Below are 139904 nucleotides of genomic sequence, written 5' to 3' on the forward strand. Positions count from 1 at the left end.
GTAATGGCATCCTTATCATGTCCTGACTTCTGCCCAACTCATGCTGGTTTGGTGCCAAGCATCCCGTGTTCTGACCCCTGTTGTTCACGTCTGTCGTCCTCCCCTCCAGCCCGCCCAGCTGGAGCAGGGACCTGCACCTTCCCGAACCCTTTAGGATGCAACTGGCCTCCAAGGAAGGATATGAGAGCCCACAGCTGGGTACTGTATCAGCCATTGGCACAGGCTCCGCTTAGTGCTTACCTGAAGCCTTTGTAAGGATTACTCACCTAGTTTCAAGAAGTTTCTAAGTTGGTTTTTCCCCTCAAAGCTCCATGTGAGATTAGTGGTTCAGATTCCAGATCCACCAGTTCAGGGGGGTCTTGCCTCTACTCCTTGCTGGGTCCCCCTAGAAAGGAGGGTTGGATTCCTGGGAGGTTGTTTCATTGCATCTTCTTTTTCACAGCTCCTGATTATGACAGAAGCCAGTGGCTGAATGAAAAATCCAAGTTGGGCCTGGACTTCCCCAATGTAGGTGCAGGGACTGGGGTGCTGGGAGGGGGAGTGGACAGTGTCACCATCCATCTCCTTTCCTGGCTTAGAGGTTTCAGGAACAGGTGCCTTCTGCTCTGTCTCTCAGCTTCCTGGTTCTGTTTTCTGCCTTTCCATGATGCTCTGTGTCCCAACTCATCCCTTTGTTTTACAACATATCATTTAGTGTCTGCTGGAGAAGGAAATGGCCCCCAGTCCAGTACTCTTGCCTGGAAAATCCCATGGATGGAGGAGCCTGGTAGGCTGCAGTCCATGGGGTCGCTAAGAGTCGGACACGACTGAGCGACTTCACTTTCACTTTTCATTTTCATGCATTGGAGAAGGAAATGGCCACCCACTCCAGTGTTCTTGCCTGGAGAATCCCAGGGATGGGGGAGCCTGGTGGGCTGTCATCTATGGGGTCGCTTAGAGTCGAACACGACTGAATCGACTTAGCAGCAGCAGCGTTTAGTGTCTGCAGTGGGCCAGGCTCTGTGAGTGCCAGATTTCATCTCTTCTCTAATGCAAGGGAGGAGATGCAGGTGGCCCAAGTGACCAGGCCGTGTTCTTCCAGCTGCCCTACTTAATTGATGGGACTCACAAGCTAACCCAGAGCAATGCCATCCTTCGCCACATCGCTCGCAAGCACAACATGTGTGAGTGGGCATGGGGTTGGGGGCAGGGGCACAGGTGGCCATGTCCTGTGCTGGACTGGGGTGGGATGCTGAGGGTGAGTCTCTGTTGTGTGGCCACAGGTGGGGAGACAGAGGAGGAGAACATTCGAGTGGACTTATTGGAGAACCAGGTTATGGATGTCCGCTTGCACGTGGCCAGGATCTGCTACAGCCCTGACTTTGTGAGTCCTTTCACATTGGACTGGACAGGGTTTGAAACGCTGGACACAGTCCTCTACACTAGAGAATCTTAGGAAAGACTCCAGCTTCCTCTGGGTGGAAATTCAGTTCCTAGACAGGTGTTTACATTGTTAACCCAGTGTCTCCTCCTCGACATCTCTGGCATAAATACAGGTGCCTAGTAGGCAGCCCAGGGTCAGACTTTATTCCTCTGCCTCTTGTCTTTCAGCCTCTCAGATTCTCTCCAACTGTCCAGAAACTGCTCAGGCGTCTACACCATTTCTCACTCCCAAACTGGAATGTAGGACTTTTTTCCTAGTCATTCCACTGTTTATTGGCCTGAGGTCTGAGGACCGAGCTCCGCCAGGTCTCACAGCACTGCTGGTCTGACCCAGGGCAGGTGTCTGGAGCTGAGTGGTGACATGTTCATGAACAGTGTGGTTTTGCCCGTTGTCTTCCCATCGCCTCTCGCAGATGGGAGGTGGTACCCATAGGAGTCTGATGAAGACATGTGGGTTGAATTGCCCCAGGTGCAGTCAGGGGACATGGCTGCTCACCTGACAGCTGGGATCAGACACAGGCCTGGGAGGCCTGCTGTCTGCCAGGGAGTCTGTCTGAAGGCAGTGACAGCTGTTTTGTGTCTCAGGAGAAACTGAAACCTGGTTACTTGAAGGAAATTCCTGGAAGGATGAAGCTCTTCTCAGTTTTTCTGGGGAAGAGGTGTTGGTTTGCAGGGAACAAGGTAAGGGGGATGGCTTTTGGGGAGGGAGAGCTGTCATTTTTCCCCAGGTTGAGAGTTTGGTGCACATTCATGCTTTGTCTTCCTGCAGCTCACCTATGTGGATTTCCTGGCTTATGACATCCTTGATTTGCAACGCATATTTGAGCCCAGGTGCCTGGATGAATTCCCAAACCTCAAAGATTTCCTCACCCGTTTTGAGGTCATTCCCATGATCCCCCTAGTATTTATGTCTCTTCCCCCACCTTTTCCTGATGCTTTCCTGGGTGTATGCATGCTAAGTTGCTTCAGTCGTGTCCAACTCTTTGTGACCCTACAAACTGTAGCCTGCCAGGCTCCTCTGTCCATGGGATTATCCAGGCAAGAATACCGGAGTGGGTTGCTATGCCCTCCTTCAGGGGATCTTCCCAGTCCAAAGATCGAACCTGCATCTCTTTCATCTCCTGCATTGGTAGATGAGTTCTTTATCACTAGTGCCACCTGGGAAGCCTGGATGATTTCCTAGTTGGAACTACAATGAAGAATAGCATTTATGGAGAACTTGGTTTATGCCAGAATCTCTGCTCAGCAATGACATATATTGTGTCAAATTTCATCTTTATAACATTACTACACGGTAGAAAAATTATCCTCTGCATTTTACAGATAAGGAGTCAACCTGAAAGGACAAGTAGTTTCTGCAGGTCACAGAACCAGAGCAGGCTGTGCTGGGCTCCCAGTCAGAGTGTCTGACTTCCATGGGCAGCATCAGTGGCTCCTCATTTCCTGTAGGAAAAAGAAACCTCAGGTCCCTTTCATGACTGTGTTGACAGCTCTGGAAAGTGTGGAGGAAGCAGAACCTTCAGGAAATGATGTGCAGCTGGCATTAGTAGAGTGAGACACAGTAGGATTGATATCAAAGACTAAAAAGACAGGCAATATTTTCTCCTCATCTCCAAAGGGCTTTGCAGCAGTTGAGTCTCTGCCTGTTGTTCTGAGATTCTCAGAGCTGTAGTTGGTGGCTTCCCTGGTGACTCAGATGGTAAAAAATCTGCCTGCACTGTGGGAGACCCCAGTTGGATCCCTTAGTTGGGAAGATACCCTGGAGAAGGGAATGGCTACCCACTCCAGTATTCTTGCCTGGAGAATTCCATGGACAGAGGAGCCTGGGGGGGCTACAGTCTGTGGGGTCCCAAAGAGTCAGACATGACTGAGTGACTAACATAACATTTCTGCTAACATAATATAGATGTCCTGTACAAGGATTTTATCTTGACTTCTCATTTGGTGGGCACTTTCCTTCCCTCCTCATCTCCCATCCTGTCTTCTTTCCCATTACTCCAGATTCTGTCTGAAAGATGGGTTAGTATTTTCATTTTAAGTCACATTCACTGATCTGATCCTCTCCCCTGTATGAGACACTGTGTCAGGCACAAGTGGGATACAGATGTCACACAGTCCTGGTGCCCTGCGTCTGGGGCTCAGTGCAGCTGGAGAACTATAGGAGGCCTGAGCTGTGTGGTGTGGGTGGAGCCACCTTAGGGCTGGAGGCGCACAGCCTGACCTCACCTCCCAGCTCATCATTCACCCAACTGGAGAGCAACAGAGTCTGCTTTGTGGCAGATATGGAATTTGAAGCTCTTGTCCAAGAGGTTTTTCAGTCTACAATCTGTTTTGTATGCCCACGTCTATAATGAAATTTGCTTTCTCAGCTAGTTCTCATCAGCTCTGGTTCTGGTCCAAGGCTTGTCGCCTTGAGAATTTTGCAAGAGCTGGGGTGACTGCCCAGCAGGGAGGATGGGGACAGATGTGGCCTGCGGTGTGGCCTGTTGGGCCCTGGGCTGTGGGGCACAGGCAGTCCTAGATCTTGGAATCCTGGGAACTGTTGGGCACTGTCTGTCTTGGGAAGATGGTGCACAGGTACACTTGAGTGTTTCTGCCTGGCTGGCTGTAGCAGGACTGAGGATGAGGTAGGTTGAGGCCCAGTGAGAGTGGGCTCAGGTCCCAGTCCAGGCAATTGGTCTCTGTCTTTTAAGTGGAAAAACTAGAGTCTGGCCTAGCCTAGTCTTATTGCTTCAACCCTCCTATCATGTTTCATCCATGTTTTCCTGAATAATTGGGTGAAATGTGGTCTCTTCTGCAAGTTGCTTGGGTACTTTCTGAACACTTTGTTTTGCTAGGACCTATCTCTCTGTGGAAACCCTTGCAACTAGGAGCCTTTTCTGAGAAAGAGAATAATTTTGGAGAATGAGAAGAACAAATACTCTTATGACCAAGTGTCAATTGGAAAAAACCCTCACAACTTAAGGACAGTGTCGTTGTTCAGTTGCTCAGTTGTGTCTGGCTCTTTGCAATCCAATGAACTGCTACACACCAGGCCTCCCTGTCCTTCACCATCTCCTAGAATTTGCTCGAACTCATGTCCATTGAGTCAATGATGCCATCCAACCTTCTCATCCTCTGTTGCCCTGTTCTCTTGCCCTCAGTCTTTCCCAGCATCAGGGTCTTTTCCAATGAGTCAGTTCTTCCTATCAGGTGGCCAAAGTATTGGATCTTCAGCGTAAGCATCAGTCCTTCCAATGAATACTGCAGGTTGATTTCCTTTAGGATTGACTGGTTTGATCTCCTTGCAGGTCAAGGGACTCTCAAGAGTCTTCTCCAGCACCACAGTTCAAAAACATCAATTCTTTGGTGATGAGCCTTCTTTATGGTCCAACTCTCACATCCATATATGACTACTGGAAAAACCATAGCTTTGACCAAACAGACCTTTGTTGGCAAAGTGATGTCTCTGTTTTTTAATATGCTGTCTAGGTTTATCATAGCTTTCTTTCCAAGGAGCAAGTGAAAGTGGAAGTCACTCAGTTGTGTCTGACTCTTTGTGATCCCATGGACTATAGCCTGCCAGGCTCCTTTGTCCATAAAATTATCTAGGCAAGAATACTGGAGTGGGTAGCCTTTCCCTTCTTCAGGGAATCTTCCCAACCCAGGAATGGAACCCAGGTCTCCCACATTGTGAATTCTTTACCATCTGAGCCACCAGAGAAGCCCTTCAAGGAGCAAACATCTTCTGATTTCATGGCTTCAGTCACCATATACAGTGATTTTGGAGCCCAGGAAAGTAAAATCTGTCACTGCTTCCACTTTTTCCCATTCTGTTTGCCATGAAGCAGTGGAACTGGATGCCATCGTCTTATTTTTTTGAATGTTGAGTTTCAAGCCAGCTTTTTCACTCTCTTTTTCACCCTCATCAAGAGGCTCTTTAGTTCCTCTTCACTTTCTGCTATTAGAGTGGCATCATCTGCTTATCTGAGGTTGCTGATATTTCTCCTGGCAATCTTGATTTCATCTTGTCATTCATCCAGGCCAGCATTTCTCATGATGTACTCTGCATGTAAGTTAAGTAAGCAGGCTGACAGTATGTAGTCTTGTCTTACTCCTCTCCCAATTTTGAATCAGTCTGTTGTTCCATCTAAGGTTCTAACTCTCCTACATACAGGTTTCTCAGGTGATAGATAAGTGGTCTAGTTTTGCCATTTCTTTAAGAATGTTCCACAGTTTGTTGTGATCCACACAGTCAATGAAGCAGAAGTGGATGTCTCTCTGGACCCCCCTTGCTTTTTCCATGGTCCAACAAGTGTTGGCAATTTGATCTCTGCCTTTGTCTAGACAGCTTTTACATCTGGAAGTTCTTGGTTCACGTACTGTTGAAGCCTAGCATGAAGGATTTTGAGCATAACCTTGCTAGTATGTGAAATAAGTGCAATTGTACAGTAGTTTGAACATTCTTTGGCATTGCCCTATTTGGGGATTGGAATGAAAACTGACTTCTTCCAGTCTTGTGGCCACTGATTAGTTTCCCAAATTTATTGACATATTGAGTGCAGCACTTTAACAGCATCATCTTTTAGGATTTTCAGTAGCTCAGGTGGAAGTCTGTCACCTCCACTAGCTTTGTTTGTAGTAATGTTTTCTAAGGCCCGCTTGACTTCACACTCCAGGATGTCTGGCTCTAGGTGAGTGGCCACACCATTGTGGTTATCTGGTCATTAAAACCTTTTTTGTGTAGTTCTTCAGTGTATTCTTGCCACCTCTTCTTAATCTCTTCTGCTTCTGTTATGTCCTTACTGTTTCTTTTATTGTGCCCTTCCTTGCATGAAATGTTCCTTTGATCTCTCCAATTTTCTTGACAAGATCTCTAGTCTTTCCCATTCTTTCCCATTCTATTGTTTTCCTCTACTTTGCATTGTTCATTTAAGAAGGCCTTATCTCATTTAATAGGTCTTGCTATTCTCTAGAGCTCTGCAATCAGTTGAGTATATCCGTCCCTTTCTCCTTTGCCTTTCACTTCTCCTTTTTCCTCAGCTATTTGTAAAACCTCCTCAGACAACCACTTTGCCTCCTTGCATTTCTTTTTCTTTCAGATGATTTTGGTCATTGCCTCTTGTCCAATGTTATGAACCACCATCCATGTTCTTCAGGCACTCTGTCTACCAGACCTAATCTTTTGAATCTATTAATCACCTCCACTGTATAATTATCAGGGAGTGGATTTAGGTGCTACTCGAATGGCCTAGTCGTTTCCCCTACATTCTTCAATTTAAGCCTAAATTTTGCAATAAGGAGCTGATGGTCTGAGCCACAGTAAGCTCCAAGTTTTGTTTTTACTGACTGTGTAGAGCTTCTCCATCTTTGACTGCAAAGAACATAATCAGTCTGATTTTGGTATTGGCCATCTGGTGATGTCCTTGTGTAGAGTTGTCTCTTGGTTTGGTAGAAAAGGGTGTTTACTATGACCAGCTTGTTCTCTTGAGAAAACTCTGTTAGCCTTTGCCCTGCTTCATTTATGTACTCCAAGGTCTAACTTGCCTGTTATTCCAGGTATCTCTTGACTTCATAGTTTTCTATTCCAATTCCTGATGATGAAAAAAGACTGTTTTGTTTTGATGTTAGTTCTAGAAGGTGTTGTAGGTCTTCACAGAACTAATCAACTTCAGCTTCTTTGGCATCAGTGGTGGGGGCATAGATTTGGATTAGTGTGATATTGAATGGTTTGTCTTGGAAACGAACCAAAATCATTCTGTCGTTTTTGAGATTGCACCCAAGTACTGCATTTTGGAGTCTTGTTGACTATAAGGGCTATTCCATTTCTTCTAAAGGATTCTTCACCACAGTAGTAGATATAATGGTCATCTTCTGATGACCTAAAGGAGAACTAAATTCTCCTTTTTCCATCCATTTTAGTTCACCGATTCCTAAGATGATGTTTAATCTTGCCATCTCTTGCTTGACCACAACCAATTTACCTTGATTCATGGACCTATCATTCCTGGTTCCTATGCAGTATTATTCTTAAAAGCATCAGACTTTGCTTTTACTACCAGATACATCCAAAACTGAGCATTGTTTCTGCTTTGGCCCAGCCACTTCATTCTTTCTGGAGCTTATGTATCTTAACCATCTAGGGACCATGTATCCAAAACACAGAAAGTTTCATCTTGTTTTTTCCCATCCTGAATTCCCTTGTAGGCACTATTGGTGGGCAACTGCCCTGAGGGTCACTTAACTGTTTGTGTAAGTGCATGATGAGTGAACCTCCTTGTTTTCAGCCATGGGGAAGGGGGTGCAGCAGAGAGACTCAGAATGGAGAGGGAGACCGAGCAGGCTACATTCTAGCCATATTGCTTATGTGCGATGTGATCGTGAGGGAGGTGCTTATCTTCTGAGTGCCTCAGTTTCCCTTCTGATGAACGGTCTCAGTAGAACCCATCTTGCAGGGGAGTCGTATAGAGATTCTGAACCTATGTCATCATGTCTAGTGGATATGTAGCACCTAATACAGTATAGAGTCTCTGTATGTGGTGAGTCTGGATGTCAGATGAATTACAGGAAACTGGAAGAGTTAACTTCCCAGAGCTGGGGACCCCAGAAGACTATCTTTTGCCCCAACATTTGACTCCCACATGGAAGGGCTGTACCCCAGGTCCCAAACTTGGGGAGAGGTGCCTGGGTTCCAGTGGGGCAGCAGACCTGAGGCCTGGTGTTCTTTTTCCCACCCTCAGGGCCTGAAGAAGATCTCTGCCTACATGAAGTCCAGCCGCTTCCTCCCAGGCCCTCTGTTCCTGAAGCTTGCCGTGTGGGGCAACAAGTAGTGCCCACAACCAGGAGATGGGCGTGAGGAGCCAGTGCCTTGGAGACCAGGTGGACCTTCCTGCCCGCAGAACCATCTGTCTTCTTCTTTTTCCTTCTGTTCACTCTAGATGGCTTCTTGGCCCCCTTATCCCCCTCCCACACCCCTTTCCATCCCTACTTTAAAGATTTCAGTTTCCCACTATTTTTGAGCAAAGTTCCTCCCCACCCCACATGATCCCTTCTGCATTAAAGCCACCCAGACTATCCTTCCCTTCCATGATTACTTCTGCTGTGAGCAGCCCAGCCAGGCCCCTGGCCCACAGGGCTCTGCTCTGAGCTCCCAGTGCTGCCCTGAAGACCAGACCTGGCCTGGTGTGCAGTCCATGCTTCCCAGTGTGATTCCTGCCCAGCCTGACTGATGCCCAATAAAGCCTTAATCACACCTGCTGTGTCTTATCTTATTGTCTCGGGGCTTCCTGGAGTCATGACTGACTGTGTTGGGTGTGTGTGGGTGTCTATTTCCCCCTCTTGTCCACTGCAGGGCTCCATGGATGGGTATGGGTGTGTGTGGGGGGTGGGGTGGGGTAGACTGTTGGGATGAGTAGGTTATATGATTGCTTGTTCATTTCTATCTACACTTCATGTACCTCTGTTCCTTAGCATCAGATCTCTGCAGAAGGGGGAGCCCTTCTATGTCTGGTTCCCTCTTTAATTCAACATTCATGGGATACCTCCTGTCAGCTTGCAGTATTGCAAAATGTGGTCTCTTCTTTATGTTGCCTGACCACTTTCTGAGCCCTTTTGTTTTGCTAGGCATTCATCCCTCTGCGGGCAAACCCTGTGAACTAGGAGCATTTTCTGTGTCATGGTTCAGGGGGCTCTCGGGTGCCGGGGAAGGAGTCTGAATAGTCTGCTGATGGTGTGGGATCCTGGTGGATTTGCTTCTGTCACCCTTTCCTGGAAGCTTACCCTGCTTTAGATACCCTTCATCTGTGTTCTTACAACATGCATGTGTGCATGCATGTGTGCTAAGTTGCTTCAGTTGTGTCCATCTGTTTGCAACCCTATGGATCTAGCCTGCCAGGATTCTTTGTCCATGGGATTCTCCAGGCAAGGATTCTGGAGTGGGTTGCTATTCCCTTCTCCAGGGGATCTTCCGACGCTGGGATCAAACCTGAGTCTCCTGTGCCCCCTGCCTTGACAGGTGGATTCATTACCACTGAGCCACCTGGGAAGCTCTATTTTTAAATACTTTTTTGTAGTATACAAACTTTGTGTATTAACTTACAAAATTTATTTGTTTTTTAAAGTTCCTCTCATTAATTACCTATATCCACTACTTTGTAATAGCCTTTCAACAAGGAAAAGAAACCACAGTCCAACCTATGTCCTAGTCTCCTAATTTTGAAATAAACTTCTGCCTGCAAAGAGGAAAGTTGGCAGGTAGGACATTATTCTTGTGCAGATTATACCTCAGATCACAGATCATAGAGTGACATCAAAAGACACTGAGCCCTCACACTACTGTATATAAGATGGATTCCCAGTAAGGATGTACTGTGCAGTGCAGGGAACTCTACTCAATATTCTGTGATAATCTATATGAGAAGAGGGTCTGATAAAGGGTGAACATCTGTATATGTATAACTGAATCACTTTGTGGTACACCTGAAACTAACACACCATTGTAAATCAACTATACTTCAATATAATTTTTTGAAAGACACAAATCACTCTCTTAAAATCACATTGGGTCAGGAGGCAGGATGAGGGCTGTAATCTGTGGATCTAGGCAGCTGAGGGTGTGTGGGGCCACTCTGACTCTGGTCCTGTGTGGAGTTGTATAGGCTGTCACCCCTCTATGGACCCCCGCCCGAGCCACACACTCAGAGGAACGGTCGCCCCTGGGTCACTTTCCCACCACACTCCCCATCACTGTCTCATCAATGTGAGAGACATGGAGCTGTCTGTCAGGACATCTCTAGAGCTGCACCTGGGTATCCTCTCTGCTGTGTGTGGATCTGGATTTAGATTCACAAGTGAGGCCATAAACTACTTGATTAATTTATGTTGTATCTTTATTTTTAGGCACATGATGAGGGATGGGTCCTACACAGTCTCTGAAAGGAGCAGAGGGAAACCACATTTCCTTTCTCTGCCTCCTCACCTCTTTCTATCGCACCGATGGTCTGTTCTGTAAGACCGCAGCTATCATGGGTTATATTAATAAGTCATGGGGGAGCGTTAGGACTGCCTGGGGTTCTTATCTTCCTGTAACACGGGCCGATTTAATGTTATAATTCAGGCTTGTTTCCCGAGGGCACTGGCAACTCCACCGGTTAGCTGACGTCTCCCTGGGGTCGGAAACCAGGAGAGCCCGACCTCGGCGGCCTTTGATCTCTAGGTGCCCAGAGATTGGCTTCCAGAGAAATCTGCTGAGACAGAGTAGACCCTGCTCTGCCGGCCGGGGGCTGAGACAGGGGCTGGGCTGGGGGCGGGGCCGAGAAGACGGGCGGGTGCTTCCGGGCCCGCTTTCTCCCGGATTCAAAAGTTTCAAGCCCAAGTGCACTGGAGCTTCTCCTTTCTGAGCGTCATAACCTGCACCATGCCCATGATCCTGGGTTACTGGGACATCCGCGGGGTGAGCTGGGGTCCCCCAGGGCGGGGAAGGTGGAGGCGGGTAGGGAAATGCTGCGCCCCCCTGGGAAAATGCTGCAAGGCTGAGGCCGGTTCAAACCAGAAACTTCCATAGGACTTGCTATAGCGGAGCCCCTCTCCCCTCACCCCGATCATCTTATCTGGTTGTTGGCATGTGTGTGTGTGTGGCGTGGGTGGGCTGGTGCAGGTGATGGTGCTGAGGGAGTTGGAGGTGTGGAAGTGACCTGGAACAGTGAGAGTTTTGCAGTCAAGACTGACGTCTGCCCTCTGTCCCACCGTCTCTCCCAGCTGGCCCATGCCATCCGCCTTCTCCTGGAGTACACAGACACAAACTATGAGGAGAGACAGTACTCGGTAGGAGATGGTAATGAAATCCTTCTTCTATTCTAACTTCTGCTCAACTCATATTGATTTGTTGCCAAGCAACCCATGTTCTGCCTTGTTGCTCCCATCCCTTAAACTCCACCAGCTGGAAAAGGGACTTTCCCCTTCCCAAACCCTTTGAGGGTGCAGCTGTCCTCCAAAGCAGGACATGAGAGCCCCTTGGGCTCTGCTTAGTGCTTGCATTAGCTCTCTGTAAGCCTCATCTCAGGTAGGTTTCAAATCTTTCTATGTGTGCTTTCCTCCAAAGCTCCATGTGAGATTAGAATTCAGTTCAGAGTCCATATCCACCAGTTCAGGGGGTCTTGCCTCTGATTCCTTGGTCGGTCCCCCCGGGAAGGAGGGTTGGATTCCTGGGAGGTTGTTTCACTGCATCTTCTTTTTCTCAGCTCCTGACTATGACAGAAGCCAGTGGCTGAATGAAAAATTCAAGCTGGGCCTGGACTTCCCCAATGTAGGTGCAGGGGCTGGGGTGCTGGGAGGGGGAGTGGACAGTGTCTCCATCCATCTCCTTTCCTGGCTTAGAGGTTTCAGGAACAGGTGCCTTCTGCTCCGTCTCTCAGCTTCCTGGTTCTCTCCCTTGCCCTTCCATGATACTGTGTCCCAGCTCATCCCTCCATTTTGCAGCATATTATTTAGTGCCCACCACAGTATTTAGGCTCTGTGAATGCCAGGTTTCATCTCTGCCCTTTGGTCAATGGAGGGAGTACAGGGGAGTCTGGTGGCCCAAATAACCAGACCCTGTTGTTCTTCCAGCTGCCCTACTTAATTGATGGGACTCACAAGCTCACCCAGAGCAACGCCATCCTTCGGTACATCGCTCGCAAGCACAACATGTGTGAGTGGGTCTGGGGTTGGGGGCAGGGGCGCAGGTCGTCATGCCCTGGGTTGGGCTGGAGGGGATACTGAGGTTGAGTCTCTGTTGTGTGGCTACAGGTGGGGAGACAGAGGAGGAGATGATTCGTGTGGACATTCTGGAGAACCAGGTTATGGATGTCCGCTTTGCCATGGCCAGGATCTGCTACAGCCCTGACTTTGTGAGTCCTCTCTCTTGGGGGGACAGGATGTGAGATGCTTGTCATGATCTCATCTACTGGTCTTTTAGATTTTTACTTCCTTAGAGCTACTTATCCACCAAGACATTTTCTTGGAAACTCTGATTCAGTTCCCACCAATCTTAAGAAGAGTCCAGCTTCTCCTGGATGGAAATTCACTTCCTAGACAGGATATTTTCCTCCTTACCCCAGCACCTCCTCTCCACATCTAAGGCCTAAACACATGTGTCCAGTGGGCAGCCCAGGGTTAGGCTTTCTTCCTCTCCCTCCTTCCTTTCAGCTTCCAGTTCTCTCCAGCTGTCCAGAAACTGCTCAGGCGTCCACACCATTCCTGTCTCCCACACTGGAATGTAGGACTTCTTTCCTAATCATTTTAGTGTTGATCAGCCTGAGGTCTGAGGACCAAGCTCCGCCAGGTCTCACAGCACTGCTGGTCTGACCCAGGGCAGGTGTCTGGAGCTGAGTGGTGACAGGTCCGGGAACAGTGTGTTTTGCCCTTTGCCTTCCCACAGTCTCTCACAGATGGGAGATGGTTCCCATAGGAGTCTAGTGAACACAGGTGGGTTGAATTGGCCCTGGACCCTGACTCACGTACAGTCAAGGGACATGACTGCTCACCTGATGGCTGGGATCAGACACAGCCCTGGGAGGACTGCTCTCTGCCAGGAGGACTGCTCTGTGCCGGGAAGTCTGTGTGTGAGGGTGGTGACAGCTGTTTTGTGTCTCAGGAGAAACTGAAGCCTGGTTTCTTGAAGGAGATCCCTGAAAAAATCAAGCTGTTCTCAGAGTTTCTGGGGAAGAGGCCTTGGTTTGCAGGGAACAAGGTGAGTTGGACGGCTTTGGGGGCAGGATAACTGTCATTTTCCCCAGGTTCAGAGTTCAGTCCGCATTCATGCTTTGTCTTCCTGCAGCTCACCTATGTGGATTTCCTGGTTTACGATGTCCTTGACATGCACCGCATATTTGAGCCCAAGTGCCTGGACGCATTCCCAAACCTGAAAGACTTCATTTCTCGTTTTGAGGTGATTCTCCTGAACCCCTTGTATTTACGTCTTTCTTCTCTCCCTTATTCTCCCTGATTTCCTAGTTGGGACTACAATGAAGACTAGCGTTTATGGAGAATTTTGTTTACCAGAATCTCTCCTCAGTTACTGATGTGTATTGTGTCACATTTAATCTTTATAACATTCCTACATGTGGAACAATTATCCTCTCCATTTTACAGATAAGGAATTAAGCTGAAAGGATAAGTAATTTCTGACGGTCACACAACCAGTACAGGCTGTGCTGGTCTCCTAGTTAGACTGTCTGGCTTCTATGGGCAGCAGTCAGTGGCTGTCCATCTCCTGTACTGAAATGAAAAGCTCAGGTCCTTTTATTGTCTGGGTTCAGAGTTCTGGAAAGTGTGTAGGAAGCAGAATATTCAGGAGATGGTATGCAGCTGGCATTAGTAGAATGAGACACAGTAGGAATGATATCAAGTTCTAAAAACACAGACAATATATTCTCCTGATCTCCACAGGGCTCTGCAGCAATTGAGCCTCCACCTGTTGTTCTGAGATTCTCAGGGCTATAGTTGGTGCTGGGATTTGGGTGCATACAGAGGTGTCCTGTGCAAGGATTTCAGCTTGACACCTCTTATGGTGGGCAGTTCCTTTACTCCTCATCTCCAGTCCCTTTTTCCTTCATGTTAACTCCAGATTCCATCTCAGAGATGCAATAGTACATTCATTTTAAGTCACATTCTCTGATCTGATCCTCTCCCCTGTATGAGACACTGTGTCAGGCACAAGTGGGATACAGAAGTCATGCAGCCCTGGCACCCAGCCTCTTGGGCTCAGTGCAGCTGGAGAACTATAGGAACCTTGAGCTGTGTGGTGTGGGTGGAGCCACCTTGGTTCTGGAGGAGCACAGCCTGAACTCACCTCCCAGCTCATCATTCACCCAACTGGAGAGCAACAGAGTCTGCTTTGTGACAGATATGGGAATTTGAAGCTGTTGTCCACTCGGTGTTTTGGCCTACAATCTGTTTCGTATTCCTACTCCCCATCATGAAATTTGCTTTCTCAGCTAGTTCTCTTCAGCTCTGGTTTTGGTCTAAGGCTTGTTGCCTTGAGAATTTTGCAAGAGCTGGGGTGACTGCCCAGCAGGCAGGATGGGGACAGACGTGGCCTGCAGTGTGGCCTGTTGGGCCCTGGGCTGTAGGGCACAGGCAGCCCTAGATCTTGGAGTCCTGGGAGCTCTTGGGCACTGTCTGTCTTGGGAAAATGGTGCACAGGTACACCTGAGTGTCTCACTGTCTGGTTGGCTCTGGCAGGACTGAGGATGTAGGTTGGGGCCAAGTGAGAGTGGACTCAGGTCCCATGCCAGGCAGTTGGTCTGTGTCTTTTAAGTGGAATAATTAGAGTCTGGCCTGAGCTAGGCTTACTGCTCCACACCCTCCTATCATGTTTGATCCATGTTTTGCTGAGTAATAGGGTGAAATGTGGTCTCTTCTTTATGTTGCCTGGCCACTTTCTGAGCCCTTTTGCTTTGCTAGGCCTTCATCCCTCTGTGGGCAAACCCTGTGAACTAGGAGCCTTTTCTGAGGAAGAGATTATTTTTTGCTTGATGAGAGGAACAAATACTCCTATGAAGAGATGTCAATGGAGAAACATTTGACACCACTTAAGAACAGTGAGTTTTGACTTTACTTGGAGACCTTCAATTTTGTTTGGAACCCAGGAGACAGCTTCCCATAGAGCTCTGAAGATGTAGGGTAGGAGACAGTAGGTATATGAATTTTTGGCTGGGATATACATATAGTCAAGCATGCATCTTGGTAAAAGATTAATGCTAATTATTGAAAAACAAACATCTCAAGTTAATGATCTTAGTGCTTTTCTCTGTGTGGGAAGATGGGTAAATCTGGAGTCATGAAAATTCTTTTTTTGAGATGCATCCTAACTCTCTGGGGCCCCCCTGTCTAAAACACAGAATGTTTCATCCTGGTTTTCTTCATCCTGAAATCTCAGGGTGGATTGTCTGTGGTTGACTGCAGTAGATTGAAGCATACCCCTTTCTATACCAGTTAGGAGGGAATATCTTCAGGCTTTTTGCTGTTCATGGAAACGATATAAGATTTGCATTCAGTCTTTTATTTTCATAAACTTTAAAAAGTTATTGATTTATTTTTGGCTGGGCTGGGTCTTCGTTGCTGGGCCTGGGCTTTCTCTAGTTGCAGGGAGCTCGGTTTCTTGTTGCAGAGCACCAGATTCCAGGCACTTGAGGTTCAGTACTTGTGGCTCTCAGGCTGTAGAGCATAGGCTCAGTTGCCCCGGGGCATGTGAAATCTTCCCAGACCAGGGATTGTACCCACGTCCCCTGATTTGGCAGGCAGATTCTCAACCACCGGACCACCAGGGAAGTCCTTCATTCTTGACAAATCCTTTAAAAGGCTGTAAATTAGATTTTGCGTGAAGGAGCCTTTCCAGTTGTTTGAATTTAAAAACACCTCTTTTCTGTTATTTTTTCCCTTTGGTGTTAGATTCTATCTTATTAAGTTAATCATGCTTAGTCTCAGGTCATTGTGTGCTATATTTACATATCTGATGTGAAGAGATTTTTTAAAATACAGAATTTTTTTGGCTACCTTGGTGTTAGTTGTGTCGTGTGGGGTCTTCCACTGTGGTGCTCAGGCTGCTTCTGCGTGTGCTGCGTGGGCTCCAGAGCACATGGGCTCTGTGGTGTGCGGGCGTAGTTGCCCCGGGGCATGTGGGATCTTAGTTCCTTGACCAGGAATTGAACTGCCTTCACTGCACTGGAAGGCAGATTCCTAACAACTGGACCACCAGGGAAGTCCTCTGATTTGTGGCGATTTGCAAGACACAGTTGCTTTCAATTCCCTGAAGAACTGGGCTGCTACCTAAATGATATCAAAAGATTGATTTGACCAACTACCTTTTTTTTAAATTTTGGTTTTTTATATCAGTAGGAAAATTTCCAACTAAACTGGAAATCAAAAGATCTATTCTAGAACTTTAGGGATCAGTGTATTGTGTCTTCAAATGTTTGCAGAAGGCCCTCTTTCTGAATGCACAAGTCAAACTCAGACCAGTTTACCCTTGGTCAAAAACAAAACCAACCAACCAAACAAAACCCCCAAACCAAACTCCAGTATTGCTTTTATTAGGCCCTGAATATTAGATTGTAATTTTAACCTTATGGTGTGTGGGCTCAGGTAACCCTGTTGGTTTCCTCTGTTATATTTAATTAACATTGCCTGAGAGGCACATTATATGCGGTGTCTTATGCCAGGCAGGGGAGCATTCCCCAGTGAGACATGTTTGTATATCCCCACAGTATAATCAGGTAAAAGAGATATAACCATCTTACATAAAGCCTGTTCAAATATACCACTTTTTAGTATGTTACTGAGTCCAAGTTTAGTCTGCTTGCTGCACAACAGGCCAATCATCTGAGAGACAAGGTACAGACTGAGAAGATGGCAGACTAATGTCTCAAAATAACCATCTTATCAGGGTCTGGATGCCAGGTTCTTTTATAGAACAGAAATGGGGGAGGTGAGGAAGTAAAGTAAAAAGGTCATTAATCTTGCAAATATCTCCTGGAATTGCCAGCCTTGGGGAGGGGATATATTAATTTTTTCCTTCCTGTAGCCATCCACAGGTGGACAGGTCCTGAATAAGGGCACTTTGGTTTAACATTCAGGCAGAGGGGCAGGTTCCCCAGGGCAGGCCATTATGTATGGAGGGTATCCTTTTAGTGAACAAAAGCAATGGGAAACAAAGTTTAAAGTAAAAGAAACAGATCTAGACTTCTCTGTTGGTACAATGGATAAGAATCTGCCTGTCAATGCAGGGGACATGGGTTCAATCCTTGTTCTGGGAAGATTCCACATGATGCAGCGCAACTAAGCCTGCACAACTAATGAGCCTGGCTCTAAGGCCTGAAAGCCACAGCTACTAGTCTATGTGCTGCAACTACCTACTGAAGCCCACGCACCTGGAGTCTGTGCACCACCACAAGAGAAGCTACTGCAATGAGAAGACTGCATCATAATGAAGAGTAGCCCTCACTGGCTGGAACTAGGGAAAGCCCAGGCTCATAATGAAGACCCAGTGCAGCCGAAAAAAAAAGATACAAATCTTAAAAAAAAAAAAAACAGATCCAACATTGAGGCAGATTTGTTCTTCCCCATAACAAATAAACTTTCATCTCAATTCTATCAACTATTAATATTTTACCTTTAACCATAGCCCTTGTAAGGATCCTGTTAACAAGTCTTGGTCTTATAAGGAGTCCCAGAAACTTTCCCTTTTATTCCCTGGCCATTTTACCCAGTTCTGTCCCCAGTGAGGGGTTGAGCCAAGGGACCCAGGCTTTTTTTGTCCATCTTTATTGGATTGTTTGGCATATTGCCCTGAGCAATTGCTGGTGAATTTTTCTACTTTCTTGCCTTTAAAATTTTCCTACACTAGGGTAAATAGAGTGGATTTGTTGGGTCTCTTTAACATTTAAGGGGACTGATAAAAGGTCTTTTTGGCCCATCCAAAACATCTTTTTTGGTAGTGCTGGATCAAAATCTTTAATTTCATGCCATCAAAGTCTGTTTCAGTTATCATACCTCTTAATAGCCATCTAAATATTTTCATCCTATTGGAACCAGTCCCTTTAAAATTTCTACTTTGTAGGAAGAGCTCACTTGACTTTCCCTTCAGCTTGTAACTATTCCCTTGTTAATTAACCTAATTAACTTTAGTTATTCTTTTGTTTTTATTAGCATCTGTAAGATCCATTGAGGGGAAGCTGAGACCATAAATAAAGCTCTAGGAACAATTTTTGTTGGTTGGTTGATGGGTTTGAAACTAAGGAAGTTCTTAAGGTTAGCCACCATTATATATCTGTGTATCCACCCTTTAGTTTGATTTTTCCATAGGGACCAGCTAAACAACTGTTTTCAGTGAGAGATCTCTAAAAATTTACCAATTTAGTAGGTTTCCCAGTTTAAAGGATCCATTATTATAATTCTTAGTTATAATTCAAACCAATAAGAGGCAAGAGGAATGCCCATAAGAGAGTGCAAAGGATGCAGCCTTCTCAAGAACCAGGAAGTTTACTCACAAATATAGTCTAAGAAAGGAAAGGCCTTTGTTGTACAGGGAGACACAAGGAGGGTTGAAACAACAAAGACCCTTTATGAAGTGGGACCTCTAATGACACATTGAGCTAATGCTAGCATAGCTGGACAAAAAGACTCTTGGAATCACAGTCTGTGCAACTTGCTGCCAGCCATACACCGTATGTGTACCTTCACGATCAGAGAGACTAAGCTTTCAAAGTGCACTGGAAGATGCCTAAGAAGATGAGGTAGAACTTTTATGTCTCAAAGCTACAGGGAGATGACGCAAGTTCTTCCTAGAAGGACTTTTGTTTCCTTAAGGTCAGAATTTGAAAACAAAACTTTTTTTGGCCAAAGTAATCCCAATTTTACCAGGCCTTCTAAATCATTCAGTCTGTTTGATTTTAAAACCCATTCCTCTAGCTGTGTACACAAAAACCCCCTAATTTTGAGTGTCAAAGAACCCTTCTTTGACCATTTTTAGGATGAGATCTCCTTTGGTATAGTTTCCCCAATTAAGTAAGTATTTGCAAGTGTAAACTCCATATGTAATGTACCTGAACCTGCCTGTAGTGTCAATCTCAGGTTGGCAATCTGTCACCCCTCTTTCTTTTGTTTATAAAGCTTTGTTTCCCATTTCACAGTATGTTTGTCAGGGTAAATTTCTTTTGATAAGTGTGTCTGGTGGGCCCTTCTGCTACTTGTGAGCTTAACTCTGCTCGTTGTCACCCTGTAGTCATTTCAGGTCTTTGATATGTCTCAGACAGTCTGAAAACACCGTGGGCATTGGGAACACAGGTTGGCCAAACCTTTTGTGTGTGTCCCTGGATGAGCAAGTTTCTTTAAAAAGTGGGATTCCCTATGGGATTGCTGTGTGGTATGAGGACTTGCCTCCACCACTCCTGCAAGTTTTCTCAATTGCCTGAAAAAGCCTTGCTTGGCCAGGAGGAGCTCTGTCCCTTATCTATGGAGCTAAGAGATCTCATGTGGTATCTACACTATATTCCGGCCAACTCTGGTAAATTAGTCAATCCAAGGAAGGACACCAACCAGTCCCTGACCTACGTACCCAACCTGAACCTTCCCACCCAACCTGAACCTTCCCAGTGTCTCAGCTGGGTACTTTCTCAGTATCTCTAAAATGAGATGACAGGAAGCTTTTTCATGTACCACTAAAGAAAACTCAGGATTGTCAACCAAGATGGTAAATCTGAGATCATGAGAGATTCACCTAAATTCATATGATCACATACAGAGGTGGACCGGCACAAGGGGCCTTGCTGGTACCAAGGCTCCAGCTCCTTGTAAGGTTCCAATACCAGTAAGAAGTCTCATCTGAACTCCTTTGTGGTCACTATAACTGTCCACTGGAAACAAAGCCCACACAATGTAAGAGCATGAGTTTCCCTTTTATTTGGAGACCTGTGTGCTAGGAGACACCCTCTCAGATATCTCAGATATTTCTGGGAAACTGCTTTCAGGAGGTGGAGGAGGAGGTCTGGGAAATAGGAGTAATCAATTATACGTCTTGGTAAAGATTACTGCTAATTACCAAAAGCTAGGGATCTCAAGTTGCTGATTTTAGTGCTTTACTCTGCGTAGAAAACTATACAAACCTAGGTTGATTAGAGTGCTTCTTTAGATGCATTGTAACTCTCTAGGGACTGTGTATCCAAAACAGAGAATGTTTCATCTGTTTTTTCCCATCCTGAATTCCCCTACGGGCACACTGTTGGTGGGCAACTGCCAGGACTGGTCACTTAACTGTTTGTATAAGTGGATGATGAGTGAGTCTCCTTGTTTTTTGTTTTTTGTTTTTTTTTTCAGCTGTGAGGAAGGGGGTGCAGCAGAGAGACCTCAGAATTGAGAGGGAGAGCGAGCAGGCTGCATTCTAGCCATATTACTTATGCAGTGTGAGCACCTCGTGCAGTGTGAGCACGAGGGAGGTGCTTATCCTCTGTGTGCCTCAGTCTCCCATCTGATAAATGGTCTCAGTAGAACCCATATTACAGGGAAGTCATTTAGGGATTCTGAACCTATGTCATCATCTCCAGCAACAAGCCCTGGGTGGAGTCTCCAAATGTCCTGTTTTATCAAGATATCACTTGAATTACAGATAATTGAAAGAGTTAACTTTCCAGAGTTGGGGACACCAGGAGGATGGTATTTTGTCCCAATATTTGACTCCACACGGAAGGGCTATATCTAGGTTCCAAACTTAGGGAGACCTGCATGAACTGTAGTGGGGCAGCAGACCTGAAGCCTGACCTTTTTCCCACCCTCAGGGCCTGAAGAAGATCTCTGCCTACATGAAGTCCAGCCGCTTCCTCCCAGGCCCTCTGTTCCTGAAGCTTGCTGTGTGGGGCAACAAGTAGTGCCCGCAACCAGGAGATGGGCGTGAGGAGCCAGTGCCTTGGAGACCAAGTGGACCTTCCTGCCCGCGGAACCATCTGTCTTTTTCATTCTCCTTCTGTTCACTCTAGATGCTTCCTTGGCCCCCTTATCTCCCTCCCACCCCCTCCTTTCCAGCCATCCTTTATTTCAGTTTCCCACTTTTTTTTTCTTTTTTTTTTTTTTTAAGCAAAGGTCCTCCCCCACCCCACATTATCCCTCCTGCACTAAAGCCACCCAGACTATCCTTCCCTTCCATGGTTGCTTCTGCTGTGAGGAGCCCAGCCAGATCCCTGGCCCATGGAGCTTTGTTCTGAGCTGCCAATATTGCCCTGAAGACCAGACCTGGCCTGGTGTGAAGTCTGTGCTTCCCAGTGTGGTTCCTGCCCAGCCTGTCTGATCCCCAGTAAAGCTTTATCACACATGCTGTGTCTTGTCTTATTCCCTCCTGGCTTCCTGGAGTCATGACCAACTATGTTGGGTGTGTTGTGCTCTGCAGGGCCGCATGGATGGGCGTGTGGTGGGAAGTCGGGCACAGGTGGGATTATACTATTGCTTGTTCATTTCTATCTCCACTTCATGCACCTCTGTTTCTTAGCATGAGGTGTCTACAGAAGCGAGGCCCTTCTGTGCCTGGTTTCCTCTTTAATTCAGCATTCATGGGCTGCCTCCTTTCAGCTTGTAGTATGTGTAGCTGTGTCATGGTTCAGGGGGCTCTTGGGTGCTGGGGACGTCTGAGTAGTCTACTGATGGTGTGGGATCCTGGTGGATTCACTCTGTCACCTTCTCCTGGAAGTTTTCTCTGCTTTAGATACTCTTCATCTGTGTTCTTACAACATATATCAATAACATTTGCTTCCAGTGTATTATAATCATTGTTTAACTTGTTCTTTCTCTAACTTGGTCATAAAGACATTGAGGAGAGAATCCATTTCTTATTTGACTTTATATCTCACATCTATTATACTACCTTGCACACAGTAAATGTTCAATAATGGTTGGAAACGTGAAAGAAGTATCTCTAGTTAAAACCCTGGGAAACTCTACAGCCATTTTATGGATTTAGGGCTCTGCATATAGGTACCTGGCTTCCAGGTGGTACTAGTGGTAAAGAACCCACCTGCCAATGCAGGAGATGTAAGAGATGCAGGGTTCGATCCTTGGGTCGGGATGATCCGCTGGAGGAGGGCATGGCAACCCACTTCAGTATCTTTGCCTGGAGAATCTCATGAACAGAGGAGCCTAACAGGCTACAGTCCATGGGGTCACAAAGAGTCAGACTCAACTGAAGCGATTCAGCACTATATAGTTTCTTGAGCCACTTAAGATAAAGAATCAACATCAGAAGATTTGAAATCTATAGGTCTAGGGGAAAGCCATTCAATTCAGTTCAGTTCAGTTGCTCAGTCGTGTCCAACTCTTTGCGATCCGTGAATTGCAGCACGCCAGGCCTCCCTGTCCATCACCAACTCCCGGAGTTCACCCAGACTCACGTCCATCGAGTCAGTGATGCCATCCAGCCATCTCATCCTCTGTCGTCCCCCTTTCCTCCTGCCCCCAATCCCTCCCAGCATCAGGGTCTTTTCCAATGAGTCAATTCTTCGCATGAGGTGGCCAAAGTATTGGAGTTTCAGCTTTAGCATCATTCCTTCCAAAGAACAACAAGGACTGATCTCCTTTAGAATGGATTGGTTGGATCTCCTTGCAGTCCAAGGGACTCTCAAGAGTCATTTTATCTCTGGTTCCTCTGCCTTTTCTAAAACCAGCTTGAACATCTGGAAGTTCACAGTTCATGTATTGGTGAAGCCTGGCTTGGAGAATTTTGAGCATTACTTTACCAGTGTGTGAGATGAGTGCAATTGTGCAGTGGTTTGAGCATTCTTTGGCATTACCTTTCTTTGGGATTGGAATGAGAACTGACCTTTTCCAGTCCTGTGGCCACTGCTGAGTTTTCCAGATTTGCTGGCATATTGAGTGCAGCACTTTCACAGCATCATCTTCCAGGATTTGAAATAGCTCAACTGGAATTCCATCACTTCCACTATCTTTGTTCGTAGTGATGCTTTCTAAGGCCCACTTGACTTCACATTCCAGGATGTCTGGCTCACTCTAGGTGAGTGATCACACCATCGTGATTATCTGGATCATGAAGATCTTTTTTGTGCAGTTCGTCTGTGTATTCTTGCCACCTCTTCTTAATATCTTCTGCTTCTGTTAGGTCTAGCCATTAGGTCTCCCTAACTTAAGCATTTAGTGGGCTGTAGCTGGCCCTTGGATAACTTGACCTGAAATGAGCAGAGCTAGTGTGTGGACCAAAGTGTAGTCACTCTGTGCAGTCATGAGGGAGAATGCCATTTGAGGTAAAGTGTAGGCCTCATCAGATAACAATATGATTGGCAGATCCTTCAAAGAGTGGCTGGATGGTGAAGTTGGGCTTGTTATAGCACAGCCTCAAGTCTTGACTTGGCCTCAAGTCATAGCCCTCAGGTGCTTTGGAGAAGAGTCTTGTTGGGTATTTGTCTGGATGGTCATTTCTTGCAGTTATTAAGCAAAACAATATTAAGCAAAAGTAGGAATAATGTGAAGTAAAAATGATTTTTTAAATAAATAAATGATTATTTAAAAAAGTAAAACTGCTAACATAAAAAAGTCCAGTAAACTAATAGTTAATGAAACTTTAAGTCAGTAAATATTTTTGATTTTGCAAGCCATATGTTCTCCATCATCACAGTTGTTCACCTTTATTATTGTAGTGTGAAAGCAGCCATGGGACATACATAAATGAATGGATGGGGCTGTATTTCAACAGAACTTCAAAAACAGGTGAACTTATTTCTCTAACTCCGGATTTATATGCTCAAATTGAAAGGGCATAGCTAGTGTGGGAAGAGAAGGCAATGGCACCCCACTCCAGTACTCTTGCCTGGAAAATCCCATGGACGGAGGAGCCTGGCAGGCTGCAGTCCATGGGGTCGCTAAGAGTTGGACACGACTGAGCGACTTCACTTTGACTTTTCACTTGCATGCATTGGAGAAGGAAATGGTAACCCACTCCGGTGTTCTTGCCTGGAGAATCCCAGGGACGGGGGAGCCTGGTGGGCTGTCGTCTATGGGGTCGCACAGACTCGGACATGACTGAAGCGACTTAGCAGCAGCAGCAGCAGCAGCAGCAGCTAGTGTGGGAGGGAGGGTTAAGAGAGAGGGGACATATGTATACCTATGGCTGATTCATGTTGATTATATGACAGAAATCAACACAATATTATAAAGAAATTATCCTCCACATAAATAATAAATAACTATCTTAAAACTTAAATTTTAGACTCAGACGTAAGAGATGACCATCAAAAAAACCTAAAGAACAAAATAACTCAGTCCTTTTTAAAAAAGTGAGGCAATATGTGATAATGAAGACAGTTGCAAATCAAGTATGAACACATTTGTTTAAATGTGAAATATTTCTTCTTAATAGCATTTCTTGTTTTCCATACTTTTCATCTTAAACATGGTTCCTTTTGTAAATTCTTGCAATCCTAGTTTGCATTTTGTTATTCAAAATGTTATAAGCAAGTGGAAAATTTTTGTCTCATATATAATTTGTCAGTATCTTGTCTGTCAGGAAGCATTTAACAGGAGGCTTCCTGTGTGCTGTTTTGGATCTGTCATGAATCCTCTGTCCCTTATTAATTCCTGAATATTCAGGAATTAAGTGGAGCAGCAAGCTACTCCCGGGGGCTGAAGTATGCATGCATTTACATACAGTGATAAGCAACTATTTATGACCCTCTTCCTTTTTATGAACCATACGGTAAAAGTGATTATTTACAACCCTCTCTCTTTCATATGGATGACCTCATGTTTCCTTGATAACTTGTAAGTTTTGATTTTATCTCTGCTGAAAATAGCTGCCTTGTAAGACAGTATAAATACTCACACAATGTTGAATAAAACATCTCTGCTCCATCAGAGCTTTGGTCCCCGTGTCTTGCTTTCTCTCCCTCTCTCTCTCCCCCGCCCATCTCTCTTTTTCAGGCTGATACCCTGGAGCGCAGAGGCCCTCTGGGTTCACTTTCCTGCCGGGGCTTCCTTCACCTCCTCGACAGGGCGCCTGAGGCCTTCGTGAACAGAGCAAACCCCGTGCAGGGGCTTTATTGGTTTTCTGCGTAAACCAAGGAATATCAGCCTCTTTCTCTCTCCTTTACTTTCTTATCGGTTGACTCGGGACCACCAGGTTCCGGCCCATTAAAGGACCTCAACACTTGTCAATGGTTATTTCTAATGTCTTATTTTAAGATTAAAAAATGTTCTCTATAACCTAAAGTTACACAGACAACACTTACAAACTCAAAAAAAAAAATTAGCGAGATGAATACATATTTAGATTCTTCTGTTTGTATTTATTATACTATTAATCTTGTGTTCTGAGGCTATTTCATTTAGAAACACTGTTAATTCACTGAGAATTCAGAAGGTCAGAAGTAGAGCTGGAGGGAATTATGGAAGGCCACACAGAAGAAAGACCACAGGCTGGACTTCTCAACTGGATACTGGTCACTGTGTGTTTCGATGTCTTGCACAGCGTTCTCTAAAATATTAGAACTTGTCAACACGTTACAGTCAAGAGAGAGAGCACATGTAAATCCAGAAGACGTGACCACACTGACACTGAATATCAGCGAGGCAACCACTGGCTGCATCAGGCCCTTCAGCCCCCTCTCCAGTTTCCCGAGTCCCCCTGCCCCCTACTGCCTTCCACACCTGCTGCCCCCACCGGTGGGACCCCTGGGCCTGGAGGCTGAGTCTGAGAGCCTGCTCCACCAGCCCCCCTCCTCCTCCTGCAGGACTGACGTCCTACTCCTGACGGGGCCGCCTGTGCTCGGGGCCCATCCCTGTGTCCTCAGTTCCTTGTCCCAGCAGGCAAGGCCTCTTTCTCCTGCCTTCAAGCTCCCTCCATCTCAGTGCCCCTCGGTGATTGAACACTGAAAATCTCTTCCATACTTAAAAATTCCTCCCTGTATTTCCCAGAAGACTTCTAGCCTTTATTACCCAGGATGGTCTTACTTATGGTGCTGCTATATGTCAGGATCATAGTGATTGTTTTTTCATAAAGGAAAATGATAAATGGATGAATTAGATTGCAGTATGTTACAGCATCTGCTTTACCTATTTTAAACATTACTATTGTGCTTAATGTAGCTTTGGAAAATCATTTTCTCAGTGAAATCTACTGGTGTTTCTGTAAGTTCAAGATGTAGAAAGGTCAGAATTGTAATTCCTCATTACGTTATGAAATGTGTAACTATTGTGAAGGTCAGCACTTTTGGTGACCATAGTCACCATCGCTTCCCTGTGGGCAAAAGGACAAGAGAATCCACTTGACCCTGAGCCACATCCTGAGTCTGGACCCAGAACTGAGCCATGAGGACAGGCAAGGTAGGAATGGCTGGGACCATTGAGGGACTGAGCTCTGCTGGTCTCTGCTGACACACTCTCTATACTTCCAAATTTAGCAGAGATTTGCTAAACTCTAAGTCTGTGATTTAACAGGGATTTGAGAAGGAAATGGCAACCCTCTCCAGTATTCTTGCCTGGAGAATCCCAGGGACGGGGGAGCCTGGTGGGCTGCCGTCTATGGGGTCGCACAGAGTCGGACACGACTGAAGTGACTTAGCAGCAGCAGCAGCAGAAAAAGTCTATCTGCCTTCCAAGCCCCACTCCATACTATACCATGGTGATTTGAATCTTCTTGGAACAATGGTTCATGCCTTTCTATCCTATAAAGTGTCATGCTGTGCTGTGCTTAGTCATGTTCGACTCTTTGGGACCCCATGGACCGTAGTCAGCCAGGCTTCTCTGTCCTTGAGATTTCCCAGGCAAGAATACTAGAGTGGGTTGCCATTTCCTCCTCTAGGGGATCTTCCAAACCCAGGGATGGAAACCATGGCTCCTGAGTTTCCTTCACTGCCAGGCATATTCTTTACCACTGAGCCACTTGGGAAGCTCTATTTTTAAACATATATTTTTGTAGTATACCAACTTTGTGTTTTTGGAGAAAGGCATGGCAATCCACTCCAGTATTCTTGCCTGGAGTATCCCATGGAAAGAGAGCCTGGTGGGCTTGTTGCAGGAAAGGGGACCCCTTCCAGGGCCCTAAACTGGGGTCTTGTCTAACACTTGGAAAAGAATTGTCCGAGGAGACACGTGCTGACAAAGCAACAGATTTTATTGGGAAGGGCACCCGGGTGGAGAGCAATAGGGTAAGGGAACCCAAGAGAATAGCTCTGCCCTGTGGCTTGCAGTCTTGGGTTTTATGGTAACGGGATTAGTTTCCGGGTGGTCTTTGGCCAATCACTCTAATTCAGTCTTTGCTGGTGGCACATCATCACTCAGCCAAGATGGATGCTAGGGAGAGGGATTCTGGGAAGTAGACGGACACCCGGTGTCTCCTTTCGACCTTTTCCGAACTCTTCCGGTTGGTGGTGGCTTATTAGTTCTGTGTTCCGTATCAGGATCTCCTGTCATAAAACAACTCATGCAAATGGTTACTATGGTGCCTGGCCAGGGTGGGTGGTTTCAGTCAGTGTGCTTCCCCTAACAGGTTTATAGTCCATGGGGTTGCAAAGAGTCAGACATGACTGAAGCAACTTAGGACATAACCCATAGCACAACTTTATGTTTTAACTTATCAAATTTGTTTGTTTTTCAAAGTTCCTCTCATTTGTTTCCTACATCCACTACTTTGTAATATCTTTTCAACAAACAAAAGAAACCATAGCCCACCCAATGTCCTATTCTCCTAGTTTTGAAATAACCTTCTGTCTCAAAGAGGAAAGTTGGCAGGTAGGACATTGTCCTTGTGCATTTTGTACTACAAGTCACAGATCATGGAGTAACTTCAAAGGACACCGAGCCCACACACTTATATATAAGACAGATAATCAACAAGGACATACTATACAGTACAGGGCACTCCGGGCGTCCCTAGTGGCTCAGATGGTAAAGAATCTGCCTGCAATGCAGGAGACCTGGGTTTGATCCCTGGGTTGGGACGATCCCCTGGAGGAGGGCATGGCAACCCACTCTACCATTCTTGCCTGGAGAATCCCCATGGACAGAGGAGCCTGGTGGGCTACATATAGTCCATGGGGTCACAAAGAGTCAGACACAACTGAGCGACTAAGCACAGCACAGGAAACTCTACTCAGTATACTGTCTATGATAACCTATATATATGTTTATATATAATTGAATCACTTTGTTGTACACCTAAAATAAAGCAGGATTATAAATCAAATATACTTCAATAAAATTTTTTTTAAAGGCACAGATCACTCTCTTAAAATCACATTGGGTCACAGGGAGGCCTGGCATGCTGCAACTCATGGGGTCACAAAGAGTCGGACACGACTGAGCGACTGAACTGAACTGAACTGAATAACATATCCCAGGGTGAGGGCTGGGACTGTGGATCTAGGCAGCCAAGGGTGTCTGGGCCACTCTGACTCTGGTCCTGTGTGGAGTCGTCCAGGCTGTCACCCTTCTCTAGACACCCTCTGGAGCCACCCACCCAGAGGACAGGTCCTCTCCCCTGGGTCACATTCCCACCAAACTACCCCTCACTGTCCCATCAATGTGAGAGACATGGAGCTGTCTGTCAGGACATCTCTGGAGCTGCACCTGGGTAGTTTCTCTGCTGTGCATGAATCTGGATTTAGATTCACAAGTGAGGCCATAAACTACTTGATTAATTTATGTTACATCTTTATTTTCAGGCACATGAGGAGGGCAGGACCCTCCACAGTCCCTGAAAGGAAGACATGGAGGGCACATTTCCTTTCTCTGCCTCCTTTCTACTCTTCCTATCGCACACACACACACAGAAGTCGCTCAGTCGTGTCCGACTCTTTGCGACCCCATGGATTGTAGCCCACCAGGCTCCTTGGTCCATGGGATTTTCCAGGCATGAATACTGGAGTGCTCCTATCGCACTGATACTCATTTCTGGAAGACTGCAGCTATCATGGATTGTAAATCATGGGGGAGCGTTAGGGTTGCAAATAATGGGGGAACGTTAGGATTGCCTGGGGTTCTCATCTTCCTGTAACACGGGCCGATTTAATGTCATGATTCAGGCTTGTTTCCCAAGGGCACTGGCAACTCCACCGGTTAGCTGACGTCTCTCTGGGGTCGGGAACCAGGCGAGCCCGACCTCGGCGGCCTTTGATCTCTAGGCGCCCAGAGATTGGCTTCCATAGGAATCTGCTGAGAGAGAGACAAGAGTAGACCCTGCTCTGCAGGCCGGGGGCTGAGTCAGGGGCTGGGCTGGGGGCGGAGCCGAGAAGAGGGGCGAGTGCTTCCGGGCCCACTTTATCCCGGATTCAGAAGACAAGTTTCAAGCCCAGCTGCGCTGAAGCTTCTGCACTCTGAGCGTCATAACCTGCACCATGCCCATGATCCTGGGTTACTGGGACATCCGCGGGGTGAGCTGGGGTCCCCCGGGGCGGGCAAGGTGGAGGCGGGTGGGGAAATGCTGCGCCCCCCTGGGAAAATGCTGCAAAGCTGAGGCCGGTTCAAACCAGAAACTTCCACAGGACTTGCTGCAGCGGAGCCCCTCTCCCCTCACCCCGATCATCTTATCTGGTTGTTGGCATGTGTGTGTGTGGCGTGGGTGGGCTGGTGCAGGTGATGGTGCTAAGGGAGTTGGAGGTGTGGAAGTGACCTGGAACAGTGAGAGTTTTGCAGTCAAGACTGACGTCTGCCCTCTGTCCCACCGTCTCTCCCAGCTGGCCCATGCCATCCGCCTTCTCCTGGAGTACACAGACACAAACTATGAGGAGAGGCAGTACTCGGTAGGAGATGGTAATGGAATCCTTTTCCTATTCTGACTTCTGCCCAGCTCATGCTGATTGGTTGCCAAGCAACCCATGTTCTGCCTTGTTGCTCCCATCCCTCAAACTCCACCAGCTGGACTAGGGACCTGCCCCTTCCCAAACCCTTTGAGGGTGCAGCTGTCCTCCAAAGCAGGACATGAGAGCCCCTTGGGCTCTGCTTAGTGCTTGCATTGGCTCTCTGTAAGCCTCAGCTCAGGGAGGTTCCAAATCCTTCTACGTGTGCTTTCCCCCAAAGCTCCATGTGAGATTAGAATCCAATTCAGAATCCGTATCCACCAGTTCAGGGGGTCTTGCCTCTGATTCCTTGGTCGGTCCCCCCGGGAAGGAGGGTTGGATTCCTGGGAGGTTGTTTCACTGCATCTTCTTTTTCTCAGCTCCTGACTATGACAGAAGCCAGTGGCTGAATGAAAAATTCAAGCTGGGCCTGGACTTCCCCAATGTAGGTGCAGGGGCTGGGGTGCTGGGAGGGGGAGTGGACAGTGTCTCCATCCATCTCCTTTCCTGGCTTAGAGGTTTCAGGAACAGGTGCCTTCTGCTCTGTCTCTCAGCTTCCTGGTTCTCTCCCTTGCCCTTCCATGATACTGTGTCCCAGCTCATCCCTCCATTTTGCAGCATATTATTTAGTGCCCACCACAGTATTTAGGCTCTGTGAGTGCCAGATTTCATATCTGCCCTTGGTCAATAGAGGGGGTACAGGGGAGTCTAGTGGCCCAAATAACCAGACCCTGTTGTTCTTCCAGCTGCCCTACTTAATCGATGGGACTCACAAGCTCACCCAGAGCAACGCCATCCTTCGGTACATCGCTCGCAAGCACAACCTGTGTGAGTGGGTCTGGAGCTGGGGTCAGGGACACCAGTGGCCATGCCCTGGGTTGGGCTGTAATGGGAGGCTGAGGGTGAATCTCTGTTGTGTGGCCACAGGTGGGGAGACAGAGGAGGAGATGATTCGTGTGGACATTTTGGAGAACCAGGTTATGGATGTCCGCTTGGCCATGGCCAGGATCTGCTACAGCCCTGACTTTGTGAGTCCTTCCCACTGAGTTGGAGAGGGTGTGAGGTGCTTGTCAGGATCTCATCAACTGGTCTTTTAGATTTTGATCTTGGAGCTAGTGATCCACCAGGACATTTCCTTTGAAACTCTAACTCAGTTCCCTCTAATCTTAAGAGGAGTCCAGCTTCCCCTGGATAGAAATTCAATTCGTAAACTGAATGTTTTTCTCCTTACCACATAGCCTCCTTCTTGGCATCTCAGGGATCAGGACATGTGTCCATTGGGCAGCCCAGGGTTAGCCTTTCTTCCTCTCCCTCCTTCCTTTCAGCTTCCAGTTCTCTCCAGCTGTCCAGAAACTGCTCAGGCGTCCACACCATTCCTGTCTCCCACACTGGAATGTAGGACTTCTTTCCTAATCATTTTAGTGTTGATCAGCCTGAGGTCTGAGGACCAAGCTCCGCCAGGTCTCACAGCACTGCTGGTCTGACCCAGGGCAGGTGTCTGGAGCTGAGTGGTGACAGGTCCGGGAACAGTGTGTTTTGCCCTTTGCCTTCCCACAGTCTCTCACAGATGGGAGATGGTTCCCATAGGAGTCTAGTGAACACAGGTGGGTTGAATTGGCCCTGGACCCTGACTCACGTACAGTCAAGGGACATGACTGCTCACCTGATGGCTGGGATCAGACACAGCCCTGGGAGGACTGCTCTCTGCCGGGAGGACTGCTCTGTGCCGGGAAGTCTGTGTGTGAGGGTGGTGACAGCTGTTTTGTGTCTCAGGAGAAACTGAAGCCTGGTTTCTTGAAGGAGATCCCTGAAAAAATCAAGCTGTTCTCAGAGTTTCTGGGGAAGAGGCCTTGGTTTGCAGGGGACAAGGTGAGTTGGACGGCTTTGGGGGCGGGATAACTGTCATTTCCCCAGGTTCAGAGTTCAGTCCGCATTCATGCTTTGTCTTCCTGCAGCTCACCTATGTGGATTTCCTGGTTTATGACGTCCTTGACATGCACCGCATATTTGAGCCCAAGTGCCTGGACGCGTTCCCAAACCTGAAAGACTTCATTTCTCGTTTTGAGGTGATTCTCCTGAACCCCTTGTATTTACGTCTTTCTTCTCTCCCTTATTCTCCCTGATTTCCTAGTTAGAACTACAGTGAAGACTAGCGTTTATGGAGAATTTTGTTTACCAGAATCTCTCCTCAGTTACTGATGTGTATTGTGTCACATTTAATCTTTATAACATTCCTACATGTGGAACAATTATCCTCTCCATTTTACAGATAAGGAATTAAGCTGAAAGGATAAGTAATTTCTGACGGTCACACAACCAGTACAGGCTGTGCTGGTCTCCTAGTCAGACTGTCTGGCTTCTATGGCAGCAGTCAGTGGCTGTCCATCTCCTGTACTGAAATGAAAAGCTCAGGTCCTTTTATTGTCTGGGTTCACAGTTCTGGAAAGTGTGTAGGAAGCAGAATATTCAGGAGATGGTATGCAGCTGGCATTAGTAGAATGAGACACAGTAGGATTGATATCAAGTTCTAAAAACACAGACAATATATTCTCCTGATCTCCACAGGGCTCTGCAGCAATTGAGCCCCGCCCTGTTTTTCTGAGATTGTCACATCTGTAGTCGGTGCTGGGATTTGGGTGCATACAGAGGTGTCCTATGCAAGGATTTTATCTTGACACCTCTTATGGTGGGCAGTTCCTTCACTCCTCATCTCCTGTCCCTTCTTCCTTCATGTTAACTCCAGATTCCATCTCAGAGATGTGATAGTGCATTCATTTTAAGTCACATTCACTGATCTGATCCTCTCCCCTGTATGAGACACTGTGTCAGGCACAAGTGGGATGCAGAAGTCATGCAGTCCTGGCGCCCAGCCTCTTGGGCTCAGTGCAGCTGGAGAACTTGAGCTTGGGATCTCAAGCTGTGTGGTATAGGTGGAGCCACCTTGATTCTGGAGGTGCACAGCCTGATCTCACCTCTCAGCTCATCATTGTCACCCTCGGTCAACTAATTTGAGAGCAAAGAAGTCTGCTTTGTGATGGATTTGGGAATTTGAGGCTTTAGCCCTAAAGGCTTTCAGCCTTCATTCTGTTTAGTATTCCCACTACTCATCATGAAATCTGCTTTCTCAGCTAGTTCTCATCAGCTCTGGTTTTGGTCCAAGACGTGTTGCCTTGAGAATTTTGCAAGAGCTGGGATTACTGCCCAGCAGGCAGGATGGGGACAGATGTGGGCTGTAGCGTGTGGCCTGTTGGGCCCTGGGCTGTGGGGCACAGGCAGCCCTAGATCTTGGAGTGCTTGGAACTCTTGAACATTGTCTGTCTTGGGAAGGTGGTGCGCAGGTACACCTGAGTATTGCTGCCTGGTTGGCTGCAGCGGGACTGGGGATGAGGTAGGTTGGGGCCCAGTGAGAGTGGGCTGAGGTCCCATGCCACGCAGTTGGTCTATGTCCTTGCAGTGGAATAATGAGAGTGTGGCCTGGGCTAGTCTTGGTGCTCCACACCCTCCTATCATGTTTCATCCATGTTTTGCTGAGTCATTGGGTGAGATGTGGTTCTGCAAGTTGCTCAGGCACTTTCTGAGTGCCTTTGTTTTGCTAAGGGCCCATCTGTCTATGCAAACCCTGGGAACCTAGGAGCCTTTTCTGAAAAAGAGAATATTTTTGCATAAAGAAAAGAACAAATACTCCTATAATGAGATGTTGATTGGAAAACATTTGACAGAACTTAAAAGCAGCAAGTTACAGTTTTATTTGGAGACCTTACTGAGGACTGTAGCCCAAGAGACAGCCTCCCAGAGAGCTCTGAAGATGTAGGGTAGGAAACAGTAGGTATATACATTTTTGACTCGGAAATACATGTAGCCAAGCATGCATCTTGATAAAAGATTAGTGCTAATCATCAAAACACCAACATCTCAAGTTAATGACCTTAGTGCTCTTCTATGTGTAGGAAGATGCATGAATCTTAGGTCACTGTAATTCTTAGTTTGGGATGCATCCTAACTCTCTATAGGACCCCATGTCCAAATCACAGAATGTTTAATCCTGGTTTTCTTCATCCTGAGCTCTTCTCAGGGTACACTGTTTGTGAGTGACTGCAGTTGGTGGCAGCTCACCCCTTTCTATAACTAATAATGAAGAAAAATCTTCAGGCTTTTTACTCCTCATGGAAAAGAATAAGATTTGTATTCATTCTTTTTTTTCATAGATTTAAAAAAATATGTATTTATTTTTGTCTCAGCTGGGGTCTTCGTTCCTGGGCACAGGTTTCTCTAGTTGCAGCTGCTGCTGCTGCTAAGTCACTTCAGTCGTGTCCGACTCTGTGCGACCCCATAGACGGCAGCCCACCAGGCTCCCCTGTCCCTGGGATTCTCTAGGCAAGAATACTGGAGTGGGTTGCCATTTCCTTCTGGGGCTAATCTCTAGTGTGGTCATCTGGCTTCTATTGCAGTGGCTGCTCTTGTCATGGAGCATGGGCTCTAGGCGTGCGCTCTGGCTATAGAGCCCAGGCTCAGCAGTTGTGGTTCATGAAGTTTCATGTTGAAACTTCCCAGTCCAGGGTCAAACCCATGTCCCCTGCATTGGCAGGCAGATTTTCAACCACTGGACCACTAGGGAAGTCCTTGCATTCATTTTTGACAAACCCTTAAAGAGGCCATTAAGTATATTGTGGGAGAAGGCAATGGCACCCCACTCCAGCACTCTTGCCTGGAAAATCCCATGGACAGAGGAGGCTGGTAGGCTGCAGTCCATGGGGTCGCTAAGAGTCGGGCACGACTGAGCGACTTCACTTTCACTTTTCACTTTCGTGCATTGGAGAAGGAAATGGCAACCCACTCCAGTGTTCTTGCCTGGAGAATCCCAGGGACAGGGGAGCCTGGTGGGCTGCTGTCTGTGGGGTCGCACAGAGTCGGACACGACTGAAGTGACTTAGCAGCAGCAGCAAGTATATTGTGAGTGAAGAAGCCTTTCCAACCATTTGAGTTTAAAGAGGCCTCTTTGTTATTTCTTCCCTTTGGTGTCAGGTTCTACCTTATTAAGTTAATCCTGCTTAGTCTCAGGTCATTGTGAGCTGTATTTACATTTCTGGTATGTGGAGATTTTTAAAAAACATCTGTTTGACTGCGTAGCGTGTTAGTTGCGTCGTGCAGGATCTTTCATTGTGGTGCTCGGGCTTTTTCCAGTTGTGGTGTGCAGGCTCTGGAGCTCCTGGGCTTAGTGGCTGTGATGTGAGAGCTTCGTTGCCCCAGGGCACGTGAGATCTTAGTTCCCCGACCAGCAATTGAACCCGAGTCCCTGCTTTGGAAGGCAGAGTCCTAACCACTAAACCACCAGGGAAGTCCCTTGATAAGTGGAGAGTTGCAAGACAAACACAATTGCTTTTAATTCTCTGAAGAACTGGGCTGCCACCCAAATGATGTCAAAAGATTGATTTTCCCAAGTACGTTTTCTTTCATTTGCTTTTTTATATCAGTAGGAAAATTTCCAACTAAACTGGAAATCAAAAGATTTCTGTATTCTAGAACTATAGGGATCAATGTATCATGTCTTCAAATGTTTGCAGAAGGCCATCTTTCTGAGTGCACAAGTCAAACTCAGGCCAGTTTATCCTAGGAACAAAGATAAAACCAACCAACCAAACAAACCTCCCAGACCAAACTCCGTTATTGCTTCTATTAGGCCCTGAATATTGAATACCTTCCCTGGTGGCTCAGATGGTAAAGCGTCTGCCTACAATGCGGGAGACCCGGGTTTGATCCCTGGGTCAGGAAGATCCCCTGGGTCAGGAAGATCCCCTGGAGAAGGAAATGGCAACCCACTTCAGTACTCTTGCTTGGAAAATTACATGGACAGAGGAGCCTGGTAGGCTACAGTCCATGGGGTTGCAAAGAGTATTTGAATATTAGAGTATCTGAATATTGGACTGCAATTTTTATCTCATAGTTTGTTGGCTTAGGTAACCCTATTAGTTTTCTTTATTATGTTTAATTAAAATTGTTTGAGAGGCAGATTATATGCTGTTTCTTATGCAAGGCAGGGGAGCATTCCCCAGTGAGACATGTTTGTATATCCCCACAGTATAATCAGGTAAAAGAGATGTAACCATCTTACATAAAGCTGTTCAAATATACCACTTTTAAATATGTTACCAAGTCCAAGCTTGGTCTGCTAGCTGCACAACAGGCCAATAATCTGAGAGACAAGGTGTTGAGGGAGGGAATGTGACTTTATTCAGAAAGCTGGCGGACTGAGAAGATGGCAGACAAATGTCCCAAAATAACCAACTTATCAGGGTCTGGATGCCCATATGCCTCAGTTTTATAGAACTGAGAGTGGGTAGGTGAGACCATAAAGTAAAAAAGCCATTAATCTTGCAAATGTCTTGGCCAGCCTCCTGGAGGGCATGTGTTAATTTCTTCTTTCCTGTAGCCATAGGTAGCCAGGGTCTTGAACAAAGGTACTTCGGTTTAACATTTAGGCAGAGGGGCAGGGTTCCCCTGTGGAGGCTATTAGGTATAGACAGTGTCCTTTTAGTGAACAAAAGCAATGGGAAGCAATGCTTAAAGTAAAAGAAACAGATCCAACATTGCATCAGAGTTTGTTTCTATCCGTAACAAATCTCAGTTCTATCAACTGTTATACCTTTAACCGTAGCCCTTGTCAGGACTCTGTTAGCAACTCTTGGTCTTATAAAGAGTCCTAGAAACTTCCCTTTTTATTTCCCAGGCCATTTTAACCCAGTCCTGTATAAAGGGTTTTGGGCTCCAGTGAGGGGTTGAGCCAAGGGATCCAGGCCTTTTTGTCAGTCTTTAACTGGGTTGTTTGGTTTATTGCCCCATGCAATTGCTGGTCAAGTATCTCAGTGTAATTTTTTTTACCCTCTTACCTTTAAAATTTTTCTAAACTGGGGTAAGTAGAATGGACTTGTTTGGGTCCCTTTATATTTGGGGGACTGATAAAGGGGTCTTTCTGGCCCATCAAAAACATCCTTTTTGGTAGTGTTGTATCAAAACTTTTGTTTTCATGCCATCAAAGTCTGTTTCATTTATCTCATCTCTTAATAACCATATCAAGATTTTTATCCTGTTGGGACCAGTCCCTTTAAAATTTCCTACTTGTAGGAAGAAATCACTTGATTTTCCCCTCAGCTTTTATCTATTCCCTGTTTATTAACCTAATTAACTTTAGTTATTCTATTGTTTTTATTAGCACCTGCAAGATCAATTGAGGGGAAATGTGAGACCACAAATAAGGCTCTATGAACAACTTTTGTTTGTTGGTTGATTGATTTGAAACTAAGGAAGTTCTTAAGGTTAGCAATGATTATATTTCTTTGTATCCATCTTTAATTAAAAAAAATTTGTTTTAATTTAAACTTTTAATTTTCTTTGGGGATATAGCTGATTATCAATATTGTGCATATCCACCTTTTAATTTTATCTTTCCATGGGTACCAATAAAACAACTGTTTTTACAATGAGAGGTCTCTAAAAATTTACCAATTTAGAAGTTTTTCCAGTTTAAAAGATCCATTGTTAGGATTCTTAGTTGTGATTCAAACCAGTAAGAGGCAAGAGGAATCCCTGCAAGAGAGTGCAAAGGATGCAGCTTTCTCAAGAACCAGGACGTTTACTCACAAATATAGTCTAAGAAAGTAAGGGCCTTTGTTGTACAGGGAGATACAAGGAGGATTGAAACAACAAAGACCCTTTATGAACTGGGACCCCTAATGACACATTTACCTAATGCTAGCATAGCTGGACAGAAGGACTTGGAATTGCAGTCTGTGCAGCTTGGTGCTGAGTGTTCACCAAATGTGTTCCTGTACAGTTGCAGAGACTAATCTCTCAAAATGCACTAGAAGATGCCTAAGAAGATGAGGTAGAACACTGATGTCTCAAAGGCACAGGGAGATGAAGCAAGTTCCTTCTATAAGGCCTTTTGTTTCCTTAAAGTAAAAAAAAAAAAAAAAGTTTTAAAAACTATTTTTGCCAAAATATTCACAATTTTACCAAGTCTTCTGAATTATTGTTGCTTTCGTGGGAATCAATTTTGGTGTTATAAAAAGGAAGTTCAGAGAGAGTTGAATAGCATGAAGGAGAGCATTGCAGAATGTACTTAGAGGAGCAGGGAGGAGCAGTAGAGAGTAGGGCTGGCTTCAACAGCCTTTTAAAAATTCTGATAAAATTTCAAGCAATTTTTTGTTGGTTTTCTGCAAAAGTTACTTTCTCATTTCCTCTTTTAGAAGCTTCTAAATACAAATTGAAACAGACCTTCTCTTCAGTCTGTTGGATCTTGTAGTCCGTTTCTTTAGCTGTGTACACGAAAAAAAACCCAATTTCGTGATGTCAAAGAACCTCACTTTGGTGATTTTTAGGACAAGATCTCCTTCAGTATAGTTTAAGCTTTATATGTAATGTATCCAAACCTGTGGTGTTAAGTCACTGGTCACTCCTCTTTCTTTTACCTAGAAAGTTTGATTTCCCTTTTCAGAGGCTGTCTGGACAACTTGCTACTGATAACTGTATGTAGTGGGCCCTTCTGCTGTTTGTGAGCTTAACTCTCATTTCAGGTTTTATACATGTCTCAGTTTTTCCTTCTGACAGTCTAAAACCACCGTGGGCACTGAGAACCCAGGATTGCCAAACCTTTTGCGTGTGTCTCCCAGATGGGCGAGTTTCTTTAAGGAGTGGGTTTCTGCTGCATGGTATGAGGACTGCTGCATGGTATGAGGACTCCATGGTATGAGGCCTCCACCTCTGCTACAATTTCTCAATTGCCTGGGAAAGCCTTGCTTAGCCAGGAGGAGCTCTGTTCCTTATCTAAAGAGCTAAGCTCTTGCCTGTAGTATCTACACTATATTCCTACTGACTCTAGTAAAGCGGTCAATTCAAGGAAAGACACCAGCCAACCCCTGATCTATTTATTCATCCTGACCTGTTCTGTCTACTGGGTACTTTCTCAGTATTTCTGAACTGAGAAGTCAGGTACATTTTCACCTACCACTGAAGAAAACTCAAGATTGTCAACCAAGATGGTAAATCTGAGCTCACTAGAGAACTCAGCCAAATTCGTATTCATATGTAGAGAAGTAGACCAGCACAAGGGGGCTTGCTGGTACCAATGTTCCACCTCTTTGTAACGTTCTGGTGAGGGGAAAAAGTCTTCTCTGGGCCCTGTTGGAGTCACCAAACCTGTCTACTGGAAAGGAAAGCCCACACAATGTAACAGTATGGGGGGCAACTGCCCTGTGGGTCACTTAACTGTTTGGGTAAGTGGATGATGAGTGAGCCTCCTTGTTTCCAGCTGTGGGGAAGGGGGTACAGCAGAGAGACTCAGAATGGAGAGGGAGACCGAGCAGGCTACATTCTAGCCATATTGCTTATGTCCGGTGTGATCATGAGGGAGGTGCTTATCTTCTGAGTGCCTCAGTTTCCCTTCTGGTAAACGGCCTCAGTAGAACCCATCTTGCAGGGGAGTCGTGTAGAGATTCTGAACCTATGTCATCATGTCTAGTGGATATGTAGCACCTAATACAGTATAGAGTCTCTATATGTGGTGAGTCTGGATGTCAGATGAATTACAGGAAACTGGAAGAGTCAACTTCCCAAAGCTGGGGACCCCAGAAGACTATCTTTTGCCCCAACATTTGACTCCCACATGGAAGGGCTGTACCCCAGGTCCTAAACTTGGGGAGAGCTGCCTGGGTTCCAGTGGGGCAGCAGACCTGAGGCCTGGTGTTCTTTTTCCCACCCTCAGGGCCTGAAGAAGATCTCTGCCTACATGAAGTCCAGCCGCTTCCTCCCAGGCCCTCTGTTCATGAAGCTTGCCGTGTGGGGCAACAAGTAGTGTCTGCAACCAGGAGATGGGCGTGAGGAGCCAGTGCCTTGGAGACCAGGTGGACCTCCTGCCTGCAGAACCATCTGTCTTCTTCTTTTTCCTTCTGTTCACTCTAGATGGCTTCTTGGCCCCATTATCCCCCTCCCACACCCCTTTCCATCCCTACTTTAAAGATTCAGTTTCCCACTATTTTTGAGCAAAGTTCCTCCCCACCCCACATTATCCCTCCTGCATTAAAGCCACCAAGACTATCCTTCCCTTCCATGATTACTTCTGCTGTGAGCAGCCCAGCCAGGCCCCTGGCCCACAGGGCTCTGCTCTGAGCTCCCAGTGCTGCCCTGAAGACCAGACCTGGCCTGGTGTGCAGTCCATGCTTCCCAGTGTGGTTCCTGCCCAGCCTGACTGATGCCCAATAAAGCCTTAATCACACCTGCTGTGTCTTATCTTATTGTCTCGGGGCTTCCTGGAGTCATGACTGACTGTGTTGGGTGTGTGTGGGTGTCTATTTTTCCTAGTGTTGTCCACTGCAGGGCCGTATGGATGGGCATGCGTGTGTGTGTGTGTGGTGGGAGGTTGGGCACAGGTGGGATTATACCATTGCTTGTTCATTTCTATCTCCACTTCATGCACCTCTGTTCCTTAGCATGGGTTCTCTACAGAAGAGGGGCCCTTCTGTGCCTGGTTCCCTCTTTAATTCAGCATTCATGGGATGCCTCCTTTCAGCTTGTAGTACTCTGTGTCATGGTTTAGGGGGCTCATGGGAGCTGGGGAAGGGGTCTGAGTAGTCTACTGATGGTGTGGGATCCTGGTGGACTCATTTCTGTCACCCTTTCCTAGAAATTTTCCCTGTGTTCTTATAACGTATCTCAATAAAACCTACCCCCACTGTATTATAATTGTTGTTTTACCTGTTTTCCTCTGTAACTTGATCATAAAGACACTAAGGAGATAATCAATATCTTTTCTTACTTTAAATCTCATATCTATTACACTGCCTGGCAAACAGTAAATATTCATTAAAATTGAAAATATAAAAGAATTATCTCTAGTTAAAACCCTGGCAAACTCTACAGTCGTTATATGGATTTACAGATCTGAATGTGGTTATAGCCATTTGAGATAAAGAATACATTCAAAAGATTTAAAATCTGTAGATCTGGGGGAAAGACATTAGGCCTCACTAACTTAAGCATTGATTAGGTTGTAGCTGGGCCTTGGATAACTTGACCTGAAATGGGCAGGTCTAGTGTGCTGGGCCAAGGTGTAGCCTATCTGTGCAATCAGGAGGTGGTGTGCTATTTTATGTTAGGATACCTGCAAGTAGGACTCATCAGATAATATGATTAGCAAGCTCGGAGAGTGGCTGGATGGTGGGTTTGGACCTTGTTATGGCATGGCCTTAAGTCTTGACTTGGCCTGAAGTCTGATAGGCCTTGGGCTTTGGAGAAGAGTCCTGTTGGGTGTTCGTCTAGATGGCCATTTCTTGCAGTCACTGAATAAAAAGGTAGCAAAGGAATAATGTGAAATACACGATTATTTTAAGAAATAATAAACAAATGATTATTTAAAAAAGTGAAACTGCTAACAAAAAAGTCCAGTAAACTAAAAGCTAATGAAACTGGTAAGTCAGTAAATATTTTTGTCTTTGCAGGCCATGTGGTCTCCATTTTGGTCTCAAATTGCTCCATATGGTCTCAGTTGCTCACCTTTATCTCTGTAGTATGAAAGCAGCCATAGACCATACATAAATGAATGGATGGGGCTGCATGACAATAACTTCAAAAACAGATGGACTTATTTCCCTGACTCCAGATTTAGATGCTCAAATTAAAAGGGCATAGCTATATTAAAACTTAAATCTTAGATTCAGATGTAAAAGGTGACGCTCAAAACAAGGCAATATGTGATGATGAAGACAGATGAAGTGTAAACACATTTCTTTAAATGTGAATTTTTTCTTCTTAGTATTCCTTGTTTTTCATATGTTTCATCTTGAACTTGGTTCCTTTTCTAAATTCTTGAAACCCTAGTTTACCTCTTCTTATTCAAAATACTATGTCAGTGGAAAAATTTTATCTCATATATAATTTTGTAGTATCTTGTGAGCAGTTACTTCTATTATTTTCAGGGTAAAAAAATATTCTTTATAGCCTGAATATCCTATGCTTACACAGACAATATGTAAAACCTTAAAAAATTAACAAGATGAAGGACACATTTAAATTCTACTGTATTTATTTACACTATGTAATTTTGTATTCTGAGGCTATTTCATATAGAACTTCTGTTAATTTATTTGAGAGTTCAGAATATCAGCAGTAGAGCTGAAAGAATGGAATGCAGTGTAGAGTCAAATCAGAGGCAGAATTCTCAACTGGATACTGGACACTATATGCTCTTATGTCCGGCACAGTATTCTCTAAAATACTAGAACTTGTTAATATTTACAGTTAAGTGAGCACATGTAAATCCAGAAGACGTGACCACACTGACACTGAATATCAGCAAGGCAACCACTGGCTGCATCAGGCCCTTCAGCCCCCTCTCCAGTTTCCCGAGTCCCCCTGCCCCCTACTGCCTTCCAAACCCACTGCCCCCACCAGTGGGACCCCTGGGCCTGGAGGCTGAGTCTGAGAGCCTGCTCCGCCAGCCCCCCTCCTCCTGCAGGATTGATGTCCTCTTCCTGACGGAGCCGCCTGTGCTCGGGGCCCATCCCTGTGTCCTCAGTTCCTTGTCTCAGCAGGCACGGCCTCTTTCTCCTGCCTTCAAGCTCCATCCATCTCAGTGCCCCTCGGTGTTTGAACACTGAAAATCTCTTCCATACTTAAAAATTCCTCCCTGTATTTCCCAGAAGACTTCTAGCCTTTATTACCCAGGATGGTCTTACTTATGGTGCTGCTATATGTCAGGATCATAGTGATTGTTTTTTCAAAAAAGGAATGAGGGATGGATGGATGAATTACATTATATTACAATATCGCTTAACCTGTTTTAAATATTATTCTATTTAATGTAGCTTTTAAAATAATTTTCTCAGTGAAATCTAGTTGTGTTTCTGTTCTAAGCTCAAGATGTATAAAACTCAAAATGGCAGCTCCTTAATGTATTGTGAAATGTGTAACCTTTGTATGAGCCAGCACTTTTGTGTGACACAGACACCATCGCCTCCCTGAGAGCAAACAAAAACAGTAATCTACCTGACCTTGAGCTGCATCCTGAGCCTGGACCCAGAGCTGAGCCCTGAGGACTGGCAGGGTGGGAATGGCTGGGAGTATCCGTAGAGGGACTGAGCTCTTCTGGTCTCTGCTGACACATTCTCCCTGCTCCCCAGCTAAGCAGAGATGAGCAGACTCTGAGTCTGTGATTTAACAGGGACTGAAACCCCACTCCATACCGCATCTTAGTTATTTGAGTCTTTATTGAACACTGGTGCAGACCTTTCTATCCTAAAAAAGTGTTACCTATTTTTAAACATATTTTTTTATTGTGTACCAACTTTGTATTTCAACTTATAAAATTCATTTGTTTTTTTAATGTTGCTCTCATCTGTTTCCTACAGCCATTACTTTGTAATATCCTTTCAATAAAGAAAAGAAATCACAGCCCACCCTATGTCCTATTCTCCTAATTTTGAAATAAACTTCTGCCTGCTAAGAAGAAAGTTGGCAGGTAGGACATCATTCTTGTGCGTGTTGTACCACAGGTCACAGATCACAAAGTGACTTCAAAGAACACTGAGCCCACGTACTACTATAAATAAGACAGGTAACCAGAAAGGACCTAGTGTACAGCACAGGGAACTCTACTCAATATTCTGTGATAACCTATATGAGAAGAGGATCTGAAAAAGAGTGAATATATATATATATATATATATAACTGAATCACTTTGTTGTACACCTGAAACTAACACAGCATTGTAAATCAACTATACTTCAATATAATTTTTTTTTTTAAGGCACAGATCACTCTCCTAAAATCACAATGGGTCAGGAGATGGGATGAGGGCTGGAATCTGTGGATCCAGGGGTGTCTGGGCCACTCTGACTCGTCCTGTGTGGAGTCGTCCAGGCTGCCACTCCTCTCTGGCCACCCTCTCTGGCCATCTACACAGAGGACAGGTCCTCTCCCCTGGGGCACATTCCCACCACATTCCCCATCACTGTCCCATCAATGTGAGGGACATGGAGCTGTTCGTCAGGACATCTCTGAAGCTGCACCTGGGTACCCTCTCTGCTGTGAGTGAATCTGGATTTAGATTCACAAGTGAGGCCATAAACTACTTGATTAATTTATGTTGTATCATTACTTTTAGGCACATTAGGATGGCAGGGACACCCATAGTCCCTGAAAGGAAAACACAGAGACCACATTTCCTTCTTCTGCCTCTTCACTTCTTCCTTCCTTGGGCTTCCCTGATAGCTCAGTTGGTAAAGAATCTGCCTGCAATGCAGGAGACCCTGGTTTGATTCCTGGGGTGGGAAGATCCCCTGGAGAAGGGATAGGCTACCTAATCCAATATTCTTGTGCTTCCCTTGTGGCTCAGCTGGTAAAGAATCCACCTGCAATGCAGGAGACCTGGGTTCAATCCCTGGGTTGGGAAGATCCCCTGGAGAAGAGAAAGGCTACCCACTACAGTATTCTGGCCTGGAGAATTCCATGGACTGTGTAGTCCATGGAGTCGCAAAGAGTTGGACATGACTGAGCGACTTTCACTTTCACCTCTTCCTATTACAGTGATATTCTGTTCTGGAAGACTGCAGCTATCATGGATTATATAAATAAATCATGGGGGAGTGTTAGGATGGCCTGGAGTCTTGATCTTCCTCTAATAGGAGCCAAGTTTTAAAATATTTATTTATTTGGGCTTGCCAGTTCTTAGTTGAGGCACTAGTGATCTCACATCTTTGTTGAGACATGCAGGCTGTTCGGCAGCCATGCAGAAACACTCAGTTGCAGCTTGTGTGATCTAGTTCCCTGACCAGGGATCCAACCTCATTCCCCTGCACTTGGAGTGGGAAATCTTAGCCACTGGATGACCAGGAATGTCCTCAGGGACCGATTTAACGTCTCCATTTCAGGCGCATGACTCTTAGCCTAAACTTGGCTGTCAGAGCTGCCCAGAGCCCGCAGGAACTCTGCAGCCAGAGTTAAGGCTGAGCTGAGCCAGAGAGGGGAGTGGAGAGGGAGGAGCCTTGCTCTTGTTATGATTCAGGCTTGTTTCCCTGAGGGCACTGCCATCTCCCCTGAATAGTCAAGGGCTGACTTGAGGCAGGAACCTGGCGAGCTCGACTCAGGTGGCCCTAGTCTTCTAGGTGACCAGAGCTTGGCTTCCAATTCCTTCTGCTAAGAGACAGGAATAGTCCTCGCTCTGCCTGTCTGGGGCTGAGTCAGGGTCTGTGCCGGGGGTGGGACCGAAAAGAGGGGCTGGTGCTTCCGGGCCTGCCTTGACCCCCCCGGTCACAGGATAAGTTTCAAGTCCAGCTGTCCTGGAGCTTCTGCACTCTGAGCGTCATAACTGCACCATGCCCATGATCCTGGGTTACTGGGACATCCGTGGGGTGAGCGGGGGTCCACAAGGGCTGGGAAGATGGAGGCGGGTGGGGAAATCCCGGGCGGTGGGACTGGTTCAACCAGAAGCTTCCACAGGGCTTGCTGCAGCAGAGCCCCTTTCCTTACCCCACCATCTTACCTGGTGTTGGCATGTGTGTGTGTGTGTGTGTGTGGGTGGTTCCCATGCAGGGTTGGGGGTGGTGGTGAAGGGAGAGGGTTGGGAGTATGGAAGCCACCTGGAGCAGTGAGAGTTTGGCAGTCAAGACCTGACAACTGCTCTCTGTCCTGGCATCTCTCCCAGCTGGCCCATGCCATCCGCCTGCTCCTGGAGTATACAGACTCAAACTATGAGGAGAAGAAGTACACGATGGGGGACGGTAATAGCATCCTTTTCATGTCCTGAATTCTGGCCAAGTCACACTGATTTGGTGCCAAGCCCACTCATATCCTTGTCCCTGTTGCCTCTGTTGCCCTCCACCAGCTGGAGCAGAGGCCTGCCTCTTCCCAAACACTTTGAGGGTGCAGCTGGTCTCTAAGGAAGGACATGAGAGCCCATAGCTAAGCCCTGTATCAGTCCTGGGCACCTGTTAGTGTTGCACTAACTCTCTGTAAGCCTCACTCAGGGAGGTTCCAAAACCTTATAAATGTGCTTTCCCCCAAAGCTCCATGTGAGACTGGCGGTTCTGAATCCACATCCACCAGTTCAGGGAGTTTTGCCTCTGACTCCTTGGTGGGTCCCCCGGGAAGGAGGGCTGGACTCGGGAAATTTGTTTCACTGTATGTTCTTTTTCTCAGCTCCCGACTATGACAGAAGCCAGTGGCTGAGTGAAAAATTCACGCTGGGCCTGGACTTCCCCAATGTAGGTACAGGGGCTGGGGTCTGTGGGAAGAAGTGGACAGTGTCTCCATCCATCTCCTTTCCCGGCTTAGAGGTTTCAGAATCTGGTGCCTTCTGCTCTGTCTCTCAGCTTCCTGGTTCTCTCCCCTGCCCTTCAATGATACTCTGTGTCCAGCTCATCCCTCCATTTTACAGCATATTATTTAGTGTCTACCATGGGCCAGGCTCCGGAGAAGGCGATGGCACTCTACTCCAGTACTCTTGCCTGGAAAATTCCATGGATGGAGGAGCCTGGTAGGCTGCAGTCCATGGGGTCGCTAAGAGTCGGACACGACTGAGCGACTTCACTTTCACTTTTCACTTTCATGCATTGGAGAAGGAAATGGCAGCCCACTCCAGCGTTCTTGCCTGGAGAATCCCAGGGACGGGGGAGCCTGGTGGGCTGCCGTCTATGGGGTTGCACAGAGTCGGACACGACTGAAGCGACTTAGCAAGCAAGCAAGCAAGCAATGGGCCAGGCTCTTCGAGTGCCAGGTTTCATCTCTGTACTTGGTCAGGGAGCGGGTGCAGGGCAGTCTGGAGTTCAAACACAGACTCCTGTGTGTTGCACAACAAAGGCCATGTTGTTCTTCCAGTTGCCCTACTTAATTGATGGAGGTCACAAGCTCACCCAGAGCAACGCCATCCTTCGCTACATCGCTCGCAAGCACAATATGTGTAAGTGGGGCTGGGGAACACATGCCTACTCCCCTGGGCTGGGCTGGAGTGGGACGCTGAGGGTGAGTCTCTGTTGTGTGGCCACAGGTGGGGAGACAGAGGAGGAGAAGATCCGTGTGGACATTTTGGAGAACCAGACTATGGACGTCCGCTTGCACATGGCCAGGATCTGTTACAGCCCTGACTTTGTGAGTTCCCTTCCACTGGGCTGGGTTGCACAGAGTTTAAATGTAGGACAGGGTCCATCTGCACTGGTCCTTTTGCCATTTGAACCATTTGGTGCTACTGATCCACCAAGCTTGTCCCTACAAAGTCCCCAGAGTGACTCTCAGAACCCCCAGAACATAAAATGCAAACTCTAATTCCCACCAATCTTAGGAGCAGTCCAGCCTCCCCTGGGTGGAGATTCAGTTCCTAGATGGTGCTTACCTCATTAGCCCAGGTTCTTCCTGGCATCTCAGGGCTCAGGATGTGTGTCTTGTAGGCACCCCAGTGCCAGACTTTGTTTCTCCTCCTCCTTCCTTTCAGGCTCTCAAATTGTCCCCAACTGTCCAGAAACTGCCCAGGCGTCCACACCATTCTTGTCTCCGACACTGGAATGTAGGACTTCTTTCCTAGTCATTTTAGTCAACATTAAATTTTAGTCAACACTAAGACCATCAGCCTGAGGTCTGAGGACAGAGCTCTGCCAGGCCTCACAGCACTGCTGGTCTGACCCATGGCAGGTGCCTGAAGCTGAGTGGTGACACGTTCAGGGAGAGTGTGGTTTTGCCCTTTGCCTTCCCATCGCCTCTCACAGATGTGAGGTGGTACCCATAGGAGTTTAGTGAACACGGGTGGGTTGAATTGCAGAGTGGGCACGAACCCAGGTTCAGTCAGGGGACATTGCTCCTCACCCACAGCTGGGATCAGACACAGCCCTGGGAAGCCTGCTCTCTGCCAGGGAGTCTGTGTCTGAGAGCGGTGACAGCTGGTTTTTGTCTAGGAGACACTGAAGCCTGGTTTCTTGAAGGAGATTCCTGAAAAGATGAAGCTCTTCTCAGATTTTCTGGCGAAGAGGCCTTGGTTCGCAGGGGACAAGGTCAGTGGGATGGCTTCAGAGGAAGGAGAACTGGTGTATTTTCTTACTCAGAGTTTGGTGCACATTCCTGCTTTGTCTTTCTGCAGCTCACCTATGTGGATTTCTTGGCTTATGATGTCCTTGACCGGCACCGCATATTTGAACCTACATGTCTGGATGAATTTCCAAACTTGAAAGACTTCATTACCCGTTTCGAGGTGATTTCCCTGGTCCTCCTACTATTTATCTCTCTCTTCTCTTCCCTCTACTTTCTGATGCTTTCCTAGTTGGAACTACAATGAGAAATAGAATTTATTGAGAACTTGGTTTATTCCAGGATCTCTGCTCAGCAGCTGACATATATTGTGTCAGATTTAACCTTTATAACATTCCTACATGGTAGAATAATTATCCTCTCCGTTTTACTGATCAGGAATTAAGCTGAAAGGATAAGTAATTTCTGAAGGTCACAGAACCAGTACAGACTGTGCTGGGCTCACAGTCAGAGTGTCTGGCTTCTATGGGCAGCAGTCAGGGGCTCTCTGTTTCTTGTATGAAAATGAAAAAAAGCTCAGGTTCTTTTGTTGACTGGGTTCACAGCTCTGGAAAGTGTGGATGAAGCAGAATCTTCAGGAGTTTGCATGCAGCTGGCATTTGTAGAGTTGAGACACAATAGGGTTGATATGAAGTAATAAAAACACAAACAATATTTTCTCCTGCTCTCCATAAGGCTCTCTGGCTATTGGCTCCCTCTCTGGGGTTGTACTGAGATTTCCAGGAATGTAATTGGTGCTGGGATTTTCTTCCATATGTAGGTGCCTTTTTGGGAAGATTTTATAGGGATGCCTCTTACGATGGGCACTTTCCTTCCCTCCATGTCTTCCTTCTTTCTTCCTTCTACTTATCCAAGATTCCATCTCAGAGATGGGGTAGTACATCATTTTAAGTTACATTCACTGATCTGATCCTCTTCCCTCTATGAGGCACTATGTCAGGCAGAGGGGGATGCAGAAGTCACATAGTCCTGTCACCCAGCCTCTGGGGCTCAGTGCAGCTGGAGAACTATAGGAACCCCGAGCTGTGTAGAGTACATGGAGCCACCTTGGTTCTAGAGGAGCACAGTCTGACTGCACCTCCCAGCTCGTCATTCACCCTCAATCTACCAACTGGAGAGTAAGAAAGTCTCTTTATGATGGACTTGGGAATTTGAAGCTCTAGTCCAATATGTTTTTCAGCCTAATCTTGTTTTGTATTCCCACTCCCATCATGAAATCTGCCTCCTCAGCCAGTTCTCTTCAGCTCTGGTTTTGGTCCAAGGCTTGTTGACCTGAAATTTTTGCAAGAACCGGGATGACTACCCAGCAGGGAGGATGTGGGACAGAAGTGGGCTCCAGTGTGTGGCCTGCTGGGGCCTGCGCTGTGCGGTACAAGCAGCCCTAGGTCTTTGGAGTCCTGGGAACTCTGGGGCACTGTTTGTTTTGGGAAGATGGTGCACAGGTGCACCTGAGCATCTCAGCGCCTGGTTGGCTGCAGCAGGACCGGGGATGAGGGAGGTTGGGGCTCAGTGAGAAGGGGCTCAGGTCCTAGGCCAGGCAGCTGCTCTGTGTCCTTTAAGTGGAATAATCAGAGTGTGGCCTGGCCTAGTCTTGCTGCTCCACACCTCCTATCACCTTTCATCCACGTTTTGCTGGATGAGATGTGGTGTCTCTTTCAAGCTGTTTATCTACTCCCTAAGCCCCTTTGTTGTGCTTGGGGTCCACCTGTGGTCAAGCCCTGGGGAGCCAAGAGCTTCCTTCTGACAAAGAGAATTGTTTTGCAGAATGAGAAGTTGTTCTGTAGGGAGATGTCCCCTGGGGAGTGGGGGGGAGAAGACAATAAAAAACTACAATGTGAATGCAGTGAGTTTCAGTCTTATTTGGGGGTCTTACTGGGGACTTGTAGCCTATGTGACAGCCTCTCAGAGAGCTCTGAGTAACTGCTATGAAGAGGTAAGGTAGAAGACAGCAGATATATAAATTTTCACCTTGAAAATACATATAGTTGAGAATGAGAAATTTGCCTGCCAAAGGCAGTAAACTAAGGATGTTGCAGCCATCAAGCCATTGCATTATAGTTGTCCCCTGTGGTGGGTCCTGAGGGAATTCAGGATGTAAACCCAGTGCCCACCACCTAGCCTTCATCCACTGCAGCCGCACCCAGCAGTGTGCCCAGCAGTGTGCCCAGCAGAGACTCCGGATGGGAAAACACAGGATACTGGCCTCAGGTAGCGGAGGTACATATCAAAGTAACAACTTCAGTGAGCCCAAACTTTTGTAGCTTCCTATACAGAGAACAGTGCTAAATTCATTAACTTGAGATGTCTGATTTTCTTTAATTAACAGTAATCTTTTGATATTCCAACTACTTGGTTTTGTTACAAAACTCGTATATATCTTGGCTCCTTCCCTACCTCTTTAAGCCCAGGAAGCAGCCTCTCGGGTAGCTCTAAGGGACTGCTCTGAAGTCCTCAGAGAATTACAGTATAAAACATAATTCTGAACTTTTAGGTTGTGCATTTTTTTCATGACATCGTCAAATATACATGTTGGTAAAAGATTGCTACTAATCATCAAAAAACCAACATCTCACGTTAATGATCTTAATGCTTTCCTATGTGTAGGAAGATGGGTGAATCTCGGGTCTTTGTAATTCTTCATTCGAGATGCAACCCAACTCTCTAGGGGACCTGTGTCCAAAACACAGGATGTTTCATCCTGGTTTTCTCCATCCTGAACTCCCCTTAAGGCACACAGTCTGTGAGTGATTGCAGTGGGTTACAGCTTAGTCCTTTCCTTAACCAGGTAGTGAGTGAGACTCTGTTCTTTTTGTTTACAGCTTTAGGCCATAAATTTGACCAAGGATTGGGAGGCATTTCATCACCGATTTGTCCCATGGTGCTAGGAAGGCTCATTTCTAGGTCAGACAAGGACTTCATTGATAGGTCACTTCTATGCTATATCTGGACACTGTGAATATACTAAAACGTCTCTGGATCATCTGTCTTACTAACTAGTCTATTATGACCCAGAATATGTTTCCCTTTGTTACTTCTTCCCATATCTAGAGTTGCATCATCACAATTAATTTTATATAGAGCTGTGTGTGTGCTAACTCACTTCTATCATGTCTGACTCTTTGTGAGCCCATGGAAAGTAGTCTGCTAGGCTCCTCTGTCCACGGGGATTATACAGGCAAGAATACTGGAGTGGGCTGTGAAGCCCTCCTCCAGGAGATCTTCCCAACTGAGGGATCGAACCTACATCTCTTATGTCTCCTGCACTGGCAGGCCAGTTCTTTACCACTAGGGCCACCTGAGAAACCAATATGGAGGTATATATGTGTGATATATAGAGGTTTACCATCGTTAATTTTATCAGAGACCCGGCTGCACAGAAGGTAATGCAAGAAACAATAATCTTATGAAATAATTAAGGTATAAGCAATATAGCTAGTAACATTTTAAGGTCACAGTACAACAATGAGGGAAGCAAAGCATGAATAGTTTGAAAACAACAAAGAATAAATTAAAACAATGATTAATATAACTTGTTGCAGTCTAGATCACGAGAAGCCATCAAGTCCAGAGAGGGGCCAGTTGGAGAGGCCAAATGCTGAAGGGATTAGATAGAAAGAAAAAGATAAATGCTCCATCTTTGTTTGCAAAGGTATACTTTATCAACTTGCTGCAAGTTAGTAGGCATAAGAGGAAATGTTTCCTCATATCCAGAAAACAAAGATTAAAAGCCGGCAATATTTCAAGCAGCCATAAAATTATAAATTCACTTCATTCAGTGCCATGGAATTAAATCTTGTTGACCTTGACTTTTTTTTGTTAGTAGTTTTATGAAGCCATCAGGTTTTCCATTTACAGTTTTGTAAATTTTTCACTCAGTTCAGTGGGATCATTTAAAAGTTACCAGAAATGTGTATTTGTAAAAAGGTCCTTCTTATGAATCGTCAAGATCTACATTCTTTTAAAAAGAATCAGAGTAAAACAATAACTGCCCATAAATGTCAAAAGACAAATGATCTGATTACAATATAACTGTCAGTAAAATTTGGTTATTTCTGTGGCATACAAAATTTTAATACAATAACTAGAGTTATGACACATAAGATGCCAGGATACTTTTAGTAATTTTATATAATAATAATTATCTATATTGGAGAAGGCAATGGCACCCCACTCCAGTACTCTTGCCTGGAAAATCCATGGACAGAGGAGCCTGGTAGGCTGCAGTCCATGGGGTCGCTAAGAGTCGGACACAACTGAGCAACTTCACTTTGACTTTTTTCTTTCATGCACTGGAGAAGGAAATGGCAACCCACTCCAGTGTTCTTGCCTGGAGAATCCCAGGGACGGGGGAGCCTGGTGGGCTGCCGTCTATGGGGTCGCACAGAGTCGGACACAACTGAAGTGACTTAGCAGCAGCTGCAGCAGCTGAATCATTCCAAAGTGTTAGCTGTCAAAAGAACTTCATTTAGAATTTGACTTGGGGAAGGTTTGCCAAAGATATCAAGTTTTTATAGCATTTCTGCAAGGAGATCCAACCAGTCCATTCTGAAGGAGATCAGCCCTGGGATTTCTTTGGAAGGAATGATGCTAAAGCTGAAACTCCAGTACTTTGGCCACCTCATGCAAAGAGTTGACTCATTGGAAAAGACCCTGATGCTAGGAGGGATTGATGGCAGGAGGAGAAGGGGACAACCGAGGATGAGATGCTGGATGGCAGCACTGACTTGATGGACTTGAGTCTGAGAGAACTCCAGGAGTTGGTGATGGACAGGGAGGCCTGGCGTGCTGCGATTCATGGGGTTGCAAAGAGTCGGACATGACTGAGCAACTGAACTGAACTGAAAGTAGGATCATGCTGCTGCTGCTGCTAAGTCACTTCAGTCGTGTCCTCTTAGCGACCCTATGGACTGTAGCCCACCAGGTTCCTCCATCCATGGGATTCTCCAGGCAAGAGTACTGGAGTGGGGTGCCATTGCCTTCTCCAAGTAGGATCATAGGTCCCAATAAATACTTATTCACTTAACCAAAGAGACAGTAAAAGATTTTAAAGTCTAAATATGTGAAATTATAATAGATCACTTAAGAGGTAAAGAAACGTTTTACATTGTTACCAAAAAATCAATATTTCAAGAAAACTTTGTCCTCTCAATGGAAAGAAAAATCAGATTCTAGTTTTGCACCACCTGACATTTAATACTGAAATTTATTTACTTAGTTTAGCTCATTCTAATCTTAGCCAGACTGGACCACACATAGAATTCCTTTCTAAAGTTATCTTTTCTTTCTCACAAGCCTTTTACAACTTTCTATATCCATATTAGTTTGTCTCTCGTTTTCTTTCCCATTTAGAAATAACTTTTTTTAAAAAAGGAAAAAAGAGAAATAATCAGCTTTAGCACAAAGTCACTTTATTTTCCCTTAACAAAGTACATTTCCATTTTAAAATTGAAGTATTTTTGATTCAAGTTTTGTACTGTTTCAAGTGTACTGCAAAATGTTTCAATTACATATAATTCAGAATGTACATATATATATATATACTTTTTCATATTCTTTTCCATCATAGTTTGTTACAAGATATTAAATATAGTCCCTGGTGATATACAGTAGTTCCTTTTTGTTTACTTTATATATGGTAGTGTGTATCTGTTAGTGCTGCTACTGCTAAGTCACTTCAGTCGTGTCCAACTCTGTGACCCCAGAGACAGCAGCCCACCCGGCTCCGCCGTCCCCGGGACTCTCCAGGCAAGAACACTGGAGTGGGTTGCCATTTCCTTCTCCAGTGCATGAAAGCGAAAAGTGAAAGTGAAGTCGCTCAGTCCTGTTGGACTCCTAGCGACCCCATGGACCGCAGCTCCTCTGTCCATGGGATTTCCCAGGCAAGAGTACTGGAGTGGGGTGCCATTGCCTTCTCTGTTAGTAGCACACTCCTAATTTATTCCCCCTCTTTCCCCTTTGGTAACCATAAATTTATCTTCTATGTCTGTGAGTCTGTTTCCATTATGTGAATAAGTTCATTTTTTATCATAATTTTAGATTCCATATATAAGTGATACATATGAGATTTGTCTTTCTCTGTCTGACTTATTGCACTTAGTATTATTATCTCTAGGTCCATCCATGTTGCTGCAAATGGCATTATTTCATTCTTTTCTATTCCTGAGTAGTACTCCATTGTATGTATATACACACACACACCCACACCCACATCTTCTTTATCCATTTATATGTTGATGAATACTTAGGTTGGTTCCATGTCTTGGGTATTGTAAATCATGCTGCTGTGAACATAGGAGTGCATGTATCTTCTTGAATTAGAATTTTCTTTGGATCCATGCCAGGAGTGGGATTGCTGGATCATATGGTAACTCTATTTTTAGTTTTTTAAGGAACTTCAATATTGTTCTCCATAGCATCTGCACCATTTCATATTCCCACCCCACTGTAAGAGGGTTCTCGTTTCTCCATTCTCTATTTACAATTTATAGACCTTTTGATGATGGGCATTCTGACTTGTGTGAGGTGATGTATAGTATCATTATAGTTTTGATTTGCATTTCTCCAACAATTAGCAATATTGAACATATTTTCATGTTCCTGTTGGTCATCTGTATGTATTCTTTGGAAATGTCTAGGTCTTCTGCCCATTTTTTAAAAACCTTTCATTTTATATTGGGGTATAGCTGATTAACAGTGTCATGATAGTTTCAAGTCAATAGCAAAGGGACTCAGCCATACATATATATATGTATCCATTCTCCCCCAGACTCCCCTCTCATCTAGGCTGCTGCATAACATTGAGTAGAGTTCCACGTGCTATACTGTAGATCCTTATTGGTTATGCATTTCAAGTATAGCAGTGTGTACATGTCCATCCCCAATTCCCTAAGTATTCCATCCCCTCATCCTTCTCCCTGGCAACCTAAGTTCATTCTCTAAGTCTTTGAGTCTCTTTCTGTTTCATAAGTAATTTCATTCGTATCATTTCTTTTCAGATTCCACATATAAAGGATGTCATACAATATTTCTCCTTCTCTGTCTGACTTACTTCCCTCAGTATGACACTCTCTAGGTCCATCCATGTTGTTGCAAATGGCATTATTTCATTCTTTTTAATGGCTGAGTATTCCATTGTATGTATGCACCTCATCTTTTTATTCATCTGTCAGTGGACATTTAGGTTGCTTTCACGTCTTGGCTATTGTAGACAGTGCTGCAATGAATATTGGTGTGCATGAATCCCTACAGATCAAGTTTTTTTCTGGATATATGCCCAGGAATGGGATTTCAGGGTCACATAGTAGCTCTATTTTACTTTTTAAGTTACTTGCATACTGTTCTCCATAATAGCTGTACCAGTTTACATTCCCACCAACAGTATAGGAGGAGTCCCTCTTCTCCACACCCTCTCTAGCATTTATTGTTTGGATTTTTTGATGATAGCCATTCTGACTGGTGTGAGGTGATATCTCATTGTAGCTTTCATTTTCATTTCTCTAATAGTTTTTCACGTGCCTCTTGGCCATCTGTGCGTTTTCCTTGGAGAAATGTCTATTTAGGTCCTCTGCCCATTTATTGACTAAGTTTTTTTTGATGCTGTTAAGCATTATGCACTGTTTATAAAATTTGGAGACTAATCCTTTGTCAGGTCACATCATTCGCAAATTTTTCTCCCAATCTGTGGGCTGTCTTTTCATTTTGTTTATTGTTTCCTTTGCTGTGCAAAAGTTTTCAATGGTCTCATTTGTTATTTTTTATTTTTATTTCCATTATTCTGGGAGTCAGATAAAAAAAGATGTTGCTGCAAATGTCAGAGTCTTCTGCCTATGTTTTCCTCTAGGAGTTTTATAGTGTCCAGTCTCACATTTAGGTCTTTGGTTCTATTTTGAGTCTATTTTTGTGTATGGTATTAAAGAATGATCTAATTTCATTTTTTTTACATGTAGCTGTCCAGTTTTTCCAGCACCATTTGTTGAAGAGACTGTCTTTCCAACATTGTGTAGTCTTGTTTCCTTTGTCATATGTTAATTGATTGTAGGTGTATGGGTTTATTTCTGGGTTTTCTATCCTGTTCCAGTGATCTATAGTTCTACTTTTGTGTCAGTACCATACTGTTTTGATGACCATAGCTTTGTAGTATAATCTGAAGTCAGGGACCCTGATTCCTCTAGCTCCATTTTTCTTTCTCAAGATTCTTTTGGCTATTTGGGGTCTTTTGTGTCTCCATACAAATTTAAAGATTTTTTTTGCTCTAGTTCTATGAAAAATGCCATTGGTAATTTGATAGAGGTTGCACTGAATCTGTAGATTGCCTTGAGTAATATGGTCATTTTGACAATATTGATTTTTTCAATCCAAGAACATGGTATATTCTTCCATCTGTTTGTGTCATCTTTGATTTCTTTCATCAGTATCTGATAGCTTTCCGAGTCCACGTGTTTTGCCTCTTTAGATAGGTTTATCCCTAGATATTTTTGATATTTTTTTCGATGTGATGGCAAAAAGGGTTGTTTCCTAATTCTCTTTCTTATAGTTTATTGTTACTGTATAGGAATGCAAGAGATTTCTGTTTATTAATTTTGTATCCTGCAACTTTACTGACTTCATTGATGAGCTCTATTAGTTTTCTGATAGCATCTTTAGGATTTTCTATGTATAATAACAGTAACAGTTTTACTTCTTCCTTTCCAATTTGGATTCCTTTTATTTCTTGTCTGATTGCTTGTGGCTAGTACTTTCAAAACTATATTGAATAAAAGTAGTGACAGTGGGCATCCTTGTCTTGTTCCTGATGTTAGAGATCATGCTTTCAGCTTTTCACCATTGAGTATTATGCTAGCTGTGGGTTTGTTATACATAGCCTATTTGAGGTATGCTCCCTCTATGCCCACTTTATGGAGTTTTTTTTTTTTAAGAATGGTATCTTTTTAAAGATGAGTTATTTTTGGCTGTGTTGGGCCTTAACTGCAGCACATGGGCTTTCTCCAGTTGCAGTGAGTGGGGGCTGCTCTTTGTTGCAGTGCTCAGGCTTCTCATTGCGGTGGCTTCTCTTGTGGAGCACAGGCTCTAGGCACATGGGCTTCAGAAGTCGTGGGCTTAGCCACTGCAGGTTGTAGGTTCTAGGCTGCTGGCTCAGTAGTTGTGGCACACAGGCTTAGTTGCTCCACAGCATGTGGAATCTTCCCAGACCAGGGATTAAACCTGTGTCTCCTGCATTGGCAAGTGAATTCTTAACCACTAGACCACCAGGGAATCTCTTTTATTTTTTATTTTTTGCCATAAATGGAATTTGAATTTCATCAGTAGCGTTTTCTACAACTATTGAGGTGATCATATGGTTTTTATTCTTAATTTATTGATACAGTGTTTCAACTGTTGATTTATGGATACTGAAAAAATCCTTGTATCCCTGGATAATCTCACTTATTCATGGTGTATGATCCTTCTAATGTATTATTGGATTAGTTTGCTAGTATTTTGCTGAGAATTTTTACATATCTGTTCACCAGTTATATACTTACACTTTTTTGTGTGATGTCTTCCTTTGAATTTTTACATATCTGTTTATTAGTTATATACTTATACTTTTTTGTGTGATGTCTTTGTTTGGTTTTGGGATCAGGGTGATGATGTCTTCATAGAAAGAGTTCAGTAGTTCCTCTGAAATTTGCAGGAATAGTTTCAGAAGGATAGGTGTTAAGTCTTCTCTAAATGTTTAGTAGAATTCACCTGTGAAATCATCTGGTCCTGGGCGTGCATTTGTTGGGAGTTTTGTATCTACAGATTCAGTTTTAGTACCCGTAATTGGTCTATTCATAGTTTATCTTCCTTCCTGGTTCAGTTTGGGAGATTGTACCTTTCTACGAATTTATTCATTTCTTCAGGCTGTCCATTTTATTGGTATATAGTTGTCGTATTTTTATTCTTTATAATTCCCCCTTTGCCAAAAAGGCTTTTTTTCCTTATTTTAATAGTTTTAATTACATACATTAATTAGAATTCTTAACCTTTAATACCTTAGTTTCTAGTGAAAACTAAGAAATAAGCAAGATGGGCACAATAAAGGACAGAAATGGTACGGACCTAACAGAAGCAGAAGATATTAAGAAGAGGTGGCAAGAATATACAGAAGAACTATACAAAAAGATCTTCATGACCCAGATAACCATGATGGTGTGATTGCTCACCTAGAGCCAGACATCCTGGAATGCAAAGTCAAGTGGGCCTAAGGAAGCATCACTACAAGCAAAGCTAGTGGAGGTGATGGAATTCCAGCTGAGCTATTTCAAGTCGTAAGAGATGATGCTGTGAAAGTGCTGCACTCAATATGCCAGCAAATTTGGAAAATTCAGCAGTAGCCACAGGACTGGAAAAGGGCAGTTTTTATTCCAATCCCAAAGAAAGGCAATGCCAAAGAATACTCAAACTACCGCACAATTGCACTCATCTAGCAAAGTAATGCTCAAAATTCTCCAAGCCAGGCTTCAACTGTACGTGAACCGTGAACTTCCAGATGTTCAAGCTGGATTTAGAAAAGGCAGAGGAACCAGAGATAAATTGCCAGCATCCACTGGATCATTGAAAAAGCAAGAGAATTCCAGAAAAGCATCTGCTTCTGCTTTATTGACTATGCCAAAGCCTATGACTGTGTGGATCACAACAAACTGAGGAAAATTTCTGGCAATACCAGACCATCTTACCTGCCTCCTAAGAAATTTGTATGTAGAACTGGACATGGAACAACAGATTAGTTTGAAATTGGGAAAGGAGTACTGAACTGAACTGAAGAAACAAGCAATTGTCAACTGTCTTTTATATTAGTATTCTGTAGATTGGCAAATTTATAAATACTATTTTTGATTTCTAAAAACATGTGCTTTTTCTGTATAAAAATTTGTCAGTGTGGTACCAAACATATTTATTAATAGTCCTAAATATCTTACAGTCAGTTCAGTTCAGTTACTCAGTCATGTCCGACTCTTTGCGACCCCATGGACTGCACACACCAGGCTTCCCTGTCCATCACCAACTCCTGGAGCTTACTCAAACTCATGTCCATCTAATTGGTGATGCCATCCAACCATCTCATCCTCTGTCGTCCCCTTCTCCTCCTGCCTTCAATCTTTGCCAGCATCAGGGTCTTTTCAAATGAGTCAGCTCTTCACATCAGGTGGCCAAAGTATTGGACTTTCAGCTTCAATATCAGTCCTTCCAATGAATATTCGGGACTGATTTCCTTTAGGATGAACTGGTTGGATCTCCTTGCAGTCCAAGGGACTCTCAAGAGTCTTCTCCTTTTGAACACCATGGTTCAAAACCGTCAATTCTTTGGCACTCAGCTTTCTTTATAGTCCAAGTCTCACATCCATACATGATTATTGGAAAAACAATAGCCTTGACTAGATGGACGTTTGTTGGCAAAGTAATGTCTCTGCTTTTTAATATGCTGTCTGGGTTGGTCATAACTTTTCTTCCAAGGAATAAGTGTCTTTTAGGATGTCCCAATAGTAACTTAAACCACGAAGATGCAAGAGGCATTCTCACAAGAGGGTGCAATTATGCAGCCTTCACAAGACCCAGAAAGTTTACTCCTTGGTATAGGCTAAGAAAATAAAGGCCTTGTTGTATAGGCAGATACAAAATAGGTTGAGACAATAAAGGCCCTTTACAGATTGGAACTCCATATGACACATTTCCCTAAACCTGGCCTAGCTGGACAAAGAGACTGCTCAGAATCCCATTCTACTTGACTGGTTGCCAAATATGCATTATATGTGTACTTATCTGATGGCTGACCAAGCTCTCGAAACAAAGTGGAAGGTGCCTAAGATTAGTTAGAACATTTGTATCTCAAAGGCACAGGCAAATGATTCAAGTTCCTACTAGAAAGGCTTTGGCTTTCTTATTGTCAGAATTTTGGAAAAAAAAAAAGTTTTTAAAACTTCTTTGGCCAAAATAATTACTTTACCAAGCCTTCTGAATTATGGTTGCTTTCATGGGAATCAATTTTTGGTGTTATAAAAAGGAAGTTCAGAGAGAGTCGAACACGATGTAGGAGAGCGTTGAAGGAGATGCTTAGAGGAGCAGGGAGGAGCAGTGGAGAGCAGGGCCAACCAAATTCAGGAGCCTTTTAAAAATTCTGATATAATTTCAAGCAATCTTTTGTCAGTTTTCCGTAAGAAGTTACTTTCTCATTTCCTCTTTTAAAAGCTTCTAAATACCAATCAAAAGAGGTCTTCCATTCAGCAGATCTTTTAGTCTGCTTTCTCTAGCTGGTGTTCATGGGAAAAAAAAAAAAAAAAAAACCCTCAATCTTGAAATGGCAAAAGAACCCTATTTTGGTGATTTTTAGGTTGAGATTTCCTTTGGTATAATGTCCCAAATTAAGTAAAGTGAAAGTGTTAATCGCTCAGTCATGTCTGACTCTCTGTGACCCCATGGATGGTAGCCCTCCAGGCTGCTCTGTCCATAGAATTCTCCAGGCAGGAATACTGGAGTGGGTTGCCATGTCCTTCTCCAGGGGATCTTCCCAAACCAGAGACTGAACCCAGGTCTCCTGCATTGTAGGCAGACTCTTTACCATCTCAGCTACCAGGGAAGCCCTTTATCCCAATTAAGTAAGTATTTGCAAGTATAAGGTCCATATGTAATGTACCTAAACCTGACCATGATGTTAGTCATTGGTTAGCAATCTGTCATTCCTCTTTCTTTTGTCTAGAAAGCTTTCCCATTTCAGAGTCTGTCAGGATAAACTGCTATTGGTAACTGTATGTGGGGGGCCCTTCTGCTGTTTATGAGCTTAACTCTCCTAGTTGTCACCCAGTAGTCATTTCAGATTTTTTACATGTCTCAGTTTTCCTCTTTGACAGTCTAAAACCATGGTGAGCACTGGGAACCCAGGATTGCCAAACTTTTTGTGTATGTTCCCCAAATGGGCAAGTTTCTTTAAAGAGTCGGTTTCCTTGTGGGACTGCTGTGTGGTATGAGGACTGGTCTCCACCTCTGCTGCAAGCTTCTCAATTGCCTGAGAAAGCCATACCTGGCCAGGTATGGCTTATTCATCTACCACTGAATAAAATTCAGGATCATCAACCAAGATGATAAATCTGAGATCATGAGAGATTCACCCAAATTTGTACGCACATGTAGAGAGGTAGACCAGCACAAGGGGCCCTGCTGGTAGCAAGGCTCCAGATCCTTGTAAAGTTTTGTTGAGGGGATGGAGTCTCCTCTGGGCCCCTCTGTGGTCAGCAAAACCGTCCACTGGAAAGTAAAACCCACATAATGCAAAGCACTGAGTTTCCCTTTTACTTGGGGACCTTACTGAGGTCTATATTCTAGGACTATATCCTAGAACACAGCCTCTCAGATAGCTCTGGGGGAACTGCTTTCAAGAGGCAGGGGAGGAGGTCTGGGAAATAGGAGTAATCAACTATATATCTTGGTAAGATTACTGCTAATCACCAAAAACCAGGGATCTCTAGTTAGTGATTTTAGTGCTTTTCTATATACGAAAAGATCTTGGGTGTGTATCTATGTGCAAATCTTGGGTGATTAGAGTTCTTCTGTAGATGCATCTTAACAGTCTAGGAACCATGTGTCCAAAACACAGAATATTTCATCTTTTTTTTTTCCCCATCCTGAATTGCCTTCCTGGCACACTGTTGGTGGGTGGCTTCCTTGAATAGTGACTTAACTCTTTGTATAACTGGATGATGAGTGAGCCTCCTGGTTCTTTTTGTTTTCAACTGTGAGCAAGGGGGTGCAGCAGAATGGGGAGAGAGAAAGGGGGCAAGAGGGAGCAGGCTGCATTCTAGCCATATTATTTATGAATTGTGTGATCATGACAGAGGTCCTTAACTTCTGTGTGGCTAGTTTCCCTTCTGATAAATGGTGACAGTAGAACCCATCTTGCAGGATAGTGGCATAGAGATTCTAAACCTATATCATCATCTCTAGCACCCAGCAGTGGGTGGAGTCTCCATTTGTGATGTCTTATCAAGATACTGCTTGAATTACAGGAAATTGGAAAACTTAACTTTGCAGAGCTGGGGACACCAGGAGGATTTTATTTTCCCCCAATATTTGACTCCACATGGAAGGGCTATATCTAGCCCTCCAAACCTAGGGAGAACTCCATGAACCCTACTGGGGCAGCAGACCTGAGGCCTGACCTTCTTTTTCCCACCCTCAGGGCCTGAAGAGGATCTCTGCCTACATGAAGTCTAGCCGCTTCCACCCAAACCCTATGTTTCTAAAGCTTGCCGTGTGGGGAAACAAGTAACGCCTCCAACTAGGAGATGACATGAGGAGCCAGTGCCCTGGAGACAATATGGACCTTCCTGCACACAGAACCTTCTGTCTTTTTCTTTCTCTTTCTGTTCACTCTAGATGCTCTCTTGGCCCCCTTATCCCTCTCCCACACCCCTTTCCATCCCTACTTTAAAGATTCAGTTTCCCATAATTTTTGAGCAAATTTCCTCCCCCACCCCACATTATCTCTCCTGCACTGAAGCCACCCAGGCTGTCCTTCCCTTCCATGGTTGCTTCTGCTGTGAGGAGCCCAGCCAGACCCCTGGCCCATAGTGCTCTGCTCTGAGCTCCCAGCACTGCCCTGAAGACCAGACCTGGCCTGGTGTACAGACCATGCTTCCCAGTGTGGTTCCCGCCCAGCCTGTTTGATCCCCAGGAAAGCCTTATTCACACCTGCTGTGTCTTGTCTTATTCCCTCCTGGCTTCCTGGAGTCATGAATGACTGTGTTGGGTGTATAGGGGTGTCCATTCTCTCTTCTGCTGTTTACTGCAGGGCCACATGGATGGGCATGCGTGTGTGTGTAGAGGGGGTGGGGCTTGCTTGTTCATTTCTATCTCCACTTCATGCATCTCTGTTCCTTAGCATTAAGTCTCTACAGAAGGGGGGCCCTTCTGTGCCTGGTTTCCTCTTTAATTCAGCATTCATGGGCTGCCTCCTGTCAGCTTGCAGTACTCTGTGTCATGGTTCAGGGGACTCTCAGGGGCTGGAGAAGGGGTCTGAGTAGTCTACTGATGGTGTGGGATCCTGGTGGATTTGCTTCTGTCACCCTTTCCTGAAAGCTTACCCTGCTTTAGATACCCTTCATGTGCATTCTTAAAACATATCTCAGTAAAGTGTGCCCCTACTATATTACAATCGTGTTATACTTGGTTTCCTCTCCAGCTTGACCATAAAGTCACTGAGGAAAGAATCCATGTCTTATTTGACTTTATGTCTCATATCTATTTTGCTGCCTGGCACACTAAATATTTAATGAAAAGTTGGAAATTTGAAAGAACTATCTCTAGTTAAAGCCCTGCAAAGTGTACAGTAATTATATGGATTTTAGAGGTCTGGATATAATTATCTCAGCCACTTGAGGTAAAGAATAAATTTCAGAAGATTTAAAATCTACAGGTCTGGGGGAAAGCCAGTAGGTCTCATTAACCTAAGCATTTAGTAGGCTGTAACTGGCCCTTGTATAACTTGACCTGAAGTGGGCAGGTCTAGCGTAGCCACTCTGTGTGGTCAGAAGGTGGAGTGCCATCTTATATCAGGATACCTGCACCTGCAAACCGCAAAAGTACTGCCTCAATACCTGAGGCGTAAATCAAGTCTTAGCTCAAAACAAGGAGTAACTTTAGAGAAGTATCCTGCTGGACAGTTGTCTAGCAGTTTAAATAAACAGAGAACAGTAAGAATACTTGTAAAGTCTTTAAGAATTATATGATTAAAGATAAAACTGGTATGACAGAAAAGAAAAAAAAAAGCCCAGTACAAGAGAGCAGCCAAGATGGTGTAGTATTAAGACTCTGAGCTCACCTTCTCTCGTGAGCACGCCAAAGGTCACAACTATCTGCAGAAGATGCATCAATCAAAAAGACTGGGGCCTACCAGGAAGGATCTTCTATAACTAAAAGACATAAAGAAGGAACCACAATAAGACAGGTAGGCAGGGAGGACTCCTGCTATCGTGAAATCCCATACCTCCCATGGGGGTGACCCACTAACTTGAGAATCGTTATATTGCATAGGTTCTTCCATGCGTGGGCTAAGTAACTTCAGTCGTGTCTGATTCTTTGTGACCCCATGAATGGTAGCCCACCAGGCTCCTCTGTCCATGGGATTCTCTAGGCAAGAATACTGGGGTGAGTTGCCATTTCCTTCTCCAAGGGATCTTCCCAACCCAGGGATCGAACCTGCTTCTCCTGCATTGGCAGGCAGGTTCTTTACCACGAGCGCCACCTGGAAAGCCCAGGTTCTCCTATAGGGGAACTGTTTTTGTTCACTACCAATATAATTTTATTGAAATATGGAATGCAAATAGGTTTTTTTTTAAAAAAACTAATCTAAACTTATAGAAATGTATGACATTATTAAAAAGTTAATGAAGATTCTAAAGGGTGATGGGGTAGACATATTGAGCTCCACCGTAGTTGTGAGGTCCCCAGAACTGTGGCATGACGCTGCAGCTGGGGGTAGGAGACTGCTTGTAAAGCATGAGTGAGAGTTGAGACCCACAACAGGCTCCCAACCTGGGAGTCTAGCACTGGGAAGATGAGCCCTTACAGTGTCTAGCTTTGAAGGCCAATGGGGAGTAACTGCAGGGGCCCCACAGGCCTGGGGGGAATGGGGATTTCACTCTTAAAGGGTTTACATGAACCAGAGGGACCCCTGAAGCACTGGCCTCAGCCAATTAAGAGGCTGGGACCCGCAGTATCACAGATGCCCAAGGACTCTTAAAGCAGAATCAAGGGGCACAGTTAGGAGGTGGACTGTGTCAAGTCAAGAGACTGGGCTGCACTACAAGAAGTTCCTGGCTTACCCCTGGATCCTGACCATCAAGTGCGTTGGTATCTCCCGCATTGACCTGAAATGACCTGCTATTAATACAAGTTCCATGCCTAGTGTTCCTCCATCATTGTTGTAGCAGCAGAGAAAGATGAAGCTGATAGAGACCCCAAGCTAGCAGCCTACAGAAAATGGAAGTTTATTCTTTCATGTCCCATGATGAACAGGTCAGGCTGTTGAGGCAGTTATTCGGGAACTGAAGCTCATTTCATCCTGTGGCTCTGCCATTAGCAAGGTTGCTTCCTCATTTCCTTGGTAGCAGATGTAACATGAGTATGGGGAAGAAAACAGAGCAAACCTAAGGAAGCAAGTTAGTATATAAGTGAGGCAGAAGTTGCACACATCATGACTGATCACATTCCATTTGTGATCAGAGGTGTGGCTTTACCTAGTCACAAGGGTAGACACATATTTCAACAGAAAAATAGATTTCGTGGCCAGTTTCAGTCTCTCCCACACCCAGGAGAGAGAGGATAAAGGTTAAACCCAAGACAAGGAGAAACTTTGGGTTTAAGGTAGTGGTTTCAAGCAGGGAGAATAGAAAGCAAAGTATTAAAGATAAGACCTTTATCTTCAGACAGACCAAAGGGGAGTGGAGTATTCTTTAGTGTTCCTTGCTGAAACAGGAAAATAATATTTTTTTTTAAAGGAAAGTAAACAATTTTATGTAATCACATTGCCGTGGTCCTATACAGTAAAATGGAAATTCAAAGGACATGATTTTTCTAAATGCAGGAGGCCCTGGTTTTGATTCCTGGGTCGGGAAGATTCCTTGGAGAAGGGATAGGCTACCCACTCCAGTATTCTGGCCTAGAGAATGCCATGGACTGTATAGTCCATGGGGTCACAAAGAGTCAGGCACGACCGAGCCACTTTTACTTTCACATGCGGATATTATTAAAAAAAAAATGTGGTAACAGATCTAGAACCTTTGGCAAGCTAACAAATGAGTAATATAAATATGAATAATCAACTTTGTCCTTCATGGTGATTACCATCCGATATTTGCTTTGAGAGCAGTTGAACTCCTCATTGTTAAAGAGAAATAATCCTTCCTCTCTGAAACATTTGTGAACCATTCAGTTGGGTATGGTGAATAAAATACTTAAGGATCTAATACATAAAAATGCAATAGGCAAAGCACATTATTTTTTTGCTCCCTTTCTCAAAGGATGGAATATTTAGTATTTGCCCTGATTTTATGTCTTGACTTCATGTACCATGATATAGTGACATTTTTAGTTGAAATACAGTAGGACTAAAAATATTGATATAATACTAATAAATCACGTTGGTATGTGTGGTTGTCACATAGGATTCACAGGAGATTTAAATTCACAGTTGTCAACGTAAAGGATTCATGCTATTTAGCTTCTTCATGAATCTATACCACGAAGGAAGAGCTTTTCCCAACATATTTCACTGAGGGAACTACAAGGATGATAGGCCTAATACTATGTGTCAACTCATGGATTTCTAAGTATTGCTCACGATACAGATCTGATTTTCAACATCTGGGTTCTTTCAGTGTCCTTGAACAGCATTTGTTTTTCTGTTCAGTTCAGTTCAGTTCAGTCGCTCGGTCGTGTCCGACTCTTTGCGACCCCCATTGAACCGCAGCACGCCAGGCCTCCCTGTCCATCACCAACTCCCAGAGTTTATCCAAACTCGTGTCCATTGAGTTGCTGATACCATCTAACCATCTCATCCGCTGTCGTCCCCTTCTCTTTCTGTCTTCAATCTTTCCCAACATCAGGGTCTTTTCAAATGAGTCAGCTCTGCAAAAACTGGAGTTTCAGCTTCAACATCAGTTCTTCCGATGAACACCCAGAACTGATTTCCTTTAGGATGGACTGGTTGGATTTCCTTGCCGCCCAAGGGACTCTCAAGAGTCTTCTCCAACACCACAGTTCAAAAGCATCCATTCTTCTGCGCTCAGCTTTCTTTATAGTTCACCTATACATTCTGTGGTCCTCACCCCTCTGCTCCGCTCACTGGATGCCGATCCAAGGGGACCCAGGAGCACACGAAATGGGCGTTCCCAGCCGCAATGGCAACCCCATAAGCACAACTGGGAACCGCTCCCCCCGACCTCCCGTCAGCCACAACCCGACCCCAGTCCGCCACGACCCGACCCCCGCCCCGCGCCGCCCGGGTTCGCCCAGCCCAGGAAAATAATTTTTTAAAGGTATTGGTAGCTCACTAAATCTCTGGGGAGGCCAGGGAGTTGGCATTGGAAGCTGGGTAACTAGGAAGTGTGCCTAACCACATGAGGGGCTGTCCTAGAGACGACCCCACAGCCACTGTGGGGCACAGATGCTGGAGCTCCTACCTGTGTCACGTGGTACCGGATGTGAATGTCTCATCACTGCTGCCTCCAGCATCCTGATCCCTCCACCACTACCTGTGCCAGATAAATGCTCAGGGTCTGCTTCTTTAGAACTGAGGTCCTGAACTACTGTGTGCAGTTAATAGAACCTGGGTCACAGGCCTTTACCTCAGCCACAAGGGAGGCTGGAAAAGCAGGTGAATTCATTGGAATTAAGTTCTGTGTAAAACTAAATAATAATAGTGGCTTATAGACTTCCCTCGGAGAAGGCAATGGCACCCCACTCCAGTACTCTTGCCTGGAAAACCCTATGGACGGAGAAGCCTGGTAGGCTGTAGTCCATGGGGTCGCTAAGAGTCGGATAGGACTGAGCGACTTGACTTTCACTTTTCACTTTCATGCATTGGAGAAGGAAATGGCAACCCACTCCAGTGTTCTTGACTGGAGAATCCCAGGGACGGGGGAGCCTTGTGGGCTGCCGTCTATGGGGTCGCACAGAGTCGGACATGACTGAAGTGACTTAGCAGCAGCAGAATAGACTTCCCTGGCAGTCCAGGGATCAGGAGTCCACCTACCAGTACAGGGGACATGGGTGTGATCCCTGGTCTGGGAAGATGTCACATGCTGCAGGGCAACTGAGTCTGTATGCCACAACTACTGAGCCTGAGCTCTAGGGTCCAGAAGCTGCAACAAGAGAAGCCACCGCAAGGAGAAGCCTGCGCACTGCAACTGCCACAACTAGAGAAAGCCCACGCACAGCAACAAAGACTCTGCACAGCCAAAAATTATATATATATATAAACAGTGGCTTAAATAGGACAGAAGTTTATTTCTCATGTGAAAAGATCTCTGGAGGTAGATAGTTAAGTACTAGGAATGCTGGCTTCATAGTAGTCTTAATGACTTAGCTTTTTAACTTTATGCTTCATCATCCTGAATGGGTGTTTTCCATTCTCTATGTCACTTCATAGACACAGAACAGCTGCTAAAGCCCTGTCACATTTGCTTTGCAAACAGCTGGAGGGAGAAAGAGGAGTGGCTCTTGCTCTTTCCCTCTTACAGAAAAACTTGCTGGAAGTAACATATAACACTTCTATTTATATTTCATTAGCTAGAACTTCCGGAGAAGGCAATGGCACCCCACTCCAGTACTTTTGCCTGGAAAATCCCATGGACAGAGGAGCCTGGCAGGCTGAAGTCCATGGGGTCGCTAGGAGTCAGACATGACTGAGCGACTTCACCTTCACTTTTCACTTTCATGCATTGGAGAAGGAAATGGCAACCCACTCCAGTGTTCTTGCCAGGAGAATCCCAGGGACGGGGAAGCCTGGTGGGCTGCCATCTACGGGGTCGCACCGAGTCGGACATGACTGAAGCGACTTAGCAGCAGCAGCAGCTAGAACTTCATCATTTTGGAAATGACATCTTCTGCCTGGGAAGTAACATGCCCAGGAGGAGTGGAGATTCTGTGACAACAGAAGATGGGGACATGGATATCGAGAGTCAACTAGCAGTCTTCCACCTGGGGGAGGTGGGACCTGTAGTGTGAGAAATTCCCCAGCTGTGAGAAGGATGTTTAAAAGATGCAGAGGACAGACGCCGAACAGAAACATCCTTTTGCACATGTGCATTTCCAGTCATCACTACCATCACCACAACAGGATACTCACGCCTACCGTAATACAACCATCCCTGTACGAACAAAAATACATCCACCCTCTTTCACCAAAACAGGGACAACCCAGTGTCATTAACTACTGCATCCAGCTCCAAGTCTGGCATTTTGGGGTAACACTTATGTTGATATTCTGAAAATGCCAGACTAAAGCACAATGTCAATGACTCCCAATTCAGTCCATATGAAATATTAAGGGAATGGGAGGTAGAAAAAAGGCAAAATTAGAAGAGCTCTGTAATTTAATAGAAAACAGCCTACGCTCACATTTGCAAATAAGCTGTTTTGCCTTTATTTACCACGCATATAGGGGCTTCCCAGGCGGCTCAGTGGTAAAGAATCCGTCTGCCAATACAGGAGATGTGGGTTCAATCCGTGGGTTGGGAAGATGCCCTGGAAGAGGAAATGGCAACCCATTCCAGTATTCTTCCCTGGAAAAATCCCATGGACAGAGGAGACTGGCAGGCCACAGTCCATAGGGACATGATTGAACACTTGTTTTTTTGTTTTTACCACACATATGCCCTTCTATGGTGAGAGATTCCAAAGAGATACTGCATAATAAAGCTTTTACACTAAACATCGATATCTGCAAACTAAAGTTATTCCCTGGGTTGGCTCTTGCGTCCATCCCTCTGGTGACCTCACTTTCAGGTTCACTGTTAACCCACTTTCTTAGTCTACCACCTGACTGATGACAGACACACAGAGACCAGCCTGCTCTGTATAGCAACTCAAGACCTGGAAGCAAAGAAGAAGGTCCAGTCCTGGTGGATCCCATAACAAGTCTTCCAGAATATGCCCATTATTCTATTCCTGTTAATCAGACCTGGCTTTTCCCAAGTCTTCCCAACACAATCCCCCAACAAAGCACAGTCCTGTCTAAAAGACCCAACAGCCACTCTGCATTTCCTACATTCTACTTTTCTTCCCATTTTAAACATAATTCTGGAAAGAAGCAGATAGGGTTTCAGTCATGGTTTACAAAAATCTGTTAGTACTATTGGAAACATTACACCACAGAAGATAAAATACAGATCTAGCCTCATTTTCCCTCAAACGTCTCACCCAGCACGCAAACTATCCTGTTGGTTCTAGTCCCACGTCTCCCCACCACTGTAAACACCCCTTCTAGCAACAATACCTCAGGTTGGCCCTCTGTCTCTATGTGGCTTCTGCACAGCAGCACCTGTTCGTTTGAAATTCAAACATACATACGTCTATTTAATCTTTTCTTCTGGATTTAAATCTCACGTGTGACACACCTATAATTATTTCTATTGAAAATCCTCCCCAAACACAAAGAGCTCATACCTGCTGGTCCTCAGAGATGTTTCATTACAATCTGGCCTAAGCAAGCAGCAGACCAGACCATGAAATCTCATTACCCACTCTCCAGCCTCAGAGTTCTTGGCTTTTCTCTGGGATCTCCCTGAACCTGATCTTCCGTGCTCCCTCCAAGCACTTCTGCCATCTACTTCAAGAACAGGGCATTCTGTGCTGTGTTTTATCTCCTAACCAGAACAGAGTGAAATTCTTAAGGTTCCTTGAGACCATTAAGTACTTTTCTGAAGCAAACTCTTCTTTATTCTTTCCATTTTCATTAGAAGGGAATCAATGCATTGTTGTGCCTACTTTGAGTCAGGCTCTACACAAGCTTCAAATAAAATTTGCTTAAGTCACAGTCCCTGCTCTCAGGCAACATATTGTTCAATGGCAGAGATAGACATTTAAGCCAGCAACTAGAGTTCAGTAAGTGCTGAGAGAGGAAAACATTGACTCCTATAGGAACAGGGATTTAAAGTCAGTGCACTGAAATTAGCTGGGTGGAAGGTGGAGGAATGTCACTCAAGTGAAACCAAATCTCAGTGGCTTAATGCATGTTTATTTCTTGCTCACCTTTTCTGTCCACTGCAGTCAACAGCCCCTGGTTTTCCTGGTCTGTCAGAGACCCAGACTGATGGAGGCTTCCACAGCAGTCTGAAGTAGATATATTCACCCGCACAGTGGCTTTTAAATTTTTTGCCCAGAAAACGTGTAATTTCCACTGTGTTTAATTGGCCAAAACAAGTCAGAATGTTACATGTAAGTTCAAGAGGGAAGTGACACTTCTCTAAAAGGGAAACAATCATAAATCATTGGTGACAATCACTAATACTTCCCAGAGGGATTATCAGTTGTGGCTCCCCCCAGGTAGGGGCTTCTCAGCTTACCTTAGATGGTGAATAGGCATTTGGCAGGCTTAGCTGGCCAGAACAAAAGCATTCCAGGCAGAGAAAACAGCAAGTGCAAAAGCGTGAAGAAAAAGGAACATGGTGCTTTTAGATAATTTGTAAGTTTATGTAACATTCATCCATTCTAAATGCTTTAGAAATACTGGCTTATTCCTGACAAGGTCCAGTGGGCGTTGGGTGGGGTAGCAGGAGAGGGGGCGGTTCATTTGTCAGAGAAGGCACAGGAGGCCAGAAGTTTATTGTAGCAAGGCCTGGATCCCAACCCAGGCAGCCTGACTCTGGAGTCTAGGGTATTCAGAAAAGCTAGAACCCAATGCTCCAGGGAAAGGGACGGACATCTGCCAAGAGATGTAGCTGGAGAGGAAGCAGAGGTCAGGCTATGGTTTTGCAAAATGGAGGAGACTGTCTTTTTCTGAAGGCCTACCATATTCAAGCAGCAGTGATGTAAGCAAACTTACACATTAGGAAAATCACTGGCTAAATGTTACTTCCTCCCTCCTCTACCATCCACCTGGACTCCTTAAATCCCTTTGATCCACGTGGCTTACTGTACCATCTAGTCCTGCAGCTGAGGGATAAGGAAAATGCAATTTCTGTACCAAGTCCAGGTGTTTTAATAAGCTGTTAAACTACTTTTAAAGGCAGATCCATTTCTGTACACATCACCTATCCCATCCATGAAATAACTCTACAAATTTTTCTTGACTCACATAAGCTATTTTCTTTTGAACTGGAAATGCCTTTATCTAGCTGCTCAATAATGAATACAAATGAAGTTCTCTACTTTTGGGGGAACTTCTCCACCACATTCAGCTATCACAAGTTTTTTGTTTTAAAAACTTCTTACTGATGCCACTTGCACAAACCCATCACTAGTCGACTAGTTTCACACTTGTGCGATCTCTGTGCCTCTGGGGTGACAGGGTGTCCACTTTCCTTCTTTGCTTCAAGGCAGACATTGTGAGAGCATTCTCTCCTTGCCCATCTTAGAACTAGAGTCAGGGGCAGTTGGGACCTGGGGGAGCCACATCTCTCCATCGTATTACTTTTGCTGTGGTTTATTAGAAGTCATAGGTCCTGCCCACACTCAAAGGGAGAGGATTTCACAAGAGCCTGAGTACAAGATGGTGGGATTATGAGGGCCATTTTAAAGTCTGTTCACCACAGGGAAGAGGCAAAGAAATGGGAAATTGGCCCTTCAGTCCCTTGAGAAATGAGTCCTAGGAAAAAGTGTCCACCAGCAAGAAATCCTTGTCAATTTCCCAAGCTTTTCCAATACTTAATAAACTGTAAATTCGTTCATCTGAAAAATGGTCCTCTTACTGGTATAAATTTCAATTTCTTGAATTATAAACATCTTTTAAACTTTTGGGCCATCAATATTTCTATTTTCATAAATCATCTGTCCATAGCTTTTGTTCACTTTTAAAAAACTGACTTACCTCCATAAAGATATCATCTCACACCAGTCAGAATGTCATCATTAAAAGTCTACATATAATAAATGCTGAAGAGGGTGTAGAGAAATGGGAACCGACCTGCACTATTGGTGGGAATATAAATTGGTGCAGCCAATATGGAGAACAGCATGAAAGTGAAAGTGTTAGTAGTTCAGTTGTCTCCAAGTCTCTGTAACCACATGGACTGTAGTCCGCCAGGCTCCTCTGTCCATGCAATTCTCCAGTCAAGAATACTGGAGAGGGTAGCCATTCCCTTCTCCAGGGGATCTTCCCAACACAGGGATCAAAACCCCATCTCCTGCATCGCAGATTCTTCACTGTCTGAGCCACCAGGGAAGCCCAGAGAACAGTATGGAGGTTCCTTAAAAACCTAAAAATAGAGCTGCAATAAGATCCAGCAATATTACTCCTGGGTACACACCCAGAAAAGATGAAATTTCTACTTTGAAAAGATACATGCACCTCAATGCTCCTAGCAGCACTATTTACAACAGCCAGGACGTGGACACAAACTAAATTCCACTGACAGATGAGTGGATGAAAAAGATGTAGTACATATACATGGTGGAATATTACTCAAACAAAGAATGAAACACTGCTTGCAGCAACGTGGATGGACCTAGAGATTATCAAACTAAGTCAGAGAAAGACCAATATCATATGATTTCACTTACATGTGCTGCTGCTGCTGCTGTATGTACATCTAAAAAACTGATACAAATGAACATAGAAAATAAATTTATGGTTACCAAAGGGAAAAGGTGGGGGCAATGGTGGGGAATAGATTAAGAGTTTGGGATTAACTGACAGACACTATATATAAAATAAGTAATAAGAACCTACTGTATGGCACAAGGAATTATGTTAGTTTAAAAAAATATCTGGAATGCCTTGATGATTTCAGTTCAGTTCAGTCGCTCAGTCGTGTCCGGCTCTTGGCGACCCCATGAACCACAGCATGCCAGGCCTCCCCATCAATCACCAACTCCCGGAGTTTACCCAAACTCATGTCCATTGAGTGGATGATGCCATCTAACCATCTCATCCTCTGTCGTCCTTCTCCTGCCTTCAATCTTCCCTAACATCGGGGCTTTTCAAATGAGTCAGCTCTTCGCATCAGGTGGCCAAAATATTGGAGTTTCTGCTTCAACATCAGTCCTTCCAATGAATATTCAGGACTGATTTCCTTTAGGATGGACTGAGTTGGATTTCCTTGCAGTCCAAGGGACTCTCAAGAGTCTTCTCTAACACCACAGTTCAAAAGCATTAATTCTTTGGCACTCAGCTTTCTTTATAGTCCAACTCTCACATCCATACATGACTACTGGAAAAACCATAGCCTTGACTAGAGTTCTTTATATAATAGTCTCTATACTGGTCTTTTCGGAGAAGGTGATGGCAACCCACTCCAGTACTCTTGCCTGGAAAATTCCATGGACGCAGAAGCCTGGTAGGCTGCAGTCCATGGGGTCACTAGGAGTCGGACACGACTGAGCAACTTCACTTTCACTTTTCACTTTCATGCACTGGAGAAGGAAATGGCAACCCACTCCAGTGTTCTTCCCTGGAGAATCCCAGGGATGGGGGAGCCTGGTGGGCTGCCGTCTCTGGAGTCGCACAGAGTCGGACATGACTGAAGCAACTTAGCAGCAGCAGCAGCATACTGGTCTTTTATCTCATTTGCCATTAGTTATCCCTTGTCATAAAAAATCTTTGCAATCTGGAATAACGGTAAATCTGTAAAATCTTTCCCTTTATAGCTTTTAAAATGGTGTATTTAGAAAAACTTTTTCTTCCCTATGATCAAAATTTCATACATTTTCATTAATACTTCTAGAGCTTTAACATTGGGCCTTAAACTCCCGATGAATTAATTTTAGTGAATAGCATAACATAGGAGTCTATTATTTTTAATTGCTAAGTAACTGTCCTATTCCTATAAATGGGTTAGTCCACCAGTTTGAAGTATCTTTATCACATACACAAGGGTCTGTTTCTGATCTCCAGTTCTTTTGAGTCCATAGTACCACACAATTTTACCTGAAATCTTCCACAACTATCCCCCACAATTTTACTTGAAATCTTCCCAAATCTACCACACACCTTTACTTGAAGACTTCAAGTCTTCACAGAGGGTACAGTCTCATTTAACAACCTGTTATCTACAGCTGTGAAATCTCACCTTACTCTCAAGGTCTGGGCAAGAGCCTCTAGCTCTTGAACTCAGGTGTAGGGTAGGCGAACGCCAATTTGCAGTGATTTAATTCACATGTCCTTACTCCCCTTCGGCCTTTATTCCCAACAGAAGTCAAGCTAGACACCAGTAGCCTGAATGCTATTTATTGAAAAGAGCAGGAAAGAGGGAGTACAAGTACCCTAGGGACGGAATGGAACAAAAAAAGGAGTACAAGTCTGCCTCCTGCTCAGCAGATTCTCCTGTTGCCCCACTGGGCCATCTTGTTGTTGACAGGCATCTTAAGGAAGCGGTCAGACTGCATGTAGGTAGCTATTTTCTCCAAAGCCTGAAGGGAAAGCACACCAAATCTTATAAAGACTCTAACCCAGGCCAAAAGACCCATTTCAAAACAGTAGCACGCACATGCTGCCTGACTCCACCCCCATGTCCCTCATCCCCACCACTTCTTATAGACAGTGCCCTCCCAAGACTTAAAGTTTAGAGGTGTCCAACCACTGATCCCTTTAGGCAAAAGTTGGTGTTAGGCAAGAATATACAACAATGGGGTCCCTTGAGGGCCCAGGGCAGCCTGTGTTTTTTAAGAGAAAGGTGCAAGGGGCATCACCTCAAAACGGCACATGAAAGCCTTCAGATTCGGAAATTCATCCAGGCACTTGGGCTCAAACATACGGTTCTGATCTAAGACATCATAGGTGAGGAAATCCACAAAGGTGAGCTACAGGGACAATAAGATCATCAGGTCTGGGGAGTTCATTAATACCTGCAGAGACAGAAAAGGATCCCCTCCCTTTCCTTTGTTCTACCTTTTCCCCTGCAAACCATGAGTATTTCCCCAAGAACAAGGAGAACTGTTTCAGTTGTCCAGGTAGCTGTTCCAAGTACCGAGGCTTCAGCTTTTCCTGGGGGAGAAGTAAAAGCAAAAGTGAGAACAGCTGCCATCATCTCCATGAATCAGGGCATGGGCCAGTGATGGACACTTAGCAGCCCTTTCTCCAGCTGCCTTCCTCTCCATGCCTTCAGGGAGAGGTGGCAGATGGAAAGGAGGGATGTGGAAAGAAGAAGGGCCAACATCAGAGTTACATGACAAACCAATCCTCCAGAAATAAGAGTTCTGTTTCTTATTCTGACAGACTTGGTGGGAAGGTAGCAGCAGTAGAATGGGGCAGATTTAAGCCTTGAGTTCCTAAAGGCTCCTTGTTCTTGATGCCTTCCTGTTCAGGAAACTCACGTGGTCAGGGTTGTAGCAGAGTTGTACCAGTTGCATGCGAAAATCCATTATTTGGTTCTCCATGATGTCCACTCGAATCCTTTCCTCTTCAGTGTCACCGCCTGTAGGCCAAATGACAGGAAATCACCCTTGGCCTTATCCATTCCCAGGCGAGCTGCCCTCACAACACCAGCCCTACCCCAACTCACACATATTGTGCTTGCGGGCGATGTAGCGCAAGATGGCATTGCTCTGGGTCAGCCTGTTCTTACCGTCCATGAGATAGGGCAGCTGGAAAGAAAAGGACAGGCCAAATGAACAACCTCTCTCTTGCCTCTCTGCCTCTCTCTCCTGGGAAAGAAGACTTGCAGGGAAGAGAACAGTAGAGAAAAAATGCTGTGTTAGAAGAAAGAAGAAAGAAAGTAAAAGGTAGCAACTGAGTCTACACTTAATTCTAGACAGGGTGCTTTACTGAGTGTGTGTTTGTGTACGGGTATGTGCACGCTATGCACTTTTTCTCCGAATAAGGCTTTTAAATGCACAAAGCAAATTACACATATTACATAATTTATATAACATTAAAAGAACAAAATTTTAAGAGTAATATGTGCCTATGAATGCATTAAATAACAAGAAGATGTAATGACTATCATACTTTCAAAGTATGATAAGTGTAAATAATATTTATTTATATTTGCAACACATGTAATGCAAAAATACCCAGTCACAGGCTTGGCTAATAATCAAGGTTACATTGCCTACATTCACAACAGAAAGAACTGTTAACTTTTAGTTAGTGGTTAGTAGAAATGCAAATGTAATTTTTTCTTCATCCAAGTCTAAGGACACCCTGCATTCTATCTATTCTATCGAGATGAAGAGCCCTTATTCTACAAACCGCTAGAGGAGAGAGGAAAGGAACAAGGATACAGTTGAAGGCCTTCCCTTCTGCCCCCTCTTCTAAAACCACCTACGTTAGGGAAGTCCAGGTCTAGTTTGAATTTCACATCCAGCCACTGGCTCTTATCATAGTCAGGAGCTGTAAGAGAAAGAATGAAGTGGGATCCAACCAGCTTAATATCCCACCTGAGGAGCGTGGAAAGATTTAGAGACACACCCTAATTCCAATTCCTCACAAGCGTGCTAAGTCGCCTCAGTGTGGCCGACTCTTTACGACTCTGTGGACTGTAGCCTGCCAGGCTCCTCTGTTCATGGGATTCTCCAGGCAAGAATCTCCAGGCAAGAATTGGAGTGGGTTGCCATGCCCTCCTCTAGGGGATCTTCCTGACTCAGGGATCAAACCCACATCTCATGTCTCCTGCATTGTCAGGCGGGTTCTTTATCACTAGCGCCACCTGGGAAGCCCAATGCTTCACACACCCAGATCCCAAAAGCTTAGCCATTACCATCAGTGTTAAGGCAGAGTTGGGCAACGGCAGGAGGAAAATTCCCAGCTCTCTCCCCACACTAAACACAACAGACAGCTCTCAGGTGACTGGTGGCAGAAGTCCCACCCGACCTTGGCGTAATGCCACCCTCTGGGCACAGTAAAACAGGAACAGTTGGAAGACCTGCTCAGCTCAACGCGGCGTCGCACCGGCACGTAGTGAGGCATTACCTTCCCCGCACGTGTATCTTTTCTCTTCATAGGACGTATCCGTGAACTCCAGGAGCATGCGGATGGCGTGCGCCAGCTGATGGGTCGGGGAAGAGGGGTGGGGGTGGGGAAAGCGCTCGGTCAGCACCTGCGCAGTTTCCCCCCCCAACCCCACCCCACCCCCAACATCCTCCACCCCCAACCCGCCAACGTCCCTGCTAGGGCTGCCGAGACGCCGCATCCCGCCGGGATGGGGTGGTTAAGCAGCTCCCGAGACCTACCCCGGGCTGGCTTGCTGCCCTCAGCCCCTCTCCCCCAAGGCCAGCGTCTCCGCGGCCCCGGAGCTCGCAGGGGGCCGGCCGCGCACCGTTGCGCAGCGCGGCGTAGGAGGTTTGGCCTCGGAGACCGCTGACCAAGAGGACCCCCCACTACCTCCGCGTCAGCCGCCCAGACCGAGTGGCTTAGCCGCTGAGACCGCACTCACCCCGCGAATATCCCAGTAACCTAGAACCATAGACTTTGACGAAGCCATGTCGGTATCGCCTGTGTGCCTTAGCGCACTGGTGGTAGATGGCTACCAGGAGGGGCTTTATACCCGTCGTAGGTAGGTGGTGCCAACGTGCGTGCCCTGACTCCGCCCCCACCGTAGTCTCACCCCCTCACCCCGCCCCCTCCCCACCTTCCGAGTGTCCGCTTGGCCGCGTGCCCGCGTGCCCGCGCGACTTCTGCAGTTTCTGGCGTTGGGGGAGGATTCTCCCGAGGCCAGACCCGTGAGGAGAATGCCCGGGCCCTGTGATTGAGTCTCTGTACTTTCCGCGCGTGAAGCCGCACTCTGTTTAATAGTTCAGTTAGAGAGGAATGGGGCTGAGCCCTAGCAGTCCAGGCCGTGAGGACCCTGTTACCCTAGTTGCCATAAATATTTATCTAGTGGGGATGGGAGGTTTGGGGGTAAGTGGGCAAGCACCAGGAGTCGACAGAGGCTGACCATCAGGGAATCGCTCTCTTTGGCGTGTGCACAGAGTGTGGATGACGAGGAGTTCTGAGCTACTGGGTAGGTGCCTGGCCTGGCCTCTGCAGCACAGACACTTAGAACACAGAGGCCCTAAACCCCTTAGGCCAGGCGTGGGAAAACACATTTCCCCCTAGTTTGGGTGTAGCAAAGATGAAACTTTTTAAAAGGACAGTTCACTAAAAGAAGAAAGGAAAAAAGTACAAATGCATTGGGACAGATGAATTTATAATGTTTGGATTTCTCCTCCTACGATAACAGGCCAGTCACAAATTAACTTGGGATATAAGACCAATGCTTATTGAAAACCTATGATATGCTAGTCAATAGTCTAGGTACTTCATGTATGCTAACTAATTTATTCCAATTTAAGCTTCACAACAACTTTGTGAAGTAGCTGTTACACCAATTTTATAGATTAGTGAGGCGTAGAGAGGTAGGATGAGTTGCTGTTCTAATTTCAAGTGTCCATGGGTGGCCTAGAATTCAAAACTGCTGCTGCTAAGTCACTTCAGTCGTGTCCGACTCTGTGTGACCCCATAGACATCAGCCCACCAGGCTCTCCTGCCCCTGGGATTCTCCAGGCAAGAACACTGGAGTGGGTTGGCATTTCCTTCTCCAATGCAGGAAAGTGAAAAGTGAAAGTGAAGTCGCTCAGTCATGTCTGACTCTTAGGGACCCCATGGACTGCAGCCTACCAGGCTCCTCCATCCATGGGATTTTCCAGGCAAGAGTACTGGAGTGGGGTGCCATTGCCTTCTCCGAGAATTCAAAACTAGGTCTGTGTAATAGCCCAACATGTGCTAGATCCTCTGCACTTGGGTATCCAAACAGTCTCACCTCATCTCAGTCTTTGCTGGGAAATCTGGGGAGCCCTGTGTTAAAATACTTTTTTACCTGGTTCTGGAAGTTTTCCCTGTTTGTAGGACTCCTTCAGCTCCTTGAAGCCCCAGAAGACAATATGTCAATATCGCCTCTCCTCATTCCCCCGAATTAACTTTGCTATTTAACTTTTGCTCTTGACAGTCAAACCTTAAGGGTCTCACCTTTGTTCTATTTTGTAAGGGAAACTATTTGCTTTTTTATTCAGTGTTACCAGTTAGGAGAGATGATTTTCTGAGGCCAGGAACTTGAGGGAATGAGATAGGCAGGCAAAAAATAGGATATTTTGGCAGTGTTAGGGTCATGGACAGATTCAACTGAGTGACTGTGGGAAGATCTTGTCTTCTTTTTTTTTATTGCAGCATAATTGCTTTACAATGTTGTGTTAGTTTCTGCGGTAAAACAGGGTGAATCAACTACATGTATATAGATCCCCTCTGTCCTGAGCCTCCCTCCCATCCCACCCCCACCTCACCCCTAGGTCATCACTGAGCACCAGGCTGAGCTCCTGTGTTGTGCAGTAGCTTCCCACTAGCTCTGTTTTACACGTGATAGTGTAAATATGTCAGTGCTACTCTTTCAGTTCGTCCTGCCCTCTCCTCCCCCACTGTGTCACAAGTCCGTTCTCTACATCTGTGTCTCTATCTGTGCCCTGTAAATAGGTTCATCAATACCATTTTTCTAGATTCCACATACATGCATTAATGTGTGATATTTTTCTCTTTCTGCCTTTGTATGACAGACTTTAGGTTCATCCACCTCACTACAACTGACTCAGTTTTGTCCCTTTTTATGACTGACTTATAGTCCTTTCTATCTATGTACTGCAACTTCTTTATCCATTCACCTGTTGATGGACATCTAGGTTTCTTCCATGTTCTGGCTATTGTACTAAGGGAACATCTTAAGGACTCTTAAGGGGCCCTTAATTCACATGTATATCAAACCTTATCTGCAGACTAACTGAATGAAAGTAGAACCTCTGTTATATAAGGAGGGGAGTCTTGTGATGGTTCTGAGATTAAAGAAGGCTGTATATCCTAAATATTAGAAGCCACAGATAGTTCAGACTCTTCACTTAACATATGAGAGGAAAAAGAGAGCCAGAGAGTGAAATGACTTGCCCTGAGTTCACGTAGCCAGTCCAATGTTCCCTATGTTACACCACTAAAGAGACGAGCTGGGGAGGGGGGCTCAAAATTAGCTCACTGCAACAGGAAGTGACAAAAGTACTAAAAGAGGAAGTTGCCAGGTAGAGCCTGGACATGCTTTTTAGTGTGTCTTTGCATCATTGGCCAGTGTGGCTGATCAAAACCTGCAATTGTCAGCCTCAGTACTCCTTGCTCTGATGTTCTGCCCTCACCTGTACTGGGTGTCTTGGAATATACCAGGAGAAATGTACACAGAAAGATAAAGATGTCGAGTATAGCCTTATTTTCAAATTTATTTAGAAATTAAGGAGAGTTGGGCCATAATCATTGAATTCTGACTCTGCTCCAGTGAATTCCCACTTATAGTCTGGCCCAGTGATGGATGTAGGGCTGCTGCTGTTTCATGCCCAGTGTCCTAGCTCTTCCTGATTCCCTGCCTTTGGCCTCCACCAGGGCCAGAGGAAGCTGCAAGAGAGGCACATGACAAGCTTGAGGATACCTTTATTGGGGAGGAGAGGGTCTAAACAGAGTCCTGACAAATCTAGGCATAAATGTTCTAAGCTCAGGAGAGAGACGCAATAAATAGGTGGCAACTGGGGAGACCTCTCCACACAGGCACGGTTTGTCTCAACCTCTGGTCTTGTTCATCCTCTTTGCTGTGTGAGCTGGGGTGTGGGGTTTGCTGCAACCTAGGGGCTTGGAAGAGGAATTCTCAAGGCTCTAAAGAGTATCAGATCCGCCATCTTGCTTGTGAGAAAGTCTTGGTCTTGGAGGTGTCTGAATTGCTGCCTAAGGGCTCATCTGAGGAAAGAAAAGGTTGAGGTGAGGCCAGTGCCAGATGAGGGACCCCAGAGCTCATGCCAACAGTCAGTCAGGAGCTTCAGGGTGTGCCTGTGCATGTGAAGTCAAGCCCCTGGGGGACGGTCCTGTACCAGACCTGCCACAGTGAGTACCACCCCAGGGTCGGGCCTGCTGGCTTGCCCACCGGGCACTCTCATGCTCACTCAGGGAGCACCCCACATTTCCAGCAGGGCTTGGGACCCCTATGTGTCCTCACCCCCAGCGTCCTTCTGACAGCCTCCAGCCGTGCCAGGACCCGGGGGCCCTCATGTGGACACAGCATCTGTAGCTCTCCAGGTCTCATGTGAAGCAGCTGGCTCCCTGTCATGGACCCAAGGGTCTTCACGGTCCTGGACACAAATAGAGCAGAAACTGTCAGTGGTGGGGTGGAAGGACCCAGCCCTGGATATCTGGGTGGAGAAGGGGGTGTTTGGGCTTGGAGGGCTGGGGTGACAGGAGAATTCACAGAAAGAGTGTTTGGAGGTCAGGGAGTAAGATAAACAAACTGGCTTAAACCAACTCCATAAACTCCTGGGGTTGAAGGGACAAGTGCCCTGGAAGAGACACTTGTGGAGGTGGGGGGCAGTGGTCATTGGTGCCCTTTACAGAGGTAAAGCTGTGGCACTTGGCACTCACACAGTGGAGAAGTTCTCTGCCTGTAGCCAGGCTGTGACCTCCTCAGGCCTTGAGCTAAGTCGAAGCATCGGACCCTAGAACCAGGGGAAGTGGGAGTCAGAAACCATCTCATCTCAGAGCCACCCACAGCCCCTCTCATCAGGATCCCTTCTCTGGGCTTTCATCAAACCATGTGTCTCACTCCATGTTTGCTTGTCCGACAAGCACAAGGCTTGTTCTCTGCTCTGGCCCCACAATAAACGTGATAATACTGATTCAGTTGAACCAGGGCCATCTCCTCCACTTGTCAAAGAATCCTCCCTGCCTCCACCTCTGATTCAGGCTTTATAGCTTCTGAAGTCTAGGCATGGAGGTACCCGAGTGGGTGACTCGCTCTGGCTCCTGGGGGCTCCCGACTCTAGGGGCTCCAGGATGTTGCTGGGGATGTAGCCACTCCGTCCCATTGCATTCTTCACCAGCCACCACCGCTTGCTCTGGTCCAGAACCTGCCAGGGAGTCACTACGTCAGTGACCCGAGCCTCTCTCCAGCCAGCCTTCCCCTCCTCCACCGGACTTTCTCTCTCTGGGCCCTTCCCAACCTTCCTTCACTTTCTCCAGGCCAATCCCTCCACCCCCCATGCTCCCAATAGCTCCCATCAACTGCCAACCACCGCCTCCTTTTCTCAGCTCAAGTCCATGCCTCACCTCCAGTACCTCTCCCTGGACCACCGTCAGTTCCTGTGGGTTCCTAGCTTCAAACTCATAGAGGACTTGCATTTTCAGGGCTGGCTTGACAGGTCCGGGTCTGGAGGGCACAGGGCTGGGGCCATGGTTGTGTGTCTCCTCTTGAGCAAAGTGCGAGGTGCTCCTTAACCTAGGGCTTTCCCTACTGGCCCCCCAGAGACAGAGTCAGGATGGCTGGAGAGTGGGGCCTCAGAGATCCGGCCCCTGTCTCAGCCCAAGACATCTCCCCCTTGGAGTCTAGCAATGACTTTTGGGGTTTCCACAGAGCTTGAGGGCAGGTCACTTTTAGATGGGCTTGGGGTGTGGGTTTCTATAGGCAGAAGGGGTCTAGATGTTGGTGATTTCTCAAGACTCTTCTGGCAGTGGAGTCTTCTGTATCTGAGCACTCCTTTGAGTACTTCATACTCAATCTCTGAAAAATCAGAGCTACATGTGGGGAATACTGAAAGAAGAGGGATTGTATCCTAGGAAGGTAAAAAACTGCTTTTTCACCCAAAGTAGGGGAGAGATGTGCTTGTGCGTGTCTGACTAAAAGAGAGCCTAGAGGTCAGTGAGGCGTAGAATCTGCAGATCCGCAGGATCAGCCTGGTCCTTCCCTCCCCAGAACCACAAGGTCCTGACAAAGCCCAGGGCATACCGGATGGAAGTAGGGTCTTGGTAACTTGAGAGCGCCTGTGGGGGCAGAACAAAGTGAGAGCAGGACGTCAGCTGCATGGTGGTGGAGAGCAGGGGTGTGAGGCCACAGGCCCGCCCGCGCACAGCTGCCTCACGTCCCTTCGCCTGCCTGCTTTCCACACAGAACCCACCTACCACTTAGGAGTCACGTGACCATGGCTGGACTGAGACGGTGGAAACTAGCCAGAGTCTAGGGCTTTGATTCGGGCTCTGTGCTAAGCTCCCCTTACCTGGTAGGAAGTTTCTGGAAGTCGCCAACCATCATAGAATGTGGGTTTGTAGGGCAGGGGCTCGATGCCTGTCCAGTTGGCCCTAGGGAAAGAACAGGGCTGAGTCCACTCCGTGCCAGACTGTGGGATGTGGAGAAGGCGGAGAGGACAGCAGCTGGCCTGGGGGATCTTCTAGGTAATGGAGAAAGTGGCCCGTGTGCACAGATGAAAGGCCCCAGGACACAGGAGCCCACAGCTAAGCACGTACAGGTCCCACGGCACAGGTATCTGTGGGCCAGCCTCACCTCTGCCCACGAATGTGCAGACATATCAACACCCTAAGAGATGAGTACTTTAACTCACTGATGGGGAGTTTGAATGAAAGTGGCAGAACTGCAGTGTTAGGGCTGGAAGACACTCCTGGGGTCTAACCTATTTCGGTTCCCCAGCAGCATATCTTTCTTTCTAGCTGGTTCGTGTGTGGACCTCCCCCTTGTGATCACCACAGGGCACTCTGGCTGGCTCTAGGGCGGGGGCTGGCACTTGCCTCTCGGCCTGCCCCCTCACCCATTGCCCGGGACGCCAGAGGAGCAGCACTGCCTGTGGCCTCCAGGCTGGCTCTGCTTGCCTGCCTGGGGAACGCGGAGGCCCTCCTGGAGGAAGTGTCTCCCTGCCTCCCAGAGACTGATGGGAATGCTGCTTCTTTGCACTGTGCACACACATTCTGAATTGCGCATGATTCTCACTTATCCGTGTTTCTTTCTATGTTGATCTCCTTGATAGCTGTCTCCAGAGTATAGTGCAGAAGGGACAGAGGAGGCAGTGAAAGTGAAAGTCACTCAGTCATTTCCGACTCTTTGAGACCCTATGGACTGCCTATACAATCCATGGAATTCTCCCGGCCAGAATACTGGAGTGGGTAGCCTTTCCCTTCTCCAGGACATCTTCTCAAGTCAGGGATCGAACCCAGGTCTCCCAAATTGCAGGTGGATTCTTTACCAGCTGAGCTAAAAGGGAACCCCTAATAAATATGTATTCAATGGGAACAAATTATTCCCTCTTCTGAATCTTTTTTATTGGCTCATTTTCTTTCTTTCTTTCCTTTTTTGATACGGGCCCTTTAAAAAACCTTTATTGAATTTGTTATAATATTGCTTCTGTTTTATATTTTGATTTTTTGACCGGGAGGCAAGTGGGATCTTAGCTTCTGGACCAGGGATAGAACCCTTTCCTCCGTGCATCAGAAGGTGAAGTCAACCACTGGACTGCAAGGGAAGTCCTCACTGGCTCCTTTTCTTTGCCTTAAAAACATGCTCAAGTCTTCCCTTGACTATGCTTTTAAAGATGCCATCCTATTATCTTATCTTTATCAAATTTTTTGAGGATGTGTCCATAGGCCCTGCCTACATTTTCTTACCTTTGGATCTTTCTTTATTCCTTACCACATGACTTTTACCTCTGCCATTACTCTGTTGAAACTAGTTCTTCTAAAGCCCTGATGATTTCTGATTGCCAAATCCAAATGGCCTTGTGTGATCTGTATCCTTCTAGTCTATTACCACAGAATTTAGTGTCATTTATAGTTTTGGGTTGGAGAAGGCAATAGCACCCCACTCCAGTACTCTTGCCTGGAAAATCCCATGGATGGAGGAGCCTGGTAGGCTGCAGTCCATGGGGTCGCTAGGAGTCGGACACGACTGAGCGACTTCACTTTCACTTTTCACTTTCATGCATTGGAGAAAGAAATGGCAACCCACTCCAGTGTTCTTGCCTGGAGAATCCCAGGGACAGCGGAGCCTGGTGGGCTGCCGTCTATGGGGTCGCAAAGAGTCAGACACGACTGAAGCGACTTAGCAGCAGCAGCAGCAGCATAGTTTTGGGTGAATTTGCTTCAAGCCAAATAGTTTGAATAAAATTTGCCTGAAATTGAACTCTTTTGAAGGTTTTTACATCTCTTTAGTTAATTCTGTTCTCTGTGTTTCTGTCTTTCATTTCATTCATTCCTTAATTTTTGGTTGTTTTATGAAATGAGAAAACATGTCAGGGCACACCTGACGTCAATCTTATATTTAAAATGATAAGCAGAAACAGAAAATAGAATAGAGGTTACCAGGGGCTGGGGAAAGAAAGGAATGGGTAAAGAGTTTTGTTTGGTTGTTTAATGGGTATAGAGTTCCCATTTGGGATGCTGAGAAAGTTCTGGAAATGAATAGGAGTGATGGTTGCTCAATATTGTTAATGTACTTAAAGGCATTGACTTATACACTTAAAAATAGTTAAAATAAATTTTATCCTATGTATATTCTACCACAATAAAATAAATAGATTATGTTAAGTTATATTTTATGTCTTTAGATGAACTGGACACAGATGTCCTTTAATGGGGCTGAACTGAAAAGCAAAACAAAACTGCTCATTAGGCAAAAAGACTCCTGGAACCATTGGCTTTTCCCCCAGTTGATTTCTCTTTCTAAAACCCTCTTCTCTCTTGGTTTTCATGCTTCTGCTTTTTTGTTTCTCCTTTTAAACTCTCCGGAATTTCTCTTTGCCTCCTTTACCTCCTTATCCGTTTCTTTTTGTCACCTCAAAGTTTTCCGAGGCCTGTTTCTCGTGGGGAGAGCAGGCCATGCTTATTAAAGTGGGCTCTGCTTACTTTACTGCAGTGCTTACCTCCAGGGGGTCCCAACTATTACATCTGTACTGACTGTTGTCAAACCCTCGTAGCCAGGTTAGACCTCTCCTTGCAGGGCCAGGCCACCCAGTCTCTGCAGACACCTCACTCGGGGTGTGCTAACTGATTTCGCATCCCACCCGCTGCGCTCATCAGCTTGCCTTGCTGCCCAACTGCCTGTGTCACTGTTCCACCCACATGAAATATCGCTTCTCTTAGCTCCTCTGCCAGTTGGTTGCAAATCTTATTGATGTTACATTTGCAACATCTCTTATGTCCGTAATTGTTAAAATCTGGGCTACATTGAGACAAAGTTTTTACTTCGTCCTTGACAAAAATGAGAAAAATTTTAGTAGAAGGTTGCCAGTGCTCCTTTCTTGGGAAGAACTGTTCTATTTTCTGAGATAATGCTTTCCTGCAATGGTGGGCGATGGTAAGTGTATTGGTTTTTTTTTTTTTTCCCCATTGTGCTTAGCCTAATTAAATGTTGGGAACTCAAGGTAGATTTCCCTGATTTGTTTTTAGAAATTTCGTAGAGTAGAGGTTACCAGGAGCTGGGGAGTGGAGGAATGGGTATAGTTTTAACGGGTATAGAATTCGTTTTAAGATACAATGTAGAGCTTGTCACCTCCTGCCCTACACCCCCATGTTGCTTGCCTCCAATTCATTCAGGCCTTATTGTCACTTACTGGCTGGTGGTCCAGGCTGTGCCCAGCCCTTCCCAGAGGTTATTCTCTGACGGGCTTAGACAGGACTGCAGCAGCTCGATGGCCTTGGTGGTGAGGAGGGGTGAGATCACTCGGGCTGCTAAGTCAGACTCAGGGCACTGGGTCTGGATCTGGGGAAGGATGAAAGGTGTCAGGAAGCCTGAGCTTCTTCGGGGCCAGGCAGGAGTGGGAAAGGGCTCGGGGTCCCTGGCTTCCTACTTTGCCCCAGGCCTGCTCCTTCCTGCCCTCACTGGTGTCCTTGGCTCCAACCCCAGCGCACCTAGTCTGCTGAGAGGTGCTTGCTGTGCACAGTGGGGTAGTGTCTTGGGGTCAAGGAAGAGGGTATGCTGGCGGTGAGCAAGGAGCAGACCCGTACCTCCCTCTGCCCCCTCCCTCCCACCCTGGCCTGTCTCATCTTAACTTCAGCACGTCCCTCTGTACCACCCTGTTCCCCCCTACCCCCACCAGCCCTGCCCTGACTCACGGAGTCCAGAATTTTGAAGATGATGTGTACAAACTCAGGGGCACTTGTATCCTGCAGCCTGGTGGCCAGCCTTCCCTGAAGACACAGGGTGAAGCCTGTCACCAGCCTTCCTCCCACCCCACCTTCACTAGGATCCCAGGGCCCCATAACTGTTCTGGGCCCTGGTGGGGAGCCTGGCATTCTCCCAAAGTAACCCAAGAGTGGGGTGGGGCAGTTCCAGGGGGAGAAGCTGGAGCAGCATGGGATGTCCATGGAGAGAAGAGAGAACAGGATTGCTCGGTGGTGGTGGGGGGGTGGTGGTAGGGAGAGGGGAGGGAGAGGAGGGGATTGCTGAGGTAGGGGAGGGGAGGGAGGGGGCGAAAAGAGCTGGGAAACTTGTGGGGAGTCACGTACCAGGAGGTTGAAGCTATACTTGATCTTCTGGAAGCAGTCGATGTAATGTACCTCTGTTATCTCTATAGCAAGAAGGGGATAGATGGTGGGTCATGTATCATCCCAAGACTTCCCCCCCTCCCCCGAACCCCGACTCCTCTCCCCTGGCCCTCCTCACTCACCTTCCTTATTCTTTTTCTTTTTCTTCCTGTGACTCTTCTTCTTACGACTGGTCTTAGACTGGGCCTCATCCAGCTTCCCCACAAACAGCTCGATGTCCCTTAGGACATGGTCCAGCACCTCCTGGGGCCCAAACAACCCCTGGCTGAGTGGGCAGTTAGACCCACCCTGGAACTCCCAATCCTGCCTCCCTCCACCACAAGCCTGAGCCTCAGGCCCAGCCCAGGGCTGACCAAGCCTCTGTGTCCCCTCTTAGGCCAGGCCCTGCCTTGGTGGACCTGGGGCCTGGCTCCTTGAGGCGAGGGAGACAACTGGTGTCTTCCCTTTGGCTAGACCACAAAAGCCTCAACAAGCCCAAGACAGTCTGCAGTTACCTTATCCCATTTTGGGTCCTCAGGGGATGGGGACCTCCTTGAAGGAGACAGCGAGAAGATGCTTGGCTCTCGGATGCTGGTGCGGTGTGGCAGGGGCCTCGGAGATGGTGGTGGGGTGTCTGTAGAGGAAGGGGACCATGGCCCAGAACTTCTTTGATGGGAACCTTTCCTCCCACTGGCCCCCACGCCCAAACTCACTGTGCTCTGGGCTCATCAAGTAGTGCTGTTCTGGAGGGGGTCCCCACTCCAGAGGACGTGCCTGCTCCTTAGGGAGCGGCCTTTCCAGAGAAGACCCCCTCCATCGGTCCTGGTCTGGGCGAAGGGCTCCCAACTGGGGCCTGTCAAGCACATGACAAGGACACAGCTTTGACTGGGTTCTTGGGGCAGAGGCTCTGCCCACACTTCTGCCCCAGAACCCAGGGGGTACCACTGCCCCTCTCCAGGAGCCCCACCAGCCTTGCCCCCTAGTCTCCATCCAAACCCTTCCCTGACTCTCCCCAGCATCATCGGCCTGCCCTCCGGGACCAGTTGGTCCCACATCAGTCTCTGAGGATAGTCTCCAGTGGCCCCTGGGCCCAGCACTCATTTGCGCCCTGCTTCCAGCCTCGCTACTCCCCAGGTCAATGTCTGTGTTATTGGGTCACAGGCCCCTGAGCTCCGCCAGGTATGCGGCAGAGTCTAGCCCACCCAGACCTGAGCTCGAGGGTTCTGCAGGTGGGCGGGGGCACAGGCTGCCTACCTTTGCTCTACCTCCTCCTCCAGAGCCTTCTCCAGGCTGGTCTTCAGTCGCTCTGCCTGGAGGAACCGGCAATCAGACAGGCTTGGGGGATGGGGGAGGGGAGGGGTTAGGTTGGGGGTGGTGATGGTTGTTAGATCTCACCCCCACTTCCTGGCACTGGAAAAGCAGAGTGCTAGTGCTTCGCAGGTCTGAATCCTGCACGGTGATGGACAGGACAGAGTTGTAGGAGCCGGTGTTGAGCGCCACGTCCATGACCTTGATGCGGTCCAGGCGGTAGGACTCTAGCTCCTCCTGGGCCAAGCAGACAGACTGGCTGTGAAGTCCGTGAGAGCCCGACAGGCCCCTAGGAGCTCCTGACCTGGGTTGCTCCACCCTTCCAATGGCTTGGGATGGGGTGTCCTTTCCCCTGACCCCTGTGCCTCTATCTCCTGTTTCTTCCTAGTCCTGGGTGTGTATTGTGTGGGGGGAAGGGTGCTTGCCATGTGGGGCATAGTGGGATGGTGTTCATGCCCTGGGGCTTGCTTTCCCACAGCCCAGGTTAGCTATGACCCCTTGCAGGGAATGGTGGGAGGCTGACCTTAGTCTCGATGTCCAGCAGTTGGAGCCAGCCATCCCTGACCTGCAGGAGCAAGTCCTGGCTCCACACCCGGCCCTGAGCGTCCATCTCCTGCAGCTTCTGCAGAGCATCCTTGGGCTCCTGGATTCTCTGTGTCCCCAGCTTACATGTCATCAGGTGCTGAGGGGACAGGAGGAGATGGGCTGGGAGAAGATTTGGAGAGGGGGCTCACAGGTGGGGATGGACAGGGGTGGGGGTGGGGGAAGGGCAGCAGAAGGGGATGACGTGTCTCTGGCCTCCTCACTGGGGAGGCCCCAGGCAATCCCCATAAAGTAGACTTCAAGAGACAATGTGAGGTCTGGAGGCAGTCGGGCAAGGTGGGGACTGACGGGCTGTAGGAGGGGATTTAGAACTCTGGAGGAAGGACAATCATGGCCTGTAACAGTCTAGATGGTGGTAAATGTGGGGAGGGGGCGTGGGCTTCAGCTATCCAACATATAAGTCTCAGCTTCTCCAGGTAGGTTACAGGATGCTCAAATTCTGTCCCCTACTTTTCTTTGCTCTCTTTGAGAATCGCCCACCCAGCCTGGTCCGTCTCTTCCCTGACCTAGCCTTTCTGACCCCATGCATGCTGCGCCCCACGCCCAGCATGCATGTCCCCCTTCTGATAATCCATTACCTCCCAGCCTCTCAGGAATAAGTCAAGCCCACCGCCCTTCTCCCTGATTCTTTGCCAGAGAGGTTCATACTGACCTCAGTCTCCACTTAGGCCCTTGTCCCCTGCTAGTCTGATCACTACAGCAGGGTTTTGCTGTTATTCTCTCTTCTCAAGGATACTCTTCGCTTCTACCATCCATGTTCAAAAGTCACAGTCCTGTCCCTTGTGCTCACCTCTAGGCCCTTGCTGGGAGGATGCCATCTGCCTCCTGCCCCTTGACCCCACTGCCCTGTCCTCTGCATAGCTCCCAGCTCTTCTTCAAGTTCACTCGGCCAGCATATTCAGGAGCCCTGATATCATGGGCAAATGCCCTGGCACCCTGGACATACCTCCCCTGCTCTTGCCTCCTAGACCTAAACAAAGCCAGTTCCCAATCCTCATTCCCTCCATGAAGCCCAGGGATCTTAGTCCCAGCTCAGCTGACTGGGGAAGGCTGACTTCTTCCAGACGGTTGCTCCAGCATCCCTCCCTGCCTTTTCTCGGGGTGAGTGCTAAATCTACTGCTGTCTGGGGGTGGCTTCTACTCAGACCTTCAGCCTGATGCAGTGTCTGCTCTTCCCTGCCACACCCTTCCAATCTGAGCTTTCACGTGGTGTCAACAGCTGTCCTGGCAACTAGATCTGGCAGTGCCAGTGTCATTCTCCCAGGCAGTGCCAGAGCCTCCATTCCAGGCTCCAAGCCGTGCCCAGGAAGCTCAAGCCCAGATGGCTCCCCTCTCAGATAGTGGTCCTTTCAAGTCCCTGCACAAGGACCGCTGGCTGACCTCACACATTCTGTCCTCCAGCTGTACCAGATCCTGGGCAAAAAGCAATTTCTTGGGGCAAGCGATGAGCTGAGAGACAGGAAGGGGCGGGATCGAGTGGTGGATCCTGGCCCATCCCTCTGCTACTTGGGGATGGGATGCCCACTGGCTTAGCTTCCTCTGCCCATGCCCAGCTGCCCCATCCTCCTCCCCTGCACTTAGCAAATGCTCAGGTAGGCTTGCTGGACCTGAGCCCACCTATTCTGGCCGGGTCAGGCCATTGGCTTCTATGGCAGACTTATCTCAGATATCTGCTTTTTGTCAGGGTTGGGGGCACGTAGGAGAACTTGGCTTGAATCAGGAAATTGTATGGGGCCCTAGGGTTACTCACCTCCACCCTGTGCTGCAGGTGAGTGGGCTCTAAGGCGATTTTCTGCAAGTACTCCTTCCGGTGCACTGCCATGGCATGAAGCAAGGGGGTGAGGGCAGAAGAAGGAGTTGAGACAGGCACAACTATAGGAGGTGGTCAGTGTGGGGAGGGAGAGACTGGACGCAGGGGTTCAGGGAACCCAGAGGGAGAGAAGGGGACCACTTACAATAAATGGCTCTGCTGCTTGGCCGGGACATTCTGATGCTGCTGAGATGACTCCCTAAAACCCAAACTGAGCAGAAGAGACAGCGATCAGGACTGGGGAGAGGGATGAGCAGGCAGAGCTGGGTGGAAGAGCTGCTGTCGCAGCCCATCCCTGACCTGGGTCTGGGGCTCAAACCACCGTTCCTTCTGGATCCGTCTCCAGCCGAGACCTCTGCAAGGAGCCCTCCATCTTGGCTGGGCCTCGGAGGCCCCCAGGCAGGCTCCCAACTTCCCATTATTTGGCCAATAACGCTCATCCTGATGGCCCCAGGGAAGCTGTGTGGACAGGTACCTGGGACCAGATCCCATCCTGGGCCTGAGTGTAAAAGGTGCTGGATGGGTGTGCCTGGCTTCTGGAGGGGAGGCATGAGGGTCAGCAGCCTTCCCTGTCACAGCAAGCCTCTTGTCCAAGCCTGTTTCAACTCTTCAAATTGGGAGGAGGCCAGTGTTGGCTCTTATGCGGGGGAGCCACTCAAGAGGGGTGTACATGTGTGCGTATGCACACACATATGTTTGCACGTTTATGATGGAGCTCTGTAGGATGTGTTAGTGACTTGAACTTCCCTAAATGTCTTACTAAATCTCCTCTCTTTGCCTTTCCATACTTGGAACCCTCTGCCCAGAGCCCCTCCCCACCCAACCCTGTAAATTCCAGCTCAAGGGAATAGATGTTTTTTCAAAAGAGACATACAGATGCCCAACAGGCACATAAAAAGATGTTTAACATCACTAATTCTTAGAGAAATGCAAGTCAAAAATCACAATAAGCTATCATCTCACACCTGTCAGAATGGCTATTATCAAAAAAGCAAGAAATAAAAATGTTGGTAAAGAAGAAAAGGGAATCCTTGTGCACTGTTGATAAGTTAAATGCGATGTAAAATGGTGCAGCCACTGTGTAAGATGGTACGGAGACTCCTCAGAAAGCTAAGGACAGAACAATCATATGACCCAGCAATCCCACTTCTGGTTATTTATCTAAAGAACATGAAAATATTCATTGAAAAAGATATCCACACCCCTCCATTCATCATGGGGGCTTCCCAAGGGGCACCTTGGTAAAGAATCTACCTGCCAGTGCAGGAGTCCCAAGAGACGAGGGTTGATCTCTGGGTGGGGAAGATCCCCTGGAGAAGGAAACGGCAACCCACTCCAGTATTCTTGCCTGGAGAATCCCATGGACAGAGGAGCCTGGGGGGCTACAATCTATGGGGTCCCAAAGAGCTGGTTGTGACTGAGCACACTCACAGGCATGTTCATCCGGGCCTTTACAATAGCCAAAATATGGTAACAACTTAAATGCCCATCCACACGTGAATGGATAAAGAAGATGTAGTATATACAAAGGAATATTAGCCTTTCATTTGCAATAACATGCATGGACCTTGAGGGTGTTATGCGAAATGAAATAAGACAGAAAAAGAAACACAAATATCGTATGACTCCACACTTATGTAGAATATAAGAAATAAAACAAAATAAATGAATAGACTAAACCAAATGAAAATAGAGATAATAGGTACAGAGAACAGAGTAGAGGTTACCACAGGGGAAGGGGCAGGAAGGAAGGTGAAACGGGTTAAGGGGATCAACTGTGTGATGACGGACAAAGTAAATTTCGATGGTGAGCATGTTATAGTGTGTACAGAATTAGAAATATAATGTTGTACACATGAAACTTATATAGTGTTATAAACCAAGGTTAACACAATAAAAAAATAAGTTAAATATATTACAGTTTAAGGATCACCTCCTCATTGAAGCCCTCCTTGACCACCCCACTCAACCCTGCCCATCTGCCTAATGCCACACCGAGTCTTATAAGTTCCTCTCTAACAACAGCACCACCCTGGTTAGTGCTGTGAGCCTAGTGTCAAGTGCCTATGAACTTTATGTGATTTAGTTTTCACTACCATCACTTATGCTTCCCTGGTGGTTTAGGTAAAGAATCTGCCTGCAATGTGGGAGACCTGGGTTCGATCCCCGGGTTGGGAAGATCTCCTGGAGGAGGGCATGGAAACTCACTCTAGTATTCTTGCCTGGAGAATCCCCATGGAGAGAGGAACCTGACTGGCCAAAGTCCATAAGGGTCGCAGAGAGTCAGACATGACTGAGCAACTAAGCGCAGCACAGCACAGCACCGTCACTTATACTTCCTTCATCCTATGTGCTGAGTGCTCTTCTACAGATGTTACACCCAACAACTCATTTAATCCTCAGAACAACCTTGCTGGGTGGGTCCTGTTATTACCCCTCTGACCAGATGAGGATGATGTGGCAGTTCAAAGAGGATAACAGGTCTGAGATCACAAGTAAATATTTTATAGAGAATGAACTCAGCCTGGGTCTGACTACAAGCTCCATGCTTTAACTGTTTATGTATGCGCCTCTGTCACTGGGCTGTGCCCTCCTGAGAGTGGACTTATGTTGCTCCTGCTGTTCCCCCAGTACCTTCCTAGCATAGAGGGAGTCTAGAATATATACATATATTGAAGTGGAATGGAGGTAAATGAGATGTGTGGGGGTGTGGCAGGAGTTAGCTGAGTGTGTGGGTCAAGGGTATGTGCTAATGATGTGTGTATGCATCATGGACAGGTGTCAGTTCTGTGATGTCCTTGCATTTCCGTGATGCATCCGAGTTGTACAGAAACCCTGGAATATCCTGGGCAAAGTATCAGAGAGCAGCCCACGCCCCTGTAACTAGGCCTGCTATGAAAATAGCAGAAGATCTGATAAGATGACTCAGTGTTGGGGAAATGAGTTGCTAGTAAACAAGGGATTGTCTATGGGTCTGTGTTTTCCACGTTTGGAAGGATCCCTTTCCTCTCCAAGGGTAAGGGGTTCTAAAAGCCTGCTCCCTCTCTCCCCAGCTGCACCCCACAGGCTGCAACACTTCCTGCTTCTAGAGCCAGAAGATAAAGAAGAGAAAATGAACTTTATTTCTTTAGCACCCCTCCCTACCTGCCAGCCCCTTCACACAGGATGGTCCCTGTGGGTCTTATTGCAGCAAAACAGAAATGAGTGAGCAGCCTGTGGCACATTCCAGCCGAACAGGCCTACAAGAGTTAAACAATGTTGGTTATTCTTTAGCTGTTACTAGTAACAAACACTTGTAGCTGGACTTGTCCTCCACAAGGCTGATTACTCTCTGACTCCATATAGATTATACTCAGCACCTGGCATTCCTCTCCCCCTCCACTCTCATGTAGCATTCTGCATTTCAGAAAGAAGGTCAAGGGCTGATAACTTCAGGAACACAAGACCCGGTTGCTGAGTTGCCTGATGGCAACTGTGGCCGTTTTGAAATGTTGCAAAAGAAAAAGAAAATGCAAGGCCTTCAAGAGGATATAAAACCTCTCCCTATTCCCAAGAAAGGGGGGCATAGTTCTTGAGACGCTAGCCTGCTGTATTTCCCTTTTGCCTGGCAAAAATAATGAAGCTCTTCTTTTCTACTTCCTCCAAACTCTGTCTCCTTATTTCTATCTGGCATCGGTAGACAGGGAGCCAGGATTTTGGCAACAGTCTCTCTTGGCAGGTCCAAGCAACATCTCCTGCTCCACATCACAACAACGAGGTGGGATGGGGATGGGGGATGAAAGGTAGGGGTGGAGGAACGGGGGCTGACTTTGGTCTGTCTTGCCTCTGGTGGGGGGTAAGAGAATCTGTGGCAGCCCAGTTTCCCCATTTATCCCCCAAGTTTAGGGAGCTGAAGCAGGGAAGAAGTTCACGTCTGCATCACGGGCCCTGGAGAGAAGCAGCCCAGAGGTGCTGCTGGAGCCCGGCCTGCCCCACGCTCTGCTCCCTGGCCCGCTAGCCTTCAGCTGAGTCCCAAGCCCTCCTTAGGGCCACCACGTCGAGAATGGGCTGGAGACCCTGGCCTGGGAAGCCACCGAGCTGTCCCCACTATGTCGGGACCTCCTGCGGCTTGGCTGGGCCCTGATCTTCCTGAGGGCCAGGCCCTTACCTGGGCTCCAGTGAGGCCTGGAGGCTGGTGCCTCCGAAGGGGCAGGTGTCTGAGCTGGTGGGCTGGCGCTGGTGGTGGGAAGACGGTGGCTTCTCTGCTAGTGGCGCAGTCCCGGGCAGGCGCCCTGTGGTCAGTTGAGCCCTGAAGCAGACCAGTCTTATGGTGCGGAGGCCGGGAGGCAGCCACACCTGTGCTCTTTGGACTCTTAGTGGGTGGGGCGGCCTACCTGCCCAGTGCCAGAACCCAGGCCTGTGCCATGCCTGCGCCGACAGGTGTCCCTAGCTTAGACAGAGCCCCTTGCTTCCAGGCTTCCTGCTTGACTTGCCTCTGCCATTAGCGTAACCCTCTTCCCTCTGCCTGTGGGTGCCTCCCCTGAGGCCCCAGGTCAGCATCAGGCACTGGGGCAGGGAGCAGGAGAGGGCACCCCGGGCACAGGTGGGTGGAGGTGGACCCAGGCTTGGGGGCAGTGTGGGCTGGCACGTGTGCCTGTGTGTGCTGCCCATGGCGGTGTGTGGTTATGGGTGCCCAAGTGGTGCCTGTGAGCAGGATGTGGGGCTCATAAGAGTTGATGGCGGTTGGGAGCTGGGACCACTATGGGCATTAGGTGGAGGACTGAGATTTCTTCGCAGCAGGGCCCCCCTCATCCTGCCTTTTCTTCTTTCCCCTCTGACCCAGCAGGGAGCCCTTCCCTCACCATTCTCCCTCTTCCACTCTTTGCTCCCCACCTGACCCCATGCCCTCAGACTTCTGGTTGAGCCTGGGCAGCTTCAACAGAGATGTGAAACTGAGACCCTACCTCTGTCCCTGTATGTGATCCAGTCTTCATGCTTCATGATATTTAAGAGCCTTCCTTGGCATCCAGGCTGCCTGCCCTCTGGGGGCTCACAGTCTAACAAGGGAGGTAGGACAGAAACAGGGAGTGAGGCAGGAGGGGAGAGTCAGTCAGTCAGTTCAGTCGCTCAGTTGTGTCTGACTCTTTGTGACTGCATGGACCGCAGCATGCCAGGCTTCCCTGTCCATCACCAACTCCCGGAACTTACTCAAACTCATGTCCTTTGAGTCAGTGATGTCATCTAACCATCTCATTCTCTGTTGTCCCCTTCTCCTCCCGCCTTCGATCTTTCCCAGTATGAGGGTCTTTTCCAATGAGTCAGTTCTTCACATCAGATGGTCGAAGTATTGGAGCTTCAGCATCAGTCCTTCCAGTGAATAGTCAGGACTGATTTCTTTAGGATGGACTGGTTGGATCTCCTTCCAGTCCAAGGGACTCTAAAGAGTCTTCTCCAACACCACAGTTCAAAAGCATCAATTCTTTGGTGCTCAGCTTTCTTTATAGTCCAACTCTCACGTCCATACATGACCACTGGAAAAACCATAGCTTTGACTAGACAGACCTTTGTTGGCAAAGTAATGTCTCTGCTATTTAATATGCTGTCTAGGTTGGTCACAGCTTTTCTTCCAAGAAGCAAGCATCTTTTAATTTCATGGCTGCAGTCACCATCTGCAGTGGTTTTGGAGCCCAGGAAGATAAAATCTCTCACTGTTTTCATTGTTTCCCCATCTATTTGCCATGAAGTGATGGGACAGGATGCCATGATCTTTGTTTTCTGAACGTTGGGTTTTAAGCCAACTTTTTTTCACTCTCCTCTTTCACTTTCATCAAGAGGCTCTTTAGTTCTTCACTTTCTGCCATAAGGGTGGTGTCATCTGCATATCTGAGGTTATTGATATTTCTTCTGGCAGTCTTGATTCCAGCTCATGCTTCATCCAGCCTGGCATTTCACATGATGTACTCTGCATATAAGTTAAATAAGCAGGACACAATATGCAACCTTGATGTACTCCTTTCTCAATTTGGAACCAGTCTGTTGTTCCATGTCTGGTTCTAACTGTTGCTTCTTGACCTGCATACAGATTTCTCAAGAGGCAGGTCAGGTGGTCTGGTATTCCCATCTCTTTAAGAATTTTCCACAGTTTGTTGTGACCCACACAGTCAAAGGCTTTGGTGTAGTCAATAAAGCAAAAGTAGATGTTTTTCTGGAATGCTCTTGCTTTTTTGATGATCAAGAGGATATTGGCAGTTTGATATCTGGCTCCTCTGCCTTTTCTAAATCCAGCTTGAACATCTGTAAGTTCATGGTTCACATATTTTTGAAGCCTGGCATGGAGAATTTTGAGCATTACTTTGCTAGCATGTGAGATGAGAGCAATTGTGCGGTAGTTTGAACATTCTTTGGCATTGGCTTTCTATGGGATTGGAATGAAAACTGACCTTTTCCAGTCCACTGCTGAGTTTTCCAGATTTGCTGGCATATTGAGTGCAGCACTTTCACAGCATCATCTTTTAGGATTTGAAATAGCTCAACTGGAATTCCATTACCCCCACTAGCTTTGTTGGTTGTGATGCTTCCTAACGCCCGCCCGCTTGACTTTGCATTCCAGGAAGTCTGGCTCTGGGGAGGGTGTCGTGAAGGAGGAGAAGTTTCCACACAGTAGGAAACTGTCTCACAGAGGGGTCTGTGGGGAGTTTTAGAATCTCAGAAGGCAACATAACTGGGAGGAAAAAAACCCCAAACCCACAGAATACACGCCTAACTGCAACTGCAGAAGAGAGAACTTTCCCGTGAAAGGCTCTAACCTAACTGCCTAACGCGCAGCCTCGCCGGCTCAGAGAACAAAGGATTGAGCAAATACCAAAGGAGAGCTAGCTGCATACAGGTCCCTCGCTACCTGGAGGCAGAGAGGCAGGCTTTCGACAGCCAGAGCCAGAGGGCAAGGGGCTGCTGCAATCTTGTCCCCAGAGAAGGCTGTGAGCAGGCTCCCAGCTGCTAACCACATCTTCCTGAGATCCTGGATGGTTGACATCCGCCAGGAGGGTCACAGCCTGAGATTAGCTCTCCATAGGAGACATACGGCACATCTGAGATGGTGCTCTTGCAGCACACCCAGGAAACTGAGTGACTGGGACCAGGGAGGTGATTAAGACACACAGCCCACCTGGGACAGTGTGCTCAGCAAGCACCTGATCGCCTGAGCTGCTCAACCTGGACAGGGCACAAAACGCATGCCCAAACCACAGAGACTGAGCCAGAACTGTGTCTGAGTGTCTCCCGTGGAGGTACGGGTCAGCAGAGGCCTGCTGCAGGGGCAGGGGCTCTGGGTGCAGCAGACCTGGGTATGGCATAAGCCCTCTTGGAGGAGGTCTCTATTAATCCCACCATAAAACCACCAGAACTTACACAGGACTGGGGAAACAGATTCTTGGAGGACAAAGCCTTGTGTACACCAGGACCCAGGAGAAAGGAGCAGTAGTAACCCCACAAATTGACCCAGATACGCCCCTGAGTGTCCAGGAGTCTCCGGCGGAGACATGGGTCGGTGGTGGCCTGCTGCTGGGTCGAGGGCACTGAGTGTAGTAGTTCTGCAAGGGACCTTTTGAGGAAGTTGCCATTATCTTCACTACCTCCATCATAGTTTGGCTCAGGTCAAGCAACAGGGAGGGAACACAGCCCCGCCCATCAACAGAAAATTGGATTGAAGATTTACTAAGCATGGCCCTGCCCATCAGAATAAGACCCAGTTTCCCCCTCAGTCAGTCTCTCCCATCAGGAAGCTTCTATAAGCCTCTTATCCTTATCCACCAGAGGGCAAACAGAATGAAAACCACAATCACAGAAAACTAACCAAACTGATTACATGGACCACTGCCTTGTCTAGCTCAATTAAACTATGAGCCATGCCATGAAGGGCCACCCAAGATGGACGAGTCATGGCGGAGAGTTCTGACAAAACGTGGTCCACTGGAGAAGGGAATGGCAAACCACTTCAGTATTCTTGCCTTGAGAACCCCATGAACAGTATGAATAGGCAAAATGTTAGGATACTGAAAGATGAACTCCCCAGGTCAGTAGGTGCCCAGATGCTACTAGAGAAGAATGGAGAAATAACTCCAGAAAGAATGAAGGTATGGAGCCAAAGCAAAAACAACACCCAGTTGTGGATGTGACTGGTGATGGAAGTAAAGTCTGATGCTGTAAAGAGCAATATTGTATAGGAACCTGGAATGTTAGGTCCATGAATCAAGGCAAATTGGAAGTGGTCAAACAGGAGATGGCAAGAGTGAACACTGACATTTTAGAAATCAGTGAACTAAGATGGACTGGAATGGGTGAATTTAACTCAAATGACCATTGTATCTATTACTGTGGGCAGGAATCCCTTAGAAGAAATGGAGTAGCCATCATAGTCAACAAAAGAGTCCAAAATACAGTACTTGGATTCAGTCTCAAAAACAATAGAATGATCTCTGTTCATTTCCAAGGCAAACCATTCAACATCACAGTAATCCAAGTCTATGCCTCGACCAGTAATGCTGAAGAAGCTGAAGCTGAACGTTTCTATGAAGATCTACAAGACCTTCTAGAACTAACACCCAAAAAAGATGTCCTCTTCATTATAGGGGACTGGAGTGCAAAAGTAGGAGGGGAAAGAAGGGAGGGAAATACCTGTGTTTGTGTGGTGGTGGTCTCATGGTCAGAGACCCGGCTTTGTAGGGTTAAGATCTGTGTTTGGAGAGTCCTGTGGTCTGGGAGCAGAGCCTGTGTCTAGCTCCCACCCTTGGCTTCCTTGGGGCCATCCCAGGAGATCTCAGCCTACTCCCCTACCCCTACCCCGGCCAACAGAGCCCTAGCTGGCCTGGAGTCCAGGGATAGGATCTTGTCCACAGGCCTTCCAGCGGAGACAGTCCATTGGGCAGCCAGCGTTAGAGGCCCAGGGGTCACAGGGCTGCTGAGCCAGCCCTAGCCGTGGCCTCATGGATCCAGCTCTCCTGACCTCCCCTGCTGCTCTGTTCCATGGGTCTGAGGTTCTTGGTCCTTCAGCTTCTCTCAGGACAGGATAGCCTGTCCCTTCCTTGCCTCCCCCAATCCCAGCGCCAGCCCTGATCAGAATGCCCCACCAAGACTGTGTTCCTGTCCAGCTCAGGCTGGACCCTGTCCTTCCCACAGGTCTCTCCATGCGTTTTAGGGGCAAGCACTGCAGGTACTCTCACAGAGCCTGGGAGCGGAGGCTGGGAGAGGGGCCTGGCCCACTGCAGATATCCCTGTGAAATCTTCAGGTGGAGAAACAAGGAGCTCCGCTTGCATCCTCAGCATCTTGCTCCTTCAGGGCCCTGTAGGAGTGCCCTTAGGAGCAGGGCAGGTCTCCTCAGACAGGATCCCTTGGCAGCTTGGGTGGGGCTGGGCCTGGGGCTGCTTCAGTGCCAAGCATGGTGGAACCACTCCAGGGAAGGGGGCTTTTGGAGCGATGGCGAGGCCAAGCCCCTCATCCCTGGGGACCAGGGGGACATAACTGATGCTTCCACAAAGAAAGCTCCAGGTGTCAAAGAAATTCTTTGGCAGAGTAATCCTGACTGGGACACCAGGAGCCCAGACACAGGTGTGAGGGGAAGGGATTAGAGGCTCAGAGGCATCTCCTTGAATTACAAGGCTGTGAAGCCTGGAAGACCATATTCATTCATTCATTTATTCACTTATATATTCACTCCACAGCTATATACTGAGGACTTCCTGTCTGCCAGACACTGTGTTACATGCTAGGGGACACCTTGGAACTCAGCTTGAGTTCAGTATCTCCCTCCAAACCACCCAGCCTCTCCTCCCATGTTGCTAGCTCAGCAAAGGCACTATCACTGGTCAGGTGTCCAAGCAGGGCACAACCTCTGCACCTGGCCCATCACCCCTCCTGCGAGTCCCATCTCCTTAGCAACTTCTTAAGCAACCAAAACAACAACACCAACAACAGGTCCACCTTCCTCCCATCCCGCCTCCGCGTCCTGAGTCCTGCCCACTGTCAGACTGTCTGCCTGTGAGGGCACCGTAGTCTCCTACACCCCCTGCCTCCAATCTTGTTCTTATTAGTCCCCCTCATCCTTGCAGGCAGGGGATCTTCCTTAGCTGGAAATTTGATCATCCACTCCTCTGTATAAAACCCATCACTAACTCCCCACTGATCTCAGGACAAGATCCAAATTCCTTATCACAGCGCTTAAAAAAGATGCAGAAATTTATTAAAACTTTGGAGATATCTAACAAGTTATTGGACAAATTCTTATTATCTCTAGGAAATCTAGAATCTGAGGGATTGGATTTCAGAAGATTTAGAAAGAATTCCTTCTAAAAGCTTTCAATATTATATTCTTCATTAAAATGGGACTTGGACCCACTTTAGGCATCCTTTTGACTCTGAACCATCGCTTTGATAAACTAGTCCGCAGCAGCACATGAAATGGTGGCTAGATGAGAGACTGGCATTCTCTCTTACCCAGATATAGCAAACAGCGCCATAGTTCCAACTTAACGGAGTAGGAGCTTTGTGAACTTGAGGCTCCAGCCTCTGGGTTCAGCCCTTATCTCCCCTCACTTCGTGCTGCTTGTACTTTACACTCAGCTTAGAGACTGACTCATGATTGGTTCCTAGATGCGTCATGACTCGGTAGGCAGGCTGTTCTCTCTGCCCTTGGGAAACGCCCACTGTCCTTCCTGTCTACCTGTAAGCCCCACCTTCTCTAGCAGCCTTCCCACTGCCTGAGACTGGTGGGGACCAGGCCCTGGTTCACACGTCCTCCACTACTGCATGTGGCACACTGAGGGAAAGTCCACATCAGAGACCTCAGGGGAGAGGAGGACCTGTGGACAAATTCATGAACTGTGGCCCCCCAGGCACAAAAGACCACATACTGTTTTGGGGGCATCAGGGAAAATTTCCCAGAGGAGGGGATGCTGGGGCCAGAGCTTAAAAATCACACATGAGTCAGGCCCAGAGACAAAGTGGGAAGGGAATGCCAGGTGGAGGGAGTAAAAATCCTGTTGGATGCATGAGTGAAATGGAGTGGTAGACATTGGGAGTGGCCAGTGTGTGTGTGTGTGTGTGTGTGTGTGTGTGTGTGAGTGAAGATGGTGATGGCAGGTGATAGGGAATATCTGTGTCTTTATCACCTGGTGGTAAGTGGAGTCACTGAGTGCTTTGAGTCACTGAGTGTCACAAAGATGTGACAAGGATGTCGCTGTTCCCTGCCCCAACCCCGCCCCCTCCCCATGCTCCCGACCCCTGGGAGAACCTTGCCACTTGCTGGTTCTCAGGGCCTAGAGAGAGGCTACTGAGGCACCAGGTAGAAATGGACCCAGCTGCACAGGGTTTAGGCTGAAGGGGCCAAGGAGCCCCTCCAGGCTACCCTGGCCTGGCCATGGAAGCAGTCCTGGGCTTCTTGGAAACTCCAGAGCAGACCCTGGTCAACAGGGGGCAACTCTGGAGGACTCTGGGGAGCGAGGGCTCTGGTTTCATGAAGGGCGGAGCCTTTCCGTCGCTGAAAGGCTCCGGGGGTGGAATGTCAACTAGGAGCGTCTCAGGCTCACGGAATGGATGCCACAAGCAGAGTCCAGCCAGAGGTCTGACTGGCGCCCTGCACAGACAAGGCACGGCCTCCACGTCAGATCAGGGGTGGGGCCCGAGTCATGGTGGTCCTGGCTGGGGCTGATGGGTGGTCCCGGGGCTGCCAGGCAGTCACAGAAGCAGTGCATCTCAGCTGCCCCCAGCACTGGCACGCAGGGCGAGTTGCTTCTGTGAGCCAGACAGAGGAGTCAGCAAGAGCCATGATGTCCCTGTACTTGGCGCTTACCTTCTGGGGGTCAGAAGAAACAAGCATGCTCAGCGTGGGGTCCAGAGTGTAGAGGGAGGAGCTGGCCTCCCTGGGAGAGGAGGGGTCTGAGCCGGCCCGGGATTTCTGCACATACACGGCCTCTGGCCTGGTTCCCAAGAGCAGCTCTGTTGTGTTCCCTGCCTCCACCTTCACCTTCCTGCTCCACAGACGCAGAGGAAAGGGGTCTGCAGCTGGGGGAGGCTGGGAGCGGGTGGCTTGAGGGTAAGCACTGTGCAGCCAGGGTGGTGTTGGAGGATTAGATTTTCTGGAGACAAGGCTGGGCTTCAGGTACTCCTGGAAACAGCTCCATTCAGGGGCTGGGAGGCTGGGGTCGGAATCCCAGGGCCCACCCTCATCTGCCCTGTTCGCCCTGAGTTCCTCAGTCTCCTAAGCCCCCACACCCCTAGCCAGTTCTCAGGCCTTGTTTCTCCATCCTTCTCCTAACTGTCCCTGGCAGCAGGATGGCCCTCTAGATGACATTCTCAGTGTCCCTCCCCCACTTCTGGGCAATGGGTTCGGCCTTCGTCCAGCCTTAGATGGGGTGGGTGACTCCCACACATACCTCCTCATCCCACCCCTCTGTTTTGCATCCCACCCCTCATCCAGGGAGATCCGTGGTCCCAAGGGACGAGATTCCTCCAGCCTCCTCTCACCCAGACAGCCCTGGCAGAAAGGCTGACAGGGACGCCTGGAAACCTCTTCACCAGAGGCCTGACCCTTGGACGGTGATTCAGAGCAGGCATCCAGAGAGGCTGGGGTGGAGAGGAACCTCAGGCCAGGCTGGGGAGGGCTGCTTAGCAAGCGGAGCCTCAAAGAAGGGCCTATCCTCGGTGATCTTAAGGGAGGGGATGGATATATGCCTGGCTCACTGTCCCACAAGGGGCAGCGCCCTGGGTCATCCTCCCTGGGCCTGGTCTGGCTGCCTGCTATGGGTGTGCAGGGGAGGGCACTCATCCAGCGCCTCCATCATGCACTTCCGTTCCTGTCCGCGTTTCAATCCGCTGCCCGGGCGAGCACAATGCAGCCATTCATAGTCTATTATTCAGTGAAGGGGTTGGGGGGGGGCGGGGAGTTCATGGCGCAGCACAAGAAGGCAGGCCACACAGTAGTAGATACTGTGTAGATACTAGTTTAGTTGAATAAACAAATAAACACATAAATTGAGATCATATAAATAAAAACATAGAAAAAAATCTAAAAACACACATAACCTTATAAATAGAAACAAAGCATTTCAATCATGTAAATCTTAAATATAGCTAATGTTTGTGATGTATTAGGTGAAAAAAGCTTGTTATGAAATGGTAATATTCAGTTTTATAAACAATTTTAATCACGAAAATCTAAACATAAAAATAAACATCAGTGTTTGAATCTAAACACTTTCTTGGCATCTAGTCTGTGACAGGCACCGATGTGCTGATGCTCACACCAACATTTTGAAGTAGGCTCTGTTATTTTCATCTCCAGGTTAGATATGAAGAAACTGAGGTGCAAAGAGGGGAGAGGCCATTTATGCCGCGTCACACCCCTGAGACGACAGGACAGCCATTTGAACCTGAGCAGCTTGTCTAGGGTCGCACAGAGTCAGACACGACAGAAGCGACTTAGCAGCAGCAGCTTGGCTTGAAGAAAAGGTACTGAAAGAAACAATGTCAGATCTCTTTAGGGTTTTGGGGGTGGGGGGCGGCTTCTATGTGATTTCTTCTCTGTGCTTTTCTATATTTTTCAACTTTTTCCCAAAAAGCATGTTATTTTTTAATCAGTGCCTCTCCTTTCCCTCTCCACCCCACACAAAATAAATGGGAGTTTTAAAAGTAACAAAACAAGACAAAATTGTCCCAGGAAAGTGCTGCTCCTGCAGCCCTGGGACTCAGTCCTGCCCAGAGCTGGCTGTTGGAGGGTGAGATCAGTGTCCTGGGACCCCCACCAGACCCTGGGAAGGCCAGTGGGAGGGCTCAACCCTCCCCTCTGTGCCACGTGGTCCCTGAGGGTCCCAAAGGCCTTGGGCTGTGCCCCTGAGGAATCTCGGGTCTCTTCATGGAGGCCACCCAGAGCGTGGGCTGGGTCCAGGCCACACCCTGGTTGCCCTTGAGAGGCACTGGACAGATCGTGCTGTCCTTCCCGAGCCCTGGGGAAGGGCCCTGAGCGTGTGGGGGTGGGGTGGGGGACTGGTGGGGGAGTCTGGAAGCCTCTCTGTGGTTTCCTGGCCCTCCCACCCCCACTACATATTCCCACCCCACGTGGTTCCTCCACAGGGAGCAAGGCTCCCTTCTGCAGCACCCAGCTGCTGTTGGGACCCTCTTAGTGACCAGTCCCCATTACCTCACCAGCAATGTAGGCTGTGTGGGACCCTATACAGTCCAGAGCAAGGGACTCAGGGCCAGAAACACTTAGTTTGACCCTAGTTCTGGCTCTTAGCTGTGTGGCCTTGGAACCTGAGTTCTCTGAGCTTTGTCAGAAGTTTGTCAGAAGAGCCGGTGATGACTAAGGATTACATAAGATATCGTAGGTCACAAGTCTGGAGCAGGAAGGGGCTCTGTAAATCTGCCTCCCAACTCGGGCCTCCCTGTAAGTGCTGCTGCTCCCAGCTCTCCCTGCGGAGCCATGCAGAGTAGACTCCACGCGTCCAAGGGGTGTCTCCCCCAGCAGGCCTCCCCAAGCTCCCGCAGCCACCCCAGAAAAGCACGGCACAGCGCCAGGCAGGCTGCCACCTCGGTCTCTCTAGAGCAGTGTCTCACATACCTGGTCTGTGGGGATCCCTGGGCAGCATGATTGAACACTCCAGCCATGGAGAGTCCAGGAACAAGTCCCAGAATCCAGTTTTACAATCTCCCCAGTGGTTCTCATGGGAACCAATTGGTGAGACCCTTCCTTAAGCGTGTCACCTGGAAGAGGCCCGTGCTGGGCTGCTGCTGTCTGACTTGGACCTGAGAGGCTGTCCTGTCTGCTTCCCCTCTTCCCCCTCAGTCCCCTGGGTGTGCCCCGTGGGGTGTGCTTGTGCCACAGACAGGGAGCATCCTTTCAGAGAAATAATCCACCATGCTCTGCTCTGAAACTGGATAGTGGCTCAGGTCAGGAACCCTGGCCTCCCCATCTTGGACCCAGAATACTTGTCCAAAGAGAGGCCTGAGCCATAGCCTCGCAGGGTTCTCAGAATAAGCCTGCTGACTGTGGCAGGCTGCCCTCCCCAGCAGACTGGCAGGGCCACAGCCCTGTGAAAAGAGCACAGAACTCAGGCCAGCAGAGACCCTGCCCTGAGAGGCCTGCCCTGGATTCCAGAACAAGCCTCAGAGGAGGGGCCAGCTGTGGGGCAGCCAGGAGTGGGGGTGGGGTGGGGGGAGGGAGTGGGGCTGCCCCTGGGCTCGTGACTGGGATCCAGAGCCTGCAGAGAAGGTCCTGGGCCTCTCTGGCCCTGAGGCTGAGTGTGTCCTGGGGAGAGTGTGGACATCTGCAAGGCACCGGAGACAGCTGAGCCCCCAGAGGGGCAGTGGCTTCCTTGACTCAGGACAGGCACCCATTGCACTAGGCCCTTCAGTCCTCTCAGAATGTGGTCCTCTAGGCTGGAGGGGGCTTTAGAGAGACCCACCACCCCTTAATTCCTGGCTGCCTAAAACATTCCCTCAGAGACCGTGCTCACCGTCAAGGCAGTCCCTGTCCCAGCCAGCCAACCCTGACCATTGGAACATTCTTTCCTAAGCCGGTGTCAGGCCTGTATTCCTGGAACATTCACCCAGGGTGTTCCCTCTTTTAAGGTAAGTTCTTCACACGTTAAGAGTGTGTTATCATGCTTTCCTGGAGCTGCCTAAATAGTCATCGGTGCCTGAACCCTTGGGTTCAAATGTAACTCTTGGAATCCCAGTTTCCTCATCTGCAAAATGTAGACTATGGCTCCTACTTATTGAATGAGTGTCCCAGGCTTGCTGCTGCTGCTGCTGCTAAGTCGCTTCAGTCGTGTCCGACTCTGTGTGACCCCATAGACAGCAGCCCACCAGGCTCCCCCGCCCTGGGATTCTCCAGGCAAGAATACTGGAGTGGGTTGCCATTGCCTTCTCCAATGCATGAAAGTGAAAAGTGAAAGTGAAGTCCCTCAGTCGTGTCTGACTCCTAGCGACCCCATGGACTGCAGCCCACCAGGCTCCCAGGCCTAGTGCTGCACTAAGCAAGTCACATGCTCCACACAGCGGTGATTTAGTCAGGTTTCCTGTCTCTTTGCCAGCCTTCCTGGCCGGGCTCCAGGTTGGCTGGGAAGGGGTGTGGGCCCCCTCTGCTGGCTAGTAGGTGAATTGCAGACAGGACAGGGTGGAATCATAGGCAGTTATTGTGGGTGGGACCTCGAAGGTGGCCTGACCCCGCTGAGCAGTTTTGTTGTTGTTGTTCAGTCACTAAGAAGTGTCCGACTCTTTGTGATCCCATGGACTTCCCTGTCCTTCTCAATCTTCCGGAGTTTGCTCAAACTCATCCACTGAGTTGGTGATGCCATTCAACCATCTCAGCCTCTGTTGTCCACCTCTCCTGCCTTCAGCCTTTCCCAGCATCGGGGTCTTTTCCAATGCGTCCTGCCTGTGAGTGTTTGAGGGTCTTCTGTGGAGGTGTGAGCTAGCAGTGGCCTGCCACAGGGACAGGGGGACTGGCAGCAGCAGTCTTGGGAGGCACAGCGTGTTGGCATAAGTCCTCTTGGAGGAGGTCGCCATTAGTCCCACCACACAGCCGGTAGCCCTACCGTAGAGCTGGGCATTTTACAGCTGAGGAAACTGAAGCCGGGGCTGCCACCTCATTGGGTAGAATTTGCCTTCATGGCTCCTGGCCTGGGGAGCTTCCCACCCCCAACCTCTCTTGCAGGGGAGCTGAACGGTTCAGTCCTAGTGGGCTCCCTAGCTCCTTCACCTCCATTTTTTTTTTTTAAATCCCATCCACCCAACTCCTTTGGGGCTGCAAAGAGGAAGGGCAGGAACCCGTGTGGTGGGGAGGACACAGGGCAGAGGCCAAGGTTCCTGCTATGTCCTTCCACCAGCAAGGTGCAGTTCCAGGGAAGGTCTTGAAGGGCAAGGCAGGGGTCATGCGGGCTGCGGCATCCATGCAGGGAACACTATCCTTGGGGAGGACAGAGGCCCCAGAGATTGGGCTCCAAACTGAGCCTGTTCCTTCTCCAGTGTCCCCATCTCAGTCTGTGGTCCCCCCATCTACTCCCCACATCTAGGACTGAGTCGTATGTTTTCTTGCTTGAAACTCCAGAATCTGCTATGATTTTCCATCCCTGCTGCTATTGCCTTAATTCAGACCCACCCCCACCCCCTTTATTTCACCACAGCCTCCCAAACCTCCCTACGGATGCTCCCTTCGCTGCTTGCCAAACTTTGCCTAACAGATCTGCCTAAAATTCAGATGTACACACGTCACTTCCCTGCTTATAAATCCTTCAGTTGCTCCCTTTGCTTTAAGGGAAAAAAAAAAAAAAAAAATCAAAGTCCTTATCTTTGCCCGTGGCACTTGAGATTTGCTTTCTGCAAATCTCCTCTTCCCACCCTGAATCCATGTGTAAAGAAGAGCCCAGAAATCCAGACCTGGCTTCACTTTCTGTCTCCCCACCTTTGCTGCCTGGTTAATGACTGGGTGCCTCCTTCCCATCTCACCTTCAACACGCCCACATCCTGGCAGGGTCCCTGGATTCCCCTTGCCTCTCAGCTGGTTCAGCTGTGGTCTGGGAGGACACACAGCTTCTTCTATCTCTGTCAGAACCCTTAACGCGAGATACTGGTGAAGACCTTCATTTTCTCTTCTACTAGACAAAGTACTTCTTGAGGACAGGGTTTTGTGTCTTTTTCTGTGTAAGCCAAACCCGTGTCTGCCACCTAACAGAGGATCACGGAGTGAGTGAGTGAAGATAGACAGGAACCAGAAGTCAGGAGAGCAGAAGTGACTGGGAGAGGAGGGAGTGACCTGGAGGAGGGTAATCAGCATCCCCTGCACACACATTTCTCCCAGGTCCAGCTGCACGTCAGGGGGCCTCCCCTTTCCCGCCTCTCCTTGACAGCTGGTGCCGTCCAGATACTAGTTTTGTGAGGGCAAGGGGCCTGGAGGATGATCAGGGACCTACACTTTAAACTGAGAGCACCCTTCCCCTCCCGGGGGACCCTGCCAGCCTCCCCGCAGCCCTTGGGGCTGGTGGGAGAAATGGAAACATGAGGTGCTGGGACTGATCACCTATCCCACCAGCACTGAGTATATGCACTGGCTGTGTGCACGGCCTTGTGCTGAAGCCCTGAGTCTGTGCACATTCGATGTGACTATCCTTCGTCTAGCTGCAGATGGAACGAGGGTGGGCACAAGCCACAGGGGACAGGGATGGGCTTTGGCTGAGTGCTGGAGCGTGTCTGGAGCTGGGGTGCTCAGCCAGGAGGTGAGACTTGACTGGATCTTGAAGCAGAGAGAAAAGGGCCATAGCATTGCTGGAAAGGGATAACCTGCATCAAGGCCAGCAGTCAGAACACACTGGAGAGTGTATTCCAGGGGCAAAAAAACAGATGCTTTGCTGGCACCAGGGTTTGGGGAGGGAGTGGTAGGAAGTCAGATGGGAAAGGGACTTTGGAATCAGGTCCTGAAGGACTTTGCCCAGCCAAAGAGTTTGGACTTGAACAGTAACTAAGGTCAAATGGTGAGACCCACAGGACAGCGGGAAGGTTGGGGCTGGGGTGGTCGTTGTCTTCAGGAATAACGCCTGGCAGAGTGGCCAGGCAGCGCCCTGCACTTTCCTCAGGGCTATTTTCTCCGAGGCCAGCAGGGGGCAGGACAGACCCACGATGTTTCCTGAGGTCTGGGGTGGGGTGGCCCTTCTGAGAGTGGGGAGGAACACCAGGTTCAGAGAGTTCAGAGGGAACAATCCAGCTGTGCACAGCTGTGTGTGCTTGTGTGTGTGTGTGTGTGTGTGTTGTGGGGGTCAGGGCAGGCCAGCTCTTTCCCTCAAAAGGCCCGTGCGTGGCCTCTGAAGCCACCGAGTTCGGGTGACCTAACAGGACAGCCCTGCCTTGGGCATCCACCCTTCTAGGGCACGTGTCCCAGCCGAGTCCAGCTCTCCAGCTGTGCCCCTTGCTTTTGGTATCCCCAGCTCCTCCCCATAATGAGGGAGCCCCAACCTCAAGAGTATCTGAATTGGGCCCCCACTGAGGGCACCCCAACTTCTTTGGAATCAACCCAAATCCAGGAAAGTACCTACGGAAAAGGAAGGCCCATTCCCAAAAAGGAGTGGGGAAGGTTGTTAGGAGACAAGCAGAAGTCATTCTGTGGGCATCTGACAAAGGTTTGCCCAGTGGCTTCTATGTTAGACAGGACACGAAAGGGCAGCATCCCAGCCCAGAGTTCCTGGTGCACAGGGTCAGTGACTCCCAAGACCTAGCTGGTAAGGGCTGAGGGGGTAGGAGTAAAGTGCCCAGAAGTCCTGAGGAGCAGAGGATGCTTCTGCTCATCTAGCACTTCAAAAGTTTTGACAAAGGAGGTGATACTGGTGTGTATGCTCGATCTCTGTTGTGTCCGACTATTGCCCTGGACTATAGTCTGCCAGGCTCCTCTGCCAATGAAATTTTCCAGGCAAGAAATACTGGAGTGGGTTGTCATTTCCTTCTCCAGGGGATTTCCCAACCCAGGGATCACACTCGCATCTCCTGCGCCTCCTGCATTGGCGGGTGGATTCAAAGGAGGTGATACTGGAGGTAGGTCTTAAAATAGTAAGATTTTGCCAGATGGAGAAAAAGGAAGGGCATCCGGAACAGGGAAACCAGCATAGCAAAGACACAGAGGTGAGGCTGTGATAAGAGAACACTGATGAACAGTTATATATGCTCCCACCCCCAGCTCTATTGAGATGTAATTGACATGTAACATGGTATAAATTTAAGATGCACAACACAATGAATTGATATAGGTATATATTGTAAAATGATTACAGTGGCAATTGCAATTAATAATTATTATTGCAAAATTACTACCACATAAAGGTAGTTAACCATATGCTTTTTGTGTGGCACTCCTCCTGCTATAATATTTATTTATGTTTCTAATCCTCACATCAACCCTCAGGGTGCCATGATGCCCACTTTATGGATGAAGAGACTGATGGCCAGGGAAGCAAAGTGAGAGCCCTGATAAGAAACTTAGGAGCTGACCTACCAGTCAAGAACCATGTGACCCTACTCTGCCTCTGTGGGACTGGAGTTAAGATGGGGGTGAGTGGGTTGCAGGAATATCACAAAGACGAGAAAAGTCTTCCTCCTCCAGAGGACCCCACCCTTGGTCTTAGCATCCCTGGCCAGGCTGTGAGACCTTCCGGTCAAACACTCTGCTCTCAAACAGCTATGTATCTGATCGTCTTGTAGCTTTTGCTTTTCCTTTTAAAAAAAGTTGTTGTTCTAATTGTATTCTTGTGGGTTGGAGATTTTGTCCAGGCCTGGGTCAGAAAGAGAAGGAGGAGCCCTGGGGTGGAGGGAGAGGAGAGGGGGCTGAACCATACCCCAGGGCAAGTCAACCTGCCCCTTCAAGGCTTGTCTCCCTGCCTGAGAGGGTAAGGTACTGAAAGAGCAGAGCTCCCTCCACTGACATCTTCTTCCAGATGAGAGACAGGCCTGCTCCTACGGGCCTCCCCTCCTCTGTAGGGGCCCCTCCAAGCCTCTGCTCTGGACCTTGGGACAGCCATCCTCACATCCTCTGAAGGGCCCTTCTTAGAAATCACCCAGAGCTTCTAAACTGGGAGCTCGAATCTTTTCCTTGCCAAGTGAAAGAGAAAGTCACTCAGTTGTGTCTGATTCTTTGTGACTCCACGGACTGTAGCCTGCCAGGCTCCTCTGTCCGGGGAATTCTCTAGGCAAGAATACTGGAGTGGGTAGGCATTCCTCAAAAATCAATTTACATACATATATTAAATCATTATGTTGTACACCTGAAACTGTGTCATATGTCAATTATACTGAATAAAAATCATTAAAAGTTATAAAAATTTTGATAAATACTATAAGATCAAGGGAAGGCACATAAAAATTAAGAGTGTTCTGTCCACCCCTGCTCCTGCTCCCATCCTATTCCCCAGGGAACCACTCTTAACAATTTCTTTTTATCCCTAAGGCATGTTCCTTATAAACAAGCATATATAGATACACATCACTGTATTTTTTTAACACAGTTGAATCATAACTATATTATTTTATGGCTAGCTTTTTTTCTCATTTAATGTCATATTTTGGGCCTCCTTTTTATGTCAATGTCTGTATATCCACCCATTTTTTGTACTGACTGCAAAGTCCTTGTAAAGACTCAAGTAACCAGTTCGTTTTTTTGCTGGACATTTAAGATGCTTCCAGTTTTTACTATTACAGATAGTGCTGAGATGAACAGCTATATTTGTAGATTAATTGCCTGCTGATTAAAATTTGAATATTTGTTACCAAATTGACTTCCCAAAACACTGTAACAACCTACAATACCATCAGTAGTGTATGAGAATACCCATTTTCTTGCATCTTTACCAATATGAGTATTGCTGCTGCTGCTAAGTCGCTTCAGTCATGTCTGACTCTGTGCGACCCCATAGACGGCAGCCCACCAGGCTCCCCCATCCCTGGGATTCTCCAGGCAAGAACACTGGAGTGGGTTGCCATTTCCTTCTCCAATGCATGAAAGTGAAAAGTGAAAGAGTAGTCGCTCAGTCGTGCCTGACTCTTAGCGACCTCATGGACTGCAGCCCACCAGGCTCCTCCATCCATGGGACTCTCCAGGCAATAGTACTGGAGTGGGTTGCCATTAAATCTTTATTGATTTGATAGGTGAAAAATAATATCTCATTAAAAATTAAGTACCTTTTAGAGTGAGTTTGAGCATATTTTCCTATATTTGTTGACTATTTTAATTTCTTCTTCTCTTTTTGTGAATCCCATGTTATTGATGTTTGACCATTTCAAGGGAGGTCTATGCATCATTTTCTCATTGATTTGCAGGAGCTCTTTGTATATTAAGGAAATAAGCATATAAGATCCATTTTATTATCTGCTATATACTCCATATTTAGAAAAAATTTGTTAAATAAAGATTGCTAATTTATGACTTCTTTCTCTATTTTCTCAATCTAATTCTGGTACATGGACCCTCAGAATGCTTATCAGCATGAAATGGTCTGCATTGAGTTGATATGACTCTGGCTAAAGCAAAGTCAGAGTCCCAGAAGCCTCACTGTTAATCCCAGAAGCCTCGCTGTGGCTAAATGTAGGCTGTCTGTTGGCTTTCTGAAATATTTTAAGTGGCTTGAGGCACCGTCGGGCTGGGGGCCCCGGCGTGGGAGCCGCAGCCGCAGCCCTGGACCCGGCAGCGCAGCTCATTTGATCAGCAGTGTGGTCTGCACCTGTGCACATCCCTCGGTCCAGCTGTGAATTCTTGTGTTCTTGTGAGTGGGCTGAGTGTTTGCATATTTTCCTCTTTGTTTACAGGCAGTTAGGGGTGTGGGTCCCTCTTCCCTTAGCAGAAAGTCCCTGAGCCTGCTCCCAGGCCAGACTCAGTGGGACATTACTGGTGCTGAGTCCTGGGGATGGAGGAGAGCATGTGGAAAGCAGGAAGGCGAGCAGGAGGAGGCTCCCAGCTGGCCCCAACCTCTCTGGCTTCTCCGCATTCTTGGGGGAATCTTCCCAGGGACACATTCCATTCCTTTGAGGGACCCAGGCAGGATAAGAGCTGGTTTGCAGGGCCTGAGATTGGGAAGTGGGGCTGCTAGACACCAAATATGAAGGAGTAAGGGGCAGAGATTGTGGAGGATAGAGCAGGTGGTGACGGGAGGCCCTGGGCAGGGGGAGGTGGGTTTCAGGCTTCTGGGCAGCCCCTCCCTGCTCAGCCTAAAGGTGGTTTCACTGGGGTTGTGCTGTTCCCTCCTGGTCCTGGGGTATGTGGGAGGAGGCTCTGAGATCCCAGTGGGAGCAGGGGCTGGGGGTGGGCAAGGGTGGCAGGCAGAGCAGGGAAGGAGAAGCTTGGTAGAGCCTCACAGCTGACTTAGAAGCCTCCAGGTTGGTTTGTTTGTTTAACCCAGGGCTGACTTTTATGAGACCGCCACATTCCTGGGGATTGGCGAGAGCGAAGGTGATTAATGGGGTTGGCTATGGTAGCGGGAGCAGCAGAAGGCGGAAGAGGCAGCCAAGAAGAACCTGAGTTGACACCCTAAAGCCCCAGATTCCCAGTGCTGTGGTGGACACCCCGGAGGGTAGTGGTGGTTCTGTGGAACCCAGCATCCCATCGCGTCCCTCCAGGGCTGGAGAAGGAGAGATGTCCCTTCTCTTCCAGGGCACAAGGCTGGGCCCTGTTCTCTGCCTGGCGAGCTGACCTGAGGTTGGGAGGGGACAGAGCCAGGGCAGGGCCAGGGGCAGGTCTACCCGCGTTCTGTCCTGGAAAAGCGCCTGAGGTATGTGACTCATCCCGTGGAGCCTGAGCTTCCTCTGAAAACAGGGCCAAGAGGTAGCTAGCTTATAGATAGTGCCTGGCTGCGCTTTCCTTAACCCTCCTTATCTTGTGAGTGCCCTCAACCAATAAGACCTGGACCCAAACGGAGTCTCTGGGGAGACATTGAGAAAGTACCACCCTTTGTTCGACATGGTTTATGTTGGCCTGCAGAAGATTATTCACTGAGTAAATATACAGATCTACCATGATGACAAATTTGAATGCTGCTCTGGTGTACAATGCAAGTCAGTAGGCGTATCAGCTGGTTTCCCTTTCATGCCTGTCAACAGCCAGTGAAAATGTTAGCAGATAGGGTAGGGGGCCCTGGAGAAAGAGAACCAGGCATGGCTTTCTTGACATAAGAGAAGCCATTTTTGTCCTAAGCCATTTTGGTTGATCTAAGTCTGACCACAGTGCTTGCCCTTAAACAGGTCTTGGTAATGAATGATCTTAAGGGAAGTGAGGAAATGCAGGAACAAAGGGAAAGCAGTCAAGAAATAATAGTTCAGCCATAAAACAGAGTCCTGGATCTTCCTCAAGGATATACATCGCTATCTGATGTCCGTCTTTGAGTTCTGCAGGAACTAAGGCCCCCACGCACGTGGAGGGCAGAGTGAGCATGCTGACTCTCCTGACTTCAATCAACTAAAGCTTTGATTCTGTCCATCTTTGCCCTAATTCTACACTGGATTGTTCTCTTCTCAAGACCCTTCATCAACATACATGTACCCTTAGCTTAAAAAACTTCCGCAATTTGCTGTTCAGGGAGACACTGCTTTGGGAAAGATCTCCAGTGTTCTTGTTGTTCAGTCGCTAAGTTGTGTCTGACCCTTCACCCGTGGACTGCAGCATGCCAGGCTTCCCTGTCCTTCACTATCTCCTTGAGTTTGTTCAAATTCATGTCTGTTGAGTCAGAGATGCCATCCAACCATCTCATCCTCTGTCACCCCCTTCTCCTTGGTTGCTGCAAGTAATAAATCCTTCCTTCTCCAAGTCTTTGGCTTGGTTGTATCCTTTGGTTTGACACCTACCAAGAGGTGAACCCAGTTTTAGGTAATAGTGACACTCAGAATATGGTGGTGAAGAACAGGGCACCAGAGCCGGAACCAGAGAGATTAGGAGAGGGCCTGCCTCACTGGAGCTGACTGTGCGTTGGTTCTGCCTCTGCGAACGGGGCCTGGCAGGATGCCCTGCTCCTATGGGGACTGGGTGACCCTGGTGTGTTGGCTCAGCAGAGGGCTGAGGGGCCCTTCTTCTCCCAGCCAGGCTCTGCCCATCTGAGAAGGGCTGGGAGAAGGAGTCTGACTGTAGGCTGGTTGTTCTCACCCAGAACATGGGTGGGTCTTGAAATCCCTTTCAGTTCTCCAGTCTGACACCTGAATCTGCCACTAGATCTGGGTCTGGGCTGTCCAACTCTACAGTCAACTTAGCGGGCTGGGTTCAAAGAGTAGGCCTAGGACATAGCTGCTGTGGGGGGAGAAGGTGGGTCCTTCAGGGTTTCAGCAAAGGCCTAGAACCTGAAGTAGACACAGGGCCCCCAGCTGGAGGTGAGAGAGGAGGTAGTTGAGGGTCATTGACATGGCACATGTGTGTGTATATGTGTAGTGGTGTGCACGCATGCATCTGCATGTGTGTTTTTATGTGGATTTGTGTGTGTACATCTTTAAAAATAACATTTGTCCCATTTTCCTGTTTTTCTAGAGCCGGCCTGCTTGGGGCAGTCTGTCCTGGAACTGCCAGGGCAGTGTGTGCGTGTGTGTGTGTGTGTGTGTGTGTGTGTGTGTTGGGGTAGATGTCATCACTGTGGTTCTTGGTAAAGTCACAGCAAAGCCTTCTCAATTTCTTTGGTGTTGTTTGGGGAATTTGTATGCCTCTGCCACCCATGAAATTAAGGACTTCTATTTAATGCATTTCCTCAAAGAATGCATGCCCTGAAGACTTGTCTAGGTCAGAGATGGCCTGTGGGTCCCAGAGATAGAGGGAGAATAAGACATGACTCCCACAGCCCCAAGTCCACGGCCGGCGGTACAATGCAGAAAACAGGGAGGCACTTTGAGGGAGCCTCCCTCAGGCTGCAGAGGGAGCAGGGGATGCTTGCTCTTCCTGGGATGGGCAGCAGGAGGCGCCACCTCCTACACTGTATAGTGGATGAACATCAGCAAGGTCCCCATGAAGGGAAGAGGCACCGTGGCTGGAGATCCCACTTGCACCAGAGGTGTGAAAGAGCCTGGGCTGTCAGAGAACTAGAGGGAGCGTGGTGGCCAGACCGTGGGGACAAAGACCGTGGAGACAGAGATGCTTGTCTTGAGGGTCACTTCTCAGTGTTTCCAGGGCCTGGCTGAGGGATTGGGACTTTAGTCTGTGGCAGGGGACCCCCACTCAGCTGCCTGCAGGGCCCGGATAGGGGGTTGGGGTGTGAAGATGCTTGTGCAAATCATTGCTCTGAAGTGGGCAGGTCTTTTCCCCAAGGTGAGCCAACAGGCACAGTCAACATGTCGCCGAACTCAGTCTTCAGAGAAGCTGGAAACTGAGATTTTTATGTGGTTTCTTTTATTTTTAGATGTTAGTAATTAATCCAGATTTAACACTAAGCAAAACAATAACACACATGCAAGCCTAACAGGAAAGGTCTGCCAGCTGGATTTGGCTCAGAGGCCACAAGTGTGACCTCAGGCTGGGGTGGGAGGGGAGGTACCGGAGGTTCGGGGTGGGAGTGAGGGGCCAGGGTCTGCTCCCCGTGGGGGCATCTTGGAACTGCTATAAGGAGGGCAGGCTGCAGGGAGGCCAAGAGATCAACTGAGAAGCTGAGAGAAAAAAATCTTCCTCTTTATTCATTCATTTACTGAATGTTGATTGGGCACGTGTTCCAGGCAGACACTGTTCTGGGCAGTGCTGCTAAGGGGATACCCAGAGGTGGAACTCCATCTTTGTTAAATATATATATTTATGGGTGTCCCCTTAGCAGCACTGCCCAGAACAGTGCCTGCCTGGAACACGTGCCCAGTATGTGTGTGTGTGTGTGTGTGTGTGTGTGTGTATGGAGAAGGCAATGGAACCCCACTCCAGTACTCTTGCCTGGAAAATCCCATGGACGGAGGAGCCTGGTAGGCTGCAGTCCTTGGTGTCGCTAAGAGTCGGGGACGACTGAGAGACTTCATTTTCACTTTTCACTTTCATGTGTTGGAGAAGGAAATGGCAACCCACTCCAGTATTCTTGCCTGGAGAATCCCAGGGACAGAGGAGCCTAGTGGGCTGCCGTCTATGGGGTCGCACAGAGTCGGACACGACTGAAGTGACTTAGCAGCATATATATATATATATACAGGCTTCCCTTGTGGCTCAGCTGGTAAAGAATCTGCCTGCAATACAAGGGACCTGGGTTTGATCCCTGGGTTGGGAAGATCCCCTGGAGAAGGGAAAGACTACGTACTCCAGTATTCTGGCCCGGAGAATTCCATGGGCTGTACAGTTCATGGGATTGCAGAGAGTCAGACACGACTGAGCGACTTTTCCTTTCATATATATATATATATATATATATATATATATATGTATGTATGTATGTATATTACGGGCACTCCCCTGGGCAGGGGCTCCAGCATTCAAGCTTGCACGCTGATGTCTTTGCTTTTTGGGTTCCTCTGCCTCCTTTAGCTGGATTTCTCCACCAGCTGGCTGAGGTCTAGGGTGTCTCCTGTTCCCTCCCAGGCATTCTCTCCTGTCTTTGGGGGCCCCGGGGTTTATACTTTGGGTCCCAGGCCAAAACCACCTCCATCGCAACCTCTTTTCTGGATTGTGCCCCCTCTCCAGTGGGTAATCCCCACTTCCCTTCTGGAGTTTACTGCGGCCTCTTTTGGAAACTGCAGGTTCTCTGAAAGCTCCTGTTGTGCTATGGCTCTGCCCTCCACACGCATCCTCCAGCCGCTAGATCCCAGAGGGAGAGGAGCCTCCTCCCAGTCCCCGGCCCTCTCATCAGCAGGACAATAGCAGAACTTCTCCTCTGGACCCAAGCAGAAACTCTCATATCCATGCAGCTGGCTGAGCAGCCAGCCTGGGCCTGTGCTAGTCTAGCAATGTCCACATGGGACCTGGCGTCTGTCCTCCAGTCACTCCCAGGAGAGGAGAGTAAGGCCTGGCCACCACCCACAGAAAAACCACTTAATGCCTTTAAGATGGTCCCCAGAAGCCAATGAGGGCTATGCGACAGCAGAGACCCAATTCTTAGGGCAAGGCACTTGACCTTCATGAGCTCATGGAATCTCACCACAACCCGTTAAGCCTTGTTATTGTACCATTTTACAGGTGAGGAGACTGAGGCTCTGAGAAGTGAATAACCAGCCTGATATGGCATAGCTGCTTTTTTTTGTTTTTTGTTTTTTTTTGACCAGGGGGATTGACTGCCAAGACCACTTCCTTCATGGGGTTGAGGCATGCCCCTCAGTCTTGGGGGTCGGCTAAGGACCAGCCTGAGGTGGTGGTGGAGGCTATTTCAGGGATGGGGTGTGAGAGCTGGGGGGCTGCCAAGGCATATCCCCATTGGCTTCTGTTGGACTTTCTCTGGAAACGGGGAGCACTTCAAGCTGACTTATGTATTATTTGTGGGCAGGCCTGACTGCTGGAGGGGTCTGGCAGTACCCCCACCCTCCTCAGGCCCTCGCCCAGCCCTCTCTCTGATATCTGAGTCCATGGCTCATGCCTCCACTGTCTCCTTCTAGACAAAGGATAAGCACTGGATTAGGAGCCAGGGGCCAGGAATTCACCTGTGACCTTGACTTTGGGTCTGCAAAATAGGCATAAGCACTGATTATCCTGCAGGGACTTAGTAGAGATCAAAAAATTGAAGGTTACAAAAGGAAACTGCTAGAAAAATTTCATGGCATGATTCATTCATTCATTCTCCAGGTATTTATTGAGCACATAACCTATGCCAGGCCATGCATTAGATTTTAGGGATACAGTCCCAAAGAAGACAATTCTTATCTACATGGGGCTTAGCATCTAGAGGGGAGACAGGCATGAAATAGCAGCACAGACAAATACTTAAGTACCAGATGAATTGTGCCTTACGAGATTATTTAACAGGATCAAACGTGGGATCAGGGACATTTTCCCGAGGAAATAAGATTTAAACTGAGGGAAGCCTTGTACAGGGCAGGTAAGGGCCTCTGGGTACAGGGCATGAGAGCAAAGTCCTGGAGCGGGGAGTAAGCCAGAGGCTTGTGACGGGACATGGAGGGAGGCGGATGTGGACTGACAACTGATTAGGCATGGCCTTGTGAGGTATCAGGTGAAGGCGTTTAAGTGACCTAACAACAATTAACCTTATCTCCAACCCCTGTCTCCTTGTCCTGGGTCCCTAGAGCTTCTCCCTGCCTTCTTTGCCCGGAGTATCTCCACTCCAAGTGATGAGAAATTGGGCTTGAGGAAGAGGTCTCAGGCCCCTACCCCCCTCCCTGAGCCAAGGGGCAGCTGATTGAAAGCAGACGCCTTGCCCCGGTGGGGCCCTGGCGGGAGCGGCGAAGCTGGCTCCCCACTGCTGACCTCAGACCTGCACCGCTGGCATGTCCTGGCCGCAGACTCTCTGTCAGCAAAGCCGCATCCGTCCTGCCTGGAGACGGTCACTGTGGCTGCCCACACCCCCAACCCAGCAATTTCTCTGCCACGGTGAGAAACCTCCTGTGCTCCTGGGCCAAGGCCCAGCCTCCTCTAATTGGGCCTGGAGCCCTGGCTGGAGGAGGAAGAGATGCCAAGAAGGTTCTTAGAAAGGCACGAGCCTGGGAGAGGTCCCTATCACCCCTACCCGCTTCCTCGGCACACCTGTCTCAGGGTCATGCCAAGTGGGGGCTCCATTATTCTTTGTGCCTTGGGCTACGCTCTGTGCTAAATGCTTTACATCCTCACTAAATCCTCACAAACAGCTCCATGAGGCACGTGACAGGCTCACAGAGGGTACTTGTCACATAGCTGGTAAGTGGCAGAACTGGGGTTTGGACCCAGGTGAAGTGAAGTGAAAGTCAGTCAGTCGTGTCTGACTCTGTGACCCCAAGGACTGTATAGTCCATGGAGTTCTCTAGGCCAGAATTCTGTAGTGGGTAGCCTTTCCCTTCTCCAGGGGATCTTCCCAACCCAGGGATCGAACCCATGTCCCCTGAATTGCAGGCAGATTCTTTACCAGCTGAGCCACAAGGGAAGCCCAGGTACTGGGTTCTAAAGGCGATGACTCCAGTGGGCCAGTGGGCCCTGGCTCTTCCTGTCCCCCTCAGACATTCCTTGTGTCTGCTGCTCCCGAGGGAGTCCAGCTCAGGTCCAAGCTGCTCAAGGCCCAGAGGTCCCTGAGGATCTTAGCACAGGGCACTGAAATGGACCCAGAGAATGCTGGAGCCACCTCTGGGCCGTGGGAGCCCCTCTCTTGAGCAACCTGAGCTCTGGACATTGTTGAGGGCAGTGTGCCCGAATCACAGTTTGAACCATGCCCAGCCGTCCCTTCTGGGAGAGGAATTACAATTTGATGGTTGCCCCTGAATCCCGCTGCCCAGGAGCAGGTCCTGCTCACCTAGCTTCTGAGGCTGCTGCCTCCCCAGGTCCTGCTATCGCGTTCCCCAGCTCCTGTTGTGTACCTGGAGGAGTCTGGAATCTCCAGAGATGCCTCCTAGGTCCCTCAGCAAACCCGGTGCCACCCTGACTGCCCCGCGCCCTTAGGCAGCCCTAGAAGTGCACCCTCTTTCCTTGACCCCCACAAGGAGCCCACCCCCCCTCACAGACCCACATGCTCTCCCGTTACCCTGGTGTCCCTGGTCCATTTAGCCCTCTTTTGTCCAAGCCAGCACCTCTGCCTGACCCCCTCCTTCAGATAGGTCTTTTTGCTCTCCGTTGGTCAGTCTGTCAGTCAACAAGCATTCACTGAACCTTATGGACATATTGGCAAGAGCTCAGGAGCTGGAGCCAGCTGCTAGGGATACTGTAATGCAACTCTCTTGCATCCCTGGTTCCAGGAGCTCACATCTGTGGCTTCCAGGGTGTGAAGAGAAAAGGCTCCCCTGCTGCCCTGGCCTCAAGATTGGCTTCTCCCTGCTGCCAGTTACTGAAAAAAACATTGATCTGGCAGGATGCCCCACAGAGACCAATTTTTTTCTGTTCCATGTGAAAGTTACCAAGTTGGTGGTCTGTGGGCAGGTGAATCGGCACTGAGGCTAACCGTGGAAGGTGGCCGAGGTGTGCGGCTTTTGGGGATGCTCAAACACAGAGGAGTAGTGAGATTGTTTGTGTTTTAGGGTAGGAAAAGGAGAAGTAGCCCCAACCCCAGCAGGGATCCTGGGGAAGGAAAAGGGACTGAACTCCCGTCTGCAGGGAGTGGACCCAGAAGTCCTGCAGATGCAGCACGGGATGCCCACGTGTAAGCGTGAGCAGCATGAGTGTGGGGAGCACCTCAGCAGGCAGGGCTGGCGGCACCTGGGCCCATATGTGGAGTCGCACCCCTGGGAGATCCATGTGGCCTGAGAGTATAGGACGGGCTTCTCCTTCTGCCATGGGGGGATAGTGTCACCAGGCACCGGACTGGTCAGGATCCCAGTGCTCCTGGCCCCCTTTGGGGAGTTGGACCTTCCACCTCTCCCTTTGGAGCACGTAAGACTTGGGGTTCTTGGACAACGCAAAGGGAGAGGAAGCTTCCAGAGGAAGGCACAGACTTCCTTCAAGTATAGCAGGTTGGGTCTAGATGGTTTTAAGTAAAATTCAAAAATCAAAGAAATGCAATAGTATTTGCATTCTGTTGCCACACATAGCGGTTACTAACGTAGCAGCTTCTGTGGTCCAAAAGCTTACAATGTGCCAGATACTGTGCCAAACCTTCCATATACATTATTCTAGTTAATTCTCAAAACAAGATAGCTGCTTTTTTTTTATTGCCATTTTACACAAGAGGAAACAGAGGCACAGAGAGGTTAATCAACTTGCTCAAAATGACACAGCTAGCAAAGCTATGAGCTGGTTCATAATCCACATTATCTCTCACTCCAAAGTCTTTCAATCACAGATCCCCCTGCATCTGGGTCTAAGGGTTCCGTGCATCTGTGGAGGCCCGGGAGATCTGGGCCTGCAGGGAAGAACGCTGGCATCCGGAGGCCTTGGGGCCTAACGAGAAGGGGCCCCTCTCAGGTGCCTGTCTCCTGCAGCAGCTGGATCCCATTTCAGTGAGGAGGGCCATCTTTAGAAAGCCACCTTCTCCTGGGCCGCGAAGGAACAGGGTGACCACAGCCCGTGAACCCTGGGGGCCCTTGAGTTCCCACTGCCTGCCCGGCAGGGTTTCACAAACCCGTTGACGTTGACAGGGCAGCCTGTGAGGAGGGAGCAGGAAGCCTGGGGGCCCTGTGGTCTGCCAGCATGGCTCAGAGTTTCCTGGGCTGAGCCCTTCCTGCGGGGCCCTCTTCAGGGCTCTGCCAGCAAGTGCCCCCTGTCCTGCGGCTCTCTGTGGCCCTGTCTGGCTCTGAGAGACAAAGCCCACTGACCCCAGAGTCCCTGAAGGGCCAAGAAGGTCCTGTCCTCTGCATGCTGAGCCTTGGGGGAGCTTTGCTATCCTGGCCCTGGCCTCAGGGTGTCTGAAGCTTCCTGGGGACCAACATTGTGAGGCTGGGGCAAGGACTGTACTACATGCAGTCAGGAGTCCCAGCCTCCACCCTCAGCTCCAGTGCTGACGAGGGCTGTGACCTCGGGCAGGTGTCAACATCCCTGAGCCCCCTTCCCTCATCTGCTTCACAGGGTGTAAAACCCTTGTTGAACAGGAAAATGCTCCTCAAGTTTTAAGGGCTCTCTCACCTGGCTGTGGCCTGATCTCAGGATCTAATGGTTCTCCCTTATGGAAACTCTGCCAAGTCTGAATCCCCAAGTTTCCACAGAAAAGGGAGGAAGCATTCCAGATAGTGGACAGCCTGAGCAAACACTCAAGGTCAGGAATGCAGACACACTCACACGCGCGCACACACGCACACATACACACACTAAGCTCTTCGTGCCAGGCCCTGTCTTAAATATTTTACATATGTAAACTCATTTAAACCCACTCCAGTGTTCTTGCCTGGAGAATCCCAGCGACAGGGGAGCTTGGTGGGCTGCTGTCTATGGGGTCGCACAGAGTCGGACACGACTGAATCGACTTAGCAGCAGCAGCAGCAGCAACAGCAGCAAACTCATTTATCTCTTGTTGCTGCTGCTGCTGCTGCTAAGTCACTTCAGTCGTGTCCGACTCTGTGCGACCCCATAGACAGCAGCCCACCAAGCTCCCCTGTCCCTGGGATTCTCCAGGCAAGAACACTGGAGTGGGTTGCCATCTCCTTCTCCAATGCATGCAAGTGAAAAGTGAAAGTGAAGTCGCTCAGTCGTGTCCGACTCCTAAGTGACCCCATGGACTGCAGCCTACCAGCCTCCTCTGTCCATGGGATTTTCCAAGCAAGAGTACTGGAGTGGGTTGCCATTGCCTTCTCCCTTATCTCTTGTAATATCCCTATAAAGTAGGTACTAGCTTGCCTCCATTTTACAGATGAGGCAATGGAGGCTCGGAGAAGTAAAGTAACTTGCTCAAGATCGCACAGCTGAAAGTGGGGAACCCAGATTGTAACCCAAGCAGTCTGCAATGAGAGCATGAGTGGAGGTGAGGGCAGTGGGCCTGGAAAAGATGGGAGAGACATCATGGATTTGGCCGCATCTATCTTGTCCTCTCTAGTAGGGCCAGTGCTTGGTATGGAGTCTAGCACACAGTGGGTACTCAAAGATGTTCCTAAAACCTGGGCTCCGCAGAAGGTGCTTATCTGGGGAACCTGAAGTTCTGCACGATCGGGGGATGCTGGACTTGTTGGGTGGGGGGCAGTATGGGCCCAGGGCTGAAGCCTAGACTGTCTCATTGCTTCTTGGCTTGAAATGGGGTTCCTGCCCAGGCCTGTCCTTCTCAAAGTGGCTGCTGGACCCGCATTGACATGAGGGCCCACCAAGTGGACAGGCAGGAATTTTAGCTTAAGTAGCTCCTCAGTCCCCCTCTGGGCTCCTCCCCTTGGGCCCTGCCTCTCCTCCCTTCCCTCCTGCACTGGCACACTTGCTGCCTTCCTCCCTGTGGGATGTTCTTTGCTCCTGGAGCTCAGGGTCCAGGGTGGGCCGGAGCCCTGGGGGGACACACACAGACTTGGTGGAGGGTGTTTATTGCCGGCAGAGGCTGCTGAGAGACCAGCCTGTGTGCGGGGCTGGAGAGCCAAGGGGCTGGTGAGAAAGGAAGTTTCTGTATTCTGTGGCACTCAGACCCCACCAGGAATGTGGCTTTGGGCCAGGATCCCTCTGGGCAAGAAAGGATGACTCAGCAGAAACAGCATCCTGACCCCACAGGATAACTGGAGCCGCTGTGTTGGGGGTGGGTGCCAAGTGGCAGGGCTGGTGAATTCATGATCCCACCACTTCAGCCTGCATCTCCACCCTCCACCCAGCCCGCCTTCAGATGCCCTTCTCTGGGCTGGAGTTTTAAGACTCTCAGAGTAAAAACCTTCAGAAAGACTTGTGTGTGTGTGGGGGGTTACCCCAGCTCTTCCCATTCCTAGGGATGGAATTAAGAAATGATGGGTACGATGCAATCTGCGATTGAGGCCCCTAGGTCTGGTCGTGGGAAGATGCCCAGCACGATTCAGGGTGGGGGGCACTGGGCAGCGGAGAGAGCTGGCCTGGGCCGGGCACCGGGGAATTCCAGCCCGAGAGCCAATTGGAAGCACATGTGTTTAGACAGCCATGGAAACCCGCAAAGCTACTTCTCTGTTCCTTGAGTCTAGCTTGTGAAAAACGAAGCATCTATTGCCAGGAACCCTGAGAAATGTCTCCCTTTGTCAGCGGAGGCCTTCATAGCACAGGCCGGTCACTACTGGGGACTGTAATGGGACTCTAATTGGTGCCATCCTCCTACCCACTTGCACCCCAAGTCCTGAGCAGAAGTGGATGATGGTGGCAGTGAAAGTGAGGGTATTGTTACAGCCCCAGATGCTGCTGCTGTTAGCATTTATTGTTTCCCATACATACTGCTAACCATCTTTACCTGTTTAATCTCATGCATTCCTCATAAATTCCATACGAAGTAGATATGTCCTGAGCTCCTAATTTTAAGAAAGCAAACAGCTTTGCAAAAGATTAACTTGCCTGGGGTCACCCAGGTACCGAGTGGCAGGATAAGCTTCTGAGGCTGGGATGTTAATGATTTGCTTGGTTTGTGACCCCCTTCTTCTGTCCCTTGGGGGAAAGAGGAAGTCAGAGTGCTGGCGGCTCTGCCCCCTCCCCTGGGTGCCACATAGTGACAGAGGGTCACCAGGGTTGACCCGTGGAAACACTGACCCCTTTCTGGGTGCGTTGCAACACTCGGCGGTTTCCTGCGCAAAGCATCACGGGTCTTGGGGTCTGGCAAGCAGTGAGGATCCTGGGATTTGGGGCTAGACGACATGGGTCTGCCCTTGACTTACTAGCTCTGTGCTTTGACACTTTATTCTGTCCCTCTGTGACCCTGGCTGTCACACCTGTAAAGTGAGAAAGAAGAACACAACAATTTGCCCTCCATTTATCTGCCCAGTGAGATGAAATGTAGACCATTAGGCCATTGCAGCCAGAGTAACCAGCCAGACAGCAAGCACAGGGGCTCCTTTGGGGTCCAGCGGGTGGCGGTGAGGGCGGGGATGAAAGAGGGGGGAAGTGGGCGGGGCTGGCATCACACTGCTCAGCTCCTTGGTCAGGAGAGAGGCGGGCAGAGATCAGGAGTTACTTTCTTAACAGATAACACCTGTTTTGCACTCATCCACCTGCCTCACAGAGGTCTCCCGGAGGTGAGGACCTGCAGTGGAATGGCTGCATCTTCCCAGGAAAATCCCATGGGTAGCACTGGTCTAGGCACCAATGACAATAATCAGTCCCTTACAAGTGCCCTGTTTGCTGACTACCCTGTGGATGGAATCTCTTGTCCTGCTGTAACGTGGGCTTCTGTTAGTAGACTGGTTCCTGTTGCCCCAGCAACACAGCAATAGTGGAGGTGGCAGCAAACGGCTGTTAAATCACTTAATCAGTTGTGGCCCATGGGCACTGTGCCAACCAGGGGTGGTTACAGCTTTGCCAGACTTAGTCACCACCGCCTGTAACTTAGAGAAGGCAATGGCACCCCATTCCAGTACTCTTGCCTGGAAAATCCCATGGGTGGAGGAGCCTGGTGGGCTGCAGTCCATGGGGTAGCGAAGAGTCGGACACGACTGAGCGACTTCACTTTCACTTTTCACTTTCATGCACTGGAGAAGGAAATGGCAACCCACTCCAGTGTTCTTGCCTGGAGAATCCCAGGGACAGGGGAGCCTGGTGGGCTGCTGTCTATGGGGTCGCACAGAGTCGGACACGACTGAAGCGACTTAGCAGCAGCCTGTAACTTAATGTGGCTGACATTGTTGTAAACACACACAAAACAGGCAAATAATAAGTTCCCAACAAATACATCTTGCTTGCTTGATTTCAGAATCATGAGGGCATTATATTATGTCCCTTACAGTTTTATCCCTGAGTCTATTTTGTTATACTCAAGACCTTGGCAAACCAGTAATTTCCATAGGATGTGTTTGGCCAGGCTTCCCCCCAGTCACCCCTTTCCTTGGCTCTTCATAAGGATTTATCAATAACAACATACCCATTCTGTTTAGGCTGTTATTATGGTTCTATCCTGAAACATCCTGTAGTGGTTATTTTTTGGAAACATCATTTGGTTCATAATCTCTTAGCAACAGAACTTGAGGGCTAACGGCCGATGCAACTCCAGGCGAGATGATTGTGCCTCCTGCGTGGGCAAACAAACCCACAGCAGCCAAGTCAGTGCACCCTCTGATTATGGGTTTCGTTGTTTTAGGTCATCGAACGTCACCGACACCCACCATGAGCCAGGCTTGCTTTGTGACATGGCTGAGAGCATATGCTGTGACAGCCATGCGCCCAGGGCCTTGGAGAACTTTCAGTCACCAGGTGCCCAAGGCTGTAGTCATAGACGTGTCTCCTCCTGGTGCAGGTCCCAGAGTGTGTATTTGACTGGGAAGAGGAGGGAGCAGGAACAGTGACCCCTCGCTCTGTGCATGTCTGCACTTTATGTCATCACAACCCTTCTGCCCAGCATTGTCAGGACTGTCCTGCCGTGTGACAGCTGAGGAAGTGGCAGCTCGAGCATATGAAGCCACCAGCCATGGTCACAGGTTGTCAGAGGCAGAGGTAGGATTGTAATCCAGACCTGCCCAAGCTCCCAGCCTCCATCCTTTCTTTCTCTCCTTCCATCTTGCTTTTTATTTTTTATTTTGATAATTAATACTCCTAGAGCAAGGGCTCCTATTGCAAACATTAAACCACAAGCATGGCCTTTGATTCTTTGAGCCCAAATTCACACATCTAGGAAGAGAAAAAGAAAACTGTGATCCATATACATGGATGAAAACCAAAGGCTCATGGATAATCACATTGGAGTGTTTTTGTTTCTATTTTCATTTTTATGTTTTGGCCACTCCACGCAGTATGCAGGATCTTATTTCCCTGACCCAGAATCGAATTCGTGATCTCTGCAGTGGAAGCTCAGAGTCTGAAGCATGGAGCCACGAGGGAATTCCCTCACATAGGAGTTTTAAAATGTCTACAGCTTAGAACCCAGAAGCCACAGGCCTTGCAGGTCCTTCTGGATGTCCCTCAGTGTATCTGCACTTTTCTTGAGTTGAGCAACCTTATCAGCCTTCAGCTTTTGGTTGATTACACTGGTTAACCCCTGAGCATTAAGGACACACGGACAATTGAGGAAGACTTAATTCTAAATGCCACGCATCTCCTTCACCATTGTGACACCAGATGAATCCTGGATAGATTTTTCATCATGGATTCAATGAGATCAGTCACATGTCATCCAACAGACCAGTTGGTTACCCTTTTAGCTTGGTGATTTCACAGGCACTTTCCACTACCACCTTACATGCTGCTGCTGCTGCTAAGTTGCTTCAGTCGTGTCTGACTCTGTGCGACTCCATAGACGGCAGCCCACCAGGCTCCCCCATTCCTGGGATTCTCCAGGAAAGAACACTGGGGTGGGTTGCCATTTCCTTCTCCAATGCATGAAAGGAAAAGTGAAAGTGAAGTTGCTGAGTCGTGTCTGACTCTTAGCGACCCCATGGACTACAGCCTACCAGGCTCCTCCGTCCATGGAACTCTCCAGGCAAGAGTACTGGAGTGAGGTGCCGTTGCCTTCTCTGACCACCTTACATTCTTCCTTCCAATTTTCACTATTATTGTTCTTTCCCATTTCTGGGCTCAGTTCCCAAACAGAAATGCTGGCCACATATATTCTACTCCAAACAGCTACACTTGAGTCACCGTGTTCTCCCCAAATCCATCCATGACAGCTGCTGGAATGAATGCCAAGTTTTCAGCCATAAAATAGTGAAACCTTTGACACCCACTTTCAATCACATGGTGCTTGAGTCATCCACTTAGTTTCCAGGTAATATATATGAGGATATCCACTGGGTTGGAAGCCTCACTTATGATGCAATTGGGACTGTACTTGATGATTGCAGGGATAATGAATTTGAAGAAAACATTCCTCCGCACCGGACTGAGATGACTCTCTCTCTCTCTCTCGCTGGTGGACTCCTGCGGTTATCCCCATAGTCACAGGGTGATCTGTTCTCTGCTGCAATTTTAAGTGTCTGAAGAAAGATGTTCCCATGCTGCAGATGCATTTCCAAGCATTCACAAGGGCAAGTTCATCAGCCAGGGACTTTCCCAGAATGCTGCTGGCACATGCCATACCTACTTGTCCAACACCCACTGCAATGATTCTATTGTTTGCGACTGTTGCCTCCTCTCCTGCAGCCATGCAATCAGTTTTCCCTTAAGAGTTGCCCTTGTTCACAGGAGAGAGAAGGCTCAGGAGACAGTTGTAATTGTTGTGCAGAGGATGACTATTGTGCAATGTTAGCCGTGTGCTCAGCCTCCCCTCTTTCTGTTCATCTTGTTCATGCATTCAAGTCCCTAGGGGCAGCTAGGACTTCATTCGACGTGTGGTCTCCCTAAGGCTGTTCTCCAATAGGCAGCACACGAGGGCCATTGCCACATACCAGTTCCACAGGTCAAAACCACGCACAGAGTGTGAACCTCCTGCAGCCACTGACCCCAGCCTTCACAGGCAGTGTGGGGCTCATAATCCTTCTTTCATTTTGCTTACTTCCCACAGCCCAGACCATGGTTCTCCCTCTGTGTCAGATAAAAATAAAAATTAAAATAATTAGCTACCACATATTACACTGAGCTGGAAATTTGATTTACATGCTTTTATTTACTCTTTAAAACCTTATAAGGACATTTACAGTTCAGGAAATTGGGTGTCAGAGTAGTTGAGTGACTTACTGTAAGTCACATAAAGCAGGTTCTTTGGCGACACCCACAGTCACCCTCCACCCTTCCTACGGCTCTGTTACTCATGAGCAGAGGTGGAATTACTGAGAAAACTCTTGATGCCTATGCTCTGGGCCCCCTTACTCATACCTACCCCTTCCAAGCCCTAGAAGTCTATTCATAGAGCCATGTGTTTTGTGAAATTTGAAAAAATAAGATGTTTTAATGTTTATTTTCCAGAGGAAAGCCTCACTCAGGTTCCACAGGTCCTGGACACCCTGTTCATGAGTGTATGGCTTAAACATCTTATCTAAAACTTCGCTCCTCCTCTGTCTCCTTTCCTGACTTTACTTGCTCTCCTTGGCACAGTCACTAGCACACCATGCACTTTATGTGTTTATCTTGTTTACTGCACATCGCAGGCACCACTCACGAAGTGTTTTGGGGTGAATGAAGGCAGCCATTGTCCTTACGAAAAAGCTGTTCTGTGTAGTAAGTTGTTCTCATGTTATAGACAGTTTATAAAGATGGAGGAAATGGCTTGCTCAAAGGCACCCACCACCAAGTCCAATCCCCACTCTCCTGATCTGAGCTACCTTTGGGCTTGGCCCTGTCTAGGTTGCCTCTGTCTAGGCCATGACATCATAACTTACTTATAGACCAGACATCATTTTATTGGTGTTTCATCCTTGACTCAACTCTCTTGCAACCATCTCCCCCTACCCTCCAAGCCCTACCAACCACCTCCCAAATATCCATCAGACCCAATCACTTCTCCCCACAGCCCCCACCATAGACAGGGTCTTCATCTACCTCCCACTGGTCTCCCTGCCTCCGTGTCTTCCCCTCAGCTTCCAGAGGCTGATCCAATCAAGTCACTCTCCTGCTGGAACTATCCCATGAATTCGTATTTCTTAGAGGTCAGATTTGAAATCCTCAGCATGACCCATGAGGCCCACGGTGGTTTTTATTTTTTCCAGTTCCTCAAACTCACCATCTCCTTCCTGACTCAGAGCCCTTGTACATGTTCCACCCACTTTTGGTGCCTTAGCAGTCTTCCTCTCTTCCCTCTCCATCTTTCTACTTAATTTCTACTCACCCTTTGGGTCTCAAAGCAGCATCATTTCCTCAGGGCTACCTTCCTTGTCCACCCACACTGGGCGAGAGCCCTTGGAATGGTTTTCACAGCTCCCTGTATATCTCTGCAAAGAACTGATTGCAACTATCATTAAATAAACAACTGTATTCTCTTGCTGGGTTTGATCTGTCCTTGTGACCCCCGCCTCCATCCTCTTCTCCAGACACGGTGTGCCTTGCTCACTGCTGTATCTTTGCATTGTTTGTTTCATGTTGGAGTGTAGTTGATGAACAATGTTGTGTTCGTTTCCTGTGTACAGCATGCATTGTTTGTTTGGCTTAAGGCAGGGATCCCCAACCTCTGGGCTGCGGAGAGGTACCTCCTGTCAGGTCAGTGTGGCATTAGATAAGAAATAAAGTACACAATAAATATGATATGCTCGAATCATCCTGAAACCATCCCCTCATCCCCTCTGGTCTGTGGGAAAATTGTCTTCCATGAAACTGGTGTCTGGTGCCAAAAAGTTTGGGGACTGCTGGCTTAAAGGTTAAAGACAAGTGTTCCTCTCTCACATATACCCCTCAAGGTGAGTTTTTCTTATCAGCTGGCAACAGTGCTCCATGTGATCCTTCGGGACCCGGGTCCTTCCTCCAATGGCTCTGTCATCCTAGGAATTGTCACCTGCATTGTGGGGGCTGGATCATTGCCACATCTGGGTTGGAGTCAGCAGGAAGGGAAAGAGTTTTCTTGGTCTTGGTTTGGTTCCAGATATCTATTACTGGATAACAAACCACTCTGAAATAGTGCTATAAAACATCAACTATTTCATTATTCTCATTGATTCTGTGGGTCTGTGAGGAACGCTGGGAGTTGGGGCAGAATTCCTGGACCGTGGCTTGTGTCTGTACTCTACAATGTCTGGGGCCTCATCTGGGAAGACTCAGATGGCTAGGGGTGACTCAAGTGGTAGGGGTTGAATTGTCTGGGGGTGTCTTCACTCACCTGGTGCTTGGCTAGAAGACTGGGCTCAGTGGGGCCTGTTCCAGGGCACTTACATGTGGCCTCTCTAACTTGGGGTCCTCACAGGAGTTGGACTTCTTTTACTGAGACTTGGGGCATTAAGAGCAAGTCTTCCCACAAGGTAGAAGCTGCCCAGTCTTCTATGCCGTAGCCTCAACAATCACATGACTTTCCACTTTCTTCTGGGATGAAGACCACCCAGGTTCAGGCAGAGCGGTCATAGACACCTGTCACTTGGTAGTTGAGAGTCAAAGAATTTTAAAACCATTATAGCCAGAGGGGCTAATACCAGCTCCACTCACATTCCCCTGGTGAGAATGTAGTCACATGAGTGCATGTGTGCTTGTGTGTGCTCAGTTATGCCCGACTCTTTGCAACCCCACAGGCTGTAGCCCACTAGGCTCCTCTGCCCATGGGATTTTCCAGGCAAGAATACTGGAGTGGGTTGCCATTTCCTTCTCCAGAGGACCTTCTTGACCCAGGGATCAAACCCACATCTCTTGTATCTCCTGCATTGGCAGGTGGATTCTTTACCAATTGAGCCACCAGGGAAGCCCGTGCAGTCATATGGCCCTTTCTAAATGCACGGAGGTGGGAAATACTATCCCCAGATGGGCAGCCATGTTCAGCTTCAAGTTCATCATAGTGGTAGAGGGAGAATGGATTTGGTGGACTGTTTCCTCTCTGCCACGGTCTGTTCCTCTGACCAACCAAGCGTGTGTACACCCCTCTTCCCACATGCAATACATATCTCTTCAGGAAAAAAACCAAAATTCCAGTGATTGAATCCACTGCTGCTTGTTTATAGAACAAATCACTGACTGGATGTCTGTAATGCCTCTGTGTTCACTCCTCCATTAGGGATGGTCCACTTCTTAGCCTAGAGCCTCGACATGAGCTAGTTCTAAGTGGGAAGGCAAAATCAGCTAGTTGTGGCCTGTTGAATGGAGCGAAATCTGCTTTCACCTTTATCTCAGTACTTCATTCAATCTATTTACAGAGTGGGAACATCAATAGATGTTCATTGAAAAGAATATCAACTAAAATTAATTCCAGATGGATCAAAGATTCAAGTGTAAAAAGCCAGCCCATAAAATGCTAGGGTTCAAAGAGGGTAAGATCAGACAGCTTACAGAAGAAAATAAACAGAAGGCCAAAAGTGGTATGAAAAGGCATGTTCTCGAGGATGTGGGGAGAGAGAAACTCTCACATGCAGTTTGTTGGTGTTTGAGTTGATCATTTTTAGACGGGGGTTGGCAATATCTTTCGAGGTGTCAAATGTTCAATATTTTTTACTTAGAAGCTCCACTTTCATGTATGTATTATACAGATACACAGTATTCCCACAAGTGAGCAAAACTATATGTCAAGAATGTTCCGTGTAGGCTTGTTTAGAATAGCTAAGCCTCTGGAAACCACCTAAATACCCTTGCATGGGAAACTATCAAATAAAGTAGAATCTCATGCAGCTGTTAAAAAGAACACAGGAGAATTAGCAGTACTAACACAGAAAAATTCCAAGGAACAGTGATAACTGGAAACGAAAGGCATGTTGGATAACATTATGCATAGTGTAAGCTCACATGTATAAAGAAAGAAAACAAACTAATATATTCATTTGTATTAAAAGATACCTGGAAAGATTCATAGAAAGTTTTAACAATGGTTACTTCAAGGGGGAAGTGAGTTTAAGGCTGGGGGAAGCAGGAGAAAGTTTACTTTTGGCTCTGTATCTTCTCCACTACATGGATTATTTTACAACATCCATGCATCACTTCTATAGGAGAATCAAATTCAGAATAGTGGGATTTCTGGTGGCTCACACGGTAAAGAGTCTGCCTGCGATGCAGGAGACCTGGGTTCGATCCCTGTGTCGGGAAGATCCCCTGGAGAAGGAAATGCTACCCATTCCAGTATTCTTGCCTGGAGAAGTCCAGTGACAGAGGAGCCTGGCAGGCTACAGTCCATGGGGTTGCAGAGTTGAAGATGACTGAGCCACTTCACTTTTCTAGGGAAGAAGGGAAGGGCATGGTGGAGAGGCCGTAAAGGCTCTTTAGCTGTATGTATAATGTTATGTTTCTAAAAGAGATTGAAATGGTTAATATGGTAAATTTTGTGTTAGTATATTGTACCACAGCAAAAAGAGGAAAAAAATGTGACAATCTGTTCATAACAACTGATAAAGCTGGATACTAGGATGCTCATTATATAATCCCTCTGCTTTTTCACATTTTAAAAACATTTCACAACTTTTTTTTCTAAAAAGATTCACTCAATAAACAAGATAAAATAAAGGGAAAGAAAACCAGAAAAGTGAAGCGAAAGGGACGTCTAAGCAGTAAAAGAAACAATCTCACGGTGCACACTTTTAATAATCAGCTTGGTGAATTCAATGACAGTCTCAGCAGAGACGTGCACACTAGCATTTCCTGTTCTGAACTCAGGATGCTGAGATGTCAAGAACACAAGAAACATGGCTGGCATTGCTCAGAAAAAGGAAATTTGCCACTGTGTTGCAGAGACTTAAGAGACTGTCACAGGCACAGGCAAGAGCTGGCGAGGACCTGGGCCGTATGAGCTGTCTCCTCTCAACCTACAAAGCTGTGTGGCAGCCCTGCTGTCGTTTCCCAGTTGCCCCCGCTCCTTGCCCCTTCGCCCGCTCCTACCCTGGGGGTCTGGGCAAGCAGTGGACTCCCCTGCAGGTGGGCACACTCTTCCTTGCCCTCGGCCCCTGCCCACCCTGCAGGGCCTAAATCTGCTGCACCTGCAGTTCTTTGATCCTTTTTGGTTTCCTTTCTTTTGAAAAAATTGACCACAGTGCCGTTCTGTGATGTTTTGAAAACCCTCTTCCTGTGAACTTGAAACGCGGGTGATAAAGAAGTAAAGGGCAGAGGGCTGCGGGTTTCACCAGAGGCCTTTGTTCTGGGCACGGAAGCGATATCTCAGGTAGACAGAGGTGGGGTGAGGGCCTGGAGTCTGACCTTGAGGTTCCAAGGGCTGCCTCGGAGGGGCATTGACATCCAGGGGCAGGTGGCTGCCCAGGGTGCCCTGTGAGGTGGTGAGCTCCCTCTCCATTGCTGCCAGAGGGCTGTGTGCTCAGTCACTCAGCCGTGGCCGACTCTTTACGACTCCATGGACTGTAGGCTAGGAGTCCTAGGCTCCGAGTTCTAGGCTCCTAATCCTAGGCTCCCGCTAGGCTCCTCAGTCCATGGAATTTTCCAGGCAAGAATATTGGAGTGGGTTGCCATTGTCCCACCTAGATGACACGTGTCTAGGGTGCCTGGGAGGATTTCTTCACAAGGAGGTGGTCTAGTGCCACCAAGTTTTCCTTCTAGCTGGGCCCATGATTCTGGGCAGGGCTAGGAGGCCCGGTCCTGCTGTCTGTCCCTCCACTGACCTCAGCCATGCAGAGAGCAGACCTGGGCTGTGACAAGCCTGTTGCTGCTTCTCTCCAGAGGGGCCGAGGTGAGACACTGCCCTTCCTACAGCTCCACTGTGTGTGTGTGTGTGTGTGTGTGTGTGTGTGTGTGCGTGCGCGCGCACCCCTCAGAGTCCTGCAGAGAGAGAGACTGCTTCTGGGTTCCAGTCCTGGCGGGCCTCCACGAGCTGCTGAGCAAGCCTCTCATTGGTGTGGTGTTCAGATGTCCAGGGTTTCTGGGCTGGATGTCCGGGGAGTCTGGCTCCTTAGTGGCCTCGATTTTGTGTTCTCGTTGCTGACTCTTGGAAACCAAGTGCTGGCAGCCAGTCAGTGTACTTGGGGCTCCAAGCTGGAGCCTTAAATTCATCACTGAACTTCAAACTTGGAACAGCATAAGCACACTCACTGTCCTTTTTACAGAGAAGGAAACTGAGGCCCAGGAAAGTTGAGGGGCTTGTCCAGAGTTGCTGTCTGGGAAGGGGGGGGAGTTGGAACTGGGTGTCCTCTCACTTCCAGGTCTGGTCCCCAACTTCTCCATCCTGCTCTGTGGTGCCCTGGGATGCTCACTTGTGGAGTCACTTTGATGGGTACCCTTCCCCTCTGCTTTGACCAGTGGGGAGCATTGCCAGCTGATGGGAGGCAGAGAGGAGAGGGAATTAAGGCACTTATTCCCACTAATGTTCCCTGTGGGGTTGCCACAGTCTGGCTGCGGCCCGAAACCGAGGCCACAGAGATGCTCAAGCAGCCTCTCCATTCAAAACCATTCTGGTCACCTCCCCAGGCCAGCAGGCCTAGCAGTGGAATAGATGGCTACTCTTGGTCAAGGTTCCTGCAATCCTTTCCTACACCCTGGTCTTACCTTTGAAAAGAATCTCTTTACTGAATGCTCCTCTAATGGTCCAACTGAAGTATGCTGCCTGTTTCCTGCTAGGATCTTCCTGATCCATACCATCCTGCCAGCTCATCAGCAAGGACCCCTGGGTCTGCTGAGTCATCACTGAGCATGGGCCCCGCCCTGAGATGGGGGCCCATGGGGGCTGGAGGTGGGCTTTCTAATTCCTACTCTTTTCTCTGCCTCTGCTCACACCTCACTCCTCTCCTAACTTACTGCTTTGCCTCCAGCCCTCACCTGTCATTCTTCCCCTGCCAGATATCTGAGGATGTTTAAGGGATGAGAGTGAGAATTAAGCAACTTTCACCCCTACCCTGTCCAACCATGATACATCCGGGAAGTGATGCTCTGAAGTCTTGGACATCACCGGCCAGTCAGAGAGACCCTGGGTCCTTGGGACAAGGTGTCTTGGAAGCCAGTGCACAGAGACAGGGTGATTTCACATTGCTGGAAGAAGCCTCTTCCCTGGGGACTCTCATTCAGGAAAGTTCACCCACCCACTCACTCACTTGCAATGCAGAGGCACACTTCTTACCAAGCCCACCCTCGAGGGACCTGAGCGTCACTTCCTCAAGGAGACTCTCCCTAGCCCTTGGCTGAAGCTGGCTGTCCCATGACGTGTTCCCAGCACACCCTATCCCTCCTTGTTTTGTAACTTTCATCGCGCCAACATCACTTGTCCATTGTCTATGTCCTCTAGTGCTCCATCCTCTCCCTAAGAGCAGCCCCCGTGTCTGTGCTGCTGACCTCTCTACCCCTGGCACGGTGCAGGGCACACTGTAGGGGTTCAGCAAACTGGTGAACTGAAATGGAAAAGCAACACTACAATCCACACCGTGCAGATTACCCCTCTTGTCTCTTGGTAGAAACTGACAGAACAATGACAAGCCATGGCAGGCTGAAGAAAACATCAGCCTGAAGAGGCTGGAGGTGGGGCTCTGGTCCTGCTGTGCCTTGGAGACTCCAATCAGTCTCTGGGCTTTAGGTTCTTTAGTAAGATGTGATAATACTTATGTTAATGTTTTCTGGGACTTCATAACAAATTATTATAAACTTCACAATTTAAGACAGCACATGTTTGTTATCTACAGTGTCCATGGGTTGGGAGCTGGGTCCTTTACAAAGCTGCAGTCAAGATGCTGGACAGGGGGGCATATGTATACCTGTGGCTGATTCATGTTGATCTATGGCAGAACCCAGCACAATACTGTAAAAACAAATATCTTGCAATAAAAAATTAAAGAAAAGAAAAGATGACAAGCAGGGCTGCATTCATATCTGGAGACTCTAGTGAGGATGGATTCACTTTCAGACTTACACAGGTTGTTGGCAAAATTCATCTCCTTATGGTTAAAAAACTGGAATTTTGGTGGCTATTGGCAGGGGGCTGCTCTCAGCACTTAGAGGCCACCCACAGTTCCTTGCCATAAGAACTTCTGTATAGGCCCTCCCCGGACAAGGGAGCTTATGTCTTCAGAGTCAGTGAGAGAGGAAGTCTCTAGCACCAGCCTGCTGGTGAGACTGGATCTTTGTAACATGCTGTAATCATGGAAGGGACATCCAATCCTCTTTGCCAATATTGGTTAGATATTGGCATAATGGTTATTCCATTGATTGGAAACAAATCCCAGGTCCTGTCCACACTCGAGGGAAGGGGATTACACAAGGGCATGAACATGAGGATATGGGGATCACCTTAGAATCTGTCTCCTATGACACTAATCTGTCAAAATTCTTGAGTGAGTTAAATGAAAGCACAACAGCACTTCATACAGTACTTGGCACTTAGTGAAAACTCAGAAAATGCCATAAAAGGCAGCTAGAGGCAGCTGTTTCTTCTTTGGCCAGCATGGGAATAGCAAATGTTGATCCGTTATTGGCCCCCAGGCCCTACTATGTCCATCAACTGCTTCAGCCATTTGTAAAATCTGTTTGGCTCTTGAAGGCATTTGAATTTGCCAAATGGCATTAGATAGTATGATCAATAGCTGTTCTTTTTATTGTAGCTTAAAGATCTTCGAAGATCAGTAGTGTATCTTATTAACTTTTCTAGCCTCTGGTGCTTAGCTTGTTGGGCTTAGGATGTTGAATTCAGTCTGAATGTGTCAAGTGTTGAGCTACATCACTCACCAGAACAATTTGGATCTGGAGCTATATAGACCCAGAGGGCACATGGTGGGGGTGGGAGGGAGGGAACCAGAATAGGTTGAGTGGCCGAGTCAGGGAGGACAAGGAGCCACCTGTCGGGCCCTGCTATGGGGAGACTCCAGCTCCTGCTGTCATGCGTGCGCACCTGCCTCCACCCCTAGCTTCCTCCCCTTCTTAGTGTTCAACTCCCCTCCCCACCCCACCTCGCCCACTCCAAGCAGGGTCTCTTTGGGATCTGGGTGTGTTGAGCCTGCCAGTGTTAATGGGGGAAGAAAAGAGGGATTCCTTCAGAGACATGGACTATCTGGGCTGCAAAGTGCCTTAGTTAGACCCCTGGAGAGGGATCAACAGCCGTGTTCAGGATAAGGGAAGAGAACTCATGTCTATTGAGCACCTACTCCTGCCTCTGGGCTCCACGCTTTCATATTTCATTTCCTCTGTTTTTTCAAACTTCAAGGTAGATAAACAGAAGCCCAGAGAAGGAAAGCGGCTTCCTCTTGTCACACAGCCTCTGGGAGGTAGAATTAGAACAGAACCTTGGTATCCTGGGCTGCTGGTCCAGGGTTTTCTCTCAACAGGTTTTTCTTCTCCCCCTTGGGGGGGCCTTGGTGTTGTAGCGCACTCCTGGCCTGGCCCAGTTCTCTCTATAGAGCCCTGGTTCCCACCTTCAATTCTTCTTCCCCTCTACCTCTACTTCCAGGACTTTCTCTGCTTGGTGTGCTCCAGACTCCTGCTGACTCAGGAGGTGGCACCTTGCTCAACCTCAGCCTGGCATTGGAGCAGCCACTCAGCCCATCCAATGCAGAGTGCAAACATTCTTTCCAGCAGGGGCAGAAGCAGTTTGAGGCTCACACACCTGGGCACCTGTTGCCCAACTTGGATCTGTAGAAGACAAACCAGAGAGGTCATGTCGTCATTTCTGGGCAGAGCCATGGCCCCAAGAGCTGAAGTCTCTGCAGAAGGCCCATCTGCAGAGGGTGGAAGGTGGTGGGCGAGGTCACCCGTCCTGGGGCCGGTTAGACGGGAGGTTCACCCACCCTCCTTAGTAGAAAAGTGGAGGCCAGAAGCCACAGGCAGCAGCCTGGGGGCTAGGACTGTCAGGGCCTGTGAGAGTCTGAAACACTCAGTCCCTCATTTGAGTTGCTTTAGATCCCCCTCCACTTTTCCTGAAGGAGTCTGTGTGTGGGGG

At 47.8% G+C, this 139904-nt stretch overlaps 6 protein-coding genes and 1 pseudogene across 41 annotated transcripts in view; 4 read left to right on the top strand and 3 right to left on the bottom strand.

Annotated features, from left to right (window-relative positions):
• The window catches only part of LOC147375994 (glutathione S-transferase Mu 1-like), a 9086-nt gene extending 433 nt beyond the window's left edge, over positions 1-8653 (top strand). For 3 of the 32 annotated variants that reach the window (XM_086391667.1, XM_086391668.1, XM_086391666.1), the window contains 6 exons: positions 443-507; positions 1037-1163; positions 1263-1363; positions 2008-2103; positions 2192-2302; positions 8142-8653. In XM_086391667.1, coding sequence (XP_086247793.1) covers positions 443-507; positions 1037-1163; positions 1263-1363; positions 2008-2103; positions 2192-2302; positions 8142-8231 — 590 coding nt within the window. In that variant the 3' untranslated portion in view covers positions 8232-8653. Of the gene's footprint in view, positions 199-442; positions 508-1036; positions 1164-1262; positions 1364-2007; positions 2104-2191; positions 2303-8141 lie in introns of all 32 variants that reach the window. The other 29 variants (XM_086391670.1, XM_086391674.1, XM_086391669.1 and 26 more) reach the window with 14 other exon arrangements.
• Positions 8654-10751: 2098 nt separating this feature from the next.
• LOC147375995 (glutathione S-transferase Mu 1-like) lies at positions 10752-21241 on the top strand. Its single transcript, XM_086391703.1, has 8 exons — positions 10752-10852; positions 11158-11233; positions 11640-11704; positions 12007-12088; positions 12187-12287; positions 13034-13129; positions 13217-13327; positions 20712-21241. Exons 1-8 carry the CDS (start codon positions 10817-10819, stop codon positions 20799-20801), a joined length of 657 nt encoding a protein of 218 aa, XP_086247829.1. The 5' UTR covers positions 10752-10816; the 3' UTR covers positions 20802-21241.
• Positions 21242-29197: 7956 nt separating this feature from the next.
• Positions 29198-39969, top strand: LOC147375996 (glutathione S-transferase Mu 1). Its single transcript, XM_086391704.1, has 8 exons — positions 29198-29297; positions 29601-29676; positions 30083-30147; positions 30449-30530; positions 30630-30730; positions 31476-31571; positions 31658-31768; positions 39460-39969. Exons 1-8 carry the CDS (start codon positions 29262-29264, stop codon positions 39547-39549), a joined length of 657 nt encoding a protein of 218 aa, XP_086247830.1. The 5' UTR covers positions 29198-29261; the 3' UTR covers positions 39550-39969.
• A 4819-nt stretch (positions 39970-44788) lies between these two features.
• LOC147375997 (glutathione S-transferase Mu 1-like) lies at positions 44789-62987 on the top strand. 3 transcript variants are annotated; one of them, XM_086391708.1, is made up of 8 exons: positions 44789-45101; positions 45395-45470; positions 45889-45953; positions 46567-46648; positions 46736-46836; positions 47634-47729; positions 47816-47926; positions 61958-62987. In XM_086391708.1, the coding sequence occupies exons 1-8, from the start codon at positions 45066-45068 to the stop codon at positions 62045-62047; spliced, it is 657 nt and encodes a 218-aa protein (XP_086247834.1). In that variant the 5' UTR covers positions 44789-45065; the 3' UTR covers positions 62048-62987. The 3 variants fall into 3 exon arrangements, with proteins under 3 accessions (XP_086247834.1, XP_086247835.1, XP_086247836.1); XM_086391709.1 differs by lacking the exon at positions 61958-62987 and adding an exon at positions 57785-60173; XM_086391710.1 differs by lacking the exon at positions 47634-47729.
• Positions 62988-74649: 11662 nt separating this feature from the next.
• LOC147375998 (glutathione S-transferase Mu 5) lies at positions 74650-77888 on the bottom strand. The gene is made up of 8 exons (XM_086391707.1): positions 77811-77888; positions 77348-77423; positions 76704-76768; positions 75939-76020; positions 75751-75851; positions 75326-75421; positions 75127-75237; positions 74650-74847 (listed from the first exon to the last, which is right to left on the bottom strand). Exons 1-8 carry the CDS (start codon positions 77856-77858, stop codon positions 74749-74751), a joined length of 678 nt encoding a protein of 225 aa, XP_086247833.1. The 5' UTR covers positions 77859-77888; the 3' UTR covers positions 74650-74748.
• A 2963-nt stretch (positions 77889-80851) lies between these two features.
• Positions 80852-95724, bottom strand: EPS8L3 (EPS8 signaling adaptor L3). 2 transcript variants are annotated; one of them, XM_086391706.1, is made up of 19 exons: positions 95593-95724; positions 91591-91656; positions 91386-91450; positions 89556-89714; positions 89120-89269; positions 88979-89034; positions 88438-88577; positions 88240-88358; positions 87868-87988; positions 87707-87768; positions 87314-87388; positions 86812-86960; positions 83473-83554; positions 83205-83239; positions 82529-82709; positions 82201-82329; positions 81845-81918; positions 81426-81558; positions 80852-81169 (listed from the first exon to the last, which is right to left on the bottom strand). In XM_086391706.1, the coding sequence occupies exons 2-19, from the start codon at positions 91619-91621 to the stop codon at positions 81158-81160; spliced, it is 1773 nt and encodes a 590-aa protein (XP_086247832.1). In that variant the 5' UTR covers positions 91622-91656; positions 95593-95724; the 3' UTR covers positions 80852-81157. The 2 variants fall into 2 exon arrangements, with proteins under 2 accessions (XP_086247832.1, XP_086247831.1); XM_086391705.1 differs by having other exon boundaries at positions 82529-82712.
• Positions 95725-127433: 31709 nt separating this feature from the next.
• Positions 127434-129519, bottom strand: LOC147376000 (L-lactate dehydrogenase B chain-like; annotated as a pseudogene). The gene is made up of 2 exons (XR_015160622.1): positions 129021-129519; positions 127434-128733 (listed from the first exon to the last, which is right to left on the bottom strand). The product of XR_015160622.1 is annotated as an L-lactate dehydrogenase B chain-like (transcript).
• Between the last annotated feature and the right edge of the window lie 10385 nt (positions 129520-139904).

This window comes from Bos grunniens, chromosome 3 (genome assembly GCF_055505025.1).
Source record: "Bos grunniens cultivar Pamir isolate PY7600 chromosome 3, Bosgru_T2T1.0, whole genome shotgun sequence".
Classification (NCBI taxonomy): domain Eukaryota; kingdom Metazoa; phylum Chordata; class Mammalia; order Artiodactyla; family Bovidae; genus Bos; species Bos grunniens.

What these genes read in the sequence shown, in the direction of transcription:
- LOC147375998 (XM_086391707.1), bottom strand. Translation starts at nt 77,858, where the DNA reads ATGGCTTCGTCAAAGTCTATGGTTCTAGGTTACTGGGATATTCGCGGG. An exon ending in GTTACTGGGATATTCGCGGG is followed by an intron (nt 77,424 to 77,810) that starts GTGAGTGCGGTC and finishes CCGACCCATCAG; the next exon opens with CTGGCGCACGCCATCCGCAT. An exon ending in TCTGCTACAACCCTGACCAC is followed by an intron (nt 75,422 to 75,750) that starts GTGAGTTTCCTG and finishes CTTCTCCCCCAG; the next exon opens with GAAAAGCTGAAGCCTCGGTA.
- EPS8L3 (XM_086391705.1), bottom strand. Translation starts at nt 91,621, where the DNA reads ATGTCCCGGCCAAGCAGCAGAGCCATTTATT. An exon ending in GAGGAGGAGGTAGAGCAAAG is followed by an intron (nt 88,578 to 88,978) that starts GTAGGCAGCCTG and finishes TGTGCTTGACAG; the next exon opens with GCCCCAGTTGGGAGCCCTTC. An exon ending in ACAGCCTGGACCACCAGCCA is followed by an intron (nt 83,555 to 86,811) that starts GTAAGTGACAAT and finishes TTCTTTCCCTAG; the next exon opens with GGCCAACTGGACAGGCATCG.
- LOC147375997 (XM_086391708.1), top strand. Translation starts at nt 45,066, where the DNA reads ATGCCCATGATCCTGGGTTACTGGGACATCCGTGGG. An exon ending in TGGGCCTGGACTTCCCCAAT is followed by an intron (nt 45,954 to 46,566) that starts GTAGGTACAGGG and finishes TTGTTCTTCCAG; the next exon opens with TTGCCCTACTTAATTGATGG. An exon ending in ACTTCATTACCCGTTTCGAG is followed by an intron (nt 47,927 to 61,957) that starts GTGATTTCCCTG and finishes TCCCACCCTCAG; the next exon opens with GGCCTGAAGAGGATCTCTGC.
- LOC147375996 (XM_086391704.1), top strand. Translation starts at nt 29,262, where the DNA reads ATGCCCATGATCCTGGGTTACTGGGACATCCGCGGG. An exon ending in TGGGCCTGGACTTCCCCAAT is followed by an intron (nt 30,148 to 30,448) that starts GTAGGTGCAGGG and finishes TTGTTCTTCCAG; the next exon opens with CTGCCCTACTTAATCGATGG. An exon ending in TCTGCTACAGCCCTGACTTT is followed by an intron (nt 30,731 to 31,475) that starts GTGAGTCCTTCC and finishes TTTGTGTCTCAG; the next exon opens with GAGAAACTGAAGCCTGGTTT.
- LOC147375995 (XM_086391703.1), top strand. Translation starts at nt 10,817, where the DNA reads ATGCCCATGATCCTGGGTTACTGGGACATCCGCGGG. An exon ending in GTTACTGGGACATCCGCGGG is followed by an intron (nt 10,853 to 11,157) that starts GTGAGCTGGGGT and finishes CGTCTCTCCCAG; the next exon opens with CTGGCCCATGCCATCCGCCT. An exon ending in TCTGCTACAGCCCTGACTTT is followed by an intron (nt 12,288 to 13,033) that starts GTGAGTCCTCTC and finishes TTTGTGTCTCAG; the next exon opens with GAGAAACTGAAGCCTGGTTT.